Genomic DNA, 139,551 nt, shown 5'->3' with positions numbered 1-139,551 from the left:
CTGACCAGTCCGCGTGCCCGGGAGACCCCCTTTGCCCACTGTCCCCAGAAGCGGCATCCGTGCAGCTGGCTCAGATGCGGCACCCGCAGCGCAGGCAGAGGATGAGAGATGCGTGTCACCTCCTCGTGAGCTCTGCCCATAGAAATGGGAAACACGGCTGGAGCAGGCGGGCATCTGGACCACAGCACTTCACCTGTGGGGTCCGAGGGTCAGGATGGGGATGGGCTGCATCCCGGGGGAACAGCCAGAGCTGATGCAGAGCTCAGACCCACAGAGGAGCAAAGCCATGTTTTCAAAACTGACGTTTTTAACCCCAGTGGTTGCAAGCATGTCCTGTCATTGGACTATGGTCACAAGCAGCTGTTTACGCTCTTTGAAAAGCTTTTTCTCTTTACCCTTATAAACACACACAAGCACCAGTACAGAGCTGTATGGTGAACTGCTGTATCAGTCCTCATCACAGGGCTTTAGAGAGGACAGTAATTACTTCTCCATACTGGAGTTCTTCGCATACATATCCTCCTCTGTATCAATGAACCTGTCTGCCAGAGTCTTGCTCAAAGCTGGCAGTGGTGGAATTTGGAGCAGCAGCACAAGGCAGGGAGAGTTCCAGGTTCCAGAGACCCTGTCTCTGCATTAAAAGTTGCTGGGATAACTTTTGGCCATTCTTACAAAATATATCTGGTATTTATTCTGCTGGTGGGTACCTAAGTGGTCAGACACTGCGGCAAATCCTGTTTCCCTAGGACTGATTAGATTAGAGAGCAGAGGTGCTTAAGAGCTTGCTGATATTGCCAGGAAAGAAGAGCAAAGACTGAAGAAGATTCTCAGAAACATCCACACCCTGCTATTCTTCCCCAAAGCTGCTTGTTCATGCCAGTTAGAAATGCAGAAGCACCACCTTTGCAAATACAGTCCATTTATTTATATTATTTGGCTCATCAAATACAAGCCAAAACACAGACAGTGATAAATGTTCTCCTGGCTTTTTGAAACACCCCCCCAACAGCCCTGCCACGCTGCATCCCTGCCAAATATGCCAAATACAAAGTGCAACCCCTCCGCCTTTCTGCCCATTTCCTGACTGCAGCGTGTCCACGAGCAAGGCACCCCTTCTCTGGCCGTGGGGACGCACCGGGGAGCTGGGGCAGGCAGCTGTCGCCTGCAAGGGACAGGGCAGAAGAGGCACCGCCACAGCCTGCCTTCCTCTAAACCCTCCTTCCTAGAAAGAGGAAATGCAGCAACTGAGCATGTGAACAACCCCTGAGGGAAGGATAATGCTGTCTGGCAGGGACACCAGTCTCAAAAAGGAGTGGGATAGCCCAGACAAGTTCCCAAAGAATTTGTGATGCTATAACACCTCTTCATCCTGTTAAGCTTTTAATTCATCCAGTTTTGTTACCTTGGATATTTTGTTCTCTAAATCAATGCAGTCCCCAGAATGATAAAAACCTTCATTAATACCACTGGGCTATTGCCTAAAACAACAGCATGCAATCTGGTGCTTTTTAGTTTGATTTTGCTGTCACCTGGGACAGGATTAGAGAGAAATACATCTACTAATTCTTCCAATATCCTTCAGCAAACATCAGCTCGGACCAAAGAGGACATGGGATGCCAGTGCTAGTAATTGGAAAGAAGCTCTTCACTTGCAGATGGTTGGAGACCCTTGATGGCACCCCAGGCTTTGACATAATTATTGCCGGCACAGAGCAGCTGCCAACCAGCACAGTACTCGAGTGAAAAGGAAGAGAGCTGCTTAGTCATACAGCCTTTCTTCCTAAAAGGGGGCTTTCATCCTTGTTCAAACCCTTTGCAGGGGTGCTGTGTGAAGCACAAATCAAATATCACGGAAGGGGCTTCCATACAATTAGTGGCTCTTCTTGCTCAGACAGAAATTAGCATTTTGCCTTTAAAGGGGTGGAGGCAGTGCCACCTCCTGCTGCAGAGGTGGGAGTAGATGCCAGCAGGACCCTGGCCCGATGCTGCCAGGGCCCGCACCGCCATCAGCAGCTGGTGGGTCTTTCCTGCCACTGTCCCTCTGATTGCGCTCTCCTGGCTGCAGATGTGCCCGGGGATGGGACCAAGCCCTCCACCTGCAGCAAGCCCAAAGGCGTCAGAGGGCAAACGGGCACCTGCGACGCAAAGCGCGATGCTCGAGCCCCTCTGCGCAGCCCTACGAGACCACTGTGCGTCTGCTGGAAAAACCTCCTTGTGAAGCAGCTCAGGCCATTTTCCACAGCCCAGAAGATGGTGATGTTGAAGGCTAGAGGGAATCATCTTATGACACACTAATAAACTCAGGTCTTTCTCCAGTGCAGCTGTTTCTAGCGGATGAACTCTTCTTATAGCAGAAAGAGTTGCCAGGCCAGAAGCACAGCAGCGCACTTTGTACGAACGAATTCCATCCCAGTTACCTTACTCCTGCATTTTTCTCTGAAATATTCCAGTGTCCCAAGCCATCAGTGCCCTGTGCCTGCAGTGCATTTCCCAGCCCCAAGGGGTGCTGGATCCCCACCGCCCCATGCCACTGCCCCGCGGCTGCCGTCTTTACCCAGTTCTTACTTGCCTTGCTGTTCTTGCTCTAATCTCAGTTTGCTGTGTTATAGCCAACAGTTTTTCTCACACTTGACTGCAATGTGTGCGGTTTAGATCTCCTGCGCTCCCGTTCTCTGGCAAGTAACTGCTCGGACGCTTGCCTCGCCACGCTGCACAGGGGACAGCCTGCCCAGATCGCTTGCTGAGGAACCCATGGTACATCTTATCCCACTTTCCCTTTACTGCTGTTTTTTTGGAGCTGTTCGTAATCTAGCTAGCTCAAGTGTTGCGGCATCACAGTGGCCTTTCCCAAACAAGCCAGAATTTTCCAGCCGGACACCTCTGGCTTTGCGTCAAGTTCCAGTTACCCAGCCAGCAAGTCCCATTGCCTGCCAGTCATTAAGTTCACATCCAGTCATTAAGCTCACATCAGCTGTCATCCCGTTGTTACAGTGCTAGGATGGCTGCGTTCAGTGCTGACAGCTCTCTGGGGTTGTTTACACACCTGTGGAAACGTTTAGCCTCACCGAACATCCCCATAAGGGAATGTGGCAGTTGGGTCTGAGATGACTTCCCATCCATCCCCGTCCCGTAGGAAGGCACAAGGAGCACTGCCTTTGCTTTCACAGGCAGTGAGCGTAATTAACACAGGGCCACAGACAGCCCCAGGCAGGGAGCAGGGCTCTGTGCATCCTCATGCTGCCGCAAACCACGGGAGCCCTGCGGCACCAGGACCAGCGCCAAGGGAGCAGCCTGGCCCTTGCACTCGGCATAGGACTGCGGTTTATGTTTTGTTTTCTCTTGTAACTCTCTGTTCCCAACCTTGTAACTGTTAACTCTCAAAACCTGACCTTAAGCCTTGCTAAATAAATTTTTCCTCTGCATTACCGTAAGGGCTGTGCGATGCCAGGAACGATGCTCAATCAAGACAAGCCAGAGAAGCAAAGGGTCTCCGCGGGGCACACCAGGCATGCACGCCACGAGGCTGCACAAGGCTGGGAAGCTTTGCCAGCTGCCAGCGCAGATCTGCGCCTCGTAACACAATTGCCTCCCTGCAGAACAGAGCAATAGCAGAAACCCCAAGGAGTTTTGCAGGGTTGGGAAGCAGCACCAAGCAGGGTCCACGGCCAGAGCCCAGAGCCGTGCAGGGGCCCTGTGGGAAGGAGCCAGGCAGAGCTGGGCCACTGGCACGTGCTGTGGGACGGACAGGCTGGGCCAAGTGCGGAGCGGGTCCCCCGCGCCCCAGGCACAGACCCAGAGCTGGCTGCGACCCACCACGGCACATCAGCTCTCCTGCCCTGGCGTCCCGCTCACCCACTGGCCACTGCAGAAGAGCAGCCACAGGTAAATCACAGCAGTGACGATGTCTCGGGAGGGGGAGCACGAGCAGAGCAGCCAGATGCCACGTAGACTTCAGAGAGCAGTAAAGTAATTAAGTATTGACTGAGAATGTCCTAGGCGAGCCCTGGATGCACATTACATTCTGCTTAACTCAATAATTACCATATATATTATCCCTTTCTGCACTCTATCTTTATTAAGCTAAAAGGTCTGTAATTAGCTACTTGGTTTAAGTGTAAGATTTTAATTAATTCATATTATGAAATATAATTGCTTATTAGAGATAATGTTGCATGTTCTATCACACCAGTATCTCTCTGTAATATTTTAACCAAAATACAATAGTTTGTCACAGTGGGTAAGCAGAGGTTTTATTAATCAGGCACTAGGATGCAAAACATTCTCTACAAAGCCAAAAGAATCCAACAAATCAGTAAATGATTTGGTACAAACCCACCCTCAGAACCATTCTGCCTTCCAAAACCGAGCAGGACATGTGAAGCCACTGCAGCCACACAGTGGTGTCCCCTCCGCCCGGGGGGAGCCTTCGCCCCATCAGACCAAGGTCTGCAACAGCCCTGTCCACGCGACCGCGCACCAAGCGCACATGGACACCCGCGCGGCGGGGCGACGCTCCTGCCGAGAGCTGCAGTCACCGACACGGACCCCACAGAAACACGAGCAACAGACACCACCTCCATAAGCAGTCGAGACATTTGCCCAGTGGTGCTTTCAGAAACAGCCAGGGCTGGCAACACCGTGGTCCCAGAAAAGAGGGGACGGTTTCGTGGCATCACCTCCGCGGGAGCCCCGTCCCAGTAGCGGCCAAGGCAGACCGGGTGGGCTAGAGAGCAGTCAGCAGGAGTGGGGGCAGTCAGGGTCTGTGGGTTTTGTCACCCCTCCTGGCATCCAAGGAATGCAATTAGCAGGGAACCATGTTCTTCACTTAACGAGCCTTGTCAGTAAACCTCACCCGGTTTACTCAAAACCTCGTATCCCCTTCACACTGGCTGGCGGCCGCAGAGGGACCCTGGTTCAGCGAAGAGGCTGCAGCTCCCACCGCCGAACCCAGCCCCACCGACAGCACGATGGCCTGGCATCTGCAAATGTATTTAGCTGATGATTTAAGCTTTGATTCCATTTAATTTAGATGTTAGAAGAGTTTTATTTTAGGACTTAATATGTTATTTATGAAGGTATGTCAACACAGCATATCAATTTAGCAGCTGTTGCTAGTTTACTATGAGATGCTGTTTAAGACAGGACAATCTGTCTCGCTATATAATGTCAATTCTGTGGCACTTACACAAATGCAAAATCACTACAACATTAGAAACAAGCAACAGCCATACTAGAGACTTAGAGAAATACCTTGTAAACTGCACAATAAATTATTGACTTTATGGCATTTGGTGTTGAATTAAAATGATAAACTAAAGTTTTTATCTGCTGAAAGCTGTTTCCATGGTGTTGAAGCAGCAGATGGTCTTTCCTGGAGATAAAGGACTTCAAAGCTTTGCCAGTGGAAAGGAGAACTGGAGATTTAACATATGTATTGTAAAATTCAAGAGGAGAGCACCTGGTGGTGCAGCCTGACAGTGGCTGGCACGGCTCTGCCTCGCAGGTGGCAGCCTGCCGAGTCCCAGCCATCCCGAGCAGGGCCAGGACCCACCGCAATGCACAGCCCAGCCCAGGGTGCTTTCAAAGGGCTGTATAGACCCAATTAGCTGTTTGTCAGGGGTACCTTCGTACTTGTTCAGGAGGGAAACCCCAACAGTCACAGCCTTCCCTTCATTCACACTAACAACCCAGTTCTGGCCCTGTTTTATGAGTCATTAATCCCTAATAAGTAGAAAACTGCATGATGGGCTTTGGATATGAATAGTTTACTGTATCAGAGACAATCCATGATCTAAATTACCAGCTATAAATCAATTTTTGAATGTTGACATATCTTTAATAATGATAAATGAAGAATTTATGGATGCTGCTAAAGTTCACATCAAGATTTTGATTTACAACCACGCTGAGCTCAGGTGGAGCCATCAACACCAGGTCCAGCACCTTGTGCCAGACTTGGACACCAGCGCATCTCTCACCTGCACTCTGGTGACTGCCAGCCCCCCATCACCCTCCTGCGCTGTGGGGCTGGAGGTCCCCGTGGACCATGGCCAGCCAACTGCAGGTGGGTCTGAGCTTCAACAGCTTCTGCCTCTTTTGCCAGCTCCTGCCATCCTCACCTCCAAGCTGCAGACAACCGGGACAGCGAGAGGTTTTCTTTCTGTTCAGTGAAGGATGCTCCCCCTTGTCCAGAACATGTCATTCTCAGGTGGTGCTTCTCCCTGCCCCTCTAATTCTCTTCACTTCACCTGCAGACACCCATTCTCACCACCCATGAGGGTTTGTGGGGGGACAGGCACTAGCATGGGGTGAGCTGTGACCACCTGCAAGGCTGAAGATAGTCTCATTTTGTAATAGCACCACGGTAATGGTAGGAGCTCCACCAGGTACTTCACACAAACAAGACACGTGAACAACTACAGACACAGGCACAGCCCTCTTCCGTCCATCTGTCTGCTGGCTCTGCTTGTCCGTTTATGCTACCTGGTGCTCCAGGATGCATCTCTCTGATAGGGGCTGTTGTTCTCATGCACGTGCCAGGAAGGCCTTCTGGGCTGGAAAGCTGCTTTTCATTTGATTTCAATTTACTGTTGGAATTAAGGTGGTGTAAAACAGTGTGCGAAGAGAAAAAATTACCATGTCTGTTTAGAAAGCGTAAAATAGGTACTTAACTGTTTGACCACTTAGATGGTGGGTTCCAAATCAATTTTCACTCAGCTCAAGTCCTGCCATAATTAATAAGCTGAAAATGATGCTTCTTAGAAGCAAACAGTAAACAATAAATAACCTCAGTGCCTGTCAGTCCTCTCCTTCAGGCTCATACTTTGCCCTTCTCCTCCTGTCTCACCTGCACCCTGGCAAAGCAGCCACGAGCAGCGTTAGTGGGAGCCGCAGCAGTTGGGTTCGGGGCTTCGGACTGCGTGGCGGATTACGGGGGGCTCCCTTTGAAGATGGCAGCCCGCCGTGAACCAAAGGCACCTGCAGCACTCAGCCCTGCTGTGCCAGTGCAGGACAGGCCCCAGCCCCGTCCCTCTTTGCCAAGGCCGATGGAGGGAGCCCCCGGCACCGGGGACGGAGCAGAAGGGGGCTGTGCTTGACAGAGGTGCTAGACACGTTTTACTTAAAAGCAAAATTACAAAGCGACGTCCCTCCACTAGACACTGTGGGACCTGCCCGCGCTCTGCCTGTCAGCACCCTCGCTGCCTCCGCCGGGGATCCAGCCAGCCCCCCCCGGCCACGGCAGTGTCCCCTCCCAGCACCGGCCTCTCCTTCCCGGGCTGGAAAAGCCGACCCTGATCCGCGTTTCTCGAGTGAATACTACACACATGTGCCACGAAAAGGCAAGGCAAGGCAAGGCGCACGGATATGGAACTAGCTTGTTCCCAATAACGAGGGTGAGAGCGCGATGGTCGTTAATGGCACCCCTGCTCCAGCAGCCAGGGGTGCACACCAGCGCGCCCGGGAGCCCCAGGACGGCGGCAGCTCCCCCGGGGCAGCACCCACCGGCTCTCCAGCAGTGGATGGGTGACACGGAGGGCACCATCCTGCTCGGCTGCAGCAGGGCTGCCAGGGCCAGGGCTGGGGCTGCTCAGGGTCAAAGCAGGGGACTGATCCCCTTCGCCACCCAGCCCCACATTTAACAAGGTCTGGAAGCTGTACAATGAGAAGCATCGAGCTATTTGTCCCAAGCCAAGGCCATGACAGCTCCCCAGCCAGCCAGAGAAACATTAATTGCGAAGCAGGTAATTAGTGGCTACAAAATATGACCAATACAATTACACTGAGGGTTTTTTTCCTCTATCTGTCCAGAGTCTTGGCACTGAACAGTCTTATAATTAGATGACAAAACTGACAGGCGGCTCCAGTGAAACCACCCGTCCTTGCCTTTTGCAGAGACTCCCCAAGTGTTCTGCACCAATAATTACTAATCAAGTTATTTCTTTCAGTATTAAAAAGGCGTTCCACAGGTAATTTGCCCATAATAGCACGGGCCCGGCACTGGCAAACAGCCCCATACCTGCAGAGCCCAGCAGGTCTGGGATGGCTTCAGCTCTGGGCTCACGGATGCTCCCTGAGGTGACCCCCCCCACCCCAGCTCGGGACCCTCCTGTGCCCCCACAGGCTCCAGGCCTGCATGGCCGCTCTGTCCCCCAAAATTGCCACGCAAGGGCACTCAGCATGGTGCAGCCCACCGCCACCCAGCGCACATGCTCCTCGCGACAGGAGCTCCCCAACACGGCCAGGATGTGGATATGGGCAAGGGACGGGGCAGACCAGAGAAGCAGAAGCAATGCTCGAAGAGCCCTGTTCCCTCCAGCCTGTCGGGCACAAGGATAAACAGCGTGGGGGAAAATGAATGGGCATGGAGGCAGCGGCATGCCCGAGCCGCCTCTCCTGGAGGTCCAGCCTGCTCACCCAAAGCCAGGCTCACCCGGTGCTCACCTGCATGGGAACATGCCCTCCTCGGCACCATTTCATCCCAGATGTTCACAGCTGCTGCTGCTGCTGCTGTGTTCTGGCTCAGTGGCACTGTAATGATGTCATCCATCTGCATTTTCTAAGACTATTTGGAAAAAAAGCCCACGAGTCTGTAATTTGTCATTATAATACAGACCTGGAGAACAGCTGAACAAACCACTAATATTGAACAAACAAACAAACAAAAAAACCAATAATGGCTTCTATTGAGCAGAGATGCAAAGCTGATGGATGACCTGTAGCAGCACAGGAGAATTATTTGTGAATTGCTATTGATTTCCAAAATCCAAATGTAAATTTTGCCTCACAATTGAAGTATCAGGGGAAGTTTTTGCTTTTACATAGTCTTTTCTCTCCCTGTGACTTTTTTGGGGGAAATAACATTCACTCCAGCCAAGCTCACATTATTCTCACAGACACAAAGCAAGCTGGTTAAATTTGGGCACCTGCATGTTAGGCCTGGCCTGGGTTTGAGCATCACAGGGCATCCTCAGAGTCCTCCTAGACGCTGAAATGCTGACACAGGGGCAGAGCATCCGAGAGTGAGCAGGGTGCGATTCAGGACAAGGAGCTGCAAGCCTGGCGTAGCACCAGGGCAAACCCCGTGAGCCCCCACGTCTGCATTAGCATGACCGGCTGCTCTCACGCCAGCGCCGGCAGGAAGGGTCCCAAGCCCTTGCTGCGTTTCAGCACAGAGCATCCCTGCTGCTGGGGTAACAGTGCAAGACTGACTGCCCAAGCTGAAGCACCAAAACCTGTAATTGAGACCCAAATAGGTGCCCACCAAGGCTTCTGAAGGACCAAACACCCGCCACTCCACCATGGCCCCAATATGCGGCTCCAGCCCACGGCTTTACCCCAACAGCCCATGTCTGTGACCAACGAGCTCTACAACTTCTGCCCCGCCACCTCCAAACTTGGCTCCGCATTTGCGCAGGAGCTCAGCATGTTGCTGTGAAATCTAAACCCACAGCGCTCGCCCTGAGCTGTTCCGTATCATTAACAGAACATCTGCCACGCTGCAAACAATGCGGAGTGTTCGGTGCTTCTCCCATCACTTACAACTAACAGCATTAGTCCTACTGCTATGAACAGAGTGTACAGCACAAGGCCAGAACCTACTAACACCTGGCAACCCGAAAACGCTAGAAACAACCTCTCTCTGTCCAGCGCAGAAGAGCCAGCCACTGGTGCCTCTGAGCGATCCTGCCTGGCTCTGCAGACCCAGCAGCCCCAGATGGCACTTCCCACATCAGCAAATGCTGGTGGTAGCTGCCACTGGTGCATGCACTGCTCTGCTTCCAGCAGCTCACTATCTGCTGTTCCCCTACGTCCCCAGCCTTTTATCATTATCTAACCCATGACAAACCCATTACGATGCTAAAGATTGGAATTACTGTGATCCCAGACAGATGCCCAAGAACTGGCCCAGAGAAACAGCAGTGCTTTGCACAAGGCAGTAATAAATTACTGAAGGTCACCTATGATTTATCACTGCTTTGAATTCCAGACAGTGACACTGCTTCACCCAGGGAAGCAGCCTTGTGGGTGCCGGAGCATCTGCTGTGGTTGAGCCTCCAACAGCGATGTTTTTGCTTATTTTATTGGATTGGAAGCATCCCCAATAAGCATGCTGTCTACTTGCTTGAGCGATGCCTTTGCCATACAACGCTGTGAATTTACATCCCATCCACTGCGCACAACTGCTCTGACAACTGGAAAAGCACCGTCTGGGGAAAGGACAAACTCCATGTACTGCCAGCAGCTCCCACGCAGGGCGAGCTCTGCTCCCCCAGCCCCATCTGCGCACCCCCCACCCTGCCCGGCGGAGCGAGTGAAGGACACGGCTGCAGCCAGCTTCACGCCGGAGGAAAGCAGCACCTTCCAGCGTGATCCCAGCGGCACAGGGACCTGCAGAGCTGGCCTGGCAAGGGGTACAGACACAGACCCTTCCTCCCGTGCCTCTCCATGCACTTCGGCCACCCCCCTCCCTGGGGCTCTCCCTCCTGCTGAAGCATCCCCATCCCAGCTCCGAGGCTGGGTGCCCAGAGGTTTCGGCAACGCTTTAGGGGCTCCGAGACTCCTGCCAGCAGACCTTCCTTCTTGCTGACTGTTTGCGGGCCCGGTGGGAGGCAGCCCACACGCTGCCCCAAGACAAGCCCTGCCCGCCGCAAGTGCAGGCAGAGCGCAGCACCACCGGAGAGGCAGCCACGGCAGCCCCCAGCCACTGGTCACAGCCTCTCTGATGGGTGCAACCTGCAGAACTGACCAGCCATGGATGCTCCCGCGGCTCAGGCAGCTGCAGCGGCTGCGGGACCGCAGCCTGCAGGCACTCCTGTGCCTGCATCCCTTTGCATAGGGGCTGTCCTCTCTCCTCTGGGCTCTGATTCTGCCTCTCCCGGGGCTGGGAGAGGCCAGTGCAGCCAGGGAGGAGTGAAGGGCACAGACAAGCGCTACTTGCAGCAAGACCCTGCCAGTCCACACTGGCAGTCACAACCTCTCACTTTAGAAGCAGGAAAAATAATTACCAGCAACTTTTGGAAGTAAATAAATAGCTGGTGAGCTGAGCCGCTCAAATTATTTATGGTCAGTTTAACAGTTCAGACACCTTGGTCGTTACTAACAAGAATATCTGATGCCAATAAAACTCTTTGCCTATCGTGCTGCCAATATAAAAAAATCCAATGTGTATACAAAACCAGCTACCCTCAAGTGCAGAGAAATTATCTGAAAAACAAGCTCAGATGCTGGCAAATCCCCCAAATGCATCCCTGGCACAGGCTGGGTCATTATCACCAAGACAGGGCAACTATGCATACAAAGAAGGGAGCAGGGACCAGGCTGGGGTACAGCTGGGACATCCCAGCAGCTCCGGGAGACTCAGAGGACCCAGAGATATTAAGAACAGCTCACATACTCTTTTGTTGCAAGTTCAAGGGCTAGACAACAGCACATCAGCTGCCTGCCCAAGCCAGAGGCTGCTCTGTGCCCGAGCCCAGCAGAGCTGCAGGAGACGCAAGACACATTCCTAGTTTCAACCCTGCGGCTCCCCAGACTTGGTCCCAGCAGGGACGAGCCTTTGCCGAGCTTGTGAATGTGCCAGAAACGGCTGCAGGTGACAGGCACTGCCAGAGAGATAAGACTACACAGCACTGCACCGTGTTTTCATCTTCAAAGAGCTTGAAGATGCTAAGAAATTAACAGCAGCTTCTCCTGGGCACAGCTTTTGTCCCTGCGTGAAGGTCTGAGACACCATGCTGGCATCGCGGAGACACGCTGCTGGAGCCTGTCTGCAGGCTTGAGCTGCTCTGATTAGGAACAATTAGACAAGAGGGCAGAGAAACCCCGAAGAGAGCGGCTGCCTCTGACACAGGCTCTCGGCAGGGCTCCTGCTGCAGCTGCCAGCGGGAGAGGCTGAAGTGGCACTTGTGCAAGTGCAGTTAATGCTGCTGGAACCTCCACCTCGCTGCAAAGGGAGCAAGGACAGACCGCTCATAGCCAGCCCTTCCTCTGCCATCACCCACTTAAGGGAGGGGGACACGGACACATCAGCAGGGGCAGGGTTACCCAGGGTTTGAAACGCACAGGTTTTCTCTGCAAACAGCCCTCCAGCCCCCTGCATGACACCTCCAGCCCCTGGAGCCAGGACCTGCATCCGTCAGTCCCAGCAGCCTCCTTCCCTCCCTCCAGGCCCTCCTGCCTGCGTCCCCAGGCGTGATGGGGACAGGCAGCGTGCCACTGCCAGCAGCGCCTGGCCCCATCCTCACGTCTGGCTGGTGGCAGTGGCTGCCTTTCTAGATAGCCCTTTCATCTCATCAGAGGCTGCTAGATTTAATTCCCTGCACTTTAGTATAAAGTCAGGGTCCCATCTGGAAAGCAATTTGTGTCTCCTGGAGCAGGCAGTCGTAACATTTCCCATTAAAATGTAAATTTGGCTAAGTTTTCTGGCATCTCTTTTCCTTCCTTAAGGTAAGAAGAATATGAACTTGTATTATTTTTTCCATCAATGTTATCTTCCTCTAAGTTTTGTGCTAAGTAAAAAAGCTGCCCGATATACACTTTCTGCAAATTAAATTTGAATTGAGTCTGACAGCACAACAGGGATCCAGATTACAAAGAGATGTGCTAGCCTAATTGGAATCATTTCTAAGAGGTTATTCGCAGAAGCGTTAACCACGGAAAGCACAAGTGGAGCCGCACATGGTCTCTGTACCAAATGCTCATCTCGGCCGAGCAGGAGCGGGACGGCTGCCCGGCCGGTTGCGGGACCAGCCTGCTCCCAACAGCAGCAGCACCTTGCTGGCAGCGTCGCCTCTCAGGAACATGCTGGATGCTGAGTTTAGTTTTACTGACGATTGCAGCCTTCCAACCAAAACCAGCCTTCCCCAGCCAGGCACTGCAGACCCCCACCAGCCGCTCCTCCCGCCAGCCCCTGGGGCTGCCAGGACCAGCCAGGCACTGGTGGTCCCTGCTCCGCCGCAGTCCCTGCTCCACCACTTGCCTCCCCAGCAACTACAGCAACATGCTGTGCCCCCCCCCCCCCCAGCAGAGAGGGGTAGGGACATCTTGTAACAGGCACAGGATTTTGGCCAAACATGCTCAGAATAATTAAACCAATTGTCCTGCTCACACTGCAGTTTTTAAAAGATGATCTTTCATGATTAAAACCCCAAATCCCTGTAGACTCACCACTTCTGCCTTCAGACACCTGGAGGCCGGGAAGTGCTCTCTCCATGCCTCGGGAAGCTTGTCAGAGTCTGAAGGGTATTTAAAGGATACGACTATACACCAAGGAGAAAAACCTGAAAATTATCTTTTGATGGTCAGCCACGCAGAAACCAAGGGGGACCAGGCTGTCTGTCCCAGGGCTCCCTGCCCAGAGCTACTGCTGGACATGGCTCGTCAAAGTCATGCTGGAGCAGAGCAGCTGCAGAATTAATATGGGAGCACGGTGAATTAATTACTACCTCCAGCTGCATTTCTAGTGGGGATAATTTCAGGTGCAATGGTTTAAATGACATCGTTTCAAAGAAGAGTCTCCCATTCTCCTGACTAATTTGAGGTTAACTAAATTCGTTTCTCATCAGGAGACAGCTCATCAGCTCAGCCCACAGTAATGACAGCTCCACAAGCTACTGCACGTCCCTGAGAAGCAGGAGATGCTTTGGGGTTTGTCCCCAAGGAGAAGCAGGGTCAAGTTGTGCCATGTTCTTGCTTCTCTTGCCGAGTCCCCCATGGGAGCTCCAGCACCGCTACCCCCACGCTGTCCCATTGCCCCACGTGTGGCTGCTGGCCCCCACATCATCCTAAACACAGTCTGCTGCAGTCTGCCTTCCTCGAAGGGTTCCAAGAGCTGCCCAGATCCTGTGGGCAGAGTTAATGGAGAGCATCATCACAGACCCAGGGGAGAGCAGGCTCATGAATAAAACTGAATAGCTTCATTGCAAGGAGGGGTCTGATCCAGTGCTTTCCCTGTCCCGGAGATCCCCAGGCCCCGGGGACAGGAGTGCTCCCCGGGGAGCCCCAGGGCCATGGCGTGGCTTTCCTGCGGGGCAGCTCCTGACACAGCACAGGCAGTACCAGCTCCTGGCAACCAGCACGTGGCTTAGACTGCAACTGAAACCTGTGTCCCTTCAGCAGCAGTAAGTGAATTAGCAGAATCAGCCAGCATTAATTATGCAGAGAATCATTTGCTGGTGAAATTAAAAAAAAAAAAAAAGATTATCTAATTTAATCAAAATATAATTAAATGAATACTTAATTTAACAATTCCGCAGTGAAAACCCCTTGACCTCCAGAGCTATCCTCCCTGCAAGCACGGGCTGTTCATCGCTCCAGCAGTTATCGCTCCAGCAGTTGGGCTCTGGCAGCAGTGGCAGCCCATGGCAGCCCTGTCCCCCAGCACATCCCCACCTTGACCTGCGCTGCTCAGAGCCCTCTACCCCGGGACTCACCCTGCAGCCATCTCCAAGGTGTCAAGAACAGAAAGGGTAAACTACAACCTTTTTGAAAAAGGGAGAAAAAAAGAGAAGAGATGGGCATACACAGACCACATTACCTTTAAGCCCCTGAAAAATTCCAGTCCCAATAAATATTTTTTTAAGGACCTGGAAAATAGGAAGAAGATGAGCAGCAGCCAGGTGAAATTTCCTCCAGAAAAGGGAGCTGAGAGCAAATCTGACAAATGTGTCTGGAGTGACTTGGGAGAGGGGATGCTGTCTGGGGAAGCGGACTCTCCAGATGGCCTCAAGGTCCCTTCTGTCACTATCGTCTATGCTTCTACAGACTAATTCCTTAAATCAGTATCCTGTGGAAATTTGTCAGGCATCCTGCCAACTCTGGAGCTGGAAGAAGGGCTGGAGGACAGTATAAGTGGGTATGCATGTGCAGCATGTAAATGGAAACTGGGTTTTTGTAATAGGCCCCTATAATCTCCAGAGATAAACTCAAAGGAGCATTTTACAGCAGCCTCCTCTTGAGACAGCAAAGCCCTCGTTCAGAGACGCAAGGTGTGTGTACGAGAGGCAGAACAGCCCCAGCCGAGAACTGGCTGTCTCATGGATGCCCCTTCCCACGCGCTGTTTCACAGCCCTCTCCTGTTACAGGCGGACTCATTCCTGCAGCAAAAACAAGAACTGCAGCTCAGCATCCCCCTCTATGTACAAAAATGGCCTAGATGGACAGGATCATCTCTCCTGGCTGTAACCACAGTGAGTGAAAAGTCCTCACTCTGAGCTTCAAGCATCTGGCAAGGCGGACTGTGCTCCATCTGGAAGCATTTCCCCATGCACTGGACTATGTCCTAGTCAAGGCATTATAAGAAAATAAATCAGAAGGAGATTAACATAAATATTGTTTGAAAGATTTAATCAGCTACAAATTGCAATGTTGTGTTTCCAGCTTAATTAGCCCAAGCCTGGTTTTCTTTGCTCTGTACTGTGAAGTAGAGCGAGGGCATTTAAAAGCAGCATTGCAGATCTCAGTTTGCGGCGATGGAGGAAAACTTCTCCCTGGCTGGGGCTAGCAGATGCCTTGGATAGCAGGATCCCTGGGGGAGCCAGGTTTTTGCAGCAAGAATGGTGCTCCGGTGGCTTCCAGTGCCACTCTGCGACAAGGAGGATGCTCCAGCCTTGCAGGCACATTGCTGCTGCACCCACCAAAGCAGGACTTAGCTGCTTTGCCTTCAATGACATCAGTGGCGTGAAGGCAAAGAACCCTCAGGACACAGAGCTGGTATTTGTGAGTCTCCCCAGGGACAGCACCTCACCCCTGCACAGGCGCAGGGCAGTTTTGCCAAAGACTTCCTGACTGCCCCATCAAAGACATGACTTGAGGCATATCTGCACCTGGCAGACCATGCCTGTACTGTGGCACTGTGAAGCCATACACGTTCACTCAGGCCTGCAGAGCTTGAGGAAGGACAAGGAATAAATCTAGTGGCAATCACTGTTAGAGATGGCCAAAAATGTGTAAAAAATATTAAAGCAATTAAATACATTGTCTGAGGCACCTTCCTGTAACAAGTTATTCCTGGGTTGCTCTGATTTATGTCCTGCTTCCTACAGTACTCCAAGCAATAACCAGAAGTCAACAATAAAGGGTGCTCCAACTATACCAGCTGTGAAAAGTTCTCAGCACGACCACCTCTGCCATGTAACAGCTGCACAAAATAAAAAAGGGTATGAAAAGCCAGAGGCTTTTAGCCACCAACTGCAGCAGCAAGAATGACATTGTGGACATGGGGAAGCACTCAATGAACATCAGTAGATAAGATCACAGTGAGAAGCAAGAGTTACCCAGCAACTGCCTGACATCAGACAGACCAGATTACACAGTCAAGGCTTCCAAACACAAATCCCTGACAGCATTTTTCCCCAATGGCTTTAACGGGGATGGAAAGGGTCAGACACTCAGCAGCTTCACCTCTGATATCAACACAGACTAAGCCTGCCTGGTCTGTTGTTGCTCATTTAAATCATTGCTATATGAGTTTGAACTGGCTCTGCTAATGAGGTTCTAAAGATGCATCTTTATTTGGAGGGCAAGTGCTAATTAAAATGCAAACCATGTATCTCCTGCTCTGAGTGCTCATGCCAATGTGATTTCAACAAGGGTTGCAAACACAAGTGTCACCCTGATCTGTACTGCTCCTGTGAATTGGCTTATGCAAGCGTTTATAGTTCCACCTACAAGATCTAAAAAGGCATCTCTCTCCACTCCAGCAGAAGCTATTTGTCTCATCAGCATGTCCTAACTAGCGATGAGTGTATTTTCACAATGCATCTCAGCAGACAACTTGCAGTGCCCCAGAGCTCACCACTGCTGTCGGTCCTGATGCCATGTCCCCCGGCCCGCTGCACACACGATTGCTGGCACTGAGACTTTGCACAAAATCACTCAGCACAGCAGCAGGGTCCCCACTTTGGAAAGTATCAAGAACACCCGAATAAGCAACAAAGCCTGGGTTTGCTCCATATTGGTGTGTTCCAGAGGTGTTGACAGTGCCCAAGTGCTGACACAAAGGCTGGTCACTTTAGCTGGTCCTGTGTACATCACCCTGACAGCTACAGTGGCCTGCAGACACCCAGCAGCCAGAGAAAAGAAGTAATTTATAGTGTCTGCATTTCCTGCAAGGGAACAAGGGCACCAGCCATTTCACCCATGCCTGACGAGTGGCTCATCCTCTTGATGCCAGTGGCACAAATAAAGCTGTCACTTGCAGGGACACTGAAAGCCAGCAGCATGGAATGAGCCAGAAGCAGAGGCACCAGCTGAGATGCCGATCTGTTTCCCCAGTTTTCTGCCCACCAAGGCTGCTTGCAAAGGCCACGCCAAGTTGTGGCAGAAAGACGAGGCTTTGGGCACCCCAGAGCAGACTGCAAAGCCAGCCCCTTTAAAGCAAGGCTGCTCTGCCTCAGGCCCTTGCCTCACCTTCTTGAAGACCATCACCCCCCACCCAGCTATGGGAAAACAGCCCTTCCTGGCCATGAGGGCATCACCTCCATCTGCATGCTTCTAAGTCCCCAAGGGGAGGGACGACCTGCTGCAACAGAGACCCAACAGCCGGGGAAGCGGCTCCCAGAAGGCCCCTGCAGCTCGGCTGGCTCCATCCACGGAGGGCAGAGCCGTGTGCCTGTGCCAGCACAGAGGTCAGGAGCACAGCTGCACCCCGATTATTGATGGCACAAGATTAGCTTGTCTGAACAGGGAAATACATCACCGGAAAAACAGGAAACATTTGGAAAGTGGATGGCGGGCGTGAGAGTGATGAATGAGTGCTGGAGGAACCTGGCAAAGATCAATGAATAGCTGATGAGCTGAGCAACAAGACGAGGGGGAAGCTCACCATGCAAATACAGAGGGAGCAGAATCAGTAGGGAAATTGCTCGCTACAGTGAGACGTTACAGTGAGCCCCCAAACAGCCTTTACATCCACACTACAGGTGCGGGGCAAGCCAGGCATCCAGGCAGCTGGTTCTGGCTCTGCTCAGCGTCGGTGTGAACCGGGGGCTGTGGGGAGCAGACTGCCCGCACCCACTGCCTGCCAGGGCCCAAGGAGGGACCCCCCATGCCCCGCTCTGTCCCCTCCACCAAATCATACCCTCTGCTCAGTGCCTATCCACACTGCGGGGACAGTCGTGGAGGGGAGAAGGTCCTGCGCAGACAGACAAAAGGGAAGCGATCCCTCTTACTTCCCTCGGCCCCTCTATCCTGCAGGATACCCAATTTGGAAAGATGCAGTAAGAGCAAACGGTCAGAGAAGGGGAAGCACCCAGAGACCCCTCACGCACACGCTTTGCAGATGACAGTAATTCACCCCAGCCTGGTGCTTCTGGGCTTTTACAGCAGAAGCTCCCCAGACAGGCAATTTCTGTGAAGACATCATTTTGGGGTCAGCTCTGTGTGTATTACAGTCCATTAGCAGCGACTGAGACACCTGCTCAGAGCAATAAAGATACATAACCACTCTGTGGCACTCAGACACTGGGAAAAATCATCCCAGCGTGGGCTTTGCAAGGACCAGGCACAGGCGGGAGCGCAGCACCACGTCCAGCTCTCCCCGGCAGCCGCTCGCCTGCGGCGGGCAGCTCCGCACACAAGCCACCACCTGCGCCACGCCAAGCCCGTGTCAGCGAGGCCCCAGCACAGCACTCGCTTATTAATGCTTTTAAGCAACCATACACACGTCAGCCAGTTCAGCCGCCGGCTCCAAGGCTCCCTGCGGTGGCCTAGCTCTATCTAGTGGTGGGAGACATGGCTCCGGCGCCTCGGCAACCCTGGAAGCAAAAGGCTGGAAGTCCGGCTCAGCTCATGGGGCTGCTCAGAGAACAAACCTGTATGGACAGAGGCATCAGGGAAGTCAGCGTGAGAGCCGTTTAGAACAAGCGTCATCTCCGGCGATGCAGTAGTGGGAAGCGTCCTGGAGCAGTAATTTTTGGGAACTCATCTTTCTGGGCCTTCTGCACTACGGGGCAGTTGCGTCGGGTGGGCTCAGGGATAGGAGTCCAGTAAAAGCTGATCCTTGTGATGCTGCTGGAACACATATCACATGGGCAGCGTGGAGACCCAGACTGAGCCACACCACCATTTTACCCAGTTAGATGTGGCTGTTAGACCTGAAGATCCTGACCCGTACACCATGCACCCCCTGCTCATTGCTTCCAGATAATTTTTATTTAGATGGTTCTGCCCTGCCTTCAGGTAATTCATCTGCCAGTTCATAAACTAAATGTCATAGACAGTTTCTAGAGGTATTTAACTCACAGATGGAGAATAGTGACAGCAAATTCTCTGGTCTGCAGATTTCTGTCCAGCGTCCTTGTCACCAGATACAGAAAGAGAAAGCTCTTCCCACCTCCCTGGAGCATCCACCCTCTGTAGCCTGACCTCTCCAAGTAGCCTGAAGGTAGCTATTTGAAAGAAAATGACAGCAGCTACTTGTGGGATGATGGGCTGAATAGAGCAATTTAAAACTGTCCATCAAAAAGCAGTGGTATTTAGCCCCACTGCCTCCTTCCCTGCAGCTGGTTCTTGGTGGCTCTAGTGAGCTCAGGCGCAAGGGTCTGCCAACCAGGAGGTCACAAACAGCAGCATCCTTTGCACAAGCCAGTGAAAGAAATGACTCAGAAAAAGACTACGAACACAGCACCGCTAGCTTCCTGAGTTAGCTGGCTCAGCACGATGCTCCCTGCACTCACAACTGGCAGCCACTAAATTAGATTAAAAAGTGTCCTCATCTCCAGCAGATGACAGTAAGTGAGAGGCAAAGCGGGGAACCAAGCTCACCGAGTCCCTGAAGAGGCCGAAGCAGATGTGAGCTGATGAATGAACACACAGGAGCGTCACCCCCAAGCATGAATCAGGCCTCCAAAATTATCACACTGGTCTTAAAGAGATTTGAAAAATAAATGGGGAAAGCAGGAGAGGCGTTTGCCTGCCTTATACCCCCCGAGCCACTTAAGTACATTTGCACCATGGGTTCTGGTATCTCCCTGCAATCGGGAGGTCCAGCAGCTTCCTTAGGAAGGCATAGCTGCATTTGTGTTCTGACCAAACAGATCCAAAAAGTCAAGAGGTAAGAGTCTGATGCCCCTCTCCACCCCTCTGGGTACAGCATTCAAACACAGAGATGAATTATTCCTAGAGCAAGTCCCATGTGTGCAGCATTCAGGCTCCAGAAGCACTTGTGCCCTACACCCAGATGAGACAGAGGACAAAGATGAGTTTCTCTGTTTTACAAAAAAAACCTGCTCATCTGAGCAGGGGGACGCTCCTTGCTGCTCTTCCAACACTGGCTCTGTGCTGCTTGTAGGAGCCGCATATGGTGAAGCATGAAATACAGCTGGGACTAGGACTTGAAATAGCTGCTTTGGACAGGACGCTGGTACCCCCAGGGAGAGAGGATCGGGCATCACCCCCACAGCAGGGCTGGTGTACGAGCACCAGGGAGAAGTTTGCCAAATCTCTTTGGCAAACTCAGGTGGCACTAGTTACAGGCATTTTAGAGGCCAAAACGTACCCAAGGCAATATAGCACCCCACAGGATCACACCAGGACTGGCCAGGCACTCTCCTCGCTGGAGTCCCAGCACACTAGCCAGAACAGGGACGCTTTCCCAACACCCCTTTCCACTGATGTCCTACCAGAACCACTGCTGCCAACCTGGCACCCAGCCCACAGTTAGTTCTTGCACGCGTCTAGCCCAGCCAAAAACCACATAAAGCTCTGAAAGGCAAACTTCTAGCTGTCTCTACAGCTCGCTAACGCTTACTCACACTCCTCCCGCAGACCACGACTCTGCATGGGTGGCTGTCGTGAGGAAAAGCTGCCAGAAGGCTCCAGCGCTGTGGGGCAGCACGAGCTTCAGCCAAGCAGAATAATGGAAGCCCCAAAGCTGCTGGAGAGCCTCGGAAGCCTGTTTCTGATTTGCAGGCAATTTGTTCCCTTGACAGGTTCATCTCATTACTGGGTTCCCATTTACCAGGAGTTTTATCGCCTGTAACATTTGTGTGTAACAGATTCACCCAATTAAAATGTTATTTCCTTTAACAGCTCGGATAGTCACACTTCAGTGTTTGCTGGAGTGTGTTTTCCTTTCCTCGAGTAAGTTTAGTCCTCCATCAACGACCCGTTTTAGCGGCTGCACTCGGGGAACCGAGCGCGGGCGGCAGCCGCTGCCCTTGCCCATCACCAGGCCTCCCCGCCGTGCCGGTCTTGCGGGGAGCATCGTCGGTCCCGCGGGGGATCAGCCCCCGGCACCGAGGGAACCACCGCACATGCATCCCGGTCCCACCGTGACGGTGGGGGACACCGGCGGGGGCTCCGCCGGCCCCGGCCCGCCAGCCCCCGCCTCTGCGGCTGCAGGCAGCCCCGAGCCCTCCCGGTCACCGACCCCGGAGGGCGGCCGACCGTGCCAGGCACGGGCACACAGCAGCCCCCCACCACTGCCCCGCAGCCGTCACCGGGGCCACCAGCGGCTGCAGTCGCTCCCCTCCGCCATGCCACAACGCCCCAGCACCGGGCACCCGTACCCGCTGCTCCCCCCGTCAGTGCTGCTGGCACCCACGGGCCCCGACAGGTACCCGGGAGCGCAGAGTACAGCCTCTCGTAACCGGGGCTTAAACACCGTGGGGCTCTAAAGTGCTGGAGTGATGGGAGACGCTTACTGCTCTGCCGCTGCACGGGAAGAGGAGAAGCTCAGGCACGAGACATTTGACCGAGACCTGCTCTGTCCGGTGCCACTGCGGGAGTGCTGGTCCCATCCCGGTACCCACCCGGCCCAGCAGACGACAACGGTGAGCCGTCGGACAGCCTCGTGCTCTCCGTACTGGATGCTGCGTGCAGGTACGCCATAAAGGTAAGGCTCTTGTCTGCTGGCAGAGGCCATTAAACTCGCCGTTCGACTCCAGCATGAAGCTGATGCTGTGCTTGGGCAGAGGCCCTGCTCCTCTGCTTCAGTGACCGTGTTAAAATAAACAAGTACTTGTGTTTAAGACCATGGGAACAATAGCTAAATACAGGGCTTTTCCTCTTCTTAATAATTGGGATTTTCAGTTTCCTTTTTACTAGCATTAGGGAAAACCAGTGAAAGCCCTGGCTTCACCGAGTAGGCTGCTGTATTCTACATGTGTCGTGAAGTGGTCCGCCCAGTCTGGCCACAGTGGGCGACAGAAGGTCCTTTACAGCAGATCTGCGGTCTTCTGGGAGGTCAGGGTGCAGAGAAAGCAGTACCATGTGATGAAAATAACCATCTCCGTGGGCTTTTTTGAAGGCTGCCTTTCATATCCAGCCATACAAAGGGCACGATGACCACACCATGCATGAGAATATCAGATACATCATGGACAAGTAAGTTTTTCACATAGGCTAAATCCAGCTGCATAATGTTGCTTTAAGCACAAACAGTGTGCATGCAGACCTTTGAATTAAATGCATCAGAATAGTGTCCAAAAAAACAGTGCACAGGGGAGGGAGCTGCCTAGAGCGAGCCAACAGGGCAGTACTGGGCAGGAGTCACAATCTAATTCTGCTTTCTCTGGTACTTCAATACCTTGCCTTCAGAACCCAAAATTGCTTTCTTCTGCTCAGGTTTCTGAACTTACCGCCTGTAGGCTGGCACCTCTACCCTTTCTTTCAAAAAGGAAAGGAGCAGGCACAGGCACTCCCGTGAAGACAGAGATAAAGGTTCTGGGAAAGGAGGCCCCTACAGCAAACCACGTCTCACACCATGCTTGCCTTATAATAGAAGTGTCTGCTGAGGGCTTATCACCCCCGCCTCTGAAAAAGCTTTGTGCTCTCCTCTAGATACAGATCACACGCAGCTTTTTATAAGTCCAAGACCGGCACCGGCAATAGTCTCCCACTGTTTTATATCTATGATTCCTACTTGACATCAGCTGAATCCTGAGCCAACATTCTCATGCCATCAGGCTCCCATTTTCTCTGCAACACCTCTTACAACGCTGTGTTCGTAGCGCTGCTGGTGGAGGAGGGACACAAACATGAAATACTCTCCGCAGGGTATGATGGCATGTACGCATACTTTGTGCCCAACGGTTTCTCTTTTGGCTCATCCCACCAGAACTGGAACGCAATCAAAACTTCTGCGACTCCAACAAGCTGATGTTCATCCCCAGCGCTGGCCCAGGCTACATCGACAGCAGCATTCGCCCCTGGAACAACCACAACACTCGGAACAGAGTCAATGGTAAGTACTATGAAACAGCTCTGCAGGCTGCTCTCATGGTCAGACTAGAGATCGTCTCCATCATATCCTTCAACACATGGCACGAAGGCACCCAGATCAAGAAAGCTGTACCCAAGAAGACGCTGACACGCCTTCATCTGGACTACCTTCCTCATCAGCCGAGCACATACCTGGAGCTGACTCGCAGATGAGCAGAACATTGCAGCAAAGAGAAGACATCCCGCTGACAAAGCTGCACCACGGAGCAGTGCTTCAAGAAAAAAGCACTCAAGGAGATGCAGCCACAGAACCTTCAGCCTAACCAGGCTGCTGAACGCAAGCAGCCATCTGCAAGTATCCGAAGGACTGCGTAAGCCCCGGCTACAGACTGACAGGAGGAAGCGTTACAGGGAGCAGGAAATCTCCAAGCAGCAGTCAAATCTAATTTTCTGCAGATTTAGCACAGATGACCCTTTCAGAGCTCCTCTGGAATTCACAAGGGGTGCTGGCTTGGGGGCCGAAGATCTGGTTTTCCTTACCATGTGTCTGTTCTGTGATGTTCGACATGGTTAGCTGGGTGCCAGCATGCATTTCACCATACGCCTTTGGCCCACTGCCTGCAGTGATCACATATCCCTCATTCCGCTAGCAACTCTGTCAAAGCATTTCTCTATCAGCTTACTGTAAAGAGGAATAAATATTCCTCCCAACTCTCTACTGTAGGTGAAACTAAGCCATGCCATTACATACCCTCTACTTTATCCAACCCTCCTATACCAAGGAATTCTGCACTGGGCATTGTCACTGTGGTCCACTGTATCCAAATAACTAAAGAAAATTGGAGCTGGAACGCTAGAGACTATTTATTACTACTACTGTAAGCGCTGGAAACCAAGGACATGCAATAATCTGTACTAAAAGCTCTTAACTGATTGTTTAGTGTTCCCTGTTTTGAAAATTTAGATCTCAAGTTGCTTTATCCCCTTTAGAACCAAGGAGAAAAAAGTATTTGCAATAAAAATGCAACTGAAAACACCGTTAATTTGTGATTTGAAAGAGGTTCAGCTCACAGTAGCTTTCCCTTTTTTGTGATTTTAGCCATGCTTGGACCCTTCTAAATTAACCATAAAATTCATTTATAGTTGTCTGTATCAATAAAATGAGAAGGGGCAGCTCTGGATGTGAAACAAGGTTCTACTTATGATGCCTCCATACATATTCTCGCTAACCACTTAAGTCCATTAAAAGTGATGGACAATAATGTCTAAAAACAAGCATTTATAACAAAATCATGCAAGTTGCTTACCATTTTTTAAATTAATAGCAGCTCCATAAACTTTATTTTTCAATGAAGAATAAATACCAGCGGAAACTTTCATCCATTCCCTATTTACTTCAGCTTAGCACTGTTTCAGAACAAAATCAAGAGAAGGAAGTCCACATTTAAAAAATGAAGATCAGCAAGCTAAGAGCTTGTTTTCATTCTTTGTATTATGAGGAAGCCAGGTCCTTCTGAGCAGCTTTTGTCTAGGTAGGGACCATTTGAATACTGCTAATTTTCAAAAGCACTTAGTTTCATCTCAGTAGTAGGTTTTGATTACATTTAGAACAGAGAAAAACAGCCAGAGAACACCACAGCTATAACATCGTGAAAGCTCGAAAAACCTCTTTTCCATCTTTGCTTTTCTTTCAGTGCAGATACAATAAACAAAGACATGGAATAAGTGTTAAGGGGAGGTTAGATCAGACACTATCTTCATCATCCCATCCTAAGAATAGTCTAGCATTCAGACTACTGTATTTCAAAGGCCTAATCATGTTAATAAAACAGACAGGTATTTGGGAATGGTACAGCAGCACAGAGAGGTCAGCATACATATTTGGGTGGGTTTCTCAGACCACAGCAGATGTGATGTCAATTAACAGATACCCATCAACTGTTGCTTCATTTTTTTATCTTTTTTTTCAATCTTTTGTTTATTAACCTTCACATAATCCATTGACCTTATTAAACAAGGCCACGAACGCCCATTTCCTGAATGTGCAGGCACACAGTGCCCAGCTTTACCAGCTCTGCAGAGCCTCCTCAGCGTCTGAAGTCTCAAGATGATTCTGGTATCAAGCCATACTTCTGCCTCAGGATTTCAACTGTAGGTGTCAGTGCACTGTGGGGTGAAACAGAACCATCAGAAAAAAGGTTTTGAAGGATTAAACTCCATTTTCTGGGAAAGAGCAATCAGCTAGACCCCGTATTGCATTTTGAATCGAGGAGAACTTGAACTCCAGGAACTAGAGTGTTTCACATAGAAGCTTCTAGAAAGGGGTCTCCTGGGCTTGGAATCTAGAGCACTTCCAGTATTCCTGAGCCTGCTGGATTAACGTGAAGGTTCAACTGCCATGGGAAAAAAAGCAAAACACAACCCACCCTAATTTGAAAGCTTCATTTCATTTAAAGAAAAAGCTACAGTTCTACTCAGCAAAGAGTGCTCACCAGCCAGGACGAATGATGGTGAACTTCCCCGACACAGATAAGTCAACCACAGTTGACCCTAAACGACACTCTGGGCTCTGGACATCCCCTATTGGGCCTCCATCGATGATTAAGGACAACTGAGGCCACAGGTCTTGGAATTCCTGAAAAAAAAGAGATGTGGCTAAGAGTCCCGAAGATGGTTTGTGATTGCGTTTTAAGAGACACTACTGGACATTCTGTTGTTAAGGGAGGTGGTCTCTCCCCTTCTGCTATCAGGTCAGCTCACTTTTTTTTCTATCATGAACACATCTCAGTTTGATTTCTTACAACAGATTTCTCTGAGACATGCAGGAAAGCCACAAGGATTCCCTGGTTGAAGACTTCTTAGCTGCACCACTGTTTATTAAGGAGCGCACAAAAAAAGCCAGAAGTCTATCAAGACATATGGGGGCAAGGATGAGGTGTCTGTCTGCTACTGTGCCCAACTACACCATCACCAAGGTCACAAGCTTTGCAAAAAGATATCTCCTTGAGTTACTGTTAGTTACCAGGCTGCAAGGAGCTGTACAGTCAGCAGCAGTCTCACTCCACAGCCACCCCTCCTACAGCCATTTCCGTCTTTCAGATTTGGCACCCACTTCAAAAGGCATGTATACGCCTTTAAATACTACTTTTCAGCTCTGCCCTCCTCGCTTTTCAAGGTGAGGATCACAGCAAGACAGCTACCCCACAGCACGTATCTGCCGGCTGTTTTAACTAGAGATTATCACTTTAAAACAATATATAATAGCAGCAGAGAAATTCTTGGTTTATTGCTAAAGCTGGCTTCCAATTGTGAGAGCCTGGGGCTCTGACAGACTACCACAATAACATCACTTAGTAGCAAAACCAGCCTTACCGAAACCGTCAGCGTGCTCGCCTTACAGCTGACGTTAGCACTTGTTAAAGCCAGTGGTCCAGAGCAAGCTCGTGCCAACTCCCTAATAAAAGGGTGGTTTGGAATACGAACACCAACCAGCTACAAGGAAGGAGAGAGCTCGGTGTTACACACAGTAACCATTTTTAATCTTGCATTGCCTAAAGCCCTCTTGATTTAAAGCTGATACTCGAGACAATCAGTACATCAACACCCGCTGAACTAGCAATAATACGAGATGCGTCTTGTAAGTTAGCCCCCAACGCTGGGTTGTGCCGTGTTCAAATAAGTCGCAGGGAGCATGACAGCACAGGGACCAGCTTTGGGAGAATGCCCGTCACTGCTAAGCATGCTAAACACACGCGTCAGAATAAAAGCTACAACAGCAGAAGCGCAGAAATAGCGCACCGTCCCTCAAACCCCAAGATGCGTCCTGTAGCAAAGACCTACCGACGTGAAAGGATTCAAGTCTTTGTTTAGTTCTTCCGAACGTTTCAAGACCAGGGTCACAGGTCCTGGAAGCAAGTCCCGCAACAGCTCATCCGGCACGTTCACCTGGCAGTATCTACACGGCAAGAGGAAGCGTTAGAGGGCCCGGACCGCGGGTGCTGGGCACTGTGAAGCAGCTCCAGCGCAGCCCTTCCCCGCGGCCTCACGCTCTGCAGCGCGGAAAGCGGCCGCTCCCCGCCACGAACGGCACCGGCAGCCCCCGGCCCCCCCGTAGGAAGCAGCGCTGTGCCGCCGGGCTCTTGGGAGGGCTCGGGAGCCCAGCAGAGCCCCGCGGACCGGCGGCGCGGCCCGCCCAGCCCAGGGGGGCTCCGCGGGCCGGCCACAGCCCCCGCGCCCACCTGTAGAGGCGGTCCACGTCCCCAAGGCAGATGGCCAGCGGCTTCCTCCCGTTCCGCCCCTTCAGACTGTATATGCTCCGCACGGCGCCGGAGTCCTGGGCCAGGCACGCCACGCCGTACACCGTGTCCGTCGGCACCGCCACCAGCCCGCCCGCCTGCAAGGCACCGACGGCGGCCGCCACCGCCTCCCTCCAGCCTGCCCGACACCGGCGGGTCAGCGGGGCGGCCCGGCACCCCCCACCCCGCCCAGCCCAACCCAGCCCAGCCCAGCCCAGCCCGAGCCTCCCGCCGCGCCGGCCCGGCCTCCCTCCACGCCGCCACCCGCGCCTCCCCCCGGACCCGGCCTCCACCTTGCGGGTCGGGCTGGGCGGCGCCACCGGACGGCAGCAGCAGGCGGGCGCTGCGGGCGAGGCCCAGGCCCAGGCCCAGGCCCAGGCCCGGTGCCGGTGCCGGTGCCGGTGCCGGTGCCGGGCCCGGCCCTCCCTCCCCGGCCCGAGCCAGCGCCGCCAGCGCCGCCCCGGCCTCCCTCCACGCCGCCACCCGCGCCTCCCCCCGGACCCGGCCTCCACCTTGCGGGTCGGGCTGGGCGGCGCCACCGGACGGCAGCAGCAGGCGGGCGCTGCGGGCGAGGCCCAGGCCCAGGCCCAGGCCCGGTGCCGGTGCCGGTGCCGGTGCCGGTGCCGGGCCCGGCCCTCCCTCCCCGGCCCGAGCCAGCGCCGCCAGCGCCGCCCGCCGCGCCCTCAGCATCCAAGAGCCGCTTCCGGCCAGCAGCGGACGGCGCGGTGACGCACATCCGGGGGCGTGGCGGCCGGCGCCGTTCCCATGGCGACGCGGGCCGTACCTGCGCCGGCCCGGGATGGAGGCGGCGGGGGAGCCCCACGGGCGGCCCGCGGTGGGTGCCGGCGGGGCAGGGGACGGCCCGGCCCGCGGCGCCGCCGCCCCCCGTGACCGCTGTTTCCCCCGTAGGTGGAGGAGGACCTGCGGAGGCTGCGGAGCCTGCTGGAGGCCCGGCAGCGGCACCTGCGGGCCCGCATCGCCGCCTGCGAGCAGCTGACGGCGGAGATGGCCGCCCTCCAGGCCGCCCTGGGCGCTGACGGCCGCCCGCCCTGCGTAAGTGCCGGCCCGGCCCCGGCCCGGCGAGGGGAGGCGAGCTCGGCCCCGCGCCCGCCCGTCCCTCCCTGCTCTCCGACTTGCCCGGCGCCGGGCCTGGCCGCGGGGAGCCCCGTGCCTGGCGGCGGGGGGGCCGCGAAGCCCTGAGGAGCCTCGGCGAGGGACCGCGGCGGGTCTGCCCGGGAACGGCTGGAGGAGTTCGTCTCCGCGGGGGCCGCGGTCCGAGCCGGCAGCGCCAGCAGGGACCGAAGGTTTTCGCTCGGTTACGGGCTCCGTCGTACCGGTCAGCGCCGGAGAAAACTGAAGACCGATAAGCCCATGAACGTAGCTGGTTGCCTCAGTTGCGGCCTCGGACTTTGCTTTCTCTCGTTGCACCGATGCCTTATCTGACTGAATTTGCACTTTTAAAATAAAGCAAGACGGGCTTAGTCTGTATCTCACCCACTCTGCCTGCATAGAGACCAGTGGCTTCTTGCTAAAGGAGGAACGGCCTTCAAACAGCTCATGCCGGTTTGTCTCAAGTGTTGGCTCCTTCCTTGCCAGTTAAGGGGAGCAGGACTAGCTAATGACTGACTTGATTTTAGAGGGGCTAGGGAAGCATGAAAGCTGTGCATTGTTCTGTGCACCATCTCTAATAACTACAATCCTGCAGTCACAGACACATGAAAAAGCTACAGCTGGCCAGGTCTGGAGATGGGGAGGTAGGGTTTTTTTAGCCACATGGAAATGTTTTGCCACACTGAAAGCTTGATTTATTCAGAGTGGAGAGTCAGTCTGTTTTCCTCATCGGCACTAGGTTCCCCCAAAGTCCTCATTCTCTTCATTGGAAAGTACTTAAGAGCTAAAACTTTCAAAGCAGGGATGCTAAAACTACCATCTTTACCACCAGAAATTTTGCCTTTCTTGCTTCCTTACAGTGCCTTGCTGGTGCTCGACATTGTGGTACCTGCACTGAACACAGCTGGTGTTTGCATGAAAGGGACTATGCAAGCATTTCCCATTTTCACAAATGAAGAACAATTTGTCAAGTCACAGCATCTGCTCTAACTCTTAGCCATAGCTGAGTGAACTTAGGGATATGAGGTTTATGAAGGTCACCCTTGGTGGGGGAGGGAGGAGTGTGCTAAGGCAAATGCTGTTGTCTGTCAGGATTTAGAAATGCCTTCATGCCCTGACCTGTCTGAAGGGGACAGGGGACGGATGCTCACACATCTCCCAAATAATTTATAAATCCTCTTAGGAAAGACTATTGTAAGACAACATTTAAATAAGCATTTAATTAGGATTCCATTAGTATTAATATTGCTTTCAATTCCAAAAAAGTTAATTTCCACTTCTTTGCAGATATTTCAAAGTACAATATTAACTTCATACAAAATGAGCAATTAAGCAAACACCATTATTTCACATTTTACATTCTTCAAAAAATACAAATTCATATTTACTCTTTTTTGGGTTTTGGAGATGCTCTTCCTTTGGAAGTACTGTACCTGTAACTAACATCTTCACATTGCTCAATGTAAGCACATTTGTTCCCATGTTTCATAGTTAAATAAATTCCTTTAATACCATACACACATTCTTGAAAAACTGGGGTTCCTTTATTTTGTCATCTCCAAGACCATTGCCCAGCTCCCCATAAGTGTCAAACAAAACAAAAGCAGTAAGTGGACAACCTACGGTTTTCCTAGACCTCCTGGTTTGACAATGCTGCAGATGTCGATGCTGAAGACGACTTCGGTAACTAACCAGGCTTGAGGTTTGCACATCCCTGCCTGCTGCGCCGACGTTGGTCTGTGTGAAATAGAACTGCAACTCTCTCTCTCCAAAACAAGGGTCAGACAGATAGCTCCGATTCAGTAAGCAAGTGGAAGGACACAAAGCTACACAGCAAGAAATACCAGCTACTGTAACTACGGTACTGCAAAAACATACCCTTGATTTTGCTGAAAAAGATCATATGAAAAAAATTTCTTTTAAGAAAAAGTAGAAACTGCATTTATTTGAGAAAGTGTACACTGCATAATGAACCAAATTTTGGCCAGCTTGCACACCACCAAAAGCATGGTGTGGGATTTTTAAACTAGTTCCAAGAACACACACACTTAGACTATGTACACTACTACATAAATATCCAGTTTAATTTGCATTTCTCAGTGCAGACACAGAATCCAACTTCTAGAACATATGATATATATCAAGACAAGACGCAAAAAAGTTAAAAGTTCAGCCCTGTCCATGAGTATCAACTACAGGTAACATTTATAAAAACTTGACATTGTTTCCAAAATATGTTACGGAAAAAATAGTGTACAATTAAAAACTATGCAATCAGAAATTTGTAGGGTTTATTAAAGACATGCTTTTTTTTTTTTTGCCTTACAGTCCAAATTGAGTCTAACAGTTCTGCCCAGCTAGCTCAGATCACTAATGCCAAGGACTTTTCACCCATAGATCTCAAAGCATCTTACAAAGACAAGTTTCATTGTCTTCATTTCACAGGGAGGAAACCAAGGCATGGAGAGGTGAAGTGACTTGCCCAAGGTCTCACAGCCAGCCAGCGGCAGAACAAAGAACATGACACCAAGCTCCTATCTGCTCTACAACACAGACCTGGCTGCCTCTCATTTCAGTTGCCAGCTGTGCTCCCTCCCCAAAATCAGGAACAGCTTTTCATCTCCAATCAACTCCAAGGTCAATTAAACCTTAACTAATCTCCCCCAGCAGTTCCACAACCAACAGGCCAGTCTTTAGTTCGTTCTCCGAGCCTTATTTATAATTGGTGCAGGAAGAGTACTGTAAACAGTTTAACAATGTTGCTGCAGTTGCAAAAACAATATCTTGGATGACTACAGACGTGCCATCCTCCATGAAGTAAGGCAGATAACATGACATCAAAAACGATCTCGAAGACAAATTTTAAAGGTGCAACATGCCTGTTTCAGAACAGCTTGTCACTTCTGTTCATACTTGTGTGGCAGAACAGAGCTGAGGACAAGGGAGAAAGGATATACACCAAGGAACACAGCTGTGTCCAACAGAAGTGACAAGCAGCCCACCAGAAAGCGTGAGAGAAAAGGCCTGCTAAAGCACAGTGCTCTCAGTGGAGTATTTGCATAGATTGGACGTTTGCTAATGATGCATAATTTCTCTTGGGTATAGACAGGGAAGGGCAGTATGTCACTGAGCTAGTTACTATATATTTTCAGTTAGACAGACACAGACAGACCGACCACATGGGACAATGATCTTTAGCTACAAGTATTGCACCAAGTTAAGTGCTCATCTTTGCACACCCCTGTTAACTTTTACTCAGAGCAAAAATAAACTTTGTGAAAGTATATACAAAAGAAATTGCAGCAATTGGGTTAAAGATAAAATAACCTAAAGTGCATTTTAGATACCAGTATGAGGTTCTGCGAACTAGTCTTTCTGGACACAGTCAGCATTACAGAAGTGCCCAGTTCATACTTTGTTCTATATAATTCAGTACCAGCATTTAAACAGTGCTGATTTTCCATCCCTCTACCGCCTACAAGCATGAAAAGCAACTTCTACAGCCTTCAACTGCACGCCAAGTCTGCTTGCTTGGGTCACTGCTTGGCAGCTTGAGCTACCAATGTTGGTAATTTGACCCATTCTACGTGTTTAAGCTTCTGCACCCATCTAGAAACTGCACGTAACCAAGGAAATCCCCACAAGCCACAAAACAGCAAAACCCTTAACACAGAATGACCCAGAGCAGTGCAGTTTTGCTCTCTGACTCATAATTAAAGGGGTTCGTGAGATGCAGATTTTGCAGAGGGAGGGCACACTATTCTCAGAGGCTGCAGTGTATTAACAGAACATGCCCCTTTCTGGGAATTCAACATCTTAACAGATCTGCAACAGCTGAAAATCTCCCCTCTATTAAAAATGTTATTGTGATTATGCTAAATGCTGGGGCGACAAGGGGAGAAGGACAGAAAATTCTCTGACATCGAGGAATCTCAGGGCTTTGCTGCGACTGCCCTTTCTTGCCAGCTGCTCATGGATCTCCTCCCATCCAAGCATGCTAATGACCACCCCAGCAGCACAATGTTGGATCACACAGCACTGGGGATGATGCAAATGTCCACTGTGAAACATATCAGATACATGCAGCATGGAACACTCTGGAAAGCAGACCAACGATTAAACAACAAAAGCACACATCTGTACAATGCAATCGGGTGGGTTGCACAGTCCATGGTGCAGCAGCCTGTGAGTTCACAAAATCACACTGCTCTTGCCTCATTACAAGCTCTAATTAGTTCCACCTAAATTGCAGCCTGCCTGATGCACATACAAGAGAGTAATGGCAAACCCAATGCACCTAAAAGTCAGCATAAACTTGGAACACATTGCTTTTCTTAGAACACACCAATAGAAAACAGTAGCTATAAAGAGAAAAACAGCAGAGAGGTGAACCTCTGACACCCACTCAGAAAGGACATGTGCAGCACCTCACTGCTGCCAATCACCACACTTCCAAATTAGCTTCCGATTTCAAAGCCTTTGGTAGATTCTTATACTCATTTCTGTCACAAAGGAGTTTCTGAAGATGCTATCTGGTCCAACCAGAAGCGTGTTTGAGGTGGACTAAATCAGGAGTAGGAAAAGTAGCATGGAAAAACGCCTCCCTGAAGGACAGAACGGCTCAGAAGAGGTTGCTAAATCCCCCAGCTGTCACATTTCAGGCCACATCTGGTACCCTTGTCCCCATCAGAGAAAACTCCACAACTCCAGGGGAATCTACATGCTCCTGCATTAGCAGAGTCTCCAACATGCACACATGCATACATCCACTCACCCTCAAACACCACTGCTGCACTACGCGCCACACGGTGGCCTGTGCCCCATGGGGACCCCCCCCCACAGCCCCAGGCACCGCTCGCACTATTCTGAAGCGGAGCTCTATGCAAGAGAGCTGGCAGGAGACTCATCCCTGTGAGGACAGTCCCAGCCACACAGGTTTGAGACAATTTCTTTTGTGTTCAAAGCAGTTCTTGCTGCTGTGCAACCAAACTGCATCACAAAATGAAGCTGTAGGAAAAAAACAAAGGGGGCCACCATCTCACTGCCCTCTAGGGATTACCATTACAAGAACAGAATATAAAACACTTTGTTAATTCATGTTTCGTGGATGCAAACCTTATTGCCGCAGGACCCGCATCCCTGCTGCGATAGCACTGCACAGCACTACAACACACACCAACGCGCACAGAAAGGAAACACAATTAGCATGTTTCCAGTTCAGCTGGTGTCCCCATCACTGCAGGCTCATCACTGCAATTACCAAAACAGAGCACTCTGCCCTAGTAGAGTGACACAACACCTCCCAGGCACAAAGCATTCTTTGCACAGCCTCTTCTCCCTCACATTCACCCTAACGGGACACAGTTTTACCCTTCTGCACTTTAACAACTGGAAGACAGTTGTCACAGAGGTGAAAAGCCAGTTCCCTTCAACCCATTTCCATCTGTGCTGTGGCACCGCATTCGCATGGGAATAGCACGTGAGATCATTTAAGCCGCTGTCTCAGCTAAAGCTGCGACAACAGTGTTGGTAAGGCTACACAGAGCATGTCACAAGAGGGTTAAAAAAACCCTGCTAATCATCCAGCATCCTGGGGAGGTCTAGCTGCACTCATACAATTCTCCCCCCAGCAGGTACAGAGAGCAGCTTTGATCAAATACAAACAAAGAGTGAAAGATCTCTATCCACTAGGAGCTGGCATTCCTAAATTTAGTGCGCAGAGACACTACACATTAATTGGCTTACAGTCATTATCTTTGTATCTCACTAATGACAACACTGTAAACTGAATAAAGTCTATTTAATATTCTTTCCTTTAACACAAAAGACTGACAGCCAAAGCCAGAAAGATGGATAAAACACTATAAAATTACATCTTTTAAAATAATGCAGCATAAATAAACCATTTAGAATGAGACTGCATTTATTGCAACATTACAGGCTTTTTGGTGGAAGGGGGGTTTGTGTTTTATTTACCCTGAGTAGGTTAGAATATAGACTTTCAGTTTGATATGAAAAACTACTATGTTGTGTAACATCTTTTCGTCAAGAAATAGCCCCGTGCACAAAAAGCTGGCATCGCAGTAGGTTGGAGGCAGATTTAGGCAGAAATTATATAGCTTAACAGAAAAAAAAGAAAGCATTTATGGACAGCTGAAGGATAGACTCACTGAATTCAAACTGAATTTATGTTGAATCATTCTGAAAATTTTCCTAGAGTTGTTCTTGACAGGTGAGAGTAACCAGCAAAGGCACCATGCTCCTGATTAAACAGTCACGGGGGTTAAGAGGATGATTTTTTTCCGAACAGAGCCAAATAAATCAAAAGAGCAGCAGGCACCAATCTGACTACATCTGGGACTCACTGCATCCTTCAAAGAGAGGCAAAGAAAACAGACTCGAGCCTGAGTAAGCAGGGGCTCCAATTGTGTTTCCATGTTGTGAAACAGTGTCTGCCACCACACTTTTAAGTCCTAATGAAATTAAATGAACAAATCTATCAGGAGCACAAGGTACTTGTGCTCTACTGAAATAAACTCCCCAGAAGTTTCTGTAGGCTTTAGTAACAGCGTTAGTACAAAGCAAACCCAGGCATCAGTTCCCAACTCAGTGATGTGACAATCGCATTCCAATAAAATTGCAGATAAATCATCTTCTACAATAATGCCATTTTCTACTACAGCAAATTCCTTCCCTGGGCTCCCCTCATAGTGCATGGTTAGTATCAGACATAAGAGACAGAAGAAAATTATAGACCCAAGGAGTTGTAACAAAGACCCACTTGCTGCCAGTACCTTAATCCCAAACATAAGTGATGTGCAACTGGAGACAAACTAAACCCCCTTTTTCTTTTTAAAATCTTTTTGCACACGAGTAACCTTAACTTCTGTGTTCACATATGACAAGCAAAAGTGACAGACAGTGCAGCCAAAACAGTTCATATATAACTTAGCTTTTTCTTTTTTTTTTTTTTTTTACCTTTTCTTTTTTTAGATAGATTCTCAAAGATGGATGTACCTGGGACGTGACTAAGATGACATCTGTGAAGCAGAAATAAGCCACAAAACTTCCAAGAAGGAAGGAAAAAGAATTGATCCTTCAGTTTCTGCTTCTAAGGAGAAGGGTTTTACCCTCCAGGTGCAAAGGAAAATCTGGAACATCTTCACTTAGAGAAGCTGCTATTCAAACCAATTTCTTCCTCACCCTGCAGTAGTGCTTCAATTGGAATTATATTAGATGGGGTTTCAGGGCTTTGGAGGGACAGGAAGTCCGATACATCCATGGCACTTAATGTTTCAGTCTGTGAGTCTGAAGCGTTAACTATCTGACTGCTCTGCCCACATGAAGGAGAAGGGGAAGAGGAAGGAAAGGTCTGAGGCTGCAGCTGGGGAGCTGGCTGCTCCAAAGCTTTTGGATCAGGTGAGGAACATTCCTTCTTAATGGTGGCTTTGTCCTTGGCAGAGTCTCGGCAGGCACACTGACACTGGCAGGCCTCCTCCTGCTTTATAATAATGACAGGAACACTGAGACCAATCTGCTGAACAGGGTTTCCTAAAGGCGAAACAAAGACAAAACAAAACAGAACTACGTAATTTCACAGCAGGGAGAGACTAATCATCTTTGTTTAATTAGATTGTATGCACCTTGCAGCAGAGATTACATGTTACTTTGTTCAAGTACAGTGAACAGCTCTAGCAGATGAAAAACAAGAAAAAAGTGGCAGGTACTCTCTGTTGATGAGCAACCTCTTCAGGTTGAACCCAGGCATTAGAAGTCCGATCTAAATTTTTTTTACACAGCACAGTATGTCTCTTCTCTGACAACCATGGTAACTTTCACTGCATAAAATCCAATAAAGAGTGGCATTCAAATGCCCCAGTCCCTATGCACCAATCTTTGAAGATGATGATACAACATTACACTAGCAATTCTACTCCTTGACATCAACACAGGCATTGTGCTGTTCATTTTCTCCACTCTGCTTTCCTCTCCCATCTTGCTTCTCATGCTTCCTTCTCACTCTTCCTACGCTGCTCTACTTGCCTGGCTTCCTTTCTTTTTTAAAATTTAAGTTTTAAACTTACCTGATCTCTCTTGATTGATTGATTCATCTTTGCAATATAACAACACTGTGTAGGAAGCATGTTATGGAACAGAACTTCTACAGTTGTGTATCATTTTGATGAATCTCACAGATAGTGCTTACCAAAAACAATTGCTAAAGAACTGATTAAGTTTACTAGTTTACTACCCGTTTCGTGTCTTCATTTAAAAGAACAAAAAACAAATTATGTCCCTGCATTTCTGTCTTTTATTCTTCTATTTAAGTTCCATTAAAATACCATTTTTATCAATACTGGATCTAATTTGTGAACCTGATTATCTTACAAGTTGTTAGAGAAACTACTACAGGACAGATCTCAGCACAAACCTCTGAGTCTGCAGCAGACTGCACTTAAAACCTCAGGAAGGTAAAAAAAATGAAAGGATTTTCTTCAACATTTCTGCAAGCAAAAAAATCACCACAAATGTGTCAAACTAACAGTACTACAAACAGAGAAAGAGAGAAAAGCAAGTTCAGTGTCAAGCTTACCTGTGTTGCCAGCTACTGGTAATGCAGTGGTAAAAAAAACCTTTTCTACTACTTTTGGAACTTGTGGCTTTAAAGAAAAAAAAAAGAAAACAAGAAAAAGAAGCATGAGTTGGTTCCAATCAACTTTTTACTGTTCAAATTCTAAACAGCTGCAATCAAAAGAAACAGCTACATACATATTCCAAAGAGAATGCACAGGGAAATAAAAAAAAAATTTATAACATTTATCTTGGTTCTGGGCTATGTTCTGGCTATCCCAAAACTCAGAGTATTATTTCAGTAGTCCTAAAGATGGGGAGTAATCACCCTCCACGCTACATGCTTGTTAACACAGCTTGTGGTTTTTGACAACTGAATGACTGAATTCTTGAAAAACTGTTGTGCTTGCTCATACTCCTTGTACCTGCACCCGTTCACTCTTGACCATCTGCAACTGAGAAAGCCTAAAGGTGGCAATGGTATTCTTAAAGATAAAACACTTAAAGTCTCAGCTATCCAGATTTACTGGAGAACAAGAAACATTCTGTTTTCCCAGAAAACTTTTCATTATCAGGCTAAATTAGGAAGAGACAGAGATTACAAAATGCCTAAACACAGAGTCTTTTGTGCTTCTACTTCTCAAAAGTAATAGATAAAAACCCACATATGTTCTCAGGCCACGTGGTGCACTGTCCTGGATAAACCAAGCTGATACCTGCTGTGAGAAGTCTGCCACTAGGGAAAAAGAAGAAAGCAAGATTTTTCTGCACCCTGGATTTCTCTATCTATTTCTATTTATTTCTCTATTTTAGGGGCTACATTGGTGACATGTTTATGCATATTAACGTGATAAGCATTATACAATATTGCATCCTGGTTTGTATCTTACAGTTAGAGGTTTGATCTCCTTCCTTTTCAAAAAGCAAGGACTCTAGGAGGAAGAGAGATGGTTCAAGCTGTTTCAAAGCCATGCTGGGTATACTAACCATTTGTTCTTGGCTTTGTGGAGAACCGGTGGCACCATTTAAGATCCATTGTAAGTTTTGCTCTCCCATGACAATGCTGGACTGCAGAATAGCGGTGCTCTGAGAAGGAGTAATTGTTATAGTTGGATTACTGGTCAGAACCGAGTTCGCACCAACAGGCACAGTCTGAACTACAGCTGGCAGGGGCTCAGTGGCACTTGATGCTGTTGGGGCAGATGCCCCAGCAACCACTGAAAGTCCTTGTACAATGGGCTGTGGCGGTGTCTGAGTATGCTGCAGGAAGTCTTGGTGACTGGCTGCAAACTGTGTGCTGTGAGGAACAGGCACTTCTGGGGATTGTAAAACAGTTGCAGGATTTCCAAATGCAGCTTGCTGTGAGCTGGTTCCTATGGAGGAGGGAGCAGCAGGTGCTGCTGAGGCTTGTAGTGCTGAATGCGAAGGCTCAGAGATGCCAAGCTGCAGTACAAGTGGAAGAGACAACGATGCCGAGTCTCCTGCAGAAGGCGGAACAGCAGTGACTGAGTCTGCATCGCCGTTAAAACCTTCAATCAAGGCAGCTGCCAAAAGAAACAAAGAAAAAATATAAATACATCAGTCCCTGTACAATCTGAATAAACAACGTTTTTCCATGAACTTAACAGCTAGCTGATGGATTTTTGCTAAGTAACCTCTTTCACATCTTCAGACTAGTGCTCAAAAACATGTAACACTAGAATCTAAAAGTAGGTCCCAATTCAGGAAGCTTGTAACACTGAATACTACACACAAGCTGATCAGCCTCATTAGCTTTCTCTGAGAAGCCTTTTTATCAGCCGGTTTGTGCAACTACATCAAGAGAGGAAGCTTGAAAACAATGCTTATGTGGAAAGTCCAAGAGCATCAATGTCAGCATTGTATGACAACATGCTGTAAATGCTCAGTCAGTTCCCCTGTCACTGCCTGCATGTTACACCGTCTGTGAATACAATGCATTTCAACACAAAAGAATTTCCACACTGAAGTTAAAGTTCTATTTGCTACTTAGAGTTATGTGGGGCAGTAATCTTCAGTCTGAAATGCTGAATTAAGTACCTGTATGCAGAGGGGGGAAAACTCAAAAAGCTCTCTTAAAATACTGCAGATACAATTTGTACCTGTCTGCTGAGAGTCATCCTGATTTGCAGTGTGATCCGGGCTCTGAAACATAGACTCAAAGATGCTTGCTGGTGAGATTGTGCTAAGGTCTTGTCCGTGTGTCTGGTAAATAGAAAATACAGAAGAAGACATCAGATAACATTATATTTCAGGTCTCCATAAACTTTGCACACATCCCAGTCAAGCAGCGTATGAAAGTCAGAAATGCCTCTCCAATTAACTAGCCACCTTCAGGAAAGGCAACATATTTCACTTACCTATTGTAAAATGACACTTAGTTTTTATTACCCACAATCAAGTTTACCAACATAATGAGCAAATCCTTACAAAAATAAGTAAGTCCTTCAGAAGTAAAATATATTCTTCTGCATCCACACTTTGTTTAACCCTTATTTCTTGTAATACTCTGTTAGAAACAGACATGAATTTGTTCTTGGCTGTTTGTGAAACCTTTTCTGGAGCAGAAACAAAATAGCTCCGCTTAGATTATATCCTGGACTGTCTGTCCACTTATGGACTCTTATGCACTACTGTCACCCACCCTGCTCTAGGAACAGAATATATTAAAAAGCTGCACACTGCTTCCACATCAAAGCACAAAAGAATGACACAGCCTCATCAGTATATAATTTTCCTCTATGCAAAATTTGAGCTCAGTCAACAGTTATCAATAAGCAAGAACATTATTACGGTAAAATCAGATGCAGAGACTTTAAAAACAGGTTGAATTAAGCACCGCATATTTTGGAGGAAAACCCCTCTTTCACTCGGTTATTCTGCTTTTAGACAGAATTTTTTTTTTTCTTCCCAACATTCCAAAAAGGACAGCAATAGTATATCATATTTACAGGCTCAATAGGGTGTGTAAGAAACATACGTTTTTTGTCAAGAGAGTGCCTCCTGCAAACTGCCACAAGACACAAAAAAAAAAACCCAAAACCAGTATACAGTACATCTAAAACAATTCTATGTAAAGTCACTTATTCTGCGAAGAGTATGTCTCCTCCACTAGCAAAATAAAAGCCTAAAGTAGAGTATGCTGGAGGCCTGAACAAGAGAAACAGAAGCCACCAGCCATACGTATCAAATCTGCTGTGTTCTATTTGACAGGACAAGCACATTGCCAGAAAAAAGCAAAACTCGGATTATGGGCGAGGCAATTCCAGGACAGTAACTCACTGGATTAGAGTTCTCCCGCAATTCTGAATCTGTTGATATGAGGCTTAAGTCACTCAGACAAAGTGAGTGGCTTGTATCCTGTAAAGAAGAAAAAGAAATTGAGTTATGTATTAAAAAAGTGTCAGAAGTGTTTTAAATTACTTTTTAAGAGTCCACACAATTCTGCCTATACAGAATTTTTTTTACCTGTACGTGACCCAAGTCTCAGTTCTAAAATCAAAGGAGCAATATTATTAAGCAAAGGATATTTAGTAGCTATCAAGGATTCTTAACATCTCTTTCACATTACTTAAAATTCTAGGTTAATTTTTTTGAAATTAGCACAGGAACAAATCAGCCTATAGAAAATAAAAAATTTAAACCTTAACAGTTAGTATTTATTTTACTTCACACACTTATTACATAGTATTGATTAAAACATAAGAATCTACAAGGAAAGCATGATAATATACATGATTGCCTATAAACTTGTGGCAGTACGTGGCATCTCATCAAAGCAGCAGTAACCCAAGTGTTAATTTTAATGTGATTAAAATTAATAGACAAATTTAGATGAGCATTTCTAAATAAAACTTGGTAACCAAACACCACACTAGAAGTTTCAAAAATACTGATCCCATTGTTTCTTATCAGCACACTGTAAACACAACATATGAGAATAAACCCTGCACTGCCACCTTGAATGCCAGCAATTTCAGAATTCAAATTGAATTCTTGCTTCAAAAGAGGCACCCATGGGTTTCTTTATGGGAGACAGGGCACCAAGTAGTTACAATTCCCTTTGAAAATCCCAGTCTTAAATGTTATACCTTTAGAACACCCTACAGACCAAATAATTTCTTCCCCGAAGTATGGTTTTATCTCCATCTAACACAGAAGCATTAGGAAGAAGTGCTACTAACCTCAGATACATTGTTATTGGGAAGTGCATTATAGGCATGTCCTTTCTCATGACCTTTCATGTGACTCTTCAGGCTATACTGTGTACTAAAAGTCTTCTCACAGCCATTACTGGGACAGAAGAAGGGCTTCTCCCCTATAGGCAGGGCAAAACATATATAACAAACTTACAGACATTATATCAGACACATACTTTTAAAGCACCTAGGAGAGTAATAATATTTTATACAAACAAGATTGTTTAATGCCACTTCACACATTCAGCATTCTTGGGAGTCTTGCAGACAAAAGCTTCTGTTTTACCATGTGAACTGACACAAGAACACAACATTTAATTTTTATGCATCATTACTGATACATTTGTGAAACACATTCATGAAATTCAAGACCTGTCAGGCATAAATGAAAGTGCATAAGTGGAGTATTGGGGATTATCCTGACCCAGGTGCAGGAGTTAGCACTTGGCCTTGTTAAATTTCATGAGGTTCACATGGGCACACTCCTTCAGCCTGTCAAGTTCCCTCTGGATGGCATCCCTTCCCTCAAGCACATCAACTGCACCACTCAGTCACCCCCATATTTTACATAAGTATAAATATATACTAGGATTCTGAGAGTTAGTATAGACTGACTAAGCTCAATTAAGGAAAAAAACAAACCCTATGGACTTACCAGTATGTGTCCTAACATGCGTTTTAAGGTGGTGGCTTGCAGCAAAAGCCTTTCCACAGCCGTCATGCTCACACCTGAATGAGGCATCACAGAAGAGTTAGCATCAGGCTTCTTTGATGCATTAGTTACAACCTTAGATCACACTTTACAATAGTCCCAGGACTCTGAAAAGCTGGCCTAATGCTAATCTGTGTTAGCAATCAGGTTATCTCCCAACAGCTGCTATGCATGCTACACAGACTATAGCAGGGCTCTGAATAGGACTCAAATTCAAGCATGATGTCAGCATTTGGGGGGTCCTCTTTCATGGAATAAACATTGCATCACAGCAGAGAAGCAGCAGTATGATTTAAAAACATGCTCATTGTGGCACACATTTATGTTTAAAAAAATAGCTTGACTATTCTTGTCTTTGAAGACAGTCATTTCACCCACTTTTACAGGCAACTGAGAGAGCTCTAGAACAAACATGCTCAAATGCTAGCCGCCTTCACTTTTTTCTCATGAGAATAGCTTTTCATTCAGGACAGTAATAGCTGCCTCTTGGCACAGGTGGCCCATTACATAAATCCCACAGCAGTAAAAATTGCCATCCAGCAACTTACCGAAATGGCTTTTCTCCTGTGTGTGTTCGAATGTGCTTCCTCAGGTCACTGTGCGTTGTGAAGTATTTACTGCAGCCTTCTGATTCACAGTTAAATGTTTTCCCTGTGTGAAGCCTCTGATGTGCTTTCAACCTAAAAAGCATGCCAAAAAAATCCCTCTTGTGACTTGGATGAGACAGCCCCTACGTGAGGCAAGCAAGCCATTCATTTAAATGTGCAGGACGGGATCAAAGGCTTCACATATTCTGAACTGAAGGTAACTAGCTTATGAAAGTAACTGATATCACTTCTGAAGTTCCCAAGCAAATCTGAGAATTCCTTGTGTTTGTGCACCACCTTCAATACTATTGTAATATAAATAAGCTAAGTATGTCATCATAGGTTCTGTCATCCTACTTCTGGTATAGCATTTCCACATGGGGGGGGGTGTGTTATATTCATATCTGTACTTGGAAGAAGCATAACAATTGTATTCAGACACAAAGAAAAAGTAGATGCAACCTGCAAAACAGCAACAGCCACATTTACAAGAGAAATAGGCAGAGACTTCCTACCTGTACAGTGTATTGAATGCCTTTTCACAGCCCTGCACATCACATTCAAACGGCTTTTCCTTAGTGTGCACTCGAACATGGATTTTGAGGCTGTAGGAGGTAAGAAAGGCCTTGCCACAGCCTTCTTGATTGCAGACAAAAGTATATTCCCCACGATGTGTCTTTTGGTGAGTGCGCAGGTTTCCGGCAGTGCTATAGGTGCGCGGACAGCCCTCAAAGGTGCACTGGTATCTCTTAACCTAAGAAACAAAATGCTGCATACTTAATTTTTAAGCATTTCTGGAATCCAGACAGGGTAGAACTGCAGTTAAACAAAGACAATGGAATAGATTTTGACCCCAAAGGCAAAAAAAGAAAAAAATATTGCCTTTTAATTATCAGGTAACTTAATATTTCTGCTGCACTATGTGAGGAAGGAGTAGCAAACATTGGAAAGCAGGCTGACCTTCTAGAAGAACAGTAATCTAATAGAAGAGGCGGGGAAAAGGAAAAAACATAATTCAAAACATTTCTATCTAAAAATCTGATAGAATAGTTAGAAAGGATGCTAAGAGGCTATCAAACCTATCCGCTATTCCCATACGTAGCACTGCATTTCGCTCAGGTGCTTCTAGAAGAGCTATTTATTTGTGGAAGATGAAGACAAGGGAAAATACACTTTCACAACCTGACCCTCAAAAGCACTGCCCTGTGTGCTGAATTCCCATCAACATCTTGAACGAGAACTATAGTTTTTCACCATCTCCTATGGTCTAACCATCAGTCCATTTATTACTTCATCTCAAAAGCAGCCTTCATTGTGCTTCGTTCTTCTCTTCAGTGTTTACTGAAGCAGTCAATGCTTGAAGTGTAATGAATCAAACAAGGTGCTTTACATCAAAAGGCAAGTGTTAAGATTTCTCGGCCAGCTATCTAGATCACCAGGAAACAATTTCACATTGAACTAGATCTGGTAGCCTTCCCAGCTTCTGCAACAGGCAGAAATAGACCATGCAGAAGCTTCCAGTGTGCAAGTTATAACACCTAATTAAATCTCATTCTCTCTTGTGAAGTAGAAGGAATAAGCCATCTGATATGCTTGAATAAATTTATCTTCAATATTAATTATCAGACTGTTGGCTTTCATTTGACTGTTGCAGTTGAGAAATCTTAACATCTAAAGGCGATTACAGAGCCCAAGAGAGGACTTGATAGTTGACAGGCAAGAAGCAGAAGAGTATTCCAAAAGATGGTGATTTGGAAATGTTTAGAAAGGGGCAACACAAACTCACAACAGAGAAGCAGGAACTTTCAGATTTAGTATTCTAACAAGTAGTCAAGAAGATAATATAGCAGGACATAAGCCAGCAATTTTCCTCTTTTCCAAGGCACAAAGCACCTATCTCACAGTTCCTAGTATTATTGCTTAGAAAAGGCCGCAGACTGTCTTCAAAAAAACCAGATACTGAATCGGAGGTTGATACCAGGAAAACCAGATGAACCTAGACATAACCAATGGGTAACACTTATGGGTTTCTACCCATCTCATGGCTCATCGAGTCTTCTTTTCTTCTTTATATACACCCAACAGAAAAGAGCATTCGATAATCACAGTTCTTTACTACCACAGCTTAGAAGCTGAGAACAGAATAACATGGGTTGCATTGATCTATTGTCAGGTAAGTATAAAATCACTTTATTTGAAATCATGCTCCTCTCGGAATAACAGGAGTTTAGGCAGATGCATTAAGTAGGAGTAACACCAAAACCATATCATTCTTGGTGTGCCTAATTAAGAACTGCATATTTTTTAATCCTTCCACAAAGTAACTGATTTGATTAATGCTTTGTGCAATACCACACAAAGGAAAGAACAATGAGCCCTCAGTAAAACCACTATGAGATCTGTAAATGGCGCTCTGAAACACATTTGTTTTGTCCAAGAATTGTCTCCCATTCATGTACTGCAATGGCACAAGAATAAGGACAGTCGAGGGGATCTGGAACACATTATTTATTATGCTAACAGTTGTTGGCACTGTTGAAGACCATACCAGTGCTGTAAGGTCCAAAGGAAGGTACACACCTTCAGATTCTTTTTCTCAAATAGTCAAAGTAACAGCCCTTAATGATGTCAATTTGAGCCATGTGTGCTCAGCATTTCCTCTTAAGAAGATGCCTACTAGATCAAGTACCTGAGAACTGAGGCACCCAAAGGATATTTCACTGCATGCTTTCACTCCTCTCAATATATACAGGTTTAAGGCCTTCATGCCAGTAACTACAGAACTAGGGCCTAAAGCACCAAGGCACACCTCTCAGGGCTGTAGCAATCAGGTTACACAGACCCAGGCTCTACCTGTCCAGAAGATCACCTCTAGAATAAGGGTAGCCTGGGAAACAAGCTCTTCAGTAACAGCAGGGATTTTGGTTAACTAAACACATCACCCCAACAGCTTCCCAGGAAGCACTGTGGTCATATAGTGCCCTGGCACAAACTCATACCAGGTATAATTTGGGTTCTCAATGGCTCTCCATAAGGAGAAAGAAATAAAGTCTTTCAGTTACTTCCAACCTGTTTTGTAGGGGACAAATATGCCAGCAGGACCCCTTTAAGAAAGCTTTACAAAATCTGAGTATATAGGAGTTGAGTAATTTCTTGTGTAGTCTTAATCTGTAGTCTCTTGTTGATAGCACAACAACAGACTGGCATCTACCTTCGCCTTCCTTTGATAAAACCTTAGTATTTGGAGAATATTAAAGCAGGTTAGACATCTAAAAGAGATCCTTATACAGAGCATAGAAATATCTTAACTATAAAGCTAGCAAGACATACGACCACTATAAAATAACTAGAAGCAGTTTTCATTTTGACTAGTACTGAATTCAGTTCCTGCCTCTCATATATAGGTGATGCTAACAGCATATTGCTAAATGGAGATGAGTATTCCAAGCTATTTATCATCAACACTTATCTTACTACTCTATTAATCTAGGGAGACACTTTACTCTCAAATGCAGACTTGAACAGACAATTACATGTCCAGGAAATAGTTCTCCATGCTTTTCCAATTTCACATGACAGTTGAGAAGCAGCATTATCCCACAGAATTGTAACTACCATGAAAAATATTTAGCTATTGCAAAATATAGTAGGGGAAGAAAGGATAGCAGAAAGAAATTACAGAGTATGGAGAAAGAACATGTATAAAAAAGCATTTTGCCCCAGTAAGACTGGCAGAAAATTACCCATACTATGGGGCTTTTTAAAAACTACAGTTCAGGAGACTTACTGCCAAAACCCAAAAACTTTTCTTTTCAAAATATCTTGCCCTGTTGAAGGGCCATTTCTTCCAATTTTCTCTACATTCCCACCTAACAAGGGAGACTGTGGATTTTTTTTGTGGTTTTGTTTTGTTTTTATAAAACAGATGGGGAAGAGGACCTACTCTACACTTCACTAACAGCTTTAAATAATCTAAGAAAAAAAGCTAGTTAGGAGATATTAATTCAGATTCTTTTGATACTATATTTTATTTAAGATACACTGTTTTCTCCTTATTTCTGTAGACAGTAGTTACCCAGGCTGCCCTAAGTACAGGAAACGCCATTAATTCATACAAGAACATGTAGGAAAACATCATGTTTGGACTCATGACTTGGCAGCCTACCATGAAATTCACAATACAGAGAAAATTCTCCCTAAATCTTTTTCCTCCTGCAATCCAAGGTTTACTATAAAGCATTTAACTTACTACAGATTTACTAGTCAAGAAATCCATGTATGCTAAAGCAATGGAAGTGGTACACTACACCAAAACCAGCTGTTAAATGTTTGCATCTGATTCTCCCTTGATTTTGTACAAGACAGTAAGAAGAGGAAAGAGTAAAAACATCAAGTGTTTAGAATGAGCAAATGATCTAGATGATATGACCAACAGTAACTTGAAGAGGAAAAGATTTTGGAAGTGTTCACATTTTTATCTAGTCACTTAGCATTATTAGAAGCACCACACAGAGAAGGAAACAGTAATTTTACTGTAAAGCAACTTGCCCTTAATTTATAGGTCAAATCAGGTAAAAGTTATCAATAAATATCCAAGCATTACAATACAGTTACAACATAATTAAGAAGTTTGGCTGTGTTGAGTCAGCCAAAACACAAGAGCACAGACTGGTAACACACAGACACAAGGTCAAAAAGTACATTTTATTAGATGAGAAGGGGCACGTTATCTTCACCAGGGATCATCAGATTAAGTACAATTTCTGCATCAGTACTAAAGTAAATGTTCCCTGTTAGAGTTTTAAGGCAGCTGGAAATTAACATTTTACATACTGCATTCAGGACATTCTCCACAGTACTTCCTGTAATACACAAGTGATTTGACACAGGCATGAACTACCTAAAAATCAAGTGAGGAGTCTATTAAGCTTTCTAGGTGTTTACATGTAGGTCTAGAAAGTGAAAGAAAAGGAGACTGCTAATTATAGATTAAGGATTTGGTTCCTAGCTGCCAATGCACATATTTAAAGGAAGATAGCAGTAACACTTTCAGTTTAATGGCCTGAACTATGACAAAGGCCTTGCAGTGCTCACCCTTTTCTCAAAGGCCAAGTCTTTATTTCACAAATTATTCTGAGAAGGATACTGCAGACAGAAGCAATACTACCACCATGTTCTAAGCAAAACAAAACTTTCTGTAAAGCAGCAAAGCATTAATTCTCTCTTCACGTTAGGAACATTAGCACATCAAATAAGCACTGATTATACACATAAAATTATGTAGAGATATTGAACATGAAAGACTCAGAGTTACAGCAGCAAGTACTCAAGACTATCGTCATATGCAAGCAACAACAAAAAAGAAACATGGCAGCACAGGAAAAAACACAGATGCCTAGGATACGAAGTGTACAGAAACAAGTTGCTTTGAAGACAAAGGCTGTGGCTGCATCACGTATGCTTTTTGCAAAGGACAGTGTGCCATCTCTCCCAAGGAGATGCACCACAGGGAAGCTGGAAGAGTCTTAATTAAGCATTTACCTTAGAGATAGGAACTAATTGTCCAATAAATCAACAAGACTGTCAAAAGCAGAGCCTGACACACTGTGCCAAAGCCTACTTAAACTGCTCAGTTTGCCTTTAAGTTATCTTGAGTTTACAAGATTCCCCTTAAACTGCTAATATTTCTGTCATCATTGAACAAAAAAATTAATTAATTTGAAACATAAGACTATAATCACATTTATTCTTACAGACAGAATTCTAGTGAGAGAAGTATAACAAAAGGGAGTTAAAGGTAATTAACGAAGTGTAAAACCCTCTTTTGCTTCATAAATGTCTAAGACTGACCTGAAGATTTAAGTCTTTTAAACAGTTATCTCAAGTGTTAGAACTGCTACAGATGTTTTGGAAGTCCCAAAGAATTGGACTGGTGACTTTTAGAGATGAGCCAAATGTTCAGGGGTTTTAGAGATTTCCCCTCCACCTCTCCAGACAACTTATCAAGCATTTGAAACAGCTGGACAAAAAGGGCTTTTACAAGATGGAAGAGTGTCACATATGCTTAGGGCTTATTTCCACTGCACTCAAATTATAGTGTAACTCCTCCCTGCCCCAGAAAATTAACTCAAGAGATGGAAAATAAGTTCAGATAAAGGATTTCATTAGGAAATTCCAGGTCTTACAAGCCTTTTTTAAAAAGGAGGGGTGAAGAAATAGTCAATTTAATTGCATATGCAGTCATCAACACCTGTTAAGCTAGTACAAACTGTTCTCAGACACTACAGATTGCAAGCTTATTATCCTACAAAAAGAAAGTACTGATATGACTGACATAGAAAAATTAAATATTTTAGCAGCTAAGAAGGTAGGATACAGCAGCTGCTAATATGAATAACAACTGAGCAAAAGGAGTTCCTTAGACTTAAATGGGCTTATTGAACAAACCTCAGTGCAGAAGTTTCATAAGTGCAGAGCTGACCTCCTACAGCCCCATTTCCTCACTGCCGAGCGAGCAATAATGAAGGTTCCCTGCCAATCTAAATTATTCAGAGCATTCAAACCCAGCTCCCTTTCTCAGCAAGGGCTCATTTCTGCAATTCTCTCTGACACCGAATATCAGTTACACAAGTAGTTGATACTACTACCACCGATACTAGCACAGACACTTGTACAGATCATCCCTTATTTAACTTAGAAGGGCCAAAAAAGGATCACAGAGTTGTCACTGTGTTGATATTTCAGTCAACTTTGCATTGCTTTTGCACCTAAAAGCAAGAATCCCAAGTCAGGCTGTACAAGCCCTCAGCACTTTGCATGCAGGTAGAATTAGTTAAGGAAACAGAATTCAAAAGTAACCGCCATTTTAAATAGGTAAACTGACTTAATCTTTCAAAATACAACAGACAGTAGTTTAAAGGTTTCCTTATTTTCTTCTCACAGTTCCCCTGTGAGTGACACAATAAAACTACAAGTCCTTTTAAGTTTGACATCTTAAGTTTCATACTTTAACTACCGCCAACAGTCTGGAATTTAACCTGTAACTTGGATGCCCTTTTCTCAAGAATAACACAGAATAACCACAGAATAAGAGAATTCATGTTCTTTTTAGTTATCTCTGAACTCAGGAAATAATTGCCCAACCAAAAGAAAAAGGAAAGACCGCTAAAATCACACAAGCTACTAATACAAACGCCTCTTCAGTACCGTATTCTCCTGCTATCTAGTGTGTTACCGCTTGTCAAAAACTGCTTCCTGGCTGCTTCACCAGAACGCAGCAGGACATTAGAGTGAAAACTGATGACGCTCACAACTTTGCTGCTGACCCACTAAAGCGACTGTGGGAAACAGTTATGCCTAGCAGCACAAAGCAGTACTATCGCTAAAAGTACCAGCGGATTTAATGGAGTGCAATTCACTCCACTATACAGTAACCTTTAAGAACAAGGGAAACTTCTGTCACCTCCCAGCAAACAGCTGTAGAGAAACACATTTTCAAAGCATTTAAGATCACCAGGTGAAAAAGCACTCACAATTAGCATAAAATTCAGAATCACATTTAGCTACTTACTTCTTTAAGCTTGGTTTTCTGGGCATTCAGACTGCAAAGTGAGCGTTGCTCCTTCGATATTTCTTGGCATAGGAGTTGAACCAGGATTTATCGTTAGATGAATCTGATCTGGAGAAATAATATGTTGCACATAACCCTGGGACATTCCTTCATGATCTGCTATTAAATGAAATCCTTCTTCATGACCCTCTGGTAAAAAAGGCAAGTGATCACCACACTGTCCTTCATCCTCGTCATCTTCCAACACGCTGTGGTCCTGCTCTATTAGAACAGTTGTCCTGTCATAGACCGTCCCAGGTGACGAAGAAACCAGCCCGTTTTTATCAGCAAACCTCATCATATTGTCATCTTGGGTTAAATCGTCTTCCTCTACTTCATAGTAGATAATGTTGCCTTCGGGACTGTTCTCCCCCATGGCTCACCGCCTCTCAGTGCGATATCGTGAGCTTAGACCGTAACGACTCATCTGCAACAGAAGGGCGGGCGGCGGCGGGTCAGCCGGCTCTGCCCCGGCCGGGCCGGGCCGGGCCAGGCCAGGCCCCGCTCCGCTCACAGGCACAGCGCCGCGCGGCAGCGCAGCTGCCCCGCCGCCCCAGCCGCCCACCCAGCCTCAGGGGTGCCGGGCCGAGCGGCGCGGCCCCGGCCCCGCGGGCCAGGGAAGGCGTCCCCTCCCCGAGCGCGGCGCTACCCCGGCCCGGCCCCGGACTGCCGCGCCGCCCCGCCCCGCGGAGTGACAGAACCGGCTAGCCAGCGCCTGCGCGGGGACCGCTCCGACCCCCAGCCCGGCCCCCGACACGCGGCCCCGCCGCCCTCCAGCCTCGTCCACCGCCGCGCTCACCGAGCTCCCGGCAGCGGCGGCACCTCCTTCCCCACCCCAGCGGCACCATGATTACCAGCGCACTCACTTCCGCTTCCGGCCGCGCACGGCCCGACGGGAGCGCCGCGCCCACCGCGGAGCCTGACGGGAGGGGCCGCGGAGGGGGGCGGGGCCGCGCCTGCGCGCTCGGCGGAGCCCGTGGGGGCTTCGCCGAGCGCGCAGGCGCGGCCCCCATCGGGAAAAGCGTCACCGGCGGCGGCGGTGCCAGAGTGACAGGCTGCGGCCCGGGAACGGTGACTGAAGTCACTGTCAACAAACCAAGAGCCTAAACCGGGCAACGTCGACAACGGGCAGATAAGGCTGGGAAAATACACCGAGATCTTTTTATTTAAATAACGAGGACTTACAAATTCTGAGCTTCAATACAAGTTAAATAAAATACAGCGTAAAGATCAGCTTTGAGATTTTTGCTTGTCTACATACAGCTTATTTAGAAATTTGATACACTTTACAAGCTTGAACAGTTTCAAACAAACAACAACTGTGCCTTCAAAAGCAATAGATTGTATAAAATACTGTGATACCCAAAAAAAGAGCCAGTATACTGTACAGCAAAATATTTTTACAGTAATTTGATATCTAAAAATCAGATTAGCTGCATCTGAAATTCATGGTAAATTGTCTTCTCTCAAGAGGAACTGATGGATGAATTGCTGAGCTTTCCTCTTCTCAGTTATATCAGGTGTAGGATGTCCAGGAGGAGGTCTAAGTAACAAGCCACCAAATATACTAGCTGCATTAAAAAAGAAAAAAAAAAAAGCCACAGGCACACAATAAGAGCCTGTCAGCAGCAGGGTATCAAGGGTAATTCCACCAACCCCAATCAGTCAAAGTGGGAGAATGCCTGGCTTCAGAATGGCATCAGATAAAGCTGATGACCCACCCGCACCTGAGTCACTTTACAACTTTCTTCAGGCTACTGCAATGACTGTTTTTCTATGGACTGTTCGCTCATTATTAAATGCTTCAGAACAGTAGAGGCCATGACTGCACTCACTTTGGAGAAATGTGTTTTGTTGTACAAACTGCAAAGCCCCTCTGAACAGAATGGTTATTTTGCTCGCCTTACCAAGAATATTCACATCCAAATGGTTTTTCCCTGAATTTTTCAGTAGTTCTCGTAGAAATGCCATTAGATATTCAAATACATTTTTATGGCACCCTGGCAGATTAGAGATAATCTGAGGAGGGGAAAAAAACCAAAACAACATTTATATTGAAGACATGGCAATGGCTTGGCAGCTTTATCTACTACCAACATCACCTCGTTACTGGTCTGGCATAAAAGTTTGCCTCCCCTCCCTCCAGAATTACAGAAACAGTCTCACAGAGAAGCCTGTGATACCTGGCTGCTCAGCGAGTAGTTGCTGGCACTCTCCAAACAGCTGCTGTAGAACCTGTAGCAGATGACAGGCTCCGGCAGGCTTTCCAGGAAGAGCAGCAGGGCTTCTGCTACTGAGTGGTTGCTGCCAACTGATCCAAAGACAGTTAAGGAAGAGGCAAGCACAGCGTGATCTATTTTGGTCATATTTCTGCTGAAACACTTTGCTTAGGTCTCCAAGACCTCCTCCTATTGTTTACAGCTTTGAGTTAAATCATTTGACTCCACATAGAAAGCCATTTCCACTGGCAGTTGGACACTTACGTAATTCATCAACAATCGTTCACCAACATAGCAAGGACTTATCAGGGGCATTTGTCCTGATTACAAGGAGTAGTGCAGATCTCAGTTACCCCAAGATGAGAGACGGTAATTTAAAAACCATGGTGGAGTATAGAAGACTGATCAAATCTTTTTCAGCTTTGATCACTAAGGCATAGTGAGCCTTACCAGACATCAGTCTAAAAGGATACGGAGGATATCATGCATTCCTTTGTCCAAACAATCCCGGATTTGCTCAAATTCGGATCTGAGGCCTGGTTGCTGAAACAGGTCCTCCTGCAAAGACGACCATTAGTCAGTCTCAGGGAAAATAAAAGTTATTTGGGTAAATAGAGCAATGTCCTTATAATCTGGCTGGAAAAATTTCTCCAAATTGTTATCAGCACAAATCTCACCACAAGCAGCTCTAGTAAGGCTGCAGCACTGCAGTAGAGAGCAATGCAGGACAGCTGTTGATGCATGCCACACACAAAGTCACCATCACGAAACAGTGTAATCACGGCACCAGGATCGCTTACTACAGATGTCTTTTATCTTTCTTTACCATTGGCCAAACATCCACAGTTAGCAATGATTGCCATTACCAGTACCTTCTTCAAAACTAAAACTAACGCAAAACAAATTATTTTGTGTTTCCAGTACAAACACTGCCAACCTGCTGGGAAGCATTGCGGTACAAGTGATCCACCATCATCCACAGCTCTTTTGGAATGTCCATAGGCTTTTCAGCTTGAACAGCATCATCACTCACTTCTAGTGGCATCAGAGTCTGAGAGGGGGAGGTGTGTGTGGGGGAAAAAAAAAAAAAAAAAAAAAAGGTAGCTAGCCAAGTTCTTATTCTACTCAGCAAAAATGCTTCACAAAGCTTATACCTGAGAATTAAGGCTTGTTAAGAAACCGTGCAACTTTACTCACCAGTCTTCATACAAGACTAGTACAACAGGCACATTTATATCAAAAGTCCAGACAGAAGAAACAAGCTGCTCTCATAAACACACTTCACGTACACTCAGCAATATGGAAATGTTACATCATGCCTCCACATATACACACACACCTCCATTCGACGCGGAGAAAGCCAAAGGTTCCAGAGAAAAGGTCTACATTTGGAAGTTGCACACCTTTTTAAAATGTGCAGGCAGAGCAAATGGGATCTTACTTTCAGTGCTCTCTATATGAAATGGGTTCGTTCATCCACGTGAAGAATTAATGCAAGGTGTGAAGATGGTGCACTGGAGAGCACAAGCTGTTATCAGCGACTATGGACCAGGGAAGTGGAAGAAGGCTCTTTAGCAATAAACAGGACTTAACATCGTTTTAATGGTTCTTGTGGGTTCAGAAGGGAATCTTGTCTTTAACTCACAAGTTTCCGAATGGATTCTGCTGGCATGTCCTGGATCGGTTCCCTCATGTAACACAGAGTATGAATAGGAGACCCAAAGCAACTTGGCAAGTAGTTGCCTGTTACAGATAGAAAATAATCCTTCCCCCTGTTAAGATGCAAGACCAAGATATCTTCAAGTTTTTCCTCTCCAGAGTTTAAGTGTGTAGCTGTTGATTTATTAACAAACACCTCCAACTCAATTGTGATCTCAGCATCTGCCAGAAGATGATAAAAAAACCCATACTCAGTTCAAAAAGGTATTAAACCAATAAGCCTGCAAATAGGCATAGCATTCTCAAAACAGCAGAGAGAACTAAGCCAGAATGTGAAATATTAGCTCATTAACATGAGATGAACAACAGGGAGCTCACCTGATAGAAGAAAGCCCTTACTGGGATTAGCAATCAGCCACTCCTTGCAGTAGGTTTCCTCATCTGGCTTGCTGATAAATTCGAACTGGCAGGGCACTTGTCCATTGCGGATTGTAAACTTTTCTACCTGCAGCTGCATGTATTTAACATCCTCAAAATGGAACTAGAAACAAATGTCAGTCAACATCGAGCAGCAAAATACCCAGATTAACCCTCTTGCTCCTGCACCCCATCTCTTCCAGGATTACATAGGATTACATTTGCTTACTCTGTATGCCAAAGTCGTTTGCATCAGTGGGCCCTTTAAAACAAATGCTCACCTCAAATAACCTCAGTGAAATTTGAGAACAAGATAGCTGTAGCCTCAAATGTCTCATTTGCTTATCTTTTTTAGGCCCCAACACACAAAGCAAATGCAGGTTTTGTGACCGTCTCCAAATCCTTCAGATTTTACATTTTATGTTTCAAACAAGTCAGAGCAAGGGCCACAAACTACCCTCTTACTCTCCCTCTCACCTCCCACCTCAGGGAGTAACATGCCCTACGTTTCAGCCTGGTACTGTGAATAGAATTTAGCTGTATCTAAACAGAAACAAATATTTCTAGGGCTTGTAAATAGAGAACAGCAGGAAGTCAAAATATTCTACTTCTTTGGAACCAGACCCCAGGGTCCAGAATCCATCTAACGTACTTCTACCACTGGAATACACTTCTGGGGTCTAGAGTTGCCCAGTTTCTCCAACGAGTCACAGCACATGAACACACCCTACCTCTCTCTGGGAGAGGGTCACCGAGGGAATGTTGGCATTCTCCAGCTTATCCAGTGAGCGGACTATTTCCTCAAAGGCTTTTCGATAGAGGTCCTCATTCACAACCTTCACCTGAAAAGGAAACACACTGCACCAACTGGCATTTACTATGCCTCTGCAGGACAGCTGTAACACAGCTGGAAACATGAAGTGATTTGATTTTAGCAGCACACTAGCATATACAACACATGTAACGAACAGAGCCCCTTGGAGCACTAATGCTCCAAGATCTCGTCAGGATCCAACAGTAAAGGACCTTGCCATAACTAGCAAGAGAGTCTCCCAGTCAGTACTAGATCAGCTTGTTTTGTTTTGTTTTGTTCTAAAAAACACTACTGTGCTGTCAATGATGTAGCATTCCTGCATTGCAAGTTTCTGTGAAAATTATTAGGAAAATACAAAAAAGGCAAAAGAACACTTCTGAAAAAATACCTACAGATATTCATGCATTATTCTGCTTAACTGAAGTATCATTTAACACAACCCTAGCTTACTATGAACAACAATCCTATCTCAGTATCTTATCTAGCCCACCTTTTAAGCCATTGTTCTCTGTGGATGCCATAAAAGCAGGAGGAGAGGGAAATCAGCAGGAGAACCTCCCTCCTCCATCCCCCTCTCCCCACACAGCGGACGAGGTCAGCAGAGTTATTTCCTTCAGCACTGACGTACTTACCCCAATATCAAACACAGAGCTAACTGGCTTATGATCACTGATCTTCAAAGCCATATGGCTGCGATAGCTTAGCTGAGCAATGTTCTGCCCTTTCCAGAGTATCCGATCACACCATGCTGGAACACGACACTTCTCACTAAAACAGAGGTAAAAATTACAGCTTCCAGGCACAGTTCAGGTGGAGTAACAACGCAAGGCAGAATACTGCTCTCCCTGAGACTCGGTGTTTTCCTGACATGGCCTGGAGCTAGTTCTCTATCAAAGTTGTATTTTCCAGTTTCTTTGACTAGTTATAAAAAATTTGATTGTCTACTATTGGGTATCTCTATATTATGCTTTACTTTCTACTTCTTCAAAGTTGCAATTGTTTATTTTGTTCTTTTGATACAATTAACATACAAAGCAATACTCAGAGATATTTTTGACCATAAGAACCATGAAAAATAAGAACTCAGGTTCTACATTTAAAGTTCACATTTCAATTTTTTTATTTTTTTTTACTGACTGCTGCACAGATTTCATTCCTGCACTTGAAGCTGACATTCCCAGTTTACTAAGAACAGGTCAGCCACTCTGTGTAGTGCATTGCAGGAATGATGGTTCTTGCAGTCTTTTGGAGAATGTGCTCAGTTACAGACAGCACAAATGCACCATTTCGAACCCTAGCTGGTCTGACCTGAGTAGATATCAGCAAATAAAAGATCCTAAAAATTTTGCTTGGTAAAAAAAACCAAACCAAACAAAAAGAATGAAACTAACTAAAATGATTCCTTAATTTTGTACACCTCTAACTAAGAGGAAACCCAATGGATTATTCCTGGAGAAAAGATTAGGAATAGCTGACAAGTAGCAGTGGAAGAAAAGCAACATAAATAGATGTAAACTGGAGATGGATTTTGGAGCCAAGGGAGAGGAACAGCCATAATCTCAGAACTGTTCCTATTTATAGCCATTAGATCTGCAATTCTTTTTAGCTTTGTTTTTACTTCCTTCAGTGGTAACATTAGCCGTTGGTAGCATCACATATGAGGCAATCACCGTACCTTGTGTCCCAGTCATCACAGCCAGCATCATATTTGTATGTTGGCTGGAAAGAAATCTCTCCCTCTGTAAAGCCTTCAAAGACTGCATTTGCGTTCATTTGCCTCTTTAGCTACGAAAGAAAAAAAGATGAAAAATTTAATTTTAAATAAGCTCACGCACAATTCCCATACGAGCTAAAAGGGAGATGTTCGGCACTGAGAAGGCCAAGGAGTACCTGTGCAGTTTCTAACTAGCACCCTCAGCACCACCTGCAGGTAGGTGAGACATCAGTACCTGGTCATATTGGCAAAGTTCTAGAAATGCTTTCTCATCTACAAGCTGCTTCACTTTTGCCACATCCAGTTCCTCCAGCCGATAGTTGAGGTCACCCAACCATAAGATCACACTGAAAGAGAATGTACACCAGAAGTCTGCACAGAGGCCTGAAGATGTCCAAAACGCAAGCTGGCCGTGAGCTGGAAGCACAGCTCCGCAGCAGTGCCTTAAACCATCTAATGCAAGCATGAGCTCTTCTAATCTCAACATGATCAGGTGGATGCTGTGTCTGCTTCTCCTTCAGAGAGAACAAGTAAGAGTGAAAACTTGAAAGAGAAGCTACATTTTCTACCCTTGCTGTTTTTAATTCCTGTTCTGCATGTTTGTCACTACCTCTTAGTAACTGGTGCTTTTAATATTCCACACTGACTAAATCCCACAACCCGTTGAGGAAATCGATGCATATTATTTATTGCCCCATTCCCACTTCATGCTTCAAAATAAAACAAGGCCTGGAAGATCGCAGGCGGCAAGTGACTCGTCAGAACTGTATAGGTGACCACTCTCAAAACCAGGGTTAGAGTAAAGCATTTCTGGCCCTTCCAGGCTGACGATTAGATCACTGGGCACCCCTTCTCGCATCCCTGCTAAGAGAACCTCACACCCCATTACGTTCATAAGGTTCTTCCTTGCCACGTGCAGTGATTCACACAGTCAGACAGGAAGCATACTCGTGTTTGCCAATAGTGAGAGGGGGCAAATTTGGATCCGATTTGCAGAATTGCATCCGAGAGCAGATGTCTTTGAAGTCCTGGTTCCTCCGCTCATATTCCTCCATGTGAGCTGCAAGGTGAGAATTTACAATGCACACGCTAGTGTTATGGAATTTAAACCTTATGGCAACACCACCTTTGTTACCCTGAAAGATAAAGACAAAGACATTGGTCAGAAGCTTCTACACAACAGATGAATCCACACAGGCGTTACTAGCAGTGGACAAGCCAGAAGACATTGAAGCAGACCATTTAATTCCAGAGGAAGAAAAAGGCTGAAAACACCAATTAGTGATAACTACTTCATGAAGTCAAGTCAGTAACTCGTGTGAGGGTTGCACACAGCAACAGAACACAGCAAGCAAGCACATGGAACTCAGTTTGTAATTCAGGAATTAGCTAACACAAAAGGAAATTAAAATCAGTAAGAGAACTGGTCAGTTACTTCAGCAAGTCCCAAAACCTATTTAGCAACAACTGGATCTTTCAACACAAACTGTAAAAAAATTGTAAACGGAGGAGGAAGCACATGGCTGAGCTGGTCAAAAATACCTTTGACAAGTTATAGCTGCAATGTTCACAGAAACTACATTCAAAGGGCACAGACTTCATTCCAATGGTGTGGAATGGCAAGAGGCCAGGAAATCCTCCTCAGGAAAACTAATCTGGATAGACATGTTTCTTCTACTCGTGTTTCCTTGTGTTATTTGCTTTGGGCAAAATCACAGCCAGCATCAAAATCACATGAGAGCAAGGCCCCACACAGCCCAGCACATGCAATCAGAAAAAAACCCCTTCAGAGAAGATTCTCCCCAAGGTCTTTGAGCCTTTGCGAGCACATGGCAATTCCCTCTAGCAATGCCCTGAGCTCACTCAGGGACAGGACTATGTGCTTCTAAAGGCAGCCGCATCCCTTAGCTGGAGGAATAACCACTACATCTAAGGAGAGGGGCTCTCAAGGGATCTTCTAAATCTCACACCTTCTCATGCACAGTTGCCATTCTTACCATCCTGCCCATGATTCCAGTTCCCACAGTCTCAATTTCCACCTCGGAGATGTTCAAAGCAAGGTCTGCTTTCACATATAACAGAAGCATGATTCCCACGAGCCGTACAAGTTTCACCTGAAAAAGAGATCTTGTTCCATTAAATACTAGAATGGGAGAGGTTTGATGAGAGCAGGCACAACGTCCCCCCGTCCAGAACACAGGTCACCACAACACAGATGAAGAAAAACAGAGTTCTAGGCTCATCCGATGGACCAGCTGGGCTCACAGTACACAGGCACTCCAGCAGCACAGCACAGGAAGGAGCTAGGGACCAGCACCCCAGCAAACAAAGTTGGAGCCCAAAGCAAAACCTACAGCACAGGCACAACCCATGGAAGAAGCTTCCTTTCAACAACAGTGACAAGAGACAAAGCAGACCTAAGGAGCAGGAGCCAAAACATAAGCAGTATTTCTACCAAGATACCTTCACAACTCATTCCAACATGCTTTGTGGAGACAGACATGGAAGAAGCTAAGATACTTCCTATTCTCTTCCCCTGAGATAGCACGAGCTTCCTTTATGCGTGGATGCCTAGCTCTGGTCTCCTGTCCTGCGCCCTGCCTCAGCACCCTGCACAGCAACACCACCTACTTCACCTTCAGAGCACTTCTGACTGAGCAAAAGCCTGCAGACAATGAGCCTCTGGAAGATACAGCAATTGAGGACAAGAAAAAGCAAAGGGAAAAGAGGCCCAAGTGGAAAATGATTCCACACTCAAAGCTCCCCAAAAGCCACATTTACCTTCGCGTATTTGGCATCTGGGTGAAGACTATCAGTTACAGCTTTAAACCATTCTTCTTCTTTCGGTGTGTCATTGAAAAAGAAGGCTTCTTTACTCAGATCAAGCTCCTGGAAACTGTGTTAGAGGAAGGAACCCATGGATGCATGCACTTGTTTATAACTCTCCAGCCTTTTCCTCTGGGGAAGAACTAAATCAATTTATACTCACTAAATTTATAACTGAAAACTCAAATTCAGTTATGCTGAAAAGATGTTAAATGTAAAGCTAAATTACTATTAGTATTAAATTGAATGGCATTAAAGATTTTGTAACACTCCAGTGCCAAAGAGTCCAAACACTACCAGAGTAACAGCCCTTTCAGGCTATGCAAACACACATTCTAAAACTGTGCGATGGAGTAAGGCAATGCAAACATTCCTCAGCTGTGGTGTCTTAGCTGAACACCTCCATGCTACAGATTCACAAGCAAGCAACCCACAGTCAAAGCTTGGAAGAACGGGCCAGAAAGAGACACTCACCCCACACAGTAAATGTCTGGAGGCTCAGCATCACATCTCAGCCAAGGCTGGAGGCTTTCTCTGGGTGACTGACCATTCACATTGTATGTCCCAACAAAAAATCTGCAAAGAAATTAACTAAATCCCAGAGCTGCAAATTGTAGAGCTGATGGAAATACCACTATTATTAACCCATGTACTTAATACTACAAATAATTACTTAGGAGTAACATGTTTCCGGGGGAATTAGGAAAATGTGACAAAGCGCAAATCCCTAAAATGATTTAATTACAGTAGCATCTTTACAGACATGTTTTACAGAAGGATACACATTTTTACATATAGTATTAAAAAAAAAAAAGATGACTAGAGCTGTGCAATAGCAGTTTGAAATGATAAATTCCTAGAATGACATGCATGAAAGGATTTCAACCACAGTGAAGTTTTGGTCCTAATTATGTATTTCACCCAAGCTCTTACGAGCTTATTGGAACAACTAAATGCATAAATAGTAAACAGAAGCAGTGAGGGAGAAGGCCAGAGGTGCACAGAATTGATGCATTCCTAGACACAGTCTGAAATAAGCACAGGAAAAAGTCATTTCAAAAGGGCCATTTTCTCAACAAGAACCATGAGGCAAGCCTCGACAGAGACATGAATGAAATCCTTCTCTGCTAATGCCTAAACGAGGAAGGAAGGCTGTTCTGGAAAGTATGGATCATATTTTTCTACAAAATTTCCTATTTGCAGGGATACTAGATGAAATAACGAACATGAGTTATTTTGACAGCGTATGCTAACCAACTTACTCCCTGCAAAAATAAGTTCTTCTCAGGAATGATAATTACCTGAAGCTCTGGATGTGTGTGTAGGAATCCTCCATTTGTACAAGCTGAGATTTAACAATAGTATCTCTTAGTCCAAACTTTGGTTCTGATAAGATTGAAGTCTTGTTTGAAACCATTACATTGGAGGACCGTACCATTTCAGTTGTCACTTCAGGTTTGAGTTTGTTTTGCCTGAAAATGAAAACAAAACTGCATGATGAAACCCGGGATATACACACACCCTGAACAGCTTATTTCTGCCACTGAGGACTTGATTTGCATTTATCTGTCTGTTTCACTAAAGATAGATAATCAGTGTTTGGGAGAAGCAAACAAGAATGAAATGAGCATTTCTTAGAATGGTTCAGATCTCTAGATAAAACCAGTTTAACTGACTGAAAAAACAAATGGTTTTCACCAACCTGGTGCAGCCTGTTGATTCAGCATAGGCCTCACTCACATCTGGATGTTGATACAAAACCTGTACACCTTTCCTGCTTACTGGAACAAGGAGATGCAAATCTCATCTCCCGCTACCTCTGCTCAGCCCTTCTGACCTCAGCAGAAGAATGAAAAACTGTGTTTGTTTAAAAAGCCTTCTGGTGGAAAACTCCCAGTTCTGCCTAGAAAGGAGGCAGCACAGAGTGGGTGGAGGTAGAGGTGGTTTTATTTAGTATCTCATGGCTCTGTGAACTCCTTTTGCAACAGTAATAATACCACAGCTTGGGAGTTCCCACAAGCAAGTGGATGGTATAAATTTAAGGTCAACAACCTGCACACCAGTGCCAAGGACAGCACATAGACAGACTTTGAAGGATATGCAGCACAGTCCACAAAGTCCTGGGAACTGGAAAATGAAACTACCATTTTAAGAGTGTATCTATGAGACACGGTGGCCCTAAGCCAAAGCTCTCTGAATTCAAAATAAACAACGCTAGCAGGTCCTGTCCCACTAAACAGCAAAAATATGCCCAAATAGGGGACTAGCAGGACTGTTTCTGAGAGACTGTGCTGAAATTCCCACTAAAGTTTTGACAGCATGCTTATGCTGAACTTTTTTCTCTCCTAACTAGAATCTGCAGATTCTCTTCTCAAAAAGTTGTAAACTTCTGCTCTAGATCCCACCACCTCTGGGGACTGCAACCGACACGGTTGCCGGCAGATGGAACTAAATAATGCAGCCACAAGATTGCTCGAGCACTGGTGTGTGCACAGACCTCATACGCTGGCACCAGAGAGACCAACTTCCCCACTGGGTTTCCAGCTGAAAACCAGGAAGCCCAGACAGAAAGCTCTCTGCACCTTCTCTTCCTTCCTCTAGACATCAAAGCATCAACAATTTGCCCACTGCAGATCATTCCGTCCATACACAATCACCCAGAAGTATCCAGAACTTTGGTGCTATATATATTTACTGTCTGTGAAGGGGAGGCATAGCTAAACCAGCAAAGAAACATTGCCACCACTTTTACTCCTCACTAGACCTTCCACAAAGAGCTGACGTGCACAACTCTCCCTTCAGCTGCTTCACCAAACCTACACAAGAAGCAAGAGAGATACCATACCTGGGAGCACTTTTATCGGTGCTGTCATGGCTCCGGTTCTGACTAACGGCAAGCTTTTTTCCATTCTGTTTGATGCCTTCAGAGCCAACTGCTTCTGGAAAAAAAAAAAAAAGTTTCACATTAAACACAAAGTGTTCTTTAATTTATCAACACACCTATGCAAACACTGGCAAAAATCTGTGAGCAGAATATAATTTAGATTTGTGTGGAGAAACCAAGCGCCCTGCCATCTCTCTTTCAGTTATCTGATAGATTTAGCTTATTTTGACAGAACTGTTCTGTGACAATGCAGCTTCCCCTCCAGAGGAAGAACCGACGCTAGCATGCCATGCAGCCATGGAGAGCAGCAGAACTGCTGTATGCTGCCTGCCCACTGCTGGAGCGGGTGGCTGTTGGGTCTCCCTTACAGCTAAGCCAAACCCAGGACTTAGCAGCACAAAATCCAGGGCTTTATCCTGGGAATCCAAAAAAGTATGTTAATAACAGGTTTTTCTTTTCTTAAGCAAGACTTCTGAAGGAAGTACAAAGAAAGGAAGAAAAAGGGGAGAAAAAGAAAAACCAAAAAACCTACACTACCATTTAAAGGGTTTCTACCTATCTGCAAATACATAGCAAAGCACAAGCGTCTCCCCGCTCAAGACAGTGCAGTACAGAGTCACGGTATGAAGCCACTGTACCTCAGCAGAAACAAGTGCCTCAGTGCAAACTGCACATTCGTAAAAAAATAACAGGGCTGCTACCATGCAAATATAAGTAAATACAGGTGTGACACTAAACACATCACACTACGTTAGCAAAATTTGACCAGTCTTTCAGCATTTTGTCTCAGTTACAACATTCTGCTCCTACAAGTGGCAAAATAACAGTTAAAAAAGAGGATTCTCCATGGGGGTCTCCATGTTTAAGACACACAAACAGCAACCTCAAGATTATGCTTTTTAGCACACAAATCTAATGATGATACAGAAATTGTTCTTAAGATTATAAGGTTCTAGTCATTCAGCTGAGCTTCTCCTTCAGTGAGCACAACTCAGAAAAACTAAAATGTTATGGCTGTCATAGTACATTCTCCGGGATGAGAGCACAAACCAGAAACAGAACTTGAAGTACTTTACCTAAGCACTCAGAATATAAACAAGCTGACAAGAAGTGGCCATATTCTCAGCTTGGAAAACCTCTTCTGCCCAAGAGCCCTCTGAGAATAAAGACTGTGTAAGAGGATTTATCAGAGGTTGGTTGCAGAAGAGCACGTGACTCAAACCTCACTAGAGATCACACAGCCAAACTCACGTAGAATTGAAGAGGAGCGTAGGCAGTTCAGAGATGCACTGCGAAGCATGGTCTTGGTGAGCTGGGACAGAGCTGTAAATTTTCTCCATAAGCATTCAGTACTTAATCAGTGCTGCCTGAGCCTCTGCAAGTTCTCCCAATAGAGACCATGCAAGGTATCTTGACAGTGACAAGAACCAACCTGAACTTTAGTACTTTTGTAGCAGGGAGGGAGCAGAAGTTCAGGCTTTATTACCCATATAGGACAATGCCACTTCCCAGCATGCAGAAAGCATTAGTGCCAGAATGGCAAGACTTGTGTGCCTGCTCAGTGCTGCTGACACTGCTGCTATGTGATCCAACGATCACAGTCATATATCACACACTTGCCTTCTAACCTCATTAGCGGAAATCAGTTTCAGGTAGGTTTCTCCTAAGAAAGAGATTAGCCCTGGAAAAGGGCTGTTTCCTTTAGATAAATTTATATCTAGATACAGATTGCTCTAGCCAGAGGGATCTATATGTTAGCAATCTGAAGTGGAATATTTTAGCAAGATAATGACCTTGTTCAATAATTGAACTGGCACAGAAATAAAAAGCTATGTGCAGAGATTACAGAACAGCAGAATGTGTATGGCCTGAGTCAGACAGGATTTACAGTTAAAAGAGATTTAAGCAGTAATGAAGATGTTCTTGTTAAAAATGTGCAGTGACATTATAGTACTGTTCTACAGCAGGAAAATGTATCCTTCTGGATAAAGCAGGATCTATGCTTAGTGTTCAAAAGGGAGAATTAAATTAGCCTTGCCATTAGTTACACAAGTCTTAGCCAGTGTCCACTCTTTACTTAATGAAAGCGTAAGCAACAATCCACGCGGGACTGCACTACTCCGGGCTGGAGGGAAGTTTGGTTTTTTCAGGGTTCCAAATGAAGCAACACTGCAGTTGTGACTGTGACTGCACGCGCATGCACACACATAGGACTTAGGTAGGGCATTTAACTGAAATTGTGAACATAAACCGTACAAGGTAAAGCACATTTAAATCCCTTTACAGATGCTCTCATTCATTAGCTAGCCTTAATTCACAGAAGATATAATGAGCTAATATCACTCTACTAGCAAATGGTAGCATTTACACAGTATTTAAATGTGCTTTGATTTGTGTATGAAAGTTGCTAACTCAGTATGCATGTTCACTTACGGACAGCACAAGTTACAACTATTCCCAGAAAACGGCAGACAAAATGTCATTCTATATCAATTTATGTTCCAAAAGACCCCAAGTGATGGCAGAGAGAATTTTCTTCTGCTAATACAAAGTGGGGGGGGGAGATCCCTAGACTTCTCTGACTCAAGAAAAACACAAGGAAGCCTTGAAAATGCATCTTTGTCAAAGCTTAAAGGCATGATTTGATAGCAGAACTACTTCCCAAGGAGGTTACCTTTCAAAGAGTGTTACTATGCTCTAGATACCACAAAAACACACCAACAACGGAGCCGGGGTGGTGTTTCATTCAGCACGTTTTTCCACCTAAGCACATAGATATGCCCAAGTCTCTCCAAGTCAGTTCTAAGCTACAAGTTAAAACACCACTTCTGAGGGGATGTTCCCAGGTCCCTATCATGGCTCGAGCAGTGCTGTGCTGTTCCCCGAGTTACAAAGTTCATCCCTTCTCTCTTTTTTTTTTTTATTAATACACTACTGATAAACACAGAAATAAAAAGAAGGAATGCCAGCAATACCAGACCGTGCCTTCAGAAATTAAGAGGAGCCCAGCCCAAATGAGGGTGGGCAAACTAGAAATGGTATAATTCAAATTTTGAATCCCACACTGACTTCCAGGACTTGCTTTAGCCCTCCACATCTTCTCACATGTGTGCTCTGCAAAGAGGGAGAGGGAAACGGCGCCGGGAGGCATGGGGATTTGGCATCTGCAGGGAGCACCGACCCCACAGGAGAAGGAGGCCGACATCCCACCGAGACCGCGCAGCCCACCCAGCAGCGCCCAGCAGCAGCTGAGAGCCGGCAAGCAGCGGGCACGGAGTGTGGCACAGGGCTCGCAAAGCCACAGGAACCCTGGAGACCTCGCAAGCAGCCCCGGGACTGCCGGAGGCTGCCGGGTTCCGGATGGGGCGATGCTGATGGAGCCCCGGCGCCGCAGGCAGCTCGGCTCATAGAATCGTTTAGGTTGGAAAAGACCTTCAAGATCATCGAGTTCAATCGTCAACCCAACACCACCGTGCCCACTAAACCATGTTCTGAAGTGCCTCGTCTACGCATTTTTTGAGCACTTTCAGGGACGGTGACTCCACCACTTCCCTGGGCAGCCTGTTCCAATGCCTGACAACCCTTTCAGTAAAGACTTTTTTTTTTTTTCCTAACATCCAGTCTAAACCTCCCCTGGCGCAACTCGAGGCCATTTCCTCTCGTCCTTTCACTAGTTACTTGTGCGGCTCCCGCCGCACCTGCGCCATTTGCTTCGCTCCCGCGACTCACCTGCCCGCGGCGCGGAGGCCGGAGGCAGCGGGGAGCTGTGCCCGCCGCCCGCCCCAGCCCGGCCGCGCCGCTCGCCCCGCGCCGGCTCCCGGCTCCCGGCTCCCGGAGCTGCAAAGCGCCGGCAGCCCCGGGCGGGCGGGCGGCCCCCGGCCCCGCCGGCCTCGCCGGCCTCGCCTCGCCTCCCCTCCGCCGCCGGCGTTCCCCCCGGCCCCGCCGCGCCCTCGCAGGGCGGCCGAGCCTTGCCAGAGCGCCCGGCGTCGGGCGGCCCCCGGGCCCCCGGGCAGACGCCGGGCCGCGGCCCGCGACGAGCCGGTCAGCGCGGCTCCCCCCGCCCGCGGCGGCTCCCCCGCCCGCCCCCGCTCCCCGTCCCGCGGCAGGAGCCGGCGGGTCCCCGCGCTCACCTCGGCGGGGCCGCCCGCCCGCGGACATCGCCGCCGCTGCTCGGCGCCGCCAGCCGGCCCGGCCCCAAAGCCCGGCCCCGGCAGCCGGAGCGCCGCAGCCCAGCGCCGCACGGGCGCCCCCGGCCTGGCCGCGGCGGCAGCTGCCAGCGCGTCTCCCGCGGGGGTCGATCCCGGCGCTCAAGGCTCCCCGGGGCCGCCCAGCGGGAGCGGCGGGCAGCCCCCTCCGACCGAAACGGGGGGCCAGGGCCGGGCTGACCGCGGCCGCGGGCAGGGAGGCGAGCCGGAACCCGCGCGGCCATGCCCCGAGCGGGCAGCGCCGGCTGCCACCCGTGAAAACTGCCCGACTGCGCCCGCCGGGCAGGCGGTTAAGAACGGCGGGAGGGCAGCGGCAGGAGGACAGGGACAGGGGGACAGGGACGGGAGGATAGGAACGGGAGGACAGGGACGGGAGGATAGGAACGGGGACGGGCGGACAGGGGCAGGAGGACAGGGAGCAAGCTGCCACCTTAGGAACTCCACCTGGTCTTTCACAGCACTGGCTCAAAACGAATTCCCATTTGGCCTTTGGACCCCACAAGTGGCAGGCTGCTTGTTGCAGCACTTGCATCTGCTCAGGCAAAACGCTGCTCACCTCTGCTGAGCTGCCCGAGGATGGAGAATCGTCACACTTGCAAACTGTTACAGTTCTGCCCAAGTTTCAGCAGCAGAGAGGCCAACGCTGCTCTTCCACAGGGAGAAGAAACACAGAAACGCAACACGCCAGCTAAGACTGCCAACGCCTCCACCACCAAACCCACGGGCCACATCCAGTGCACAACAGAGCTCGTACCTGGGCTGCACCTGCTGACCTCCTGGAGGAATGTGCGCGTGTGGGAACCAAAAGGCAACCGCACCATGAGTCGGTCATCTGCTGAACTTATCTGGATAGTCACATCAGAGCCTAAAGACATTGGGAGAAAAAGCTCTTGTGGTTAGTGGTGACAAGCCTTCAGAAACCTTCAGAGCATTTTCTCTACTCTACAGCAGCTGGTGCATGCATGCATGCATGCATGCAGACTTCAGCAACAAGCCTCCCCATACTTTCTTATCATGGCCCTTTTCCACATTCTACATGAGAATGCCATTTAAAAAAACAAAAATAAGCGTTTGTGATTTTGATTCTGCTCATTCAGTGACAGTAATTAATCTTCCAGTAGCAGTTTAAAAGCGTTTGGAAAAAATCGTGCCTTTGGCTGAACTGGGGTGATGATACTTGTTAGCATGAACTGAATCGTGGCAAACAGCATGCTGAGTTCCCCAACAGCAGCAAGACAAGATCCCCCCGGTGAACAGTCTGGATTACAAGAGCCCCCACTCCTGCCTCACTGAGTGTTGCTTGGCACAGGGCCCGGGAACGCCTGTAACACAGGCATTACAGCAACAACAGAACTTACCGATGACATGAAGGTCACTGTCAAGTACAACTGTAAAAGCAAAACAAAGTCTGGTTACAAAGCTAAGCAACAGGTTTGCAGACCACGCTGATACTTTGAGGTTAGTGAGCGTGCCAAGCTCCTCAAACCACAAATGCTGCTTGTACAAACAGAGCCAGGCAGAACAAACCTGCCAGGGTAGGAGGCCGTGGCACAGGGTGCTCTGGGTTGCAGAGCAATTCATCTAGCAGGGCCCTTCCAGCTATGCCATTTGACACACAAGCATCACCAGGGATTACAAATTGAAGAAAAAATGCAAAGGCTGAATAGGTCCCAAATCTCAACAAGCAGAACAACAAAACATGGACTCCAAACCCCTGCATCCCCTTCTTTGGAGGTGGCCACTAAGCCACCAAAGCGCATTAGTACCTTCTTCCACCGCGAAGCCTTCTGTGATAGGGATAACTTTCTCCAGCCAGACATCCTCAGCTGTGATGGCCATCCGCCGGTGAGTGTACACATAGATCCTGCAAGCACGGAGCAGATATGGAGGCAATGCCTCCTCGGTTCTGGCATCTCCGCAGGTTATGGACAGACCCCATCCCAACCCATCCCATCCCATCGCGGCTGCCAGCGCAGCCTCGTGCAAATCCCAAAGCAGCTCTTCGGCCGCATGCCCACCCACCCGCCCCCCCCCGCCGTCTACAGAAGACCGTAGGTATGTTCCTGGTAAAAGGCCCCAGACCAAAACCTCCGGGCCGGGGCTCCCCTCGCCAAGCACCCACGCCGTGCCACGGGGGAAAAGGCCCCGGCCCGGCCCCGCTGCAAAGTCCCCGGGGTCGGAAGGAGTTGCCGGTCGCTCTCCGAGGCCTGTGCGGGACCCGCAGAGCTCCCGGCGTCCCCGCGGACGCTCCTCCCGCCCTCCCGCCGGTGCGGCCCCAGCACCCACGCGTGCTCCCCGCAGCTCTCCACGAGGCCCAGCAGCCGGCTCTCCACGCTCTCCCCAGCAGCCAGGACGCCCTGCACCGCCTTCACCGGAGGGTCAAGGAAGAGCGGCGAGAGACGGGAGCCCCGCGGCTGCCGGGGATGGAGGGGACACGGGACGGGACGGGGGGACGGGACACGGACGGGGACCCGGCCCTCCCCGCGCTCGGCCGCGCGGATCGAGGCCGCAGCAAAGGATACGATCCGGCAGGTCGCCCCCTCCGCCAGGCTCTCCTGGATGGCCACCGACTGGTCCATCCTCCGCGCCGACAGCGCACCGGACGCCGCTCGCCAGGCGGGGCCGCGCTCCCCGCCAGCGCCTGCCCCGGCCCGGCCGCCCGGCGCGGCTGTCGCGACGTGTCGTGCCCGGCCCTCGGCGCACCCCCCCCCCCGACACCCCCCCCGCCCGCCGCCGCCGCCGCGCTCGGGGGGGCGGAGCCGCCGCCGGCACCGCCCCGCTCCCGCTCGGCCGGGCCTCCCCCGCGGCGGCGGCGAGCCCTCAAGGCGCTCCGTTAGCCCCTCGCTCCGCGACCGGCCGCTCGCCGGGCCTGGCCGGGAGGAGCCGCCGCCGCGGGCGGCAGAGGCCCCGGAAATAACGGCAGCCCCGCGCGGTGCGGCCGGGATCGGGCCCGGAGCGGACGGCAGCTCCCGGCGCCGCTCCCCGCCGCGGGCGGCGGGTTTCACAACCGAGCGGCTGCCGTGCAGCTGCGCGGCGGGGCGCGAACGGCTGGGGAGGCCGCGACACCGGCGGGGGCTGGTGGGCAGCGGCAGGCAGCGGCCGGGAGCATCCCGCACCCCCCGAGGGGAAGGAAGGGGAGCGGGGGTCTGCCGGCTCCGGGGCCGGCAGAAGGCCGGGGAGGTTCGTCTCCTGCTGAAGTCAGGGGAGGCTCGCGCTTCAGTAGCACCTTGAATTATTTTGCCGTTGAATCTCGAGAAGACCCAGCTGGCATAAGCCAACTTCTGAGCTGCCGGTTTATTATGCAAATTGATTAATGCGGAGTGTGTAAGCAGGCGCTAGAAGATGTCACCAGACAGAGTCTTTTGCATAGCAGAGATAGGAGAGTTTGGCCTAGGCCAGCTCTTTCCATAGACATAGGAGAGCGACAGCCAAGATCTAAAGATTAGGAAAAAAAACCAAGCAGCCTCTGTTCAAGTAACCACTCTGCCCTCTGCCCTTCCGCTCCCTTCGCTCCAGCAGCCGTGCGGAGCGGACGAGACACTGCAAAGAGGAAATGAAAGGAGAACAGTCTGAAATATCTGCTGTAAATGCTAGCCCTCTATTCCTAAAAGAAATGTGGTGTTGAGCAGTATTTCTGAGATAGAAAAACCCTGCGTTTTATCCTGCTTTCATTTGCTATGGATATGCTGACATCGCGGCCTGAAACAAACACACGCCCCAAACCCTGTGCTGCAGTTTCCATGCACCAGAACAGCAGGCTGGCTGAGGCTGCCCTGCAACGTGGAAGGGGCTGGCTATCATTTCAGTGAAGCTTTTTTCATCCAGCCCCACATCCGCTGTACGACAGCTTCACAGCCTGCAGCACCTTGTAAGGGCTAGCAGAGCAAAGCCTTTCTGCTGGTGAAGGCACAAGGCTTCCGTGGGCCAGCCAGCGCTGTGCCTCAAACCAGCACACTCAGGCTCTCCCTCCACTTCCCACGATTTGCATCGCGTTCAGCCACGCTCAAAACACCGTCACTGACCAGGAAACCAACACACAGATTTTTCTATTTTTGCAATCTTTTTTTTAGGGAGACAATAGCGGCGGAGGACAGCAGCATCTTTGCATGATCGACAGCGCATTGACACCGGTGAATTCTGCCCAACAAGCTACACACCAGCTCTGGATGATGCGATAACAAGCTGGGGGGAGCGCCAGGTGGGTGGTTCATGTTACAGGCTAATAGTGCTCATGTCTCCTCTACCTTTAGCAGTAGAGAATCACAGATGTGAAACAGCATCATCTAAAGCATGAGACACTTTTAGATTCATCCCATTTTCCTGCCTAAGAATTGGAGGTGAAACATGGAGTTACTAATTTTACCTACCCAGACAAGAGATATTTCAATACCAGAGCAGCTTTAAGCTAACAAAGAAGAGGGTGCCCAGAAAGGCTGCGCTGCAAGCAGATTATTAACTAGAACAAACCCTGTGCCTTCAGTCAAGGCAGAATTTTCCAGTTTTTAAGCAGGCTTAACACCCTCTCCTGAGGTCACTCATTCTAGCATCTGCAGTCCCAGCAGCACAGAGGCACACACTGCAGCAGCTCTCACAAACAGTAATTTGCTTGCAAGTCTCACAGGCCTACAGGTTTTTGGCAGGGCAGGGAAGAATACCTCTTTGTGCATAGATTAAGTCTATGCACAAAGATTATGCCTTAGTGCATAGACAAAGTGCTTTTCCTCTGGATACACTGGGGGAGTCTCGGTTACAAGTATTTAAAATTCACTGAAATGTAAGACACCAAACCAGAGCCAGGACTCAGCAGTCCCAGGAAGGTGCAGGACTTACAGTGGGAGCTTAGGAACGAGGGGTAGGATTTGGGATCAGCAGCAGGGTCCTGTGCAGGGCAGCTACTGAGCCAGGCGTAGTGAACTCCAAGCAAGTGTAGCTGCCCAGGAGCAGACACGGAGGGCCAGCCAGAGGAGCAGTGGTGGTGGCCCTCTGCTAGTTGCGCAAGAGCAGCAGTCGTGCTACCACGCTGCATGAGCAGCCCCCACGGGAAAGAAGTTTTCCTTGCGTAGGCTTCAGGAACAGCTTCAAGCAGCTCAGCCAGCCATCGGTAACCTGTACCCTGCCAGCTGGGCCAGGAGGGCCCCAGCCCTTAGGGCAGCTGCATGAGCTGCTGTTGGAAAGACAGGGAAAAACTACTGCTGCTTAAGCGTGCTAACAAAAGGGCTTTCCTGCCGAAATAGCCACCCAGGAAAGGGGCACAAGAGGAGACCTGGCTTTCGCCTCATGCTTCAGTGTCCCTCGCACACAACATTGGCTTAGGTACCAAGGGCCGCTCACAAAGCACGAGCGAGGCAGTAACAAGGCCCTGGGGCACCTGGAATTCATCCTCTCCCATTGTAACCCAGAAGAGGCTTGAACTGAGACAGGGAAGCAGGTGGAAAGGGTGGTGTAACAGTGGAAAGGGGAGAGCATCCTGCGGAGGAGGGCATCCCACAGGGCAGCTGCTCAGATCCCCCCTGCTCTCCAGGAGCTTGGGCAGGGAACCACTGTCATCGCTGTGACCGGCCAGAGGTATGAAGCAGAGCGCCGGCTCGCCACGCCAAGCAGGAGCCCCGCATCCACCCGTGGTCAGGACCTGCCATTCACTGAGCAGCTCAAAAACGGGAGGAGTCCCTGGGCAGAGTGCCGAGCAGATGCCTGCAGCCTCTTCTCGAAGCAGAGTGTGCAGGAACGTTGTGCTACAGGACAACATGGACAGAGACTGGAGCCCATGAGCAACCTGCAGCCGCTGCCACCGTGTTTCGCCCAGAGGCCTGGGGTCGCCCCGTGGGCGGGAGGCACCTGCACAGGGGGAGAAGCAGCCATCTGCAACTGGGCCACCTTGTTCCTGGGACAGGGACGTAACAGAGGGCATTCGATCGCGGCCTTGACTGAAGTCAGAGAGCAACAGGGATCCTAACGAGCGCTGTGGAGCTCCGCTGCAGGAGAGCAGGCTGCGGAGCACCCGGACTGCTGCTTACACCCAGAGGGAAGCGAAGACCCTGTAATTCAGGAGGGGGACCACCCCACATGCCATGAGCTTCATGAGCGGGGCCAGAGTCACCTGCCCAGCACTACTGACGTGAACTTTGCCGTCCAGTTTCAGACAGCTAGCTTGCAGGGTAGCTGGGCAGCACTCCTGGTAACAGGCAGCCTTCATCCCACCAGCACAGACTGGTTTGGCAGCCTTGCAGGCTTTGCTACATCCCGCCATGTAATTCAAGCCTGTCTTCTTCATCTGGAAGGAGGAGAGAGACATTAGCCTGGGGGTCCTGCCAAGCCTTTAGTATTCACATTACAGGAACCATGCAGGCTCCTGGGCACATCCCTGCATCTGGGCTGTCCTGCTCTTTAGCCCTAAATCCATACCTCACAGAAGTCATGCCCGACAATGCATCTAGCAACAGTCTTCTTGCCTTTGAAACACCCATCCCCGTGACAGGAGAATGCTGCACACACTTTCCCCTACAAGAGAGGGCCAGAGGAGAGACTGTATATTCATCAGTCTGGAGAGCAGGACTCCCAGGACGAGAACTGAAATTCAGACAGCCCTTCTTTCATGAGGGCTCCTTTCCAACCTCCCCCTCTGTTCTGCGGTTTTTGGCCAGTGCTGTCTCAGGCATTTTAGATACAGAGATAAAAGATTAACTGCGCCCCATCTGAAACTGCAGGAAACTTTAGTGAAACACCAGTGTAGCAAACAAGTTTCAAGCCTCCTTTTCCTTCCTCTTAAGAGGGCTCTGCAAAGATAAGCACCTTCCCCTCCACATAGGCTCAGGAAAAGGCTGCAGTGCCCCATCAGTCCCCACACCCTCCCTGTGGCTGCGAGGAAGGCTCACCACGCAGTCCGTTCAAAGTCTTTGAACCGATGTAAGTGCTGGGCTTGGGAGCAGGCCTGTTTGACAGGGCTCCTTACGGACTCTCCTCTTTCAAAGCTCATTAAGGATTTGTTCCCCTTCCAGGGCAGCTTTTCACCCTGTAAAGCAGGTGCAGGAGGAACCTCTCCCTCTCCCCCCCACTCAGGTGGGAGCTCAGCCGTCCCAGCGGCTGCAGACCCCAGGAGAGCCCGTGGCTGCAGCAGCATCTGCCCAGCCAGTACCTACGTTTCGGGGCGGAGGCCGGGGGGTGGTGGTGGTGGTCGTAGGCGGCGCAGTGGCAGCTGGCAGGTCACCTGCAGACACACGAGGAGCCCCGTGAGGCTGCGCCCAGCACACAGCCTGCGCGGAGGCCTCCACAGCTGCACACAGGACAGATCACCAGCACGGCTCACAGTGCGGCCAGAGCTGCTGGGCCACCCTGTCCCCTCGCCTGGCTCCGAAGGAGAGAGAGCCCCAGGGCAGAGGAGACGCAGGGATGCAGCCGCAGCCAGCCCTCTGCAATGGGTTTTGCCCACCCGTCTCCCTCCTGTGCGGCAGGATTAACCTCAGACCGCTGCCGGGGACCCCATGGGCAGTTACCGTAGGAGCTGGCATTGAGCTGCAGGCAGAGGGGAGAGTCACAGCAGTCCAGGGCACACTGCTGCGTGTTCACGCTGCTGTTGGTCCTGCACATCTCTCTGCCACACGCGCTGCTGCAGCTGGCTGTGTAGTTCGTGCTGGAGAAACGATAAAGCTGCAATAGCAGAGCCAAAGGAAAAAATGCTAGGAGTGTGAAGAGATGCCATTAGAAGGAGCAAAAATAACTGACAGACTGCCACAGAGAGAGAAGGGAAACAGGAGACCGACACAGACTTAATAGAGTACTGTGGATCCCTGATATAAAGAAAGAGAAAACAGACTTTCCCTATCACAGCCCCCCTGCACCCCCATCTCAGCAAGCTCCGTACCTCACAGTAAGTCTCATTATGGCAGGTCACTGTTTTGTTGGCGTGGGCTTCATCCTGGTAACACCTCTCACCAGAGCACTGAAAGCTCTGGCAGGTGAGCTGGAGGGAGAACACACGAGGGTGTCACCGTGCAGCAAAGCCTCCTCGCACGGCACCATGGTGCTGTCCCCAACCACAGCCTTGCTGTCTGGAAGGGCTGCCTCCACACGCCCACCCACCATGCCCGAGGTCCTCCCCTTCCACCCCAGGAGATGCTCTCATGGGACTCCTGGCTCTTGTGAGAGACCAGTTGGACTAGAGACCCTGTCCGTGGGGCTGCAACAGCCCGGCCAACGGCCCTCTTTCCATTCCCTTCCTTACCAGTGTTTCTTCGGTACCATTCACAGAGGCGTTGGCGGCCACCGAGGCGTTGGCGGCCACCGAGGCGTTGGCGGCCACCGAGGCGTTGGCGGCCACCGAGGCGTTGGCGGCCACCGAGGCGTTGGCGGCCGTGTTGTGCTCTGGAAAACACAAAGTTCCCCCTCGGTGAAGGAAACACCAACCTCGTGCTCAGCAAGCCCTGCATCCCTTCCCAAGCCATGGCACAGTCCAAAGGGATCTGTGGGAACCATCAGTCACATTGTGGTTGGGCTGTGGATGGCAGTCAGTGACAGGATGTCCCAAACAAGGTCCATTTGCAGCCCAACAAGCAGGTCAGAGACAACAGGCCACCGCAGCAGCACTATGGAGAGATGTTACAACAGCTTCTCCCTCCCCCTTCCAGCCACATTGCATGTGAAGAACAGGCTTGTCTGGGGTCAAAACCTTGAGAAAAGGTTCCTCAGTGCAGCTCCATCCTACAGAATACAGCCTGGAGGGGACAGGGACAGACTCCCTGTTGCACCACACTGCCTTTGCCCTGCTTCCCACAGGACCCCCAGGTTTCCCTTGGGGTGCAGAGCTCACCTGCTGTGGCAAGAGGGTCCTGGACGCAGAGTTGCAGAGCCAAGATGCAGAGCAGCAGGCCTGGAACACAGCAGGGACGACTGAAACCACCACGTCTGCTGCCTGCCTTACCCACAGCCCAAAGAGCTGCCCCAGCAGCACGGGCAGGTCACCCTCAAAACACCAAATCCAGCCCCCAGCAGCCTCCCTGGAGCAGGGTGGTGGCCAGTTCCCCTCAGGGAGGTTGTGGGGAGCCCCACAGACACACCTGAGGTCAGGGACCCATACTGGCTGCAGGGGGCCAGCCCTGCTGCGAAAAGACCCCCCCACCTGCCCAGAGCCACAGGTGACTGGTGGCCATCCCTCGCCCCAGGGAGCCTCTGGCACAGTCTCCGACAGCTGGGACAGGGATGGACATCCTGGGAACACTGGGACAGACGCTGCTCTCCATGCTGTGGCAGAGCCCCCGTTACCTTGAATGGGGGGGATGAGCCATCGGCAACCTGCCATCTTCATCCACCAGCAGCTTCACCCGGGACCTGGCAGGAAGAGGGACGGTCAGAGCTGGGGAGCAGGAGGGGACAGTCCAGTGGTCACTGCCGCAGTTACTGTGGCACGTGGTCCCTGCGTCTGCCTGGCGCGTGGCTCAGGACGAGGTGGCAGAAACAACATCAGGACAACTTACATAAGAGATTTTTCCTGTTGAGGCTTTTTTTTTTTTTTTAAGAAACCTTTCTCCTAGGAAATTCTACAGCCTTTATTCTGGACACCATGGGACACCAGAGGAATCCAGGTTGTTCGGCACTTCATTTTTGGTCCCCGCAGCGGCAGGACGTGCTTTTCAGGCAGGATTAAGTGCCTGGCAGTAACAACACCCACCAACAGCACCTCTGAAAACTGCAGTCCAGGTTTTCTCCACAGGCTCTCAATGCAGAAATCATCTAACATATAAATAACCAGATAATTCAGCACCCTCCCTTGTCACTGTGCTTGCCTAGACTTTAGGGAGCAACAGGCAGGCCCTTTCAGCCACAGCTGCAACAGCGGGCCGTTGAACAAGTGCAGAAGGGGCCTGGGAGGTGCCTACCCCAGACTGAACCTCCTGAGCCACCAGCACGGTGCTGGTCAGCACAGCCACACACCCCAGCAGCGCCGAGTGCCCACTCCCGAGGGGCAGTCACTTCTCCCCTGCAAGCTCAGCGCAGCACAACCTCTGGCTCCAGCTCTTGTGCCAGCAGCAGCGCTCCCCGCTCAGGGCACAGCCGCGCCGCTGAGTGGGAGCGGGCGCTCTCCCCGGGGGTGTTTGTGCCTGGGCTGTGCAGGAGGCCCAGAGCACCCCCGGGGCACCGGCTGCAAGCACCTTTGGGGAAGAGAAGGCACCTGCTGGGGCTCGCCTGGCTCCTGCCTGTGCTGCTGCTGAGTGCCCCAGTCAGCTGCTGGAGGCTGCAGGGAGCTGCCCCCCCAGAGGCACGGGGCAGACACCCCAGTACAGGTCTACGCTCTACCTCCAGTATGAGCCCCGGGGCTGCAGCACTGTGCCACGTGCGGCCACGTGCTTGCAGGAGCGATGCTCAGCCCTGTGGGCTCAGCCCCTGGACATCCACAGTCGCTCCCTCCCGAGAGGCTCTGCAAAACCACCGAGGCTGCCGCAGCCACCTGCCACAGACAGGGCCCAGGAGTACAGCACAGCTGCTGGGGAGCAGGAGCCCCTCGGGGAGCCACCTGCTCCCGTTGGTGTGGTAACCCTTCACCAGTGCTCACAGGCAATACACAGAGCTGCAGGCAGCTGCCAGCAGCATGAAGGCAGGGTAGTTACACGTGACAGTTCTTTGCTGATGCTGTTGCAAATGAAGATGTGACCCACCAGCAGCAGCACCCGTCACAGGAGAACCCAAGCCCACCAGCCCTCAGAAGTCAGGGCAGCCAGAGAACCCTCCATAGCAGTTCTTGCTGTGGATAGACAAAGTCTGGTGTGAAAAATGCCTGTTTCCAGACATGCCTCTGCAACAGGTCCTCAGGACCTGGCAAAGAGCAAAACACAGGCCTGTTAGTTCTGGCACGCAACTCGTGGAACATAAACAGGAACACTTACAGCTGAAGTAGCTTTCACTAGCAAGATGTGGAAATGCTCTGGATCATAAAGAGCCATTGCACTGCCAACACTCAAATATTTCTGATTAACTTACGATAAACAGTCACATCCTTCCCACCTGTCCATCTGTGTCTGTGTCTCCCCTCCCTGTCAGCCCACACCGCAGCCCCCCAGCCCAGGACAGTGGCACAAACATCCCTTTCACGCAGAATTTCCCACCTGCCTGGTCTGGGCACCACGGCCCTCAGGCTGCGACCAGCTCACTGCCCGGACTGAGCGAGGAAACCAGGCAGCACCGCTGTGAAAGCAATACAGGCTGGCCAGACGGGGTGGGAGGCAGGTGTGCCGTGACAAGAGAGCTGCCTGGCAAAGCTGCTGCAGCAGCTTGCTCCTGAGGGTGGGCACTGGAGCCACCACTGCTTCATGGCAGGGAAAGCAGAGTTCTGCCAACAGTGGCTAGGCTTCATGACGGAGCACGTTCAATGGACAGAGGTTTTCTGCTGTAAAGCTGCTGGTTACGTCCTTGCATGTACCTCCACGCTGCTGTCAAGTCCTGACTACAAAGAGGTGTTTGCAGTTTCTCACGGCCCAGTCCCTTGCCTGCTGCTCACCCCCATGGTTTGGGAAGTTCTGCCGGCTTTGGTGCTGCTTCCCATGACACCCAGCTCTCCACTGTAGGAGTATCTCTCCTTTCCATTCAAAAATCTTTACCTGCTTAACTAGGCAAACAGTGCAGACGTGACTCCATACAGGCTCCAAGGCCAAGTTCTCCAAAGAGCACTGTAACACTCCCCTCCTGTCTTGTGATTTAGGTCCAGTTAGCATTCCCCAAGGACCTGCAGTGGCTGAAGCTTGCATAGTGACCACTGAGGCTGTTCATTCAGAGTGGAAGAGAAGACAAGGCAGGCTGGCATCTCCCTCACCTTCCAAACCAGAGCAGCCACCACCCAGACCAGGTTAGGACAACCTCACTGAGCAGGGTGCCACTCCAGCACAGCCCAACCCAGCTCCAGGGCAGGCTAGGAACAAACGCCCACCAGACACAGCCTCATCCCAAGGAGAGTAACTTTCCCCCAGAGCAGGGAAAGGAAAGAGCCCACAGCATTGACTCACCCTGTCCGTCCGCTTCCCAAAGCCCCAGCACACCAGCGAAAGACTGTAGCTGCTGCTAGCAGTGGAGTGCCTCCAAGCACCGACAGCAGCTGTGGTGCCTGCCGCACAGGCTCACACCCTGGTGCCAGCAACCAGCCCCATCCCTGCCAACCACCAGCTGCACAAACCATCACTTGGGGGAAGTGTTTGTTACCTGCAGCTCCATGGCATCTGGTGATGCAAACAGCCCTGCACAGTGACAATAGAGAAAGGGGTTTTTTTGAGGCTAGAGATGTCACACAAGCCAACTCTACGCCAAAATGAAACCCCACCTGAGGGGCTGGAGGGGGCACAAGGACTGCCACACACAATGCACGTGGCCTCCACACAACGCCTCTTTTCTCCTCGCTGGACTTGCAATTCATGTGACAGCATGAATATCATGGGGTTATGTACAGACATCTTTAAGCATGGCACTGAGGTGTGCAGAGAATGCTCCTGAAGTCACAACGGTCACATCTAAACACATCATGTGTTCCCATCTCAATCCTCCTGCACCACAGCTCAAGAGTCACCAAAGAAAGGATCTGCACTAGAATCTACCACATCTTTCAAGTCAACAACAGTGCTGGAGAAATTACCACAAACTGCCCACACAGCCCAACCTAAATCAAGCTCAATTACTAATTCCCTGAAAAAAAATCCCAGTGGCCAAAGCTCCACAGGGAGACAGACCTGAGGTAAAAGCAGCAATGTAAGCCAAATAAATTTGTTTCGCAAAGGAACCCAAAGAAAACCATACGCTTACAGCATAGTATAGGACTGTTACTCATTGTCAGCACGCAATGTTCATGTGTGATTTACAGAAAGCCAATCTGCATCATAAAAATTTCCATCAGAACAGGAATAAGAGAGAAGCAATTGTTTCTGACAATTCAAACTGCGGAAAAAGCATTTTAAAAATACCGTAATCAAATCTCTTCCTTCCAGCGTACGAAAGGAGACAAGTTTCTCAGCACTTCCTAAATTAAAATTGGTTTATTTTTCAAGGGTGTTTTTTTAATATAAAATAACGTCACAAGTCTGCTTTTCACAAGGGGCTTACTAGAAAGTGAATCTATAAAGTATCCTTGAAATCTATACTCATGCACATAGAAAATCCAGAAACTGAAGAAGAGTCAGAGCTGCTGACACTTCTCCACTTGCTTTTCAGATGTGAAATCCTTCACTTGGGAAAAGCTACAGCAACCCTTGACGTTTCAAGTCTTCATAGGTCTTTTTATTCACCACGTTCCCACTGGAATCCTCGTATTCCTCCTAGAATGGAACAAACAGTTTAGAGACACCTGGACACAGCCTGACTCAGGTTGTACTACAGCATTTGAATTTTAGCTCCAGCAGCACCTACTGAACACGACCACCCTGCCAAGAACCTCTCTACATGAGGGTATGCAGTGGATCTGCCAGCAGGCTCCATGAGAAGAGCTTATTCAGAATCAGAATAATTACATGCTGTACTACAGGCTGTATTTCCCACAGTTGCCCTGGCAAGCTGTTGAAAAATGGTTTGAGACAGAAGCTTAAGAAAAGACACTAGTATAAGTGAACACACTGCTTACAACAGTTCCTTTTTCTTCTCACAAAACAAAGGTGACATCGGTACTGTAAAGCAGTGTATTAAAAAATTCTTACACAAGGGGCTGAGTCTGTCCTATCAGAACTCCTTTCCAATACAGCACAAGAAGTGCTTTTCATACATCACCACTAACAGGAGCTGTGCAACCAGTAACGTAGGCTCCTGCTCATCTCTCCAGCATGCAGGGGACTCCCTGAGAAATACTTTTGACAGAGCCAGACAGTTCATGCAAGGTAAATGGGGGGTTCCCAGGTACACAGGACTAGACATGCAAATGCCTCTGTAACATCTCACCTCTGTATCAGGCTGCCATCTCTCTGAAGCCTTCTGTTGTTTCAGCTTTGCCCACACTGTAAATACAAAGTCATACAGGATCTAATGCTATTTCCCTGGAGATACTAGTTTTTCACCTAGTAAAACATACACAAGTTGGTTTTTTTTTTCTTTTAAAACACTGTCACTTCAACAGTCCAGCAACATATCTACTATCCGTTACAAATTTATTGTTCCCCTGTATGGTTTACTGAAAGGCACAGAACAAAAGCAAACAAGGCTTTAAAATGACGATTCAGGATTGGACACAAAAGACAAAGGTCCAAAAACACTACTTCAGAGATACAGCTCCAACGGTAATAATAACTTGTTTGGGAAATCAAGGCTTTACCTGTTTGGTTTCTTCTAGGCAAGAATTAATTTACCTCCAGGAACCATAACCTGTATCTGTTAACCTAAGCAGGGCAGATTCAAGAAACAACCTCTGCATGAGGTAGCCTCCTCAAAACATCAGCACAGATTAGCCGCATTAAATTACAATCACTGTAAGTCCTAAATACTGTAGGCTTTCAAAATCTGCCTATAGGCTCTACCGTTTCTGAAGGTTTTTCTGGCTTCCTCATAAAGATGTTGACGAACATCAATTAAGTAAGAGTTATATGGAATGATGTAGCCACACTCTGCCTAAAGAAATGGTGGCCCATTGCACTTGGCTGAGATTTCATACACAAAGCATCACAGACAAAACAGCTGGCAACAAATGAATGCTTCACTGGGAATCCCAGCAAGCATCTACTCCTGCAAGTATCCAACAAAGAAAAAAAGCCACTCTCATTTTAAAAGCTGGGATGGATGGTCCAAGGAAGGATCACCCCGCATGCACCTGTTTCTTACCCTCTTTCCCAAAAATAGTCTCTGGTCATAGGGTAAGACAAATTTTTGGCAAGAACTAACATGAGCGTTCTTATGCCACATGTTCCCTGTTCTGCTATCACTACTTACATGAGACTGCATCCTCAATCTGCGTGACGTTGGCAAAATGTGCTGTGTTGGGAATGCCCAGGCATCTCATCCCGTGAGCATGTCGCCACTCCTGGGGACAAGAGGCAAGAGGTCAGTGTATGAGAGGGAACGCCACTTCATCTGCAATGCCAAAGACTAAAAAGATATATTAACATCTGGACAGGGTGAAACAAATACTATCAAAAAACAAATCTACCAGTCCTAAAAACCTCTATAAAAATATTTTTTCTGTATTTCAGATAGTAACAATACACTGGCAGTCAACAGGCACTCTGCACCAATCAGATCTGGGTACTGGAATTAAGTGTTCTAACAAGAAGGGACCGTACAGAGCATGGCCCTGCAGCATCAGCCCAGACCCACATTTTAAAAGTGGAAGAAGTGCCACTCAGGCACTCCAGTGATTTACTAGTTACTTATTATAAAGATTATCTGAACATAGTACTGATGTTTTTGTAGCAACACGTTACTTACTGCAAAGTGACGCTGAAAAGCTTTGGGCCCTCGGTAGGTGTAGTTACCACAAATCTCACAATTGTAGTTGATGTTTAAACCATGTAATTTATATAACCAGTATGGGATTGGCTGACAAGCGAAGAGAAACAAAGATTAGGCCAAATGGCAAGGCAGGTTCAAACAGAAGAGTAGTGTGGAGTCAGTGACACCTCCCACTTTTCCAGACCTGACAATGTCAGTTACCTTGCCATCCCAACCAAGAGGCAGATTTTTAGGATTATAAATAATTTCATTTTCTTCATCTTCACTCTCACTCTCACTGATCTGCTCTTCCTCCTCCTCCTCCCTCTCTTCCCCTGTCCGTGCTTGCTTACGCTGCACATTCTCGTGAGTGAGGTGTCTCTGTTCCTAGGGTGTGAGAAAAGAGAAGGAATTGTTCACACAACACGACAGCAACAGAATAAGGGCAAACTCTTGCAGTGTGAAACACTTCCTCAATGTACAGAGACAGGGGAATGGAAGACCAGTACAGAACAGAGAACTCCCATTTTGCTTAGCCTAACAACTTAAGTTTTTAGTATAACATTTTGTACTTCCAAAGAAGAATATTCTACTTACTGACAGAAAAAGCTATCTGCTAACATGCACTTTAAAACCTTATGACTCTGGACATGCAAATAACTCTTCTGGGCATGCTATCTATGAAAGCACTGGGTAAAGATGTGGATGACCTTCCCATCACTATTTGACAGCTCTGAAATAAAAAGCTCAAAGACAAAATTAAATCCTTACCCCAAGAACTTCTACATATTCATAAATCTGAGCTTCCAGGAATGCAAGATCTTTATTTCTTTCAGTGTCTCTGGAAATAGATCAAGAAACTTTATGAAGTCTGTTCCAGAACTGCAAATATCATGTGTACACTCAACTTCTAAAGACACACTTGACTTGTATACAGCAAGAAAACAGAAACAAATACCAAACAGCTCATGTAACCTAAACTGCACACACACACACAAATTTAGCTCTGGTATCGTCCATTTCATTCAGGACTATTTGGTGCAACATGAAAAGCTTCTAACACTCCAAGAATCTCTGTCATGACTATACAGGAGTGATTTCTATAGAATACTTCTCATCCAAGTGAAGACAACACCACCAACCTCAGAATGACCTTTAGGAACTCACCTTTTGCTGCCTTTTGTCTTTGGATTCTTAGCAAACAAGGAAGGATCAAGTGCTTCTAGGGATTTGCCTTTAGTGCTAAAAAGTCTCTGAGCACGCTCTTCCAGAGTCCTATGGAGAAGCAGGGAGGAGATGAGTCCAAACCATAGTTTTACACTTCCCGAGAATTATTTGAATTCATGCAACAAAATTCTAAATTTAGCTTTTAAGAGCTCATGAGATTTCCGATTATCTTTTTCTTCATTCCTTAAGCCAAATTCTTCTATACAAAAGACTTCAGTACGGGACACTTTTCAAAGCAGTATATCGCAGTATCCCCTGACTGGTTCTCAATGTTTTGTCTTTCAAACATCATTAAGGTAATTCTTGCACAACAGAGATGACAAAACAAGTATCCCACAAAGGAATGCAAAACAGGAAGACCTCAAAAACTGAAAAGTAACTATAAAAAGACTGCACCTTACCCGCCACATTTTAGTCCCAGGGCCAGTAAAGCTGATTTTAACCTGTCCAGTCCCAGGGAGGCCAATTCCTGTTCAATTAAAGTAAATCACAATAAGAAAGGAGCTATTAAACAAACACAATATGGATGTATGTGTGTTTTAACTTACTAAAAAAAAAAAAAAACCCACAACAAAAACCAAAGCACAAACAATGTACAGCACTCAAGAAAGGACTGTCAAGGGTGCACCACTCTTCACTGAAAAATGAGGAATGTGACAAATCCAACCTTTCGAGTTAATTTCTCCTATTAGGGGGATGTAAGTCATCAGCATAATCAAAGTTTTATCCACAAAGCATAGAGCCAGAGACGAAAGCTCAGCAAGTAAAATTACGAAAAGAAACAAAATTACTGAGCTTCCACCTGCTCAAAATTTAGCACTAAGTGCACAGCACTGAAAACATACCTCCCAAGAGGAAAATGCTGAGAGGTCCAGGTGGGCTCCAGCATGAGTGAGTGCACTGCTGGTCTCTTTCTGCCAAGAAAAACCACATGCAAGATCTTTGTGACATCCTACAACACTTCATGCAATATAATATTCTAACCTCAAGAAAAGCAGTTCATTTAACAGAGAAAAAAGTCTCTCACTAAACTGAGCAATGGAACAATAGAAAAGATTCAAAATAAACAAACCTTAAAAAAAAGGTTAGTTTCAAACTGGTTACATTGGTTTTCAAGTTAGCATTAAATTGCATCTTCCTGATTGTCGTGGTTTAACTCCAGCCAGCAACTAAGCACCACACAGCCGCTCACTCACTCCGCCCCCCACCCAGTGGGATGGGGGAGAAAATTGGGAAAAGTAAAACTCGTGGGTTGAGATAAGAACGGTTTAATAGAACAGAAAAGAAGAAACTAATAATGATAATAATAACACTAATAAAATGGCAATAGTAATAATAAAAGGATTGGAATGTACAAGTGATGCACAACGCAATTGCTCACCACCCGCCGACTGACGCCCAGTCAGTCCCCAAGCAGCGACAGCCCCCCCCCCCCCCTCCCAATTTATATACTAGACATGACGTCACATGGTATGGAATATCCCTTTGGCCAGTTTGGGTCAGCTTTCCTGGCTGTGTCCCCTCCCAGCTTCTTGTGCCCTCCAGCCTTCTTGCTGGTGGGGCATCAGAAGCTGAAAAATCCTTGACTTTAGACTAAACATTACTTAGCAACAACTGAAAACATCAGTGTTATCAACATTCTTTGCATACTGAACTCAAAAACATAGCACTGTACCAGCTCCTAGGAAGACAGTTAACTCTATCCCAGCCAAAACCAAGACACTGATACACAACTGCACACCTTGCTATTAGATTTAACCTCAGTGATGACTTTACACAAATGATTCACAGAAAACCTATCACAAATACAGAAGCAGTCACACAGGCTTAACGACTGCTCACCGGCCAGCCAGGGAACGTTCCATTTTCCCACTTCTTCTCAAACTCAGTCTGAATTTTCCCAAAAAGTTCATTCTGGTCCAGTAACGGTTTCACTCGATCTGTGTAATCCTGTAGGTACTCGAGAAGCATTTCAAGGTACCTGGCAGAGTAATCATGAGCACAGGTAATTCAGTATCAATGTATTTCTCTAACCACATCTTTGGAAAGTAATTACCCTCTAGTACTTCAAAGGAAAATCATCAGGATTATGAGTTTTCAACACACATTTTCTAGGTGCAGCAGTTACAAGGATGAAGTAAGATCCTTCCACAGAGTAGAATGCGGCTTTCCACATTTGTGCTGCACTGCATGTTTTCTCAGGGCTCAGACACATGACCGAGTTACTATAGCTCAGTGACCCAATTTACATGAATTAAGTTTGACTGTTAACTATATTCTTAGCAGCTGTACACTTAAAAAGCAAATTCCTTCTCATCAACTGACATAAAAGAAGCTGGTGGACAAAAAGACTCACCTCTTATATTCAGCATTTTTTCTCTCCTTGGGAATATCGAAGAGTTGGTCAAATGTGGATAAGTAAGTGATATAATCCAGTTTCTAAGAACAAAAAAGTTTGAGTCAGATTTTATACACATGCAGCCAAATGAACATCCAGTTTCCAGTTACCAGACCAGAAGAAAGGCACTAGCTCATGCCATTACTCTGGACTGCAGAGGCCCGGTGTTCTCTGTGCACTAACACATCGCCTTAAACACCTATTGGTACTTGGTAGCAGAAAACAGAGGCTTTTTTACAAGGCCATCATTACATAGACAATAGAGAGGTCTCAGTTGAAGATGACAAAGAGGAGAGTCATGAAGCAGCATTCAGAATTCAGATGCTGTCAAGCTATATGTGCAACAAAGTGACTTTGAAATAGCTATTTGGAAATAAACAAACTTACTTAAGAAAAAAACCAAATAACCATGAACCAACCAAAGAAAAACCCCTAGGCCTTAAGCACTGCAGATGCCCAGACACATGCAGCCACTTACCTCTGATGATTTTAGATTAATGTACTTGAGATAACAATCATGCAGATCTAAGTATCGTCCATACCCTTCCTCATCTGTGAACTCCACCAGATCTGTAGGAAAGATCATGTAGAGCTTTATTATGACCTTAATCTTTCCTACTTATTATACATATGTTTCAGAACTTGAAAAGGATTAACTGTGGACTAACTTATGCTTAAGGAAGGTGTTTACAATGCAAGTGAGATACTCATTGATCAGACACCTGACTGCTTCTCTGTGTACCCACACTAGAACACTCCTCAAGAGAAGCACCACTACTGTGGAATATTCCAGGGGACTATAGTTCAGAAGAATTTAAATGACAAAAGAACAATTTTCAGAAGTCGTTTAGTAAAAGGGAGGTGGAACTCTGAAACATGCAAAACAGATCATACAACTCATTAAATAATGCCTCTCAAGCAAGCACCATATTTTCACTTAAACTGTCCCCAGAGAAAAACTACAAACTTACTTTGAGCTTCTTCACTTGGGTTGTCTCTGGCCTTCAACAGTTCCTCAAACTCCACTGACATCGGAACACAGATCTTCAAGAACAGACAGAAGTTACACAAAACCTTATTACTTCAGTTAATGTCCAAGAATAATTAATATAAAATCACAACAGGTTGTAAATAAAACTGCTAACTCAAAAGGTATCCAAAGCATTTCTTCACCATTACTTTTGCACAAAAAAAAGAAGTCTGACTTCAGCCAGCACGAGAAAGGCAAGACCAAACGCCAGCTCAGCAGCAGAATGTTCCTGAGCTAACACACAGCATACAGAGAACAGGGTTAGCATCTTGCATCTTCTCCTATTCATATGCTCTCACAGGAGCTTACAGGCTGCCTCTGAAGCATTACCTAACCTTGAACTTCTTCTTTTCTCAAGTGACATTTTAGTGTACTTAATACTTGTGTATTAAGGGACTTAAACTGGAAAAAAAAAGTCTGTTTAATGCAGGATGAGGTCCAACAGACCACAAATCACCAATTCTTATGAAGTAGATAACTACTTACCTCATTTGGGTGCTTCCGGTGAAATTCCTTAATTTGTTTCAGTCTGTTGTAGAATTCTGCAAATTCATTTGGCCCTGAAATGGCACTGAGTTCTTCTTTCCGCAAGCTGAGCTCACAAAAAAGGTCAGATTACAAGTGGAAAGGAAAACACATTGACACTGATAGAACCTTTTTCCACGTCTAGCGCTGCATTTTGATCACACAAAGCTCCAGCAAGACTGACTGCAAACCCTCAGAAAGTCACATCAGATCTCACAGTCCACCACGCTTACAGTTTGAGGCTCCGGGTCACATCTCCCACTGAACATGCTGTAGTCTCCACTGAGAAACCTTCAAGGCAACTCAGGGCGTCCCTCCCCCGACTTAAACTAAGAAAAGAACAAAATGCGTATATCCAGCACGTACATATCCAATGTGCAACCTGGGTCCTGCTCTAGCAGGTTTAGTCTCCAAAACTTGATTCCTGGTCTCACACACCAGCACTACTTCTCATGTATTTACGATTGAGTTAAAAGAGCCCCCAGGTTCTTTGTCTGGAAAACACGTACAGCAGACATTCAGGTGGCCACGCACCAGACGAGGTGTTTGTACAAGCACTTACCCGTCCTTGTCGTCGTACAAGTCTCTCAGGTTGCCGCTCACTTCCATGTACCTCTAAAAAAACAAAAGAAAGCCCCACACGCCACCGAGGACGTTACCGGGGAGAAGACCGGCTCGTTCCCGGGCGCTCTGGCAACACCAGGCAGAGGCCAGGCCCGGCCTGCGCCGCGCTGCTCCCGGGGCCGCCGGCAGAGCCCGCCCCAGGCCTGCCGGGGCCCCCGGTCCCGGTCCCGCCGCACTCACGTCCTGCATGGCCCGCGTCCGGTGGTCCGAGTTGATCTGGTCGCGGAGCTGCGGGGAGAGGCGCAGCGTTAGCGCGGACGGGCCCGGGCCGCGGCGGCCGCCCTCCCTCCCCGCGGCCCCGGACGCACCGTGGACTTCTTGGTGAGCATCTCCTTCACCATCACGTCCATGAGCCGCTCCCGCTCCTCATGGTAGCGCCGCTGCTGCTCCAGGATGGTCTCCATCCTCCCGCGCCCGCCCGGAAGCCACCGCTCTGCCCTTCCGGTCCCGCCTGCGCCCCCGCCGGAAGCTTCCGGCCCGGCCCGTGTCCCGCCGGAAGGCTCCGGCCGCGCCCGCGCCCGGCGCGGAGGTTCCGGCCCGGAGGCGGCGCTCGGGCCGCGGTGCTAGCGGGGCGGGGGGCAGCCCCAGGGCCCGGGGCCGGGGACAGAGGGGCCGGGCCCAGGGCCGGGGTCGGCCCGCAGCGGCGCGGCCTCGGCCGCCAGCAGAAGGCGGCTCCGGCCCGGCCGTGCCCCCCCCCCCCCCCCGCCACGCGGCCTTCTCAGGCCGATGTGTCCCCGTCCCGCGGGCGGGACCGGGTCGGTTCCTCTCGGTTCCTCCGGGCACCCTCGCGACGAGGCCCGGCCGTCACCGCCCGGCCCGGGCCCGGCTCGCTGCCGAGGCAGGCCTCCCTGCCGCCTCGGCCCCCCGCCCCCGCCGATGTAGGCCCGGTGTGGGGTCCCTGCCAGCACGGTGGCTGCTGAGCCGACCCCTCCGGAGCAGGAGGCTTTGGGGGTGTCCACCTGAAAGGATTAAAGCTCCACCGATGAGGGAGGTGTGAATTTTTTTGTTTCACGCCCTGCGTGTGAAAAACTGGCCCGGCGCCACGGGGAGCTGCCCAGGCAGAGCCGCGGTGCGGTGAGCGGGCGCTGGCGGCCGTGGCGGGGACGTGTGCCACCTCTGCAGAGATGCCGCCGGGCTGCGGAGAGGCCCGCAGAGATACGATAGCCGCCCCGGCGCTTCCTCTGCAGATGGGGAGCCGGCGGGAAGGGATTTCTGCCGTCAGCATTTCCTCCTCACACAAGTAACCTGCGCTGCGGTTTTAGGGGTGGTGATCGGCACAGGAAGGCTGCTAACCTGACAGACACCCAAAGGAACAGCTTGCTGTTTTCTGTCCCATCTGCCCGCTCAAGAAAACAGCGGCAGGGTCTGAGGCCAGCAGGAGAGGTGTTTTGGTGCCAAGAGCAGCTGGTGGAGGAAATCACAGGCTTGAAGACCGCGGTGGTACCCACCCAGCACGCTGCAGCCACGGTGGCAGGATCAGAGGAGAGCGGGGAGGCAGGGCTTGCGCCACAGCCCACATCAGAGGAGGCCTGAGGAGCTGGAGTCCCCTGGGAGCAGGTCCCTGGCATTTCTGTGGTCTCAGCTCCCCAGTGCCTCAGCTGCGAGCAGCTATTTAGCCGTTCTGTTGCCAGGGAGAGACGGATCATTGCGCAAGTGCCAGAAAAGCAACGACAAAACCAAAGGTGCCGACAGCATGACCTGGACAGAATCTGGGCACTGGAGCCTGCAGAGGGGCTTGCAAAGCTCCCCGGCAGCCCTTTTTCCTACCATTTCCACCAGTGCTGTTATTAACAGGCTTGACGTCCTGCTCTGGCACAGGCCTGGCAGCACACCGCGTGCCCCTCGCTGCTGAGGCCACAGGGACGTGCTGGCCAGGACCCCGGAGCCCCAGCCGGGTGGGTGCGTGCAGGCGGTGCCTCCGCTCCACCGCCGGACCCCTATGCCATAGAGCACAGCTCCCTGGGACGGTGGCTGGGGGCGAGGGTGTCTCGCCGAGATCCTGCATGTGTCAGCCTGGGAGCAGGGGGACTGGTGGCAGACGTGGCAGCAGTGCTCAGGGCCCCCCCCCTCGCCTCCTGGGTGCCCCCTGCACTCCAGCCCAGGGCCAGGCCCTGGAGCTGCCCTCTCTGCAGGAGGGGACACAAGTCTGACGGCTGAGAGAGAAAAGGGGCTGGAGTGGGAACCCCAGCAAGGGGCAGGCAGGCCCCCGTGGCCAGGAGCGGGGCCCTCTGCAAACGGCTTTCAGCAGAGTGGCAACTGCTTATGCTTCCTAGTCTAGTAAATCAGCATGAGAGTGTCATGTTGTATGAGGCCATTAGCTTAAATTATACTCAAATAGTTAGCAGTCACCCAGAAAATGCTGTTTTATGCAGAGCAGCTGGGCTCTGTGCTGTCCTGGCTGCACAGAGAGCCAGGGTGGGTGTGTGGCAGTCACTGCCGGGAGAGGAGGGAAAGCCTCATGCCCAGGAGAGCTGCAGTGCTCCACAGCCCTGCCTGTCTGCCAGGAGTCCTGCCTGTCCCTCTGTGGCAGTGGCTGGATCCCGGCACCGCAGCAGCCCAGCCCAGCCCCGCTGGGCGCAGGGCCCGGGGGGGGGGGGGTTCTGCAGGCAGGAGCCCTCCCGGTGGCTGCCTTGCAAGCCCCTCCAGGCCTGCCCGCAGCTCTCCCCAGTGCTGACCATATGTGGTGGCACAGACTGCCCTGAGGTGCTGGTGTTGGATTTGGGATCAGGACTGACCCCAGCCTTGGAGGCACAATGACCTTTCTTGAGAAGCATCCGCAAAGTGGAGAAGGCAAAGTTAAAAGCAGGAGATCCTTGGGAAACCATTCCCATCGCAGCAGGCAGCAGCCTGGGGGCAATCTTGAGGGGTGGGAAGGTGCTGGGCTGATGTCAGAAGGTGGGAGAGAGGGGAATGGAGGAGGGGAAAGCTAAAGAGATACCCAGAAGTCTTGTTCCAAACAGTGCTAGCACGGGTACTTTCTGTAGTAGTATGCATGCACAAATACAACTGTGTGCACTCTGAAACAGCCTTGGCACCTCCCGGAAACTCAGCACAGCATTCGGCCTGGTAGCACACATGCCTGAAGTCCTCCTAACCATGGACAACTGCTCCAAAACTCGCTCATATGCTCTGTGCAAGCGCAGGGCTTGCACACAACACACCCTCCCCCGCAGCCACACAGCAACTCCACCCTGCTCAGCATCCTTCAGCCATGCACCCACACGCTGCCCTCCGCATACACACGGTCTTCCCCTCTGCCACGGCATTGCTGCAGAACATGCACAACAAGGATAGAGAAAACAGGAAGAAGTACTTAGAAAATGTTATGGCTTTAATTACCCTTACCAAAATTATTGTGAGCTTGCTTAAGTAAACATTCGCCCTGCCACGTTCCAGGACACGTCTGGAAGCAGAAGGCAGCCTTCATGCAGCATCAGGGCCCCAGCAGGCCTGCCTTTTGGGGAGCACTGCTCCTCAGGGCTTGCCTGGGGATGGGGTGGGCAGCACGGGCATCCAGCCTACACAGCACTGGGTGCTGAGAGCCAAGGCAGAGCGTGCAGGGACTCTGTGCTACCTGCAAGCCTGCCTCTACCTTGTCTTCCTGAGAAAACTCTTGAGCCACAGGAAGCAGGACAGACGGGGTCACGCAGGCATGGTTGCTTAGCCCAGACGCAGTTGTTATCCATAGCACACGGCTTGTAAAATCACCTCCTGCAGCTGGGCTTGAGGTAAGGGCTGAAAGCAGGGCAGGGAGGGAATGCCCAGGCTTGGCACTGCCAGGCGTCCCTGCTGCCTGTGCTCATCACAGCCGCCCAGGCAGAGCTCTTGGCCCCATGGCCAGCACCGTGCACCCACCCCGGTACAAGCCCCCGTGCCCCTGCAGCCAGGGGAGAAAACTGTCCCCATCCTACACAGGTGGGATGCCAGCGGCTGGCAGAGTTGACAGGCTCCAGCAGCATTACATGGTCATGAATCAGAGTCCAAACTGGAACATGCCTGAAAGAAATAAGCATGTAGGATCTGGTAGGCAGCCCTCACTTTCTCTCATGGGTCAGAGCTGTTGCCCTTGGTACCTGGGAAGTGCAGACTTTTGTTGCCTGACAGGCTTTCAACAACATGACTGTGCTTGAGTGACACGATCCTGGTGGAAGTCCTCCCACAGAAACTATGGCTGCAACCTTCCACTTTCACTTGGATTTTAATTGCCTTCTTCAGATCCACCCTAAATGTCAGGGAGAGATCATGTCAGTGCTTTGCCCCCACTTTGCCAAATGCAAAGCTATAATTAAATTTTAACTCAGAAATAAATTATTCATATTTTTCTACCATGCATGATAAATTACTTTAAGCCAAAAGCAACAACAAAAAAATTGGGCTCAATTATGGCAGACAAACATGATCCTGCCCTGGGAACAGCCAATTCACTGAGGAATGATACTGAAGGTAAGAATACTGTCTTTAATTACTCTCTTGCACTACAGGCTGCCTCAAAGTACGTCATTTCTTCTTCATGAATGACTGTCTAAAAATAAAAATGGAGATAAGGTTCTGAACTTAGTGTTCTTCCATTTCCCTTTGCATGAAACTTCATCCCTGGAAAGGGAAGGAGCTGAAATCTAGAAATGTCCCATCCAGCCACATGGCCTCTTTATTTTGGGCTGCTGGCATTAGGAGGGTCGAGGTGGGACAAGACCAGCCCCTGTGTGGCTTCCTTCCTCCTCATCCCATGAACTGCAGCGCACCTGGGAGAAGGTTTGCTCCGGTGGGAGAAGGTTTTCCCCGGGAGGTGCAGTTCCATCCTGGGGCAGCAGCACAGCCCCTCGGTGCCATTGTCGCAGCAGCAGCCTTTGTGCCTGTGACTGCAGGACAGACCGGGGAGGGACATCGCATAGTTTTCCTGGAAGGAAACGTGGGATGATGGGAGCAAACCTACTTGTATTGAGCTACCAGTCCTTCCCCACCTTCCCAGGACCTTCACTAGGCGCTGCCCTGGAAGGGGGGCGGACAAAGCAACAATAAAAAAGACCTGGGGGAGTATTCACAGGATACCTGCGGCGTTCAGCCTGGCTATAACCACATCCCTACCTCCTGACACTAGAGACACAGGAGAGCTATTCACCCTCTAACACTGGCTCTCCCACCAGCCCTGCGACCTGCAGCGATTGCCCTGGAGACCTGCCTGTTACCATTGTGGGGTCAAGCCCAAGCCTCTGGCTTCACCCAGCACCAGCGCAGCCTCCTGACCGGTCACCTGGAGGGACGCAGGAGCAGCTAAGGCAGGTCCGTGCTTGGTTTGGGGAGCTCAGACAAGGCATTACCGGCACAGTAATCTGACACGCTGTCTGAACCTGTGTGCAGCTACAGCTGGAAAAGGGGCAAACGCCGGCTGGGAGCTGAAATTAGTCCTTCCCTCCTGCCCAACCGCAGGCAGGAGCAGGCAGAGCTCGCTTCCCAGCCATGCAGCTCCCGTCAGCTCTGGGACACCAGCACATGTCGCTGCCGTGCAGACTGTACCCGACACGCTGGTGGCTCAGCTCTTCTCCGGAGGAAACTCTGGCTGGAAAGAGAACAAGCCTCTGGGAAGCGAAACCGCTGCCTGCAGCGAGCCTGAGCCCAGAGCAGCCGTGCCCATCTCCAGGGGAGGAAGCACACAGCCGGCACGTGCCCAGCGCGAGCACCACTGCACAGCCAGCAGCGAGCAGCCATCGTCACCGTTGTGCTAAGCTGCTTCGGGTGCCTTGGGCTGTGACACAAGGCTGCTTCCAGGCACCGGGGAGCATCATGTCCCTGTCCACGTCCAAGCCCTGTGGCTGCACCAGCCAGCCCATGGCAGGGCTCTGCTCTCACCCCGACATGTGCCCTGGCCCAGAGCAAGCAGCCCTTTTGGGACACCTCACTGGGGCCAGTGCGGGCAGTGGCTTGGACCTGGCTCTGCCCATCGGGGCTGTAGATGCAGTCCCCAATCCCGTGCTGGCGGTGCAGGGGAGCACAGCTCGGCCACGTTTGGTTACTGCCGGGGCCTCTTTCTACACCCCCAGTGCTGCCCTGGACTCCCAGTGAGTTTCCCTTCTCCCACCTCACCCCGCGCAGCAGCCCTGGCCCTGCCCTCCCCCCTGCACTGTTCGCCTGTGCTTAATAATATTTTCACGACTGTTTTAGACCTGCACTCTGGGAGTCTTGGGGGATGTTTGTGCATGACATCACCCTCCCCCTCCCGTAAATCAGGCACTGGGCCGTGCACAGCCATGACCCATTCATGACAGGGATAAAATCCAGATGTTCCAGTGCTACGTGCAGCTGGGTCATTTCCTTTTTTGGCTGAAAACGTGAGGCTCTTGAGGCTGACTGAAAGAGGAGCCCGGGGGCCCTTTGTACAGAAACCTTTTGTGGTTAATCCCTGGAAACAGCGCTGCAGAAACAAGGGTTTGTGGTGCTCCTGTGGAGGACAGGCTCAGCTGGAAACCTCCAGGGCTGGAGCTGCTCGCTCACCCTTTGAGGCTGAGCAGCAGCAAAACCAGAGCCCGGCACAGGTCACAGGGCAGCAACAGCAACAAAAATCTTACTTGAAAAACCCCGTTAGCCACTGGAGAAGGAGCCTTTGAAGGAGCCGAGAATGTGCACGCACAGAGCCCCGCCGTGGTCCCACATGGCCCCATGGGCTGTGCCTGTCGTGCTGCCGGAGCAGCACCCGCAGAAGCCAAGCCACCGTGCAGGGGGAACGGAGCAGGGTGCTGGCGGCTGGGGCAGGCGAGCCCAGAGGAAGTCGTGGCAGCTGTTAGTAAATGTAAAGGAATCTGTGGAAAATAGTTTCAGATGTTAGGGGAATAAATGGCTCCCCGGTTGATAAAAGTGAGTAATGAGCATGCACCGCTTCGGGGAAGGCTGCCAGGAGACCACTGTTACCCCAACTGGAGACTACAGCAACTTCCCCACCAAACCTCCTCCCGAGAGCCTACGTGTGCAGACCGGGGAGTACATATCACAGGGGGAAGGAAGCTTTCCTGCACAGCGGGCTACGATTCGGTATCACAGCGATCCAGACCAGCTCCCGCAGCAGTGCAGCATCCTGGCTGCTGCTGAGCCCGACTCGACACCCAGCCCGGAGGCATCGTGCCCATGCAGCACCAGCACCAGCTGAGTCCTGCTCGGGCCCGTCCTGCAGAACAGCCTGCCCAGACACACAGCAGGCACAGACAGACAGGCAGCCCCGGCACCAGGAAGCCACTGCTGCCCCACAGCAGGAGGAGGGAGCTGCCGTTCCTCCACCATAACCCACAGGACTGGTACAGCTGATGCTGGGCCTGTGGTTCGGGGAGGGGGAAGCATGAGCACTGGGGGGATCGGCCATACCCAGTATGGGGTTGGGGGCAAGGACAAAGCTGAGCACAGAGCTGCAACACTGCTCAGACCGTGCTCTGCCATGTGCCTGCTGTTCAAGAAACACATGAGAGCAAGCATCACTAAACCGGTTTATTATATAAAGCTGTAGGAAATACACAGGAGGCTGAGGTTTAGGACACTTCCTTCTAGAGACTGCTCCAAGCTCCTCAGAATAGCAAACACACAAACTCTGATTTGCCTGCATCAAAGCTTTCAAACAAGGGTTCAACAAGGATGTGAATACAGAGTTAATAACACTTCAACATGCATAACATTTTCTGTTCCTAAGTGAAGCCTGGGGGTGGAGGGGGGCTAGCCCCTTCATCCTGCAGTTGGTTACAAAATGACAGATATTCATGACAAAAGAATACAAAAGGAAAAAAAAACCCACAAGAAGATGCTTTCAGAAAAGCACATGGCTGTCTAAGCAAGAAAGCAGGGTCAGCTAAGTGCCCCAGCAAGACAGAAGCAAAAGGGATGTAGAGACAAGGCAGGCATGAGCATCCCACTGCAGAGGGGCCTTAGTGGGGCCCAGGGCCAGCTCAGCCATTGGGCAAGGATGGCTCAAGCCCTCGTGCAAGTCTGGAATGGCTCAGGATGTCCTATTTTGCACAGTTAGGGTCAACACAGGGACTTGGGAGATGCAAAGCCCCTCCTCAGGGCAGCCCAGGTGCCACCTTTGCTTTGCTTCTCATTTGGGACACAGCAAGGGATGAGCATGGCTGGGGGAGCTGCCGCTCTCTGCCCGCCGCTGGGGGGGGGACACTCAGCCCTGGCAGGAGCAGGCTGTGGACACCCCGACTGCCCCCTCGGCCGACCTCCGTGCTGGAGCCCTGCGCTCCCACAGACCCTCCCCTCCAGCGCTCCCACCAGCCAGCGAGTGCAGCCACAGCCTGTGGGCAATGCTCTCCTCCCCGAATGAACAGAAGGTCTTCAGTGTTACTGGTGCCGCTGGTGGCTGGGCTCAGTAAGGCAGTCCCCATCCCACCGCTGCCCATGAGAGGGATGGAGCAGGTACTCCCAGCCTTCAGCACGCCCTTCTCTGGGGCTCAGCCAGGCACGTCTCGGGGGGACCATCAGCGGGCCAAGACCCACCATCTCCAGCTCAGACACTGCAGAGGCAGCTGTGGGACATCACAGCACAGATGGGTGGGAAGGGGGCAGGGAGGTGGTGGGAGCAGAACGCCCCGTACCTGTGAGCAATTTGAGCTCCTCATCCATGTCTGAGTGACAGCATCTCCACGGAGATGTGCAGAGCAAAGGGTCTGGCCCGCAAACGGTGAGGTGGCTACAGAAATCCAGAGGTGGATCCCATCTGGCAGGACACATGCTTTTCTCCAGGCCACACTCCAGCCTGGTGTCTCCAAACCTCCCAAATGGGGCAGAGCACGCCCTTCATGCCCGGGTTGCTGCAGGCCAGCCGCACGTACAGAAAGGCTGTGCTGCAAAGCCATCCGCTACACAGGCCAGCACGGCCAAGCCACATGGACCAGGAGCTGCTGCCTTGTATCACACAGAGCAAGGGAAGCACATGGGGAAAAGAGGAAAGTCAGCACTGTGCCAGGGGGAGCAAATACATGCTGCCAGCGTGCAGATCCAGCAGCCCAACGCTGAGGCTGCTGCTGCTGCCCTTTGCTCAGCTGGGGCCCTGGGCTCAGCTCGTGCCTGGTCAGACAAGAAGCAAAAGGAAAGAGTAAATAATGGGGGGCCTTGAAGCTCCTTTTTCAACTTTATTTAGCTCTGACTCTGCACAGAGCCATAGCGTAGCGTACTCTAGCCTTCAGGGAGAGGCACAGGAACCCCCTGAACACACCACGGTTCGGGGTCAGCCCCATCTCCTGTGCCTTGTGCCCTGCCCCTGAAATGGTGTTGGGGTATCTGGCACAAAGACCCTGAAGAATAGAGAATGCCCCTGCCCCACGGTGTCCTCGGAGGCTCATAGGTCGCTGCTGCAGTCGCGGCACAGGATCTCATCGTTGTCAGGGATGAAGCCTTTCCCAACCAGCGAGGTGTTGCAGCGGGCACAGTTAAAGCAATTATGGTGCCAGTGACGGTCCTCAAAGGAGACATATTTACCACCGCCAAAGCCTACGGAAGGGACAGAGTGCAGTGTTAGAACCCCTGGGGAAACTGGGATGAACGTCCTGCACAGACCGAGTCGGCCTGTTCATCTCCGAGTCAGGTCTTCACACGCAGTGCTGCACTGTGGCACCCAAACACCCCCCAGTACCAAATACATGTGAAATACAAATCTCCACTCTTGGCGGAGGAAGAGGACCAAAATGATTTCACACCAGATTTTGCAGGGTTGAGATCCTCGGACCAGAATCACCATTTTCTCCCCAGAGAGGAGCAGGGAGCAGAGCTGCACCACCACAGCAAACGAGGGGCTGTCAGGAGCTACTGGCAGCACTGCCTGGAGCAGCTCCTTCCAAGGACAGTGCTAGTGAAATCCTGGGAAGATCCCTCCTGCCACCAAGCCCAGACCCGGGCTCCTGCAGAGGCTCCCCGGGCAGCTTCCTTCCTCTGCCGGCAGTGGGTGGACTTGCGGGCTGTGACCCCCTTCTCCCCGGGACTGCGACAAACTGATAAGGACCAGACAGGAAGCGGGGTGCCCGGGAGCTGCCCTGTCCTTAGCCAGAGTCATCCTTTGAGTCACCAGCTGATTCATGGCTTTGCCTGCCTTCCCAGCAGCACAAGACACAAGCTGCAAAGGGAAAGGTCAAGTGGGGGAGGACAGGAAGGAGGCCAGACCCTCTCAGAGGTTTCTGCAGAAGACGACCCTCTGCTTCCCCTGTCTTAGGCAGGTGCGACAGGTCCAGACTCCCCTGCAGCAGTTCCTGCTCCAGCTATGGCTGGAAGTCTCTGGCTTTCCCTGTCTGTGAGCAATCTTTCCACAGGACGTGGCAACCAGCCTCAAACAAGGTAAGCTAGAGACATGAGATCACACTGTGAGGGGTCATTTTGGGAGCCTTTACCTCTGGACAGAGGGAATTCCTCCCAAAGGGCACAGTTCACTGCTTTGAAAGATGCAGATGAAGGGACACAAGCAGCCCTAGGACCACTGCAACAAAGAGATCCTCTCTCATGGGGTTCCTCGGAAAGCGGCTGCAGTTGTTTCTGTGGGGGACATGCCTGAGGACACTGTGCACTCCCCAGCATTTGTCCCCGGGAGGCCTGAAGTGCCTGGAGACACTTGAGCAAGACTGCATGGTGGAGACGTGTATGAGCATCCTATGGGCCTGAGTCACACGTGCACTCGAGAGGGCAGCTTCACCCAGAGAAGTCACCGCATGTCTGGAAACAGGGCAGGTAGGTCATACCCTGCTCTGCAGAAGTGCCCTGTAACCAGGGCCGTTCTGCTCACCTGTGATGGGCTTTGTGCAGGCACTGCACTTCTTGGCATAGAGGTTCCCAAAGCACTTGATGCAGTACGGGTTGTCATCCTGGGAGGTGAACTGCTGGCCAGCCAAGGGGGTCTTGCAGCCTGTGCAGACAAAACACTCCTTGTGCCACGGCTCATCCCGGTAAGTCACTCCTCCCTTGGTCAGGGTCTGCAGGAAGAGAGCGCACACTGGTGACACACGGGCATGGGGAAACGGGCCGCAGTGCAGAACCAGCAGCCAGCCAGGGTGCTGGCACCTGAACCCTTCCCTGGTGGGGCTCAGACAGGGGTGGGGAATGTGCCCCTGGATCAGAGAACTCAGGGGCTTTGGGCTGTCAGGCCAGACACACCTTTTTGCAACGAGTGCAGCGAGGAGCGAACTTGCTCTCATAACAGGGGACACAGTAATAATCCTTCTTGTCTGGGATGAAGGATCGTGACCCGATGGGCTGCTGGCAGCTGCTGCATATGAAGCAATGTTCATGCCAGGTTTGTCCGTTGTACTCTAGCTTACGGGATCCTGCAGAGAGAGCAGTTCACAGTGACAGGACGGAGCAGCACATGCACACATAGGGGACATGGGAGGCTACGCAGGATAAACAGTCCTGCACACCTGGCTCTGTGCCTGCCCTCTCCCAGCAGCGCAGGACCACAGGCAGCTGGGAACAGGAGGCCCCAGGCCCACCCCACAGCCACAAGGGAAGGGCTGCGGGAACATGCCCCCAGCACCGGCACACAGGCCGCGGCAGGGATGCCTGTTGTAACCTACATCTGAAGATGGTGCCAGAATGGCCAAGCAAAGACACTCCTTTGCCTCAGGCTGTCTCCAGAGACGCTCACACACCTTCAGTCATTCCTTCTCTTTTTGTCAGCACACATCAGAAAATGCCCAGGAAACCCTTTGTTATCTCCTCCCCAGCTCACTTCCCCGTGAAAAAGGGGAACAGACAGGGCTGCTGTGATCACACAGCTCGGGATCCTGCCCTCTTGCCAGACAAGCAAAGTGCCCGGCCCACTCTATGCAGTGACAGTGGGGCAGGAGAGGAGAAATTCAGCTCTCTTCCTTGCTGCCCTAGTGTTGGACCCTGCAGCCCCAGCTGATGCTGCTGGGATCAGGAACAAACTGCAGTACTCAAGTCTGCCCGCTCCTACCTGGCATGACTGTCTTCTCGCAGGCAACGCATTTGGAGGAGAACTCGCTGCAGTAGCAGTCATTGCACAGCAGCTCCTCGCCTTGGCAGGTGAATGGCTCGTCGGCCAGAGAACGGTCACAGCGGAAGCAACGAAAGCAGTGCTCGTGGTAATGGCGATCCTCGTAGTACAGCTCCTGGGGAGGACAGCCGAGATGAGGAGGGGACCGATGGCCCCAGGGAACTGCCCTGCCCAGCCGTGGGGTCCCATACTCACTCTGCAGTCGTGGCCGATCAGCTCTTTGCATTCATCACAGGTGTTGGCAAAGTGGGCATCGTAGCAGGGGATGCAGTACGGGCCATTGTCCATCTGGATGTACTTGCGCCCATACAAGGACTCCTTGCAGTTGTCGCAGTCAAAGCACTCTGTCATGGTGCCAGTCTGAGGGCCTCCTTCACCTGCTAAGAGATCAGTGGAGATGCTGGGTCAGTATCAGCTTACACTGCCTGAGATGTCCCTGCACAGCCCTGTCATGTCCGGAGGGCAAGGACCACGAATCCTGCACTGAGCCAACAACAGCCGCTATCAGGACAGGACACAGACCTGAGCTGCTGTACCTGCTCTGTGGCTGTACGCACTTCCAAAAAAGCCTGCACATATTCAGGGCCTGGGATGAACCTTGCTTCAGGTTTATACTCAAGTTCAACAGTTGGAGCACTTAGGCACCACTCAGAGAAACCTAGACATGTAAGCGTGCAGTTGAGCTTCTCACTGTCTGCCTCCTTGCTGGGAAGTAAAGTGTAAATGACGACCAAAAGAGACAATTTTTTTGCATGAAAAGTTTTGATTTGGCACTGACAACAGGACCATCCACACACTGTGTGGGTGCACATCCACTGTCACATCAGAGAGCCAGCCACCTTGAGGCCGATCTGTCTACCAAGCAGCCCTTCAGAGACCCACGCTCAGCCACCAGCATGGCCCTGGACCAACAGCAAGATTCCTCCTGAAGGCCTGTGAGTTGATGCTCTGCCTGATGGGGCTGTCAGCATTTCAAATTCTGGACCTTCTCCAGAATGTTAAAGCAGCTGCTCCACAGGGAAGCAGAAATCAGGCACCTCACGCTGTGCCCAGCTATGAAGCCACATCCCAGCAAACCATTTTGCACATGTTGCTCCAACTACAAACACTCTTCAGGGAGAAGGTGTTGGGGAGGTTGGGTGTTTTACAAGCAACAGAGGTGTTGGGGTTTTGCACACAGTAGATCAGACATCTCTCGTTGCCTCTCGTCTCCCTCTCAGACAAGAAAGATGTTTGTGGAAGTATTTTGATTTCTTTGGAGCACTAACTCCAGAACAAGAGTATCTTCCTTCTGTTTGGTTTAACGTGGTTAAACCTTCCTAAATATTCCTAAATATGGAGTTTTCCACTTGCAAAATCACACCCTTCTTTAATACAGGTTGCTATCAAGTGTAGACAAGCCCATGGAATTACATCTGAGCAGTCAGCTGCAGAGTGCCGCACACTGCAGTTTTCTTCATGAACCCACCCACTTCAGAATGAGCTATTCTGGCTCAATCTACACTTTAGCATTTAATGGGGCAGGGAGCTCACCGCCAGCCCCTGCGCCTCCCTCCTCATGGGTTCCCCGGCTGCAGTGGCAGCCTCCAGGGCAGGAGCTGATCCAGACAGCTCTGACTCACGGCAGTAAGCTCCCCAGGGCTATTCTTGGTCAAGCCACACAGCTCCCAGCTGTTGTCAAGCCTGGTATGTGCCGATAGGACTGCCGGTGAATAAATCTAGTGTTCCCACATGGCTACGTGACCAACAGAGAGGGAACAAAGTCCCTTTTCAGACGCTCTCGTTGCCCAGCTGCTGCCCCGGCCGTTGCCTGCTCCGCTGACCGCTCCGTGCCCTCCAGCGTGGCAGGCTGCTGCGCGTGGCTGCGGCTGCGGGAGCAGCTCCACAGCATGCCCCTGCGAGCAGTTGCGGGATTGGGGCCACCGCTCCGCCGAGCCCGTCCTCAAGCGCCCCAACTGGCAGCCCCAGACTCGCTGCCTGTGGAACGAGGCAGCCCAGGCCAGGCAATTTCCAGTCTGTTACTGGAGACAGGGCAGCTTGGGGTGGTTTGCACAGGGGAGCCGGATGGGTGCCAGGGTGCCGAACTGGAGCTGCTGCCCCAGCTGTGCCCCCACCTGGGCTGGCCCCCCGGCACCCCCTCCCTCTGGGGCACCCCATGAGGTGGGTGCTCACCCTGCCTGCTGTGGGCAGCAGCTCCCACACTCCCCAGCGCCCCGCATGGCTCCTGGCTGCTTCTCACTCACTGCTCCTCCTCTGCCGCCCCACTTGCCTTCGCTCCCTGAAGCCACATGGGACCTTTCTCTCTGGCAAAGAATGAAAATCAAATTAATTACCCTCCTCCTCCCAGCGCTGTTGAAGGGAACTTTCCAAGGTGTGTCTGTAATAAAAGGGCCGCTAATGAGCACTCCTACCCTGGGAGCCATGGTACCGCCAGAGCAGGGAGCTGCCATGCTTGCTCAATGGGCTGCGCTTTATCTCTGTGGTCCTCCAATACGAGGTCAGAGGACAGCAGAAAATGCGAGGGAAGGAAAACCAACTTGAATGGTTTTACCTTGGGTTTTACCGGTGACATGGATTCAGCCTCCTGAGCACTGCTGCACCTGACCCTGACACTGTCCCTCCGGGAGCCCTGGTCCCCAAAATCAAAACAAGGGACAGCATTTCCCTGTGCTGCAGGGGTAGGAGGTGGGCAGGATAAACCCACCAAGGACTGCTGGGGCTCTCGCACCCCTGAACCACAAACCACCGTGACGAGGCAGGTGCTGCTGCCCCAAGCACGCGCCGTCCCCCGGCCCCACAAGCACCCTCGGGACCCAGTGCCAGCCAGCAAACCACAGGAGAGCTACAGCAAGTACAGCTCGGGGACCCCTGCTCCCCTGGGGCAGCTGAGCTATCACCATGATCAAAACAGGGATTAAAAAAAAAGGTCACAGGTCAGGAACATTTCAATCCCAAATGCTGTTTGTCACCCAGGCCCCTGGCAGTGCCAGTCCTCCTCTCCTCCACCACTGAGGGCAGCTGGCACTCCTGAGCCCACCAGGACCCCCAGCTAGCCTTCTGCGGGCTGAAGCCCTCAGCCGGTGCTCACCGGCAAGACCGCAGGCAGCGCTGGTGGGTGCCCTGCAGCGCTGCTTTCATTGCAGGGTGTGCAACACAGACCAACCACAGAAGAGGAAGTGAAAACCATGTAAACCCTCTGAAGATGATATACTGAGGAAGACCCTAAAGCAGCATGCCGTGCTTGCCTCCACTTTGAGTAGTTTCTCCCCAAAGTCTACCTATGTCTGTTGCACGCTGTGTGAGCCAAGCTCCTGCTCTCCAGACTGCAGGGTCCGAGCGGGCTGGCAGATGCACGGACTGCCAGCAGAGCAAGTCCCAAGAGCATCACGTGGCCGAGACCGTACGGGATCAGACTCTGCACTGCCTTTTCCACAGAAGAAAGAACAGGCCCAGGAAGTTTGCTCAGGGTTATTTGTATTAGATAAGCTGTTTGCTCTCTTTGTTCCGGTCTCACATGCAGTGCTGGGGAGGGGTGTCAAAGCCCTATGCAACGCCAAAGCAAATTCTGCATCTTCACCCCTAAGGACATGGCACTGCCAGAGACCAACTTCATGGAGAAGAGGAAGGTGGGACAAAAGAAATAAAGTAAAAAAAATAGCACAAAAGCCCACAATTCTTACTGTGATTTTAATGAGGAACCTGGAAATCGTCTGCATTCATAATGAAAAGAGGTGGAGTTTTAAAATGCATTAAAAAAAACCCCTTTAACTGAGGCTCAGATTTAGAAGGCACAATATAGGCAGTCACTATGCGTGCTAATTAGCATGTGCTCATACTTCGCAGTCCGCACCACCCTGTAAACATTAGCTGTGTGCTAGGCTGATGTAAGTAACACCCTCAGATGCTAACCAAGGTGTTGCCCTAAAATGACGGGATTCCAGTTGCAAAATGTTTGCTTGCCCATTACCAGATGGCTGTGGTCCCTGAGGGACAAAGTCTACTGAAGCAGGTCCCTTGTACGCAGAGGACGGTGGAGCTGGATGTAGGGTATTCTCTCAGCTGTCACGCTAGCTGTCTGAGGGCAAAAATAAACAACAGATATATGCCTGCCAGCTGCCTACCCTTTCCCGTTGACAGATATAGTTGTGCTCATGGAGGAAAGGAAGTTCAGTTCCTCTCCTGTGCCCATGAACAAACAGCCTTGGGAACAAGAGCTCCTCTCACAAACAACATTTAAAGTGCTCCGGGATGCAAATGTGATCAGTCTGGAACAGAGCTCAGAATAGCTTCACGTATGAGAAAGGTCAGCAATTTGTCAAGGACACACAGCAGAGTCCACTTTCTAATTAGAGAGTAACATGCACCTAACACCACCCCGGTGTCATTGTCCACAGCAACACAGCAGATGGCTTAGCAACAGCCCCAGGAGATTATTACATTAATTTTAGTGTCCATAAACTGGGGACCTATTATGCAAAGGAGACAGTACAGACTGTCCAGGGCCAGGCTTCTGCTGCATGCAATCCCTTAAGAGTTTAACCAGCCTTTTGAGATGATTCCTGCTACAATGAACTCCTTCAGCGAGAGGTCCCATGTATGTGGTGAACCTACGACCCTGTGTAACTTCACACCAGTTTGTTGTTTGTTGTCAGGTCACAACCAGCTGCTCCACGAAGTGATCCTAGAGCAACCCATAAGGCTATTCCTAGGGAAACACTTAATCTTTCCGGGACACAAGAACAGACCTGCCTTTGACAGTCTGTCAGGTTCCTGCCTATTCTCATCTTCCCTGGTCTGCTCTGAGCACACCTTGTGCAGTTGTAGTTCACACCTGAACAGGCACGCAGAAGAGAGAGCACAGCCTCGCTGGGACAGGCGAGCATTCCCCACGTAGGGATGAAACCATCCAGGGACAAGGCTTTGGAAGACGGTCCTCAACGCGCTCCAAGGTCAGAAGAGGAGAAGAACGCTTTTTGTTCCTGTTGGCTTTCCAGAACCATTATGGGTCCTGGAATCTGCGTGAAATTGTTTCTGCCTGCCACCGACCCTAAAAGGGAAACCAGCTGCTTGCTCTGAGGAGCAGCTCCAGCCCCTCCGTTAGGCTGGGAACGTTTTCAGTCCACAATTCCCGACACCGCTTCTGCGGATCCGCCCAGGGTCACTGTGCACCCCAGCCAGGGGCTGGCACGGCCAGCCCAGGCTGTCCGGGGGGGCAGCGGGGGCCAGCTCCCCGGGGTGCTGCACAGGTCTCTCCGCACTTCCACACGCTGCTACCTCTGCCTGTACCCTCTTGCTCTGCTCCCAAACCCATGAGCGCGGCTGCACACCTGGCGCAGCGAGAACAACATCCCCCATCTGCTGTTACAGGAGATCCTGCTTTCGGGTGAGAGGCTGGAGGCAGCATGCCAGAAAGGTGCCGAGTGTTTCATCAGGGTAACCCAGCCGGACCCAGCCTGCTCGGAGCACCCTTCGGAGCGGTGTTGCGTCAAGCCTTCGCCCGCCTGCTCGCAGCACCACTGAGTCACTTCCTGCCCTCAGATCTCGCCTCCGAGCTGCCTTCCAGCCTGAGCCTCCCCACGGACAGCTCGGAAATCTCAAGGATGAAGGGCTGCTCCGGGGGGCTCTGGCACGGCGAGGAGCAGAGTCCTCGCCACGGACCTCACCTGGCAGCTCCCCCATCACCAGCACAACGTCATTTCTCCAACATGTAGGGAAAATTCGGTTCTTACAGTTGGCCTCAGAGGAGGAGGCAGGAGACAAATGAATCAGCTGGGTGTAAGGCCACGCAGCCCCCACCTGCACCGCTGGGATGCGGTGCTTACGCATGTGCATACACTGAGCTCTGCTGAGCAAGCTGCACCACAGTCACTTCCCCAAGCACGGGCAGAGCGACCTCCTGCCCACAGCAGCCCATGACTGCTCCGGGCTCTGCAACAGATTTAGCAAAGTGGCTGGCACAGTTGTAAGGAAACACCCTGCATTTCAAATGAAATAAGCGCTGTCAGAAATCACCCTTGCTCAGCAAGGTGGGCAGCTTCCTGAAAATGCCCACAACTCTGAGAGGAAGAAGTAGCAGAAACCATTCGAGCACCTGACAAGTCACAAGGTAGACCTAGATTGTCGCATGATTTTAATACAGTCTTAGAATGACAAATTGAGGGTTTCCTAATGCTCAGAAGAGATCTCTGAAGGTGCCCTCCATCCAAAGAGCAAAAACATATCACATGGACTCCTCCTGACAGTTCTGCGTATAGATCCAAGTAAGCGTTAAAAGCACAACTGTCCCACAAATGTCTTATCTTACCCTTAAACCGAGGGAATCTCACCTGATGTCAGCCCACAGCCTGCCCAGAGGCGCCCTGCAGGAAGCACTGCACTGTTAGCAGTCGTGACTGAGACATCACACCCGCTCCAAGGCAAGGAACAGCGAAGGGCTGCGGTGCAGGGCACGGCCGCCACCGCTGTGCTGGACCTGCATGAGGTTGCAGCAGTGCAGGCAGAGGTGTGGGCACGCCAAAGCTGAGCGGTGCCTTCGCACGCAGCACTGCCTGCATGCAGCAAGAGGGTTCCAGGAGGGTGCTGCTAAGGGCAGACACACAGAGCCCAGTCCTACCCAAAAGCAGCCTCCTGCAGAGAGGAGAGGCTAAAGAGTGAGGTTTCAAGTGCAATGAGAGCACTTGGAGACAAAGCCTGGCTCTGGTAGGTGCAAGAAGAGGTGCCCTCTGCCTCAAACAACAGGCTGAGACACAGGATGAGAGACAGGAAGCATCTTTATCACTTTATACATTAGTGACATGCCACAATATGTATGCTAATATTTATTTTCTATATCAGCATTCTACAGAGGAGGAGGTGATGGGATGCGTCTCCAGGAGGCACCATCTCCAGGAGGCCAGGCTCACTTTCATGCTTTCTTGTAACACCAGCAACACTGATTCTGGGAGGAAGAGGACCACTGACACCTGGTCCAAGCACCTGCTGAATTCTGCCAGACCAGATATACTCAAAAGATCTGGAAAGCAGCAATGATTTTTTAAAGTTTAAATTAAATTTTTGAATTACCATAAACGTTTGGCCAGGTCTCTCAGGAAGGCCAACAAACCTTAGAGAGACCATACACAGAGTCAGCTATCCGCACATGGAAATAGTTTTGGCCTTGATGTCCTTACAGACTCTCCAGTAGGCATGGCTGGGTCTGCAAGAAATCTCGACACCCTGAGGCCGTGAGCTGTTGTGCCTGCGGAGTGGGGACGGGGGCTATCAGGAAGTTCAGGGTCCTAAGGAACTCCAAAACTCTGCTCTGGTTTCATAACACCAATGAGTTCATAGACCTTTTTCCCCCAGTACTAAATTTCTCATTCTTTCTCCTAAGATAAGGAAACTTAAAACAAAACTTTTCCTATGCGAAAGGAAAACCTGCTGCTAACAAGTCAGGCTCTCACAACGCAGCATCCCCATACAAGGTAATGGGACAAAGCTCTAAGCCAGTATTTGTGCACACTGGGACTTTTGCTCCTTCTCTACCCTTTAAAGAATCTCTTTTTAATGAGGCCGCAGTTGCAGGGGGATCCAATTTTCCATGCTACAGTGGAAAACCAGGCGGGTTTGCCCATCTGAGATTCAAATTGTAATTTCTTGTGGCCAAGACCTTGCTTTGCATTTGGTTTTCAGCTTCTTCTGTCCCTTTCCTCCCCACATCCTTCCTACCCAAGCAGGTCCCCTGAATCCAGCTGTGAGCTGAAGCATCCACACAGTTAGCATGAAGATATGTGGTTTGGAGGAAGAGAAAGAAAGGATTTATTCGAACACCAGCAGTGAGAAACGCCAAGCTTCCTGTGGGTGCCCATCTTCACTGTGTCCAGCCACATTCCAAAAACTCAACAGAGGGACAGCAGAGTGCAGGCTGACAAGGAGAAAGGCAACAGACAATTCAGCCCTTGCTCTAGACTTATTTTCTTTAAGGAAAGTTAATTCTACCAGGGTCAGAGTAAGAAGCTTAAGAGTCCCTACTATGCAACCATAAAATGAAAAACTCTGCCCAGAAAGAAAGGAAGGAACAATTTCAGAGTTAAAAATTTATTACTAAACACCTGTAAGGGTTAATTAACTATTTCAGGTTCTGAACAAAATCACTCCCCTCTATCGAGGGCACAGCTAAACAGCAGCAGAGCTGCTAAGACACATTCAGAACAAGCAGCCTATGTCATTCTGCTGACATTAAAACCCAGTGTTTGCTCAAGAGATCAGCTGTTAATCTTATTGAAAAATGTATGCAAAGTAAGCAAATTCTGTACACTCAACAGATCAGGAATTGAAATGATTTGGGCAGTTTGGACCTGTCATGATTCAAAGAGACCACTTAACTGAAGGAGGAAGTCCAAGAGCAGAGGCGTAAGATATGAACACATCAGAAACTCCTCCCCAGCCAAATGAAGTTCCTTTTACCAGACGGTTAAGAAACCTGTGGCTTAAAAACATGCCAGAAGAGATTCTGGCTGGTCTCTGAAGAGGCTTGGGAGAACAGAGCGCCAGCCTGGCCCAAGCTCCACATCACAGGTACCTTCTCCTGCCATGTGCAACACTGACCAAGCAGGAGCCTGCTGGCAGCAATAGCTTGCACCAAGCCAGTCTGCTACTGAAGCTCGTAACTGGCTGTAGGGCAGCAGCTGCAGACATGGCCAGGTTGACCATAATAGGAAGAAAGATGCTGGAGCCAAGTTTCAGGGAGCGTGACTGATCATAGGAGCTTCGGTGTGATCAGAGGAGCGGGAGTCACAGTCCAGGGAAATGGTTGCTCGTATCAATTCTTAAAAAGAAGCAAGGAACAGGTGTGCAATTGCTTTCTGAACTCCTGCTCCTTTCTCCTCTCAAGCAGATTAGTCATCCCATTTAAGAGAGAAGGATACACTCCCATTCAATTATGGTAACAGTGACATCAAAAACACTGGAGTGCACACAATCGTCAGGCTTTCCTTATTTGTGACAGTCAGTGGGCATAACACCAGCCCAGCAGCAGCACTTCCAGTGTCACTGCAAAGAGTCTGCCAGTGTTGGACTGCACCATCAGCTTACACAACATCCCCACCATGGGAACACACATAATTCCCATCTGCCTGTCGTGTGTCAGCCTCAACAGCCCTGGCAAAAATGCCATCAGCTAGTGGGTGCTTGACAAATCACATCATGAGAGTCTGCCAATGTCAAATCCAGAAATTCCCTTAGTTTTCCTCTTTCAACTTGAAAATCGGGCAAGAACGAGGAACTTGTTGCTCATAAGCTTGTGCTTATGCCTTTCAGACATATTGAGGAGACCGTACATTAACCATCATCCTACTGGCAACAAACAGTAATGCAAGAACACAAAACAAACCCTAAAGATAGTCATCAACCATATAAAACAAATTAATGGGCAGTGGCTGGCCTCCAGGCCCCAGGTTTCACACCAGGTCTAGGCAGAAGCTAATGTGGACAGTGAAATGCCCATTGCTTAGAAGTGGTATAATTTATCTGTGAACCTTCTTTGCCCATGTCCTTATGAAGTGATGGACAAGAAAAGCTGGTGGGAAGGGATCACAACTGGATTAGGTTTCCTCAAGAAAGTCATGAAGAGAGTATATATAAATGTACATGAAACTATGAATTGGTAGATAAGGTGCTTCATGTCACCTACCTGTTGTGCCATACGTTTTCTTGTTCCGTGTGCTACAGCCTCATAACACCACACATCATTGCAATTACAACCTTGCATGAGGTACAGGGCCCCTGCATGAAGTCTGTATTCTCCAGAAACAAACATATGACCACAAAGATCAAACGGGAAAATGCATCCATGCCCCAAACTCAAAAGACAGAACTCTGTTGCACAGAGCCTAGGATGTCCTAAACCTTCCAAGTGCAGAAACCCAGTGAGATCTTTATAATGCCCTGGCTATTACAGAAAGAAAAAGGGAGTCCCAAAGAATAAGCATGTTGTGAGGATTATAATCTAGCAATGAAAGTTTAATTTTGGACTGAATTGATTTATGCCCGTGTAACCCAGCAAAGTTGGCCCACAGCCATATAAATGCCTAACCGCTTATCCAACTGCACAAACCCAGGACTCCAGCAGTAGTGTTTCAAAATCTCTTTGCCCCATGAAATAAAGGTCATATCCAGTACACTAGAATTCAAACATGAAAGCATGACAGGAAATGACTAACTGCACACTGAGGGCAATTTACCTTCATCTTAGATCTGCTCAGCACACAAGAATCTTGCAATTCAAACAGACATCACAGCCTATACGCAGAAAAAATAATCTGACTGTTCTAGTTGCTAACTCTTGGGGTCTGTGCATCTCAGTACAGATATCACTGCAAAATAATGGAATTCCGCTCTATTTCCCTAAAGTTCTCTTACAATTCTAACCTTATGCTGTAGTTTTCACTTTTCTTTCCCTTAGAGGCAGCTGTTTTTTAAATTGAGGATGAAGCCATTCTTATTTCTGAGGTGATACATAATTTAAGTTAGTGTTTACAAAGCTTTTTATAGTCCCTGAATAAAAGGTACTTATGAGATTATACCTCTCTTTTGCACATAAAGGCAATCAGGGGGCTGCTTCTGAACAAGCATGCACGTGAGCTTGTGGACAGGCTGCAGGGGATGGATGCAGTCACAGTGTGCATGTTTTGTGCTCATATGCTGAAAAGCAAACCTGCGTGGTCTGAGCCCAATCCCTTATTAACTGTCTTCTCCAGAAAGCCTGGCAGCTCTTTTGCTGATTAAGGCTCTCCTCAACTTCAGGTTTTTTTTAATAAACAAAGCAACTTTGACTTACAGTAGCAGGAAAAGACATATAAACCAGACATGTTTTATTTAATGCGTGCCTATTACTTAAAGGGCAAAGTGAATTTTTTCACCAAATTTGGTCAAAATATTCCCTTCTCTGATTTGATTCTTTGTCTCCCAAACATGAGCGTTTGTAGTTGGTTTCTTGCATATAAGCAGACATACTGACTGAGAAAGGTAACCTGCATTGTAACCCTGGCAGTTTTGTGCCTTTTGGGGCTCTGCACCTGCATGCAAAATCAGCAGAGCAAAGAGAAAGCCAGGAAGGTGACAGGGGAGACGCTGCAATGACACTCGTGTGCCACACAAGCTCTTGCCCAGCAGCCTCTCTCCCACCATCCCGATCACTAACCATGGGCCTCTCCACCTGTGCTGGCTATTTGCACAAGAAGTAAGGACGGTCTCCGTCTAAAGTACTTTTTACAGCTGCTGGTGTCCCTTGCAAGCAAAGGCAATCACAGCTCTGTAGCCTGCAGCATGTGAGCAGCTTCTAAATCTGGGGAAGGACTGAACCCTGGCAATGACAAATTGTCTCAGGTTACCATCCCGAGAACTGCTTGCCTGTGATCTGAAACAAAACTAAGATCATCTGTTGCCTGGGAGATGCTGTATGTGCCAGCTGCAACCCCCCTGAAAAAAGGTAGGGCTCTGCAAGGACAGCACAGCTGAGCCCTCGGGAGTTCAAGAAAGTACAGAATGGGGACAGACAGGTCATTGTTGGGAGAGGAAGACAACCTCTTCTCTTAGCCACTGCCTTGCCAACGTCGAAGTGAAACAAGTCTCCTTCTGTGGCTGCAGATTTCTCTGCTAGGTGATCTGGTCATCAGGTGTCATTTACTTTTACTATACAGAGCCGGTTATCTTCAAATCAGTCTCCTCCCTAACGCATTTCTCACTGGCCCCTTTAAAAATTACTCTTAAGTACTCTACACTTTAAATAATAGAAGCCATCAATTGTAATTGTCACGTATTTTACATAAATCTGTAAGAAATAACTCTTTGCAAGCACTACAAAGAAATTTGCAAGATGCAACGTACTTTCCAATTTCTGCCATGCTGTGCTGCCACGCTGAGATAAAGAGTCTTTGGTGGTACCCATGAAAGGGAAAATGGGTGCCACATCCAAAAGACTAAGTGGAAACAGCTATTTTAAGGGGCACAAATGCTCACAAAAGTTTATGAATGCCTTTATATCATGCAGCTACACATTAAGTTTCCAACATCTATGCCCCCGCCCGCTGGATGTGTCTGTCTGTGAACTAGTGCTGCTGCTCACCATGCTGGTAGCACTTCAGTCTGGGCAACATGGAGCACTGCTGCTGGCAGGCGGCACGGTAAAGCACATGTGCTGACTGTGCCTAAAAACTCATAGAGGAAAACTGCTCCTTTACAGGAAAAAACCCCGCATGAACAGAAAAGAAGTAACAATATTAGAGAGCCCCTGATCCAGGTCTGTGGCTCATTTACAGAACCTCATTCTCTCATTCAAATCTGAGATTTACAAGGAAACCTACATGAAACGCATTTGTTACAGATTAAAAAGGAACCAAAAGGTCAGAATTTTAACTGAGGCTCCTCCCATGACAACTTTCAGGTAAAGACCAAGAAGAGTTGATGTTTCAGCCCCTGAAGCAGCAGATATGAAGCAATGCCCCCTTTTTTTTGCTGCAGAGAAGATGCTCCACACTCATTCACTGAAGGAAGCAACAGCAACCTGCTCTCTGACTAGATCGAAAGATTTTCCAAAGCTGTTTGCATGCTCAGGCAGTTTGAGGACCATGAGCTTCACTGCAACAAGATACCACCAACACCCTAATAACCCTCCCTCTGTTCTCCTAACCAACCAGAACAAAAATGCTCTATTTACAAGCTATTTGTCCCAAACTGGCAAACCCCTGGAAACAAAAACTCAGATCAGTTCTCTGTTACCTTGCATTGCAGAACGGGATGGACCAGCGTCAAACCCAACAGCCTCAGCGGCAGCAGCACTGTGAGAAGCAGCGCGAGGGTGGCTCTCCCAATGACTCACACCGCAGACAGTTAGAGCAGGTGCGACCAGCAAGGGACTCTCACTAGTAAATCATCACTTCACTAGCAAAACACTCAAGTGCTTGCCCAGAAACAAAAAGCAGGCACATCATAAACCAGAGGGTGACATCAGCACAGGGATTGCATTTCCTACAGAGGTTTAAATGTCATTACTTGTGACTAGAAATTGGACACTTAAAATTCAAGTTATTCTAAATTTTCATGAGACATAAGAATTCAGATTCCAATTTTGTGTCGATATAGTTCACTTCCAAACCCTTTCCATTTCTGAATGTCATGATGACAGGGAAAAAAAAAAAAAAAGAGAGAACAAGCAAAACTCCTAACAGAAAGTGAAAAGCTAATGAACATTATTATTAGCCTGACTTACCAAGTCAGGTGCTAACCAGGTGAGCCACAGAACTCATTGATTTCCACTGGAAAGGGTCTGTGTTATTCAAACAGCATGATCTACTTGGGACTCAGTAACTCAAAATCTCTGGATTGCCCTCTTCCACTCTTATTCAAAGTTCTGCTCTGTGTCTTTTTCTAAAGTTAAAACTCAAAGCTATCAAGGATCTGAAAGCACTTACTTCATCTACTTCATCATTCCTTAGTTGAGTCATTGTTTCACAGAGCATGAAGCATGATATAGTCTGTGCATACGGTCTAACACCTTCACCAACCTGAAGTGCATTTCTGATTTTCCACATACGGCTCTTCAGGCTCTCCAAAAGCAACACATCCAAGACTTCTACACAGGCACAATGGGCCAGATTTAAACTTCCTGTGAGTTACATGATGTTTGCATAGGGTTGAGAAATGCTAGAAATAAAACTTCTTTTGGCTGAGTTACATGCAACACACTGTACTTTTTGCTATTAATGACTCTTTAGTAAGCTCCACTACTACTCTACATATTCCAGAACCCTCCGAGTTAGGCATCACAGCAATTTTCTTGATACGAAGTGTTCACTGGGTTGAAGGTAGCCACTGAAATGCCTTAAAATTTAAAAGCTGACTTTTCTATTTGAAAATTTCCATGTGCTGAGAAAAGAGGCAGAGGAGAATAACTAATCCACATTTAAGGACACAAGCTAAAGGATTAGTTTCTTTACTTGGAAAGTAGTTTAGCTCCCTGACTCCCTACTGCAAATAACAGAAATATTTATGACGATCCAGTGCAAGACCATAAATGCAAGAGCACTCAGTTTCCACAGATCTGGCACCCCTGTACCTCTCATAGGATTGTTGCTTCCTCAATTCCATAACAGCTGTCACCAGCAAAAACATTATTTACCCTTATAATACCTGCAGGGCAGGGTGTTATTTTATCTCCCTACTGGGATTTGCACCTCAGAGGGTTTTGGCACAAGGCAAGCCTGGTAGAACTAAAAATGGAACCAAGATCCAAGTCCCTGTCCATCTTTCTTCTCCTTCTGAGATGCAGCACATATCCCCGTCAGCCTGGGAACCGTGACACTAATGCATGTTATAGATGTATGTCCAAATAGATTCCACAAACTGAACTCTTGGTGAGAAGCAGGGGAAAAAAGAAGGAAGAGAAAGACATGATCTTTAAGGTCCCTTCCAACTCAAACCATTCTATGACAGACAGACAGAGTGCTGTGCAAAGTACAGTTAATCCAGACTCCAGATCTTTCGACCAAGTAACATCATGCCTTTGCTAGTTGCTCCTACTATTTAAACGTTGGGCTTTAAAAGTGAGCATGCCGAGCTGAAAGAAGGCACTGGAGTAGTGCAGCACCAGGAGTTACACACCAGTTCAAACTGTGTTAGTTCTTGAGACTACAAAAAGCCATGGTTTCCTTAAATCAGGGTAGTGGAATTCCAAGGTGAGGTCAAAAGCCTGGCAAAAGTCAGCAGCTTAGGCTAGTATGTGATGCTGTCAGCATGATGCTGACAGAAGTAGTCCTTGCAGTCAGAGACAGTTCTGGACCCACTTTTTTTGTTGCTGTTCTTTCTTTATCATCTTCACATCCTAAGCAATATCTAGGAATACTGCCATCAGATGCGGACCTCAGAGAGGAATTTTTGTCTTCAACCATGCTGAAGTTAGGCCTTTCAGATAGACATATTATTCAATTTCTTTTGTTTCATTAGAAGAGCCTTAAAAAGCAGACATTTTTCACCAGCAGTACTGAGTTACTATACACGCGGTTTTAGCGGAAAACGGCATGATCTGCAGCCACACATATCTAAACTACAACAGAAATTACCTAACCTCTGATACACTCACATGAGGGAAATCCTGTGGGCTTGGATCATTCAAGAAATAAGGTTGCTTTACAGTTACAAAACCAACACATGTCTAGAATGGGCTCTAAACTGGTAAGATACAGTCTGAAAAATCAACTGCTAATTGTTTTTACAATTTGCATTTTATATTAAAAAACCTCCCAAAGACCTCAGGAGGCAGAGCTCAGCCTGGAAAGGATTTTTATGGTTACACTGTAAACCCACAGAAAGCAAGGATCTAGAACGGAAACAGTTCATTACAGCTAAAGTACTGATCCTGGGTTCTGCCTGAAACGGCTGGGATTATTTCTCCAGTTAAGCAAATTCCTGTTACTGAAACCCACTCCGACATTTAAAGAAACTTGGAGAAGATGCTGAGTAGTCACTCTTCTTCCCAGATAACGAGATCAGAACCGCATTAATTGATGAATTTCTAAGTGAACACTTGAAATTTGGGTAAAAAAATTCAAAATATCAAGGCCGTATTTATATTCTGGGGTAATAATTAAATATTTAATATGTTGTGGTTCCAGTATTCTAGGTTTTTCTATGCACCAAAATATTTAGTCATGTAAAAACCATCTGTAGCAGCTGGAAGCCATTCATTTGGCCCGCTAAGATTCATTAGTTTAAAAATACATAAATAAAGTGTTCATTTTATTTCCAAAAAGCCAACACTGCTGCTTTCAGCTCTGTTAGGGTGCTTGGTGAATAATGCTTATGCAGTATTCTCAGCAGGAGGTATCAGATGCCACAGTTTCACAAATGCATACAAATATCTGTTAACTAAAACAAGTCTTGTATTTAGGTTAGTGCTCTTCAGTACTAACTCAAGTCACTATTCACAGCAATATGAAAACCAGCTTGCAAATAGTTCAATCCCTACTTTTATTCTTTCTCCTATGCTCCCAAATCCCCAGTGCCGAAATCGCCTTTTAAAAATTACTGATGAAATTTATCTTCAGAACTGGTATTCAGATACCTGTGTTAAAGCATTACAAAACATAAGCCTCCATGCATGCCTTTTCTTTCCAAGTAGTTCCTGCATAATCTTCATACAGCTTTTTAAAAATCAAGTAAACAAGAAGCACAGCTGAGATTGTAAAAAAGAGTTGAATTTGGCATAGTATCCATAGGGATCACTTTTCTGGCCAACAGTTTGCAAAGGGTTATTTATTGGATAGCCATTTTTCTTCTGCTGGAAGATGCTGAGGGTTTAGCAAAGTTTCTGCAAAGTATGCAACAGTACTCAGCATTTGCTCAGCTAATGAGTTAAATCCCTGCAGCTCTCCGTTGACTTGAAGATTATGGGTGTAGGAAAAGGGAATGCTCGGAGAGGGGAACTTTCAGCAGTCACCACCAAACTGCGGTTAAAACAGACACCAATGACTCTATTCAGCTCCCAAACCTCAGACAGTTTCCATTTTCTCAATAACAAAGCATTTTTGTGGAATGAGGTAACAGCCTCCATCTGCCAGGTCTAACTCTCCACGAAGATTTCTCAAGAGCCTGGCTGAAGGAGGGCTGGCCAGCTGAGCCGGAGAGGGCTGCAAAAGGCAGGAGTCCCTTACGCCTGGAAAACAAAGGACAAAGCTGCAACAGGACAGGCATGGAGAGGAGACTCTTTGGGACCGTCACACAAATTCTCCTGGAGTTTGTATCAAAAGTAGCCTCAAGTGAGCTCCAACTGGTGCACAGCTGGAGAGTGCAGAAGGTTGAGGAAAGAGTGAGACTTTTCACTAAGGATGGACTGGGGCAGGCAGGAGGGAGCAGAAGACAAACTGGTGCCACAGGTTCAGTGTTCAGCAATCCATCATAAATGTGTCACGAGTACAGAGCTCTGCGACTGAGATGTGAACACAGGTCTGTGAGCACACGTTGCGAGACACACAGTGCCAACAGGAACACAGACACCCTGCTCTCCAGAGGACAGCACAGCTCCTGGGACTGGCTGCTCAAGCTGGGAGATACCCTTCCACACCTGAAATGTTGTGTATCTGAGCCAGAGCAGGTACGCCTCAGAACAGAGGTTGGGAGAGGTTTTTGTTTTGTTCTTGCCTTGGTTTTGTATTTGGCAGCCTGTATCTTAGCCTCTCAATTCCAGGGATGCTGACCACCTATCCATCCTTTTGATTTCAGGCAAAGTCAGCTCAGTTCTTCTGAAAAGCAGACTGTTCATTTAGATTCAGATGAAGATCCTGTCGTGTCCCCCCCCCCACTTACTCTTCCCTCCCTCTGTAAGCAGGCACTTGCTACTCAGCTCCCTTGCAGTTCTGAGACTCTCAGCTCCAGGTTCAACTCATCTCACCTGCCTGCTCTACCAAAGGATGAGCAAGAGAACACCGCAAGCCCAGGCTCCCTCACGCAAATAAAGGTAAAAACCTTGGAACAGCATGGAGAGATGAGGCCAGCTGGAAAGAGCTTGGAGGAAGAGGTGGCTACACAGCACGTAACATCAGGAAAGGATCTTCGTGGTATATGAGAGTCTTCTGATCTATTCCTTGTCCCTGCATATATAAATGTTTAAAAAGCAATGCAGGAAATTCTCTGGGACACTGCAGCAGCTGGTGCAAATGGACAACCTGTGACTCGGGCAGGTCAGAACATACAGGATCCAACTTAGCTACTACTTTGGTAAATAGTGCTGCCAAGAGCAGTTATTCACAGTATTTGGAGCCCCCATTCTGCCTGTGTGGCAGAAGACATTTGAATATAAATTTTAAGAATCACAATTCAGAGGGATTAGAAAACATTTCTAGAAAATCCATTCGGATTGCATTATTTTAGTCCGGTGCATCATGTTTTCTATTTACAAGGACAACAACAAAGATTCCCAAGCAGAAACTGCCCCAAAGCCATTTTGCACAAATTTAATTGAAATTTGCAACCTCCAGGTCTATGATACTACTGCAGTACAAAGGAAGAATCAATGAGGATAGAAATGTAAGTGCAGATAGTCTCATTTAACATTCACCAGAGCATCAGCTTTACACACTTCCGCTATTCTGCCACAAAACTTTGTAGCTAAAGACTCAACAAAAGCAAATACATTTAACCCTGGTGCTATTTAGTCCTAGGGAGATGCTGAAATCTGTACACTCATATATAGTCATGTGCACTAACAAGCAACAAACTCATAAAAACATGTGGAGCAACAGGAACTCAACTCACCTGCAACCCAAATTGAGCAATGTGCTAATTAGGAGAGAAATTTCACTTCCAAAGACGCCAATTCTCTAACCATTAATCTTTATTTCTGCAGATCAGGCACAGCCTCCCAGACACACGCTGATGCAAAACAAGGAGGAGCTTTTTAACATCAGAAGATAAGGGGTATACTCCCACCACTGCTGCTAATTTCCTGAACAGCCTCGTACAACTTCCTTCTCACCTCTACATCTAGTTCTCCCATCTAAAGCAAAAGGCAATTTTTCAGTTGGTTTTCTAAAGGCCTTTGCGTTCCTGTAGCACTTTCTCCTGAAGTTTTGAAAACGTTAATATTGACCTCCTCACTCTCTAGTTTAATACCACATACCCAGCTGGATACCTGGAGAATGCAACTAGAAAGTGGCATACCTTCTTTCCCAGCCAGGACAAAACATTTCCCAAGCCAGTTTTCTTCCTATGAAGAATGCTGCTGTCAAATCTCAAAAATCCATGCTGCTAATACTAGCCTCAGTGCAAGGTCAGCCAAAGAGGACTTCCATCAGAGATGAGCTCTGCTAGAGAAGGTTCCCTGGAGATTATAAGAATAGTACAGTCAAGCCCAGATGGCAACAATGTGCAAAGCACATTTCCAGCAAACACAGTGACTGGGCAGAGGACTATGCAAACTAAAGTCCACCCTGATTTCTGCCATCTGCTAGCTAAACCCTGAAGTCTAGGCTGAGGCCTTTGGGAAAGGTCAGGATAGTCTTACAGGCTCTCAAGATACTGCTTTTGTTCTCACTATTGCTTCTCAATTCCTTCGTTAAAAGATACTAATCTCTCTGTAAGGCAGTTACTTGGAGCCAAGAGTTTAGATATTATTGCAAAACATATGCTTAAAAGAGACTGGAAATGATGTTGGCACTGTTACAGAGGGGAGCGAAGCGCAGCTTTGGGTCAAAACAAAAAAAAATAAATCTAAGCTAGTAAGCAATTCCCATGTGATAGTTTAGGAGAGCCAGCAAAATCTTCTTCTAGAAAGAAAACAATACTGTGAGAACGAAGCTAACAAGAGCTGGCTCTTGGAAAAATAAAACAGCCAGTAATGAGCCAGAGTATTGCCAACAGCACATATCCAAGGGAATCTTTCTGGGAAACCAACCCAAGTCATTACACTGGAAAGCCCTGAGGGACTAGGGAGCTCGAGGCTAAAAGCTGGCAAATTGCTTCATCAGTTAAGGTTGGTCCCAATGTTTTCTACTGCGTAAGAATAATTTGTTTTAGCCTACAGGTCTCTACAGAGCAACGGGTAAATTCAGGCTGCTTCCTCTGGGAAGGGAAACGGAGTGCTCGGCAAAGCCCTGCCCAATGGGACGTTTTTAGGTTTCCCACCATTGCTGACATCCCTTCAGCCCAACACCCAGCCCAGCGCGCTCAGGCTGTTGGCTTTGCTCTCCTCCCTGCGCACCCCTAGTGCTCCTTGGTGCTGCCGCTGCACACCAGGCACCGCCTGCCCATTACCTGGTGGGAAAATCATGCGAGCTATTTCGGCCAGCACTCCACCAGTGAGTGGTTGCCACAAAAATGTGATGACTGTGCCTCCTCAAAAGCATCTTCTGGAGACTCATTCACCCAAAATGGATGCAGTTAGAGCAATTATTCTGATGTATCTTGTTTTCCAGAGGGATAAAGAGAGGACCTTGCTCTCTCTCTCTGTTTCAGAGACATTAGTTAATACACCAGGAAATAGGTACACTGATGCGGAGTGATAAAAGGCAAGGCTTTTGTTTGCAGCCTTCTCTTTCATTTCCAGTCCAGCTACTCAAAGTTACAGGAGTGTACAGAGAGCACAGAAGACAACAAATATGATCTCTAACTGTGCTTCTGTGCTGGCAGAGAAAAATCCTGCATTGGCAGGGGATGTCAAGGTGCTGTCTAATGACTTTCCTCCTCTTCCAACTTCTTTTCTGATTCATGCTGCCATCTTCCTTGCAATTGACCTAAATAACATGTTCAGGCAGCACTGGAAGTATTTCTGCCTCAAACTTCAATAGCAGCAAGATCTCTGCATCTGGAAAGGGTATTTCTCAGGAAAGTCACAGCACAGGTGGCTTAGGAGCATCTTTCCCAAGAAAGGATGAGAAGCACCCTGCCTTGTCTCATTTCACCAGTAAATAAGACTTCCTGGCTGCAGGAGAACAAAGGTTGCCCAGGAGCAAAGAAAACACATCCTACGTCTGTGCCCAAGCCCCAGCAAATCTGAACAATGTGGGCAGAGTATTCAGTTACCTCATTTCCAGGTGTGCTGTCAGCATGAGCCATGACTGGCTTGGGATGAAAGAGGAAAAACTGTTCCTAGATCTGGACTTGTCTGCATCGTTTATGGTAATTATTGCCCAGCAGCCTTTAATCCTTTAATGTCATATCACACTCTCAGCCCTCAGTTTCTCTATAACCTTTTGATCACTGCTTGCCATTCCACTACAGAAGAGGCTGGAGGACAGAGTGCAAGACCGCGCTATCCCACCAGAGCCAAAGGCATGCCAACCCAGGCCTCAGGAAGGGGAGAGCAAAGAAAGCCACTGCAAAAGGACTTTGGCAGGTCAGCCATCTTCAGACACACAGTGATTACGTATGCTAGCAACATACAAGCACTTAAAACAGTTATAGTACCTCTCCAGCTATTCACTTCAGCACCTTTTATAACATAACACAGTACCCAAAAGCACTGCATCACAGGAATACATGGACAATCCAGCCCCCACCACTTCACGGTGGCTTCACACACAGAAAGATTTTTGATCCTCTCCTGATCTCATTCTTTCCTTTACCATAACTTTAGGCACTCCTGATAGCCACGTAGCTATCTCGCCTCCTTACAACCCCCCCCAGACTACTGATCTCAATGTTATCTTACAGCAATGGCCTTCACAGGCTGCGTACTGTGTAAATGAAAAAGTAAAAAGTCAATTGAAAATGCATCTATTGCCAACAAGGAAATGGACTGTGGGGAAATACAGGAAAGTATTCCAAAACTGCATGGACTGCCACCACACTTCCAGCTCCCAAGTGAGGAAGTGCTAGCCTGGGGTTTGCGCACTATACCTTGCAAGGCAGGCACTAGATCCTCAGCAGCCTAACAGATCCCTTTCTGATTCAAAGGATATACATAAATACAGTTGCCCTATCACAATAGAAAGGAAGTTATACTTGATCCGTACCACCTCTTTTTCAGCTAATTGAGCTTCAAAACTAAAGCAGAAAAGATGCAAGCAAAACTCACACATCTTTGTGCTACAGCATGCCTGTTTAGTCCGCAACAGCTAGTCTGTATCTGTTATCTCTACATTTTTTATTAGCTCATGTTTACTTTGGCTGCACATCCAAGCAGTCATTTAAACAGGGTGAGAGAGGAAAATCTTGGACTCTCAACAATGGCCAAGCAGTTTAATCTGCCACTGGGGACAATGACTTGACTCCTATTGGCGTTTAGTGCTGGCAAGGTCAAGTGTAACATGTGCTGAAGGAAGCACTAGGGAAGCAGATCCACGGCCGTTCCAACAACACTGAGCATTTCCTTGAGCTATTCAGAGGTCCCCTTCCCCCTGGTGTGTAGAGAAAACAGCTCCAGCTGTCCAGTCACCTGCACTGGCTTCTCCACTCACTGGATTTATGACACTGGAGGCCGCTAACAGCTCCAGGTTAGATACAGCACATTCCTCTGGCTTACAGCTCAGACATTCAAAACTAAGTTAGGAAGCAGTTAAGATTATGTCCTTGGCATCAGCCACCAGGTTGGTGCTGGAAGATAATTTATATTCCTGAACAGAACTGGCACTGGGCAGGCTGGGCATAAACATCAACAAACTTTCGTCCAGTGATGACACCAATTGGAAGGGTCTAGAGTTAATATTTATCTGTGGTGCTGATTTAAGAAATTTTTTTTGTATTTGAGAAGTTCAAAATACTTTACACAAAAGAACTCTGCAACTTGCAAGGCTAGGACAATCTACAGTAACATATTCAGAGGCAAATAAAAAATGGTATGAGTTAATGTTAACAGTCAGATGACCATAGACCAAATAAAGCCAAAGGGAGACTGCACTAAGAACAAGAACATAAATTTCAGGATTTTTATTCCATTGCTATTTGGATTCTGTGTTAACATATTTCTAAATAACTCTTGATTAACTTAGCCCTAATGGACATGTCTTTCTGATTCCTCCCACAGTAACATTATCCTCTTGGTGGACTCCTGTTGAGTAAGGGCAGAATCATTTGTTAAAACTGTTCTCCATTTAGCAAATACCAACAGACAGAAAGTGAGTCACTCAGCAGAGGCAATTCTGCTAGGATGAAATACAGGAAGGTGGAAGCCATGTGGCATTCTTCAATTTCCCCTTTCCCTTCACAATCAGACCCTTGATATTTTCTTCAACAGGAAAACTGACACTCCTCCTCCCTGTAAACTGCTGACAATTGTGTTTTACACCTGGCAAAACCAGTGCAAAACGGAAGGAAGAAAAGAAACAAAGACCAAGGACTTTTCTCAGCAACTACATCTCCTCAGAATGCAGCATTTTTCTTTCCAACTGTAGCTAAAGACCCACCACTTCTTAATGGACGAAGTCTAGTAACTACGTATCAGCCTTCATGGGAAATGCCACCTCCTCTGTCCAATGGCTGCAGAACAGAGAGCACTGCAGCAGCTTCATGGCAGCCGCTTCACAGAGAGCAGTCAGAGCTGTCAAGTCTGGCTGTGGGACACAAGTCCCACTGAAACCAACAAAGCACGTGCAGCTGAACCCCTTTGCTTGCAAACTTTCAGCCCTTGTACTTGAACGACCTATCCTTTAAAAGTGATCCTAAACTTTTGGTAGCAATCTGAAGATTAAATAATACTGGTAAAGTTTCTCTGCCCCCTAACAACGGGTCTTTTCCCTTTCCTAGATGCAGCTGGTTTCTACTGTTATAGCTGTCCTTTTTTTTTTTTTTCTTTAAACAGAGTAAACCATTTACATCTGTTTTCATGACATCACCAGGCAAAACACTATCAAGTTCTTTCTGAATTTTTCCAGTTTGGCCATCGAAATTGCACCTATTTCAGCAGAAATAGTCAAAGTCCCCTGAGGAACAAGGTGTAGCAGCTTACGCTCTGGTGTCAAATGCTGAGCAAAACTGCAAATGTCATTCGCACCACCTTCTTGCCAGACCAAGCTGGGTGCTCCGTAGTGGGCACAGGCAATCCAAGAACAGCAGATGTCGACCAGGGATACCGAACACCAGAGGAGAAATGCTTTCCTTACTTGAGCAATTAGAAGAAATTATGCTGTTTCCCAGTTAAGAAGTTTGGCTTTTATTCAGACAAGCCAGCCAGTCAGCCCCCACTTTTCTGTAAGCACCTTCATTGTCTATGGAAACTTTCTCACACGAAAGGTGAAGCAGAGACAGAAAGGTTTACACTCACGTCTGTCTCCCAAGGCTACTGCTGCAATTAGGGCTCTTGAAGCATGACCTCATGCAAGCTACGGACAATGAAAATCCTACAGACATAAGCGAGGACCCCAGAGGGCCACCATGAAAATCTTGTCTATCAGTGCTGTGACTACCATAAAAGTCCTTTTCCAGGGAGAGAGGGTGGGAATCACTTGAGCACTAAAAGTAATCAATTTATTCCATTTTCCGCTGGCATTTCAAAAACCAGCAGGCCATGTAACAGCATCAGCTCAGCCACAGTTAGGAACACAGTAGAAAGCATCTTACCTCATAGAGCAAGCAATAGAGCAAGTGGGTCCTGGCTGTGAACAGAACCAAGTGCTTCCAAAGTTGGTGCACTGGGAATTTCAGTAACCTGCCTGCAGAGAAGTTTTTCCTGGCTCCATCAGTTAAGGGTTCACCTCTGTCTTAAAGCTGGTAGGTCCAAAACCCAGAAGAACATCACTGAGCTGATACCTCTCAAATCTATTGACCAGTGAACACTACCTATAGCCACACAAGGCTGGCACTCTACAGGAAAAAAAAAAAGCATGTGTCATCAGGGCAACCACAATGACATGGGCCAGGAAAGAGACTCCTGCCTTTCCTCCCCATGATGATCTTGGAGAGCTGAGCCACCCAGCTGCCAGCTGTGTCCTCAGACAGCAGGGCTGTTTCAGAGTCCGCTCCAAAACGAACTGCAGTGTAAACAGGAAGCAGAGCTGACAGCAGACATGCTGCAGATGGCTGCAAATCCTGCAGAGGGAATGGCAGTGACCTACCGTCCTCCCAAACACCAAGGAGCCAGCCTGATCTTCAGCACACTAGTCACCACTCAGCTCTTCAGGTGCTATTCTGCAGGCAGGGGAGATGTGCAGATTTTCCCCCAAGAGGCACCTCAGAAACATCCAAGATGGAACGACAGCGGTGCTTCAGAAGCTGAGACCATGGAACTGTTCACAGGGCTTCCTGCTAGGGAATTCTGGATATTTCCAAACACCACCCTGCCTTTGGTGTGTCCCCACCACTCCCTATGTACAGGTTTAAGGAGTTCTTATTCCAAACCATACTTTTTGCTGTAGAGCATTCACTATAATTAGTGCCCACAACTAACTATATTTTTGTCTCCTATGCTCTGCCACCAGTATACAAAATTACAGACCTAGCTGGGTAAGAATTAAAGTAATGCTCACAACTCTGTGCCTCTAAGGAAGGAGCTGGCAAGAGAAGCAAGAGAACCATACGGTCTCCATCCTAGGAAAAGGAACAAAAATGGCACAAAAGAAAGACAGGAGAAATGTCAGACTTCCCCTTTCCTGCTGCCCTGCTGATGGCCTGCCTATCAGGAAGTTAAACCACACTTTGACAAAGCAAATTAGGGAAATGTGACAGCTTCAACACCTTTGTGAACAACAGAAAAATATTACTCATGCCAAAGGCAGATACTTAAATATGAGAGACTCCTAAGGAAATGGACAAGAAAATGCTTCTCAAAAATTAACAGTAAAGGAATATTTGACAACCACACATTCATGGCAGCTAGAAGAGCCACAGATTTCTAATGATTTCGTAGAAGAGTCAGAAAAGTAAAAGAAATCTCCCCGCACTCTTCCCTAGCTGTTCGCTAGTGGCCTGTGCTGCCACCAGGATACTGCATTCATCAGACCTTTGGCCTGGTCTAGGGTGGCTTTCCCTGTGCTCCTATAACGGGTTTTCTACTTTGGAAAGATTTCTTTGTGATTTCCAAAACTGGGAAACAGTGAACGTACTAAATTCAAATCTAAGTATAGAGACTTCAGTATCAAAGCCTGCACTGTGAAGGTAAGTAACCACCATCATATGCCATCCATTTGAGCTTTGAGTCACTAGAGAGTAATTCCTACTAACATGCTTCACCCAGGCTAACTATAAAGTATATCCAACATTTCCATTAATCCTCATGAAAGAGTCAAAGCGATTACTGTAACAGCAAGTACAAAACACCGACAACACTGGAAACCAGGAAAGAAAACATTACCTGTAAGAAAACATAACAATCTGAAACAAAACTGTGTTCAGTGAAAAGACATTTTTAAAAGAAGCTGAGCTATTTTTTAATAGCAAGGTTCAAACTGTAACTTTTGAGTCTTTGTTTAACACTCACACACACAAACAAAAAAAAAAAAAGCAAGGCTTTGAGTAGTCTTTCCCCGTACCTACTCTGGGATTCTCTGGAAAGATAGCGACCATTTAGGATGTGTTGACTATTTCTCTATGCTACGTTTGAGCATTTGGTTTAAGTTTACTTCCGAGTTTTATTGGTTAAGTTTTGGAGCTTTCTTAATAAAATACCAGTTAAGCATTGCAACTATACAGTCTGGGAGAGAGAGAGAGACACGGCCGAAAGATTTGTTTTTTCCTTCAGAAAACGGTGCAAGCTCTGCTTCCCAGAACGCACCGAAGCGGAGCTCTGAGGGCGAGCCACATCCCGGGTAACGACAGACCGAGCCCAGCCGGGATGCCCGTCCCCGCAGAGCGCCGGGGACACCGGCCGCGGAGGCACCTTCCCTTCCACCCCCCCCGGCCCGCCACCGCCCCGCGACCGCCCCGACCCGCCCGGGGCCGCGGGGGCCAGAGCGGGCGGCAGCGGCGGCTCCCGCCGCCGTCCCGAGCTCCCGCCGCCGGCCCCCCCCACCGGCGCCGCCCGTCCCGTCCCGACCCACCTGGTCGGTGTCCCGGTGCCGCGCCCCCGCTTGCTGCTCGCCCGGCGATGGGCAGGCTCTGCGCGGCGCGGTTCGGCACTGCTCCCCGGCCCCGCGGCGCGGAGCCCGGCCCGGGGCGGGGCCGAGGGGCGGCGGGCTGGGCTGGGCTGGGCCGGGCCGGCGGGCTCGGCCGTCTGGTGCCCGCCCCGTACAGGCACTCGCCCCGAGAGCCGGGAGCTTTTACGCCGCCGCCGCCGCCGCCTGCGAGTGGGACGCTCCCGGCAGCGGGGCCGCCTATCCCCGACCCCCGCGGGAGGCTCCCCGCGCGCCCCGTGAGGCAGCGGGGCGCGGCGGAACCCCCCCTCCCCGTCCCGAGGCCGCCGGCCCGGCGCTAATCCCCTCGCCTCCCCGTTCGCTTCCGAGCGGCCACACCGGAGCCCGCCCGCCCCCCCCCCGGGCCGCGCTTCCCCGCTACTCAGCTCGGCGAGGCGCGGGGCCGTCCGCAGGACGGGGGGGGAGCGGCAGTGGCGGGCGCCGGGAGACCCGGCCGGCCGCGGGCTCGTCTGTCGCCGAAGGGGCAGCGGGGAAAGACGCCGGCTCCCGCCCCGTAGGGGAGCCCCCGTCTACGGCTCCCGGCGCCGGGCACAAGGCAGCCCCGCGGAGCCTCCCCGCCGCCGCAGCCCGTCGCCTGCCCTGCGGCTCCCCCTCCCGGGAGCGGCGGCTCCCGCCCGGCGCGGCTCTTCCTCCGCCCAGCCGCGGGCTCGCAACCGGCCCCACGGCTGAAACGCACGGCGGGGGGTGGGGGGGGCCCAGCCGCGCCGGCCCCCGGGGCTGCGGTTCAGAGCCCGGCCTGCGCGCCGCGGGAGGGCGCGGACAAGCCCTGCCCGGGCCGGGCGGGAGCCCCCAGCGGCGGCGGGGACCCCTGCCCAGGAGCCGAGCCACCCGCAGCCGCGGGCCCGCGCCCTCCAGCCGCCCGGGGCCGCTCCCGCCCAGGCCCGACGGACGGGGCCCAGCCTCCGGAGCGGGCTCGGCCGCCGAACGGCAGCAGCCCGCGGCGGCAGAGCAGCGCCCGGGGCGCGGCCGAGAAGGGCTGCGGGGTCCCCGCGCTCCTGGCCGGACTCTCGGGACCGTGCGCCGGCTCCCCCGGGGGAAGGTCGGCTCAGTCCGAGCCTCGCGCCCGCGCAGCACCACCGCGGCTTAACGGGGCTGCGCTCGGCCTCCCGCCGCGGCTTTGAAGGGACGAAGGGGGCGGCGAGGCCCAGCCGGGCAGGAGCCGCGCACCGGACCGCGCCGTCGCCGGGGAGACGGCGCCACCGCCCGGCGAGCCGCGCGCCCGACCTCTGACCCCCCGAAGCCCCGCCCCTTCCGGCCTGTGCACGGCGCCCGGCGTTTCACAGCGTGGGGGCTGCAGCGGCGGCACCGGCACCGGGGGGACCGGGCGAGGGGCTCTGCGGGCCGGGGCTGGGGCCGAGCAGGGGTACCGCGGGGCCGGAGGGCCGAGGCCCGAGGCCCGTGTCAGGCGAGCGGGACTGCCGCCATGTCGGCCGCCTTCAGGAAAGCCGCTAAGTCGGGGCAGCGCCCGCACCGCGAGCGGGCACAGGTCAGTGCGCTGGGCTGGGCCGCCGTCCCCCTCGGCCGGGCGGGGCCCGGCCCCGCTGCCGGCGGCCGGTGGCGGCGGCCGCCCACGCCGTTCCTTGCTTTTCCTCCTAGCCCGCCTGCCGGAAGAAGCTGGGCCTGCTGGAGAAGAAGAAGGACTACCGGCTCCGCGCCGAGTGAGTGGGGCCGCGGCGAGGGGAGGGTGGCCTCGGGGATGGGGGCAAGGCAGGCGGCCGCTGCGGGCGGGGGCGGCCGGCGGCGCTCGCGGGTGCCACCGGGCTCTGGAGCGTTGGCCTCCGGCCGGGCTGGTCCCTGCACCGCGGTGGTAGAGACGGGAAGAGCCAGCGCGCTCGGCTGCATGGGAACCGGTGTACCTGCTCCCAGGTAGCAGGCGCGTCCGTGGAAGCAAGGGCGACGTGCACGGACAGTTAAGTATCCCTGTGGTTGAGTTGGAGGGAGAGGGAACGTGGAGGGCGAAGGCCCCACAAAATCGTTCTTACTGTGATTAATACAAAACCTGTAAGCGTTATCTTCCATTTTTAATGGCTGATTCTGTAGAAGATCTGGGAGTCCTAAGCAGCTCGGTAAGCTTTGCAGAATGGGTGAACACGTTTCTGTTACTCCTCTAACACTTACTGTTGGACGCTGTTCCTTTCCAGCTTTGTTAAGGAATAAACTGTAAAGCTAAAGTCACTAGTTGGTGTCTAGCTCTGTATGTGGAGCCTGGTCTGCTCCTCAAAGCTCTGAGCATCACTTTGAAGGACTCGGCATCTCATCAGGGAGTGTGAATGTGGAGAAACTGCTGAACAACTTCTGTATGGGTTTGTTTGGTTTTTTTGTTTGTTTTTTTTTTTTTTCCCTAGTGACTATCACAAGAAACAGAATGCCCTCAGAGCACTTCAAAAGAAAGCTCTGGACAAGAATCCTGATGAGTTCTACTTTAAAATGATACGTGCAGAGCTCCAGGTGAGAATCTAAATTGCCTTCAAGCAGGGTTACACTCTGTTGCTTTAAGTAACATCATTTGTTTTTCTACCTTGTTTTGTTTTTAATTTATGAATTAGTAAATAAATTAGAAGACTTGGCTTGGTGCCTTTGGAAAGCTTTGAAGAAATTGAGGGGCAAAGGACAAAAAAGGTTCTTTTGCTTTGATTATTAGGACCCATAGTACACTATAGCTGGAATGGTATCTGTCTGTAAGTGCTATGTTCCATCTGGTTTTAGGATGGAGTTCATACAATAAAGCAGCCAAAGGATGAAGTGACCCCCGAACAGGTGAAACTGATGAGGACACAGGATATTAAATACGTGGAAATGAAAAGAGTGGCAGAAGCCAAGGTAATACTTCTCTTTTTCAGTGTTTTCCAGTTTGCTCAGAATTGTTCTTTTTATTGTGGTTTTTTATTGGTTTTGGCTATTATGTTTATTTTTAGTGAAATCTGATTTGTGCAATACTGGACATGATAGATGGGAATATCAGTGGAGCTCTGTATATAGAACCTAAAGGTATACTGAATAATAAAAACTGTACTGTGCCTTATTATAAAACATGGCAATTTCTTATGTAAATTTCAGACATTAAACATGTACTCTTGCTTCTCATATTCATAAAGAATTGAGGATTATTGTTACTGAAGTGGGTTGTTTGAATTCGGTAGGCAGGCAATCAACAGAAATATGACCCACTTCTGAAAATGTTTTATGCTCTGATGTTGATCCACACACCATCACTGCAGATAAAAAATTAAAGTCAGCTTTGAATTTTCATCCACGCTTTTGCTAGTGATTTCATGGTAATCATTCCTACTTTGTCTGCCATACAGATAACTTACTGTTCTGAAAATTGATTTGTACGTGTTTGGCTGGGTAATCCAGGAAATTGCTGTTAACCTCTACGCGAAAAGGTTATGAAGACATGACATAAATATAGACTAGATGTATTTTCAAAGATTAAAAAAAAAAAAGGAAGAGTTCAGATGCTTGAGAAACAAACAGGAGTTTACTTCAGGGAGACATTACTGACAGATGTTTGCCAAGACAGATTTAACTTTTCTTTCCTCCAGAAAATCGAGAGGCTGAAGTCGGAGCTCCATCTGCTGGATGCTGAGGGGAAGAAACCCAACAAGCACGTGTTCTTTTTCGATACCAAAAAAGAAGGTAAGCTTTAAATAAGTTTTATCAGAAAACTTGTTCCATGATGTTTTATTGTAGGCTGTTTAAAATAGTATGGTGCTTTCTTTATGCTGTTATCATTAAAAAAAGGTGTTTTTTTTCAGGAATAATAATTCAGGTGCTCTAGAATCTCTTTTGATTACTAGATAAGACCTCAGTTCTGCAGGAGCTATGTTGCTGGGGCTTCCATCGCTGACTGTACTTAAGCTACATATTTGGAAGGTTTGCTGAGCATTAGTCCAAGAAGTGCATATAAGTTTATTCCTAAATTTCTTTTTATTTGTAGTTCAGGAGTTTGATATTGCAACTCATCTGGATACTGTTCCAGAGCTTGTAGACAGAGTGTACAACCGACCGACCATTGCAACGTTAGAGAAAGAGACACTGAAAGGAGCTACTGATCCTGCCCGCTTAAAGGTAGTTTGTCCTGCCACTATTTGTATATAGTTTTCTTAATGTTTTACATCTTTCATATAATAAGCACTAAAGAGGATTCATTGGACCATTGTGGAGGAGAACAAAGTTGTTCTGTTGTCTTAGAATTTTTTTTGGTGACACAAGCCTGTAGTGGATGTCACTTAATCATCAAGTGTCTGGAGCCTATAGTCAAATCTTCTCCTGGATCGACATGGAGAACTTGTTCTGTTGTATCCCAGTCCACTGTGGATTATAAATCAAGAGTTGTGACGTATGGGCCAGAAAGGAATGCTGTAGATATGATTAGGCAGTTTCCTTGGCAAAATTGATCTATTTCTTCTCCATTACATGACATACACCTATGGGACTACCTTTTCAATAGATTGCTGCAGTTTTAAGTGTGATTTTTGCAGCATCCACTTTTAGGTCTCCCCTCACACCTCCCCCAAAACCCTTGCACACCTGAATAGCGATGTGAAGAACCTTACTGCAACATAGGTATATGTATTGTTGGGTTTCTGATCTTCTGAAGTTGCTTGAGATTCAGGATTTGTCACCCCTTTTTTCTTCGTAAAGGGATTTAAGCTATAGTCTCATTTCCTGGCTTTCCTAATTTAAAGTGTTTCATGATCCTTCAGGATGAATTGCTTACGCAATCAGCTTTGATTCTGATGTTTTAATATCACAGCACTTCTGTCCTAGAAGTAGCTACACATGGCTTTAACACTGTAAATAGTGCGTAATTAGTTTAGATATATTGGGCAGTCCTAGAAGCTTGAGTTGGTATGTATAAGGTAAAAACAAAGTTGTCTAAAATTGCTGATTGGTAAATTTGTAACCTGTTGTTTTCTGAATCAGATGTCAGATAACAAACACCCTGTGGTCCCTTTCTTCTTGCCAGCTTTCTCAGTTTGGCTTGTCAGTAAAGCAGTTGGACAAGTTGTAGACTGACAAGTTTTCTCCTCTAAATCTCTGAGTCATATTTTAAGCCTGTTGGGATCTGTTCTCCTTAATTTAATTACTTAAATCACACCTGCAGTAATACCATTTTTGTGGTGGGAAAGCCATCCGTGCTTAGTAAGTAAACATGACCAAACAAGTTGCATTTTGGGAGGCCTCTGTGCAATTTCTAAGCACTTCAGGAATTGGTCTCTGGTCTCTTTTTTTTTTTTTTCCTTCCGCCCCCCAGATAAATTGGGTTTTTGTTAGGGAGTTAAATGTTATCTTGCACTCAACATTGAAATTAAGAGGATTTGGAAAAATGAAATTCCAGCCATGTACTGAACAAGGTTACACAGCATCTAAACTAGGTTAGAAGAGGTTTGGTTTTTTTGTTTGGATTTAGGAGATTAAAACAAGCACAAAGAATTAAGTCCTAACTAGAAAACCTCTAGTATGAAAATCAAGATGTTAAAACAGTTCTCTGGAATCTAGCCACAGAATTGAAGCAGCATTCTTTAGTATGATTATGATTTAAAAATGTAAAAAATGTTTGTGAGGTCCAAGTGCCTCAGAATAGGTCAGTTGTAGGCCATAGTGTCTTGTTCCTCTCTCTCTCTTAAAAAAAACTTTTTTTTTTCTCCTCCAGAAATTAGCCCAGCAAAGGAAGAATCAGTATGACCTCCTGAAGCAGCGCATTGAAAGAGAAAAGGCCATGTTTGTTATTGCACAGAAAATCCAGACACGTAAAGATCTTTTGGTGAGGGATTTAGTTCTGGTTCTTTGAATCTATTTTGTTAAGGTCATTAGGTCTAGTTTTGTATGTATGCATTTCTTCACTCTGATTTTATGCTGACACTACCCAATAACTCCTAAAAATAAGTAATCCTCTTTTAGTATGTAAAAAGCAAGGAGATGAAGCATTCCAGTTGTGCCATGGCTAGTAAATCATACCTGCTAGTCCAACTCTTACCATGTCAGCAAGGACAAAGACTCAACTTTGAAGCGGTGCTCACAAGTCTTTTCTAAAATACTGTTGCCAGCTTTCAAGTACTGAATTAATACTTTCAAGTAGCAGAGATGAGGAACTGCTTCTGTAGGTTACAAGATCTTAAAAATCCCAATGATCAAAAAGTTATTTGTCTCAATGGGACTCGCCATTCACTGGTGCTTGTGAACAAAACAGATTGTACCTGACAACCTAAAGGTGGAAAGAGCAGACAGAAATATAATTCCCACCTAAACAGTGGAAAGTGACCATTTTTCACTAATGCCTTATCAGTCCTAGCCAGGGACTTTCTTATTTATATGAGGGTGGGTTTGGTTTTTTTTTTTCTTCTTAGATGCCAGCAACTATTTCTTTCTTGTTCTTTTTTCCAGGACAAAACTCATAAAGTAAAGGTGAAGAAAGAGACAACAAATGGTCCAGCTATTTACAAATTCAAATTTCAGCGGAAACGTTAGCTGTTCCATTAAGTAATTGTTACCATCCTTGCTTAGAAAGAAAGAGGGTTGTCCTTATGAAGGAGGAGTAATACCCCATATCAGTTTGTTTTTCACTGCAGCCTAGCACTTTGTTAAAACAAATTACTGTGGGCCTGTGGTAGCCATAAATATATTGTATCTAATTAATTGATTAATAAATCAGAGAGTTTGTTCTCTTGGTATTTACAGTGGGAAGCCACAAGAGGTGCCTGAATGTCCTAGTAATACGCACCATAAACAATCCTTGAAAAGGCAAGGTCAAAATCCAGAGGCTGGGCGATGGGTTGCACACAGCACGCGGACAGACAAGGTGCTCTGGGATTGTTAGTTCAGCTCTGTGACCGGTGACCGTGACACATCCAAAACTGTAAGAGATTTCAAGTCAGCTTTTTTAGGTATCTTTTCAAGCAGGTTAAAGTTGAATTATTATCTTTCTAATCACTCCCCCCCCCCCCCAATCCCTCTTTAATTTTTCCATTTTGCTTTATCTGCACAAAGTATTTCACTTCAAAGTGTAAGAGGTGAAAGGCATTGCTAAGGGCGCATTGCTAAATTGAGGCACCATATTAGCCAAAGACTATCCTGTCTTCTCCTGTACAACGGGGTAGTGCCCGTGCCGTACCGAATTTCCAGTGTTGCCTCCCAGGTTCCAAGAGAGGCGATACTGAAGTTCATGTATAGGGAGAAACAATCCAGAAGCCAACTGCGGGACAAAAGCTTGTCCTCTTTGTTTAGACCATGCTGGTTGCAATGTTGGTAGTTGGAAGGGGGAACAATGAAGACACATCCTTGAGTGTCCTGGAGCAGTTCGGGCAAGTTAAGAGAGCCTGGGCGTAAACATTCCTTTTCTTATCTCTCTCACTTGTACTATGTCTGCCAACAAGCAGCACATGCCCATGCAAGATGGTGGGGGAAAAAAAAAAAAAAAAAAAAAAAGATGCTCTTCTTGAGCTCTTCCCACTTTGGGAGTTTTCCTGGCTTCTCTTGGATGAAATATGACTTTTTTACGTGCTCAGATGCAGCTTCAGCCATTGTTTCTGCCATTGCAGAGATTCCCAGCTTGGCAACAGTTGTGGGGTGAATTTTTTTCTGGGAAGCATTAAGGGAGGCAGCATGCTTTGCTCTTAAAAGCAGTTGAGATGCTCTCGCGCAGAAGGTGCAGTTTGGCCGTTCCAGCATTCAGGGCACGCTGTGAACCACCTGCCGCCGTGTACCCAGGAGTGGAAATGAAACGCGCCGCCGGGAGGGCGTTTCTCCTTCTCCTTCCTCACCGGAGAACACCGGCACGACGGAAAGTTGCACCGGTTTTTTTTCCCCATGAAAGCGACTTCCCCGCCGCCGGCGGAAGCGGCGAGCAGCGGCGGTGAGAGCCCCGGTCCTCCGAGGAGGCCGCTGGCCGGGCCCGCCCGGCAGGGGGCAGCAGCGCCCCGCGGCGGGGCGGGAGGGAGGGGGCCGGGGCCGGGGCCGGGGCCGCGCCGCCTTGCTCCGCGCCGCCTTGCTCCGCGCCCGGTTTCCGTCAGCCCGGCGGGGCCGTTGCCGCCTTCGCGCCCTGCTTCGCCGGTGAAAGGGTTTCGGCGGCCGGGCGGTAACGAGAGCGTTGGCCGCGTCTCGGTTTGTCGCGGTCTTCGAGGCCCCGGAGCCCGCGCCAGGAGAGCAGGCGGCGTTTCCTCCGCCGTTGTTTCGAGCAGAGCCTGGAGATGCGATGAGCGTAACTCGCTGGCTCGGAAAGCTTAAGCTGGCACTACTCGGAGAAATACGAAGAGCGAGAGGCATGAAAAGCAAGCTAGATCTTAAGAAAACTGTCAAGTTCACCTGCGTTTTGGGGGTTCCTTTTGATTGTTTTTAAAACGTACATCGAGGCCCCCACTACACTGGCTGGGTGTCCTTGCAGCGAAATCTCCTTTAGATTGAGATTTAAATGGATAAATATTTGATCCTTATCCCTGATTAATTTTACCTGCATCCAGAGAGTTACTGGAAGGGATGGGAAAGAAAAACAGCAATTCCACTGGAAGACCCTGAAGGAATTACTGTCTGGCAGGAGCTGAAAAGTAACAACCTGACCAAGAACAGCTAATTAATTAGCCTGATGCTCAAAATGCCTGGTGCGCCTCCAATCCCATTGGTAGATCAAGTGTCGCAATGGGCACAAATGACCTAATCCCTGGAAGAGAGCCATCTCTTCCCAGTAAAGGAGCAAGATATTATGGGATGCAGTGGGCGGCTGCAAGGCTTTGAGCAGTCAGTGCTCTCACCAAGGAAAATTATAGGTTGAGTACCATACCGCTTATTCTTCTGGTGGCAGTTCTCATCTGTCCACTGGCATGCCAGAGCTGCAAGCTTTCAGTGAAGACACGACAGTTTCATGTTTGCTGCACAGGATATGAAGAGCAAAAGCAGTGCCCGTTCTGAGTTACTTTTGCATGGGAAACCATGAAGGTCTTTCTTAACAAAAGGAAACCAGAGCACCGCTATGTCCATGGTGTTACATCAAGCAGAGTTCTTGCTGGACCCTGACCACGAATCCAGTCGGCCGTGGAGTGGTTTATCATCTTGTGGCCACAACAGACTGAAAGGAGGTGCCAGCTGTCGTGCACAAACACGTTTCACCTCCTCCTGCCTGCAACAATCAAGGATTTGGTGGGTGCTGATCATTGAACTTCCACCTTAGCAGACAGGGCTGACTCACACCTACTGCCCTGCAGAGCTCCCAACGGCTACCAGCAAAAAACCTGCACCATCTCAAAGAGCAAAACCAAAGTTCTTTTATCTATCTATCATCTGACCAACATCGTTGTTGCATTTCGTGGTTCAGTGTCCAGAGAAACATTCAGGCAGTTAATGCTGAAAATGCCATCACAGGTTAAATACTATCTTTTGGTACCAAGACCCAGCTCCCTACAGTGCAGATGAATGGGAAATGGGCTGCCTGCTGGAAGGGAGAATCATTTTGATTTTCCTTGGCAGACAAGCCTGTGCATTTTTGAAAGTGTGGGGAGCAAAAATGGTGCCCAGGTTCTGTTTGGCCATTTCTCAGGAAGATGCCCAGTCCCATTTCACATCTTGAAATAAACTGGACAGGAGCTATCTGAAAACAGCTTCCCACATCCAACATCACACTCCAAAACAATTGACGATTTGTGGCAATAAACAGGGACAAGGAGGGGTTTATGGAGAGCATTGGATTCTCCCCTCAGCTTCACAATTAACCTTTAATAGAGAAGCTGGGTGCTTATTCATATGGCAGCTATCTGCGTGCACTTGCACAAATCCTTGTTAATGCTAATTCCACATTTAAAAAAAAAAAAAACAAAACGCAAAATTTGTGGGTGCAATCACAGAATGACTTCAGGCTGCCAAACGAAAAAAGCCAATATATCAGGGAGGCAATACTGGAAGTATCATCTTACAGGACTGTCATGTGAGAATTTATCTGGAACACCATGTGCAGGTCACCAAGATTCAAGAAAGATTAGTTGACAATGGAACAGATGAAAGAGCCTCTAAGCTGCAGAAGAGAGTTGAGAGTCTTACAAACAGGACTAGGTCTTGGCTCCTTCAGCCTAGCAAGATAAAGGCTGTACAACTGCCTTAAAAAGATTACAGACAGCAATGGCATGAACAAACTTATGGCAGAGAAAAAGCACTGGCAGAGACACAACTGTGTATGAACTGCCCAGGGACAAATTTGGGCTGGAAATGATGTTTGCCAGGAGGTTCTGGAAAAGCCTCTATCTCTAAGAGGTACTTAAGAAAGAACATTGTTTGCATCTAGGGTTATAGGATACGGCTGTAAACGGTTCTGGTGCAGGGCGGTGTCCCTGTGGGTCAGTCACCGGACCCAACAGTTCCCCCCAGGGCACATCACAAGGGGCCGAACCCTTCCCTTCAGTTCATCTGTCAGACCTTGCTCTTGGTTTGGCTCCCAAAGCCCTCAGCTTAGTTTCCTCATCCTAAAGCACTGAAATGTTTCTTGCACGGGTCTGGGAAGAATCAATACCTTGTAACTGAACAAAACACCCAGCCCATTCGACCGCAGTGTGAGATTTGAAGCAAGACATTGGTGGGATCTGCCATCCTCTAGCTGGGCCCCTGTGGGGAAGGACAGAGAGAAACAGCCCACAGATATTTTCTGCTTGTGGTAATTATAGTATCAAAGGCTGAACCAACAGGTTCTTTAGCAAGGAGATTCCCTGCAGCTTGCAAGATACAGATATCAAAATACCCCACAGATTCACAGCTCAGGTTTCAGGTGACTCAGAATAATATTGTGCCATATAATAATTTCATGTAATTCCTTGTTCAAGCTGAAGAACTCAATTGATAATGACTGTCTATAAAAGTTAATAGTAAGCTACATTAAAACGCTCGCAGGATTATCTCTAGGCAACTGCAACAATATATTACTAGCAGGAGAACCATCACCAGCCCTTAGGCTTCACTGGTGGTTTCCTGTAGGCCCCATTTTCCAAACCTGAACCAGACTGGAGACCAGCACAGTGGGATCTCTCGCCCTGTCCCTGGGGCACAGCAACAGAAGCCAGCATGCCGCGGGAGGCACCCGAGCCCCCCATGGGCAGCAACTGCCAGGTCTGCACCAGCAGCTTGGTGCTGCAGCAGCCAGAGGGACATTCGGAAACCCCAGAGCCCTCCCCACTGTTTCTTTCAGCAGAGCAGAGCAGGGAGGCTTTGATCCCACCCATCCTACCACCCGTGCCCTTAGGTGCTGTACTGCGTGTTATGAGTCCACTCACCGTGAGCCCAGCAGTCAGACAGCCCAGAGTCCCAGCAGCTCCCACTCGCCGTCCAGATGCTGCTGTCCCGGGGTCACCAGCAGGATGGTGGTCTGGGCGTGGGATCGCATGTGTCTCCAGCTGGCAGGACCGGCTGCCCTGGCTCTGACTGTCATTAAGACCCTGCTGTCCCTACAGCGAGGTTCAGCTAAGGTGACTTGCCCAAGGGCACCAAGGAGAAAAGGGTGGTGGAGTTCCTTCACTCAAGCCCGAGCAGCTTCACAGCAGGGAGTTGAAAGAGCAGGATGTAAATCAGGAATGACTAATTGCTGCTCAACATGGTCGCCCTAAACCTGTCTTTTCCACAGGCTCCTTGGCCACCCCAACCTTTCCCCACCTGGCTGGGAGCAGCACAGGGGCTGCTAACAGCCAGGAACAGCCTGGGCACAGGGTATTGCCCCCATTCCTGCTGCTGCACAGTTGGACACAGCCCCCCATTTCCCTCCAAACAGAATGTTCCTGCCCAAATTCCAGTACAGAGGGTTTCAAATAAATAAATACCTGCTGCTACTGCTGTTGGGAGAAGCCAGGCATCAGAGCAGACCCAGGGCTGTGCAAGGTGAAAGCAGCAAATATTTGCTTTGCCATCTCTACAGTTATATACCCGAAGCTTTTGGTGCCTTGAGAGAACCAAGGTGAGCAGCATTGCTTTGAGCAGGTAGGAGCCTATTATTTAGTGAGAACATATTCCCAGGATGTCCCTGGCTTGGCAGGCCTAAAGACTGAAATAGTAAGTTAGTGCATATAGATCATCATTTACTGAAGCACAAGCCCTGATGCACCTTTCTAGGGAAGCTCTAATTTATTATGCATTGTCATTAGCTGCAGCAGGCAGCAGGGCCTTCATTAGAGCTAGAGTTAAGGTCTGTTTTGGCTGCCTCATCAGCATCAGTGAACTGCGTCCCTGCGAGGTTTGATACAATTTAATTAACCTAATTAAAAGCTCTGATTGCAGAGATGATTGGGGTAGAGCCAGCAGCAACTGCATATTTATAACGAGCTGGAAGGTGTGGGACTGGAGCCAAATGATATGCATCTCTAATGAGCTGGTGCTATTGAAGTGTGGATTTGGAACACTAACATTTATTTTTGGCAACAATGGCCAGTTTATCTTCATGATAGAAACGATCACTGCTTGATCGTATGTAGCAGGGAGCTCAGCACTGTGCTCCCTGGGCTTCTCCAGCCAAGTGGCAGCCCCAGACAAGCACCCCACAGCCCAGCTGCTCCCCACCGATTCCCCCCCCCCCCCCCAACACACCACCAACACCTCCACATGCAGGCAGACACAGCACACACCAACCCACGCCCCTGCATCCCTCACATGCGTACCTGCAAGACAGCACACACAGTGTGCATGAACCCCAGCCACATGCTGGCAGTCCCAGATAAGCCAGGTGGAAGATGCCAGCAGGCTTCCCTTCCCTAGCCACCACCTCCTCCAGCCCTCCCATACCACCTCTGCCCTCTCCTGACCCTCCTGCCCCACAGCCGGGCTGGGCTCCTGGGACAAGGAACCTGCCTCTGTTGCCCCTCCAGGCATCAAATACTCCATGCCCTAATCTTCCACTGAG

The 139,551-nt window shown here is 49.0% G+C and overlaps 9 protein-coding genes across 18 annotated transcripts; 3 read left to right on the top strand and 6 right to left on the bottom strand.

Annotated features, from left to right (window-relative positions):
* Positions 1–21,254: 21,254 nt before the first annotated feature.
* On the top strand, positions 21,255–23,412 carry MANEAL (mannosidase endo-alpha like). The gene is given in 5 exon segments (XM_030039710.2): positions 21,255–21,573; positions 21,729–21,835; positions 22,250–22,326; positions 22,783–23,072; positions 23,075–23,412. Coding segments are annotated over 5 exon segments (1,131 nt in total).
* Positions 23,413–24,466: 1,054 nt separating this feature from the next.
* YRDC (yrdC N6-threonylcarbamoyltransferase domain containing) lies at positions 24,467–28,967 on the bottom strand. Its single transcript, XM_030038739.2, has 6 exons — positions 27,971–28,967; positions 27,402–27,597; positions 27,004–27,118; positions 26,536–26,655; positions 25,656–25,798; positions 24,467–25,329 (listed from the first exon to the last, which is right to left on the bottom strand). The coding sequence occupies exons 1-6, from the start codon at positions 28,965–28,967 to the stop codon at positions 25,266–25,268; spliced, it is 1,635 nt and encodes a 544-aa protein (XP_029894599.2). The 3' UTR covers positions 24,467–25,265.
* LOC115351694 lies at positions 28,201–30,170 on the top strand. Its single transcript, XM_030038740.2, has 2 exons — positions 28,201–28,293; positions 28,368–30,170. Exons 1-2 carry the CDS (start codon positions 28,258–28,260, stop codon positions 28,656–28,658), a joined length of 327 nt encoding a protein of 108 aa, XP_029894600.1. The 5' UTR covers positions 28,201–28,257; the 3' UTR covers positions 28,659–30,170.
* Positions 29,769–51,156, bottom strand: MTF1 (metal regulatory transcription factor 1). The gene is given in 12 exon segments (XM_030038738.2): positions 29,769–36,119; positions 37,162–37,228; positions 38,127–38,683; positions 39,260–39,362; positions 40,440–40,517; positions 41,342–41,475; positions 42,012–42,085; positions 42,617–42,748; positions 43,171–43,409; positions 50,226–50,240; positions 50,242–50,691; positions 51,064–51,156. Coding segments are annotated over 11 exon segments (2,187 nt in total). The 5' UTR covers positions 50,641–50,691; positions 51,064–51,156; the 3' UTR covers positions 29,769–35,730.
* A 255-nt stretch (positions 51,157–51,411) lies between these two features.
* INPP5B (inositol polyphosphate-5-phosphatase B) lies at positions 51,412–69,692 on the bottom strand. Of its 6 annotated transcripts, XM_030039458.2 has the most exons (22): positions 69,525–69,691; positions 69,289–69,368; positions 68,769–68,866; positions 68,361–68,390; positions 67,757–67,867; positions 62,759–62,852; positions 61,215–61,385; positions 60,388–60,489; positions 59,869–59,983; positions 59,085–59,201; positions 58,036–58,223; positions 57,323–57,434; positions 57,049–57,158; positions 56,006–56,141; positions 55,291–55,401; positions 54,521–54,683; positions 54,129–54,364; positions 53,421–53,534; positions 52,957–53,041; positions 52,448–52,575; positions 52,172–52,283; positions 51,412–51,835 (listed from the first exon to the last, which is right to left on the bottom strand). In XM_030039458.2, exons 1-22 carry the CDS (start codon positions 69,579–69,581, stop codon positions 51,711–51,713), a joined length of 2,595 nt encoding a protein of 864 aa, XP_029895318.1. In that variant the 5' UTR covers positions 69,582–69,691; the 3' UTR covers positions 51,412–51,710. The 6 variants fall into 6 exon arrangements, with proteins under 6 accessions (XP_029895318.1, XP_040985016.1, XP_029895320.2 ...); XM_041129082.1 differs by having other exon boundaries at positions 69,289–69,692; XM_030039460.2 differs by lacking the exons at positions 69,289–69,368; positions 69,525–69,691 and having other exon boundaries at positions 54,521–54,653.
* A 3,469-nt stretch (positions 69,693–73,161) lies between these two features.
* Positions 73,162–76,420, bottom strand: LOC115351949. The gene is made up of 9 exons (XM_041129083.1): positions 76,258–76,420; positions 75,806–75,865; positions 75,221–75,360; positions 74,861–74,959; positions 74,493–74,646; positions 74,139–74,206; positions 73,875–74,011; positions 73,405–73,500; positions 73,162–73,273 (listed from the first exon to the last, which is right to left on the bottom strand). The coding sequence occupies exons 1-9, from the start codon at positions 76,298–76,300 to the stop codon at positions 73,270–73,272; spliced, it is 801 nt and encodes a 266-aa protein (XP_040985017.1). The 5' UTR covers positions 76,301–76,420; the 3' UTR covers positions 73,162–73,269.
* A 3,571-nt stretch (positions 76,421–79,991) lies between these two features.
* Positions 79,992–88,661, bottom strand: SF3A3 (splicing factor 3a subunit 3). The gene is made up of 17 exons (XM_030039431.2): positions 88,490–88,661; positions 88,362–88,409; positions 88,120–88,172; positions 87,519–87,624; positions 86,974–87,046; positions 86,481–86,572; positions 85,961–86,043; positions 85,447–85,585; positions 84,450–84,518; positions 84,006–84,073; positions 83,545–83,652; positions 83,149–83,218; positions 82,600–82,764; positions 82,375–82,485; positions 81,880–81,970; positions 80,899–80,954; positions 79,992–80,285 (listed from the first exon to the last, which is right to left on the bottom strand). The coding sequence occupies exons 1-17, from the start codon at positions 88,583–88,585 to the stop codon at positions 80,208–80,210; spliced, it is 1,506 nt and encodes a 501-aa protein (XP_029895291.1). The 5' UTR covers positions 88,586–88,661; the 3' UTR covers positions 79,992–80,207.
* A 6,977-nt stretch (positions 88,662–95,638) lies between these two features.
* Positions 95,639–127,271, bottom strand: FHL3 (four and a half LIM domains 3). Of its 5 annotated transcripts, none has more exons than XM_030038571.2 (6): positions 127,056–127,271; positions 100,354–100,535; positions 100,099–100,273; positions 99,297–99,466; positions 98,929–99,115; positions 95,639–97,649 (listed from the first exon to the last, which is right to left on the bottom strand). In XM_030038571.2, exons 2-6 carry the CDS (start codon positions 100,507–100,509, stop codon positions 97,498–97,500), a joined length of 840 nt encoding a protein of 279 aa, XP_029894431.1. In that variant the 5' UTR covers positions 100,510–100,535; positions 127,056–127,271; the 3' UTR covers positions 95,639–97,497. The 5 variants fall into 5 exon arrangements, with proteins under 5 accessions (XP_029894431.1, XP_029894432.1, XP_029894429.1 ...); XM_030038572.2 differs by lacking the exon at positions 127,056–127,271 and adding an exon at positions 126,597–126,727 and having other exon boundaries at positions 100,354–100,538; XM_030038569.2 differs by lacking the exon at positions 127,056–127,271 and adding an exon at positions 126,597–126,705.
* A 694-nt stretch (positions 127,272–127,965) lies between these two features.
* UTP11 (UTP11 small subunit processome component) lies at positions 127,966–133,372 on the top strand. Its single transcript, XM_030038574.2, has 8 exons — positions 127,966–128,175; positions 128,286–128,347; positions 129,035–129,137; positions 129,396–129,509; positions 130,235–130,328; positions 130,630–130,760; positions 132,349–132,459; positions 133,080–133,372. Exons 1-8 carry the CDS (start codon positions 128,113–128,115, stop codon positions 133,161–133,163), a joined length of 762 nt encoding a protein of 253 aa, XP_029894434.1. The 5' UTR covers positions 127,966–128,112; the 3' UTR covers positions 133,164–133,372.
* The last annotated feature ends 6,179 nt before the right edge of the window (positions 133,373–139,551 follow it).

The sequence above is a fragment of the Aquila chrysaetos genome, chromosome 16 (assembly GCF_900496995.4).
Source record: "Aquila chrysaetos chrysaetos chromosome 16, bAquChr1.4, whole genome shotgun sequence".
Classification (NCBI taxonomy): Eukaryota; Metazoa; Chordata; class Aves; order Accipitriformes; family Accipitridae; genus Aquila; species Aquila chrysaetos.
The sequence above is the reverse complement of the archived record's forward strand: the minus strand, read 5'-3'. Positions and strand labels throughout refer to the sequence as shown.

What these genes read in the sequence shown, in the direction of transcription:
- LOC115351694 (XM_030038740.2), top strand. Translation starts at nt 28,258, where the DNA reads ATGGAGGCGGCGGGGGAGCCCCACGGGCGGCCCGCG. An exon ending in AGCCCCACGGGCGGCCCGCG is followed by an intron (nt 28,294 to 28,367) that starts GTGGGTGCCGGC and finishes TTTCCCCCGTAG; the next exon opens with GTGGAGGAGGACCTGCGGAG.
- YRDC (XM_030038739.2), bottom strand. Translation starts at nt 28,967, where the DNA reads ATGCAGGCAGAGTGGGTGAGATACAGACTAAGCCCGTCTTGCTTTATT. An exon ending in GACGTGGACCGCCTCTACAG is followed by an intron (nt 27,119 to 27,401) that starts GTGGGCGCGGGG and finishes CTTGCCGTGTAG; the next exon opens with ATACTGCCAGGTGAACGTGC. An exon ending in ACTTGAATCCTTTCACGTCG is followed by an intron (nt 26,656 to 27,003) that starts GTAGGTCTTTGC and finishes CCTTCCTTGTAG; the next exon opens with CTGGTTGGTGTTCGTATTCC.
- INPP5B (XM_041129082.1), bottom strand. Translation starts at nt 69,581, where the DNA reads ATGGACCAGTCGGTGGCCATCCAGGAGAGCCTGGCGGAGGGGGCGACC. An exon ending in ACCGATAAAAGTGCTCCCAG is followed by an intron (nt 61,386 to 62,758) that starts GTATGGTATCTC and finishes TTTCATTTTCAG; the next exon opens with GCAAAACAAACTCAAACCTG. An exon ending in ACACACATCCAGAGCTTCAG is followed by an intron (nt 60,490 to 61,214) that starts GTAATTATCATT and finishes ATTTCTTTGCAG; the next exon opens with ATTTTTTGTTGGGACATACA.
- LOC115351949 (XM_041129083.1), bottom strand. Translation starts at nt 76,300, where the DNA reads ATGAAGATGGCAGGTTGCCGATGGCTCATCCCCCCCATTCAAG. An exon ending in ATAATGAGACTTACTGTGAG is followed by an intron (nt 74,647 to 74,860) that starts GTACGGAGCTTG and finishes CTGCTATTGCAG; the next exon opens with CTTTATCGTTTCTCCAGCAC. An exon ending in CCCGGCCTCCGCCCCGAAAC is followed by an intron (nt 74,012 to 74,138) that starts GTAGGTACTGGC and finishes CCTGCTTTACAG; the next exon opens with GGTGAAAAGCTGCCCTGGAA.
- SF3A3 (XM_030039431.2), bottom strand. Translation starts at nt 88,585, where the DNA reads ATGGAGACCATCCTGGAGCAGCAGCGGCGCTACCATGAGGAGCGGGAG. An exon ending in TGCTCACCAAGAAGTCCACG is followed by an intron (nt 88,410 to 88,489) that starts GTGCGTCCGGGG and finishes CTCTCCCCGCAG; the next exon opens with CTCCGCGACCAGATCAACTC. An exon ending in GATGGCAGCCTGATACAGAG is followed by an intron (nt 80,286 to 80,898) that starts GTGAGATGTTAC and finishes GTTCCATTCTAG; the next exon opens with GAGGAATACGAGGATTCCAG.
- FHL3 (XM_030038567.2), bottom strand. An exon ending in TGATCGGCCACGACTGCAGA is followed by an intron (nt 100,274 to 100,353) that starts GTGAGTATGGGA and finishes TGTCCTCCCCAG; the next exon opens with GAGCTGTACTACGAGGATCG. An exon ending in CGAGAAGACAGTCATGCCAG is followed by an intron (nt 99,467 to 100,098) that starts GTAGGAGCGGGC and finishes CTCTCTCTGCAG; the next exon opens with GATCCCGTAAGCTAGAGTAC.
- UTP11 (XM_030038574.2), top strand. Translation starts at nt 128,113, where the DNA reads ATGTCGGCCGCCTTCAGGAAAGCCGCTAAGTCGGGGCAGCGCCCGCAC. An exon ending in GACTACCGGCTCCGCGCCGA is followed by an intron (nt 128,348 to 129,034) that starts GTGAGTGGGGCC and finishes TTTTTTCCCTAG; the next exon opens with TGACTATCACAAGAAACAGA. An exon ending in AAAGAGTGGCAGAAGCCAAG is followed by an intron (nt 129,510 to 130,234) that starts GTAATACTTCTC and finishes TCTTTCCTCCAG; the next exon opens with AAAATCGAGAGGCTGAAGTC.